The sequence below is a fragment of the Cinclus cinclus genome, chromosome 5, assembly GCF_963662255.1.
Source record: "Cinclus cinclus chromosome 5, bCinCin1.1, whole genome shotgun sequence".
In the NCBI taxonomy this organism is placed as follows: Eukaryota; Metazoa; Chordata; class Aves; order Passeriformes; family Cinclidae; genus Cinclus; species Cinclus cinclus.
The window spans coordinates 20,449,504-20,593,682 of NC_085050.1; positions in this window are offsets into that span (position 1 = coordinate 20,449,504).

A 144,179-nucleotide genomic window follows, 5' to 3' on the forward strand; every position below is an offset into this window, starting at 1 on the left:
TGCCTAGGGGCAGAAAAATCATTGTTCAGTTTCCTTCTGTTCACTTTGAAGAGCAATCTAGCTGTTTCAGTAAATTCATTTAAAAACAACCACAATTTTTATTCAGAATTTAAAAAATCTACAAATCTAAAAGGCTAACAAATTCTTTAAAGTCTCAGAAGCCATTAGTAGTCACATGCCTATCAGCATACAGGAAACCTTCAGCATTTAAAACATTATGAAAACATGATTAAATGTTGATTAAAAGATAATACAATCAGGATTGAATTTGCTATTTTTTCTCTGGGATCTCCTCTGTTGAAATCTATACTATCTCCCTTGAGAAAAGCAAAATGAGATGTGGCTCTTTACAGCGAAAACATACATTCTTGTGATTTTTAACATGTCGATATAACTATAGCTTGAAATATGGCTGCTTCATGCCTGAAAAGACAAGAACAAAAAAAAATAATAAAATAAAATCCTGAAGCTTACATTTTCTTTGGGCGATAATTTTTATGGATTTCATCCACCAGGGAATCATCAGTCTTTGAATCAAGCTCCTGTGATAACTTATTAAGATCTCCATTAAGTGTTCTTAAAATTTTCCCAAAAGAAAGAAGAAATTTAGAAATTAAATTTCTGCTAGTTGCCTTCAGAGATTTTTTTTTGTGCATTGTCCAATTCCCAACTTCTTTCATGTTGTTTTAATAACATTTAAATTTATTGATAGAATCAAGGGATTTGAAATGAAAACAGCCTGATTCCTTTGTTTATTTGCCCAGGTGGACAGTGTCCATCTCTGTATTGTATATACATGTAAAATAGATTAATAGCTCTAATGAACTCTGAAGATGAGTTGTCAATGCATTAAAAAGTCATATATAATAGATTAAGTTAATTATATGGGATTCAATCCTCAAATTAACACATAATTGGGGATACCAGTTCTTAAAACTTTTAACAAAATATCATTTCTTTACCCTTTCAGATAAAGGATAAACAACATTTAAAGAATTAAAAAAAAAACCAAACCAGAAAACCCCAACAAACAAAAAAAAAAAAACCCTAAACCTCTATCTGCAAGGAGGATATGGTTTCCATTTTTTGAAAAATTCTGAAATCTGGCAAATCTAGGAAAAAATGTTTATAGAATTTTTTAGTTGCTTAATATGAAAGCAGTAATAACAAATCCTGTAGCATGATTATATATGCAAGCTTATAAGAAGAGTTACAGGGAGAAACAACCCAAAAGTGACAGACACTCCTCGCATTTATTTTCTGTCCTAAAATACACATAATACTTCACGAGCATTTTCCGTGCATTTTTTCATGAAACTGACGTGCATTGTTAGCTTTCCATTTAAATAGAATCATGATAGTTTGAATGACACCACTTATTAAAGTGACTAATGTTTAGCCATCTTGATAATCATGGACTACATTGTTTTGATTCATTGTATTCAGGCAGCTAAAAAAATAAAAAGAAAGAAACCCTCTCTAATTGTATGCATTTCACTCTTAAGATGAAAGAGAAGAGTATACTCAAACAGTTATTACAGAGCAATCAGAGCATTGTTAATCACCACACTTACCTTGAGATGTGAACAAACCCAAAATTAACTTTTAGTTAAGAATTTCTGGAAGAGTCAATGAAATAATGTGAGAAGCTGAAAAGGATCACAATATAATTAGAAATACTAGGAGCAAATTTAATATTTAGTTAACATTTTGCAATATATTTTTTCTTGTTTCATGTCATTCCGTTGTTTTAACTGAAATAATATAAAAGAGAAGACAAGCATATTGAATTATTTTATCTTTTAGGATTCCTCTTTGGTTCTGTAGAATTATATTCAGAATGTTTTTTTTACCTATCTTGAGAAATCCCATCTATTTGATCAGAACTCCAGTACCCAATATAAGCTTTTTTTGATCCTATGAACCATTCTTTACTCACTGTTCCATTTTCTGAGGAACAGAAGATTCCTGTAAATCAGGAGTTCCTAGGACACCGCCTTCTTCCCTTGTCAAGCTTAGAATAATTTCATAATTTCTGAAATAATAATTAAAAAAAAATCTTGCCCTCTTTTCTTGTGACACAGTATGATCTAGCTTCTGCCTTGTTACCCGTTTTTGACCACTAACACTAGGGTGATTTGGGTTTCCCTTTCATTCCCCACATAAAATACAAAAAAAGTGTCTCTGTTGCTTTGAGTGAAAGTTCATGGTCAGAGGAAGCAGTTTTATATTATATAATGAACATACACACTCAGTATCAATATTAAAATTTATCTGCAACTTTCCAGTTTGGATTACATACAACCAACACCCACAGGCAAAAATGTTTTTTCTTAAAGAAAAGATTCTTCAGCACATAAATTAGAAGCTCATATAAATAGCCAACCAATTGCCAAATATAAAGTTTCCTCCATTCCCTTTTTTTCCAAGAAAATATTCAGTCCACATCCAACAGCTCAGCAGTTGCGTTTGGCCTCATGTCACTCCATCCCAATTGACAGTTCCAGTAGAATGCCCCTGGCATCTTCCAAAGTTGAAAGTGCATAATTTTCAGCCTGAATTGGACATGTAGTCACCAGTTTTAGAAGGTTCATTGTAAAAATGCAAGAGTTTATGAAATTTGGAGAAGGAACTTTATAATACTCATTTTGCTTGCAATAGCTATATTTCCTTCTTAAACCAGTTTTGTTATTGGCATTCATTGCCATCATCTTTATAGCATATACTCAAACATTCTACATTCTAGTATCTCACTCCCCTCTGTGTACATATCTTTAGAATTAAAAAATTCTCAAACCATGTTTCTTCATTTTTTAAAATTATCAATGCTCCTACCTAACATGGTCTATTGTTTTTATAATAAACTTGTTCATAATTCAGATAGCCAAACTACAAGATCTGATTTCCGAACTCTTATGAACAATTAGAATGATGCTTTTATTGACAGAACTGAGTATTTTATATTACTTATTTCTGTAAAATTATCACAGTATACACAATCTTCAAAAGCTTTAACCTCCTCCTTTTCAGAAAAATCTTCACTTCTGAAAAAAGTCATAAACTCAGTAAAACAAGGAAACTAGAAGTGGTATAAACTATTAACTACATTCTATTTTATGCCTAGTAATTTTCAATAAGTATTCTATTATGTTAAAAACCGAAGTCTTTTTTGTGCATAGCATAATACATACATTATGCGTCCAGACAAGAACCTTAACATGTTTTATTGTTTTTCTTTGTCTGGGTTTTTCATTTTGATTTTTGTTGTTGTTGCTGGATGGAAGATAATACCAGTTTAATAGATTTTTTTTTTTTCCCCTAGCAAAATTGACCAGTCTTGTAAGGATAGTCTTATGTAATTTCTATCACTTCCTAAATCTTATGCAAAAAATGCCTAATTTTCACCAGGATTTCTGAAATTCTTAAAATAACTAAAGTAAATATTTTAATATTTTAATTAAATGCATGTATAGGCTTTGAAGGACTAAAAATATCTTCAAATCTCTCACATGTAAATTTTTAAAGGAAAAAATAAAGCTTATATATTATTTTAATAGTTAAATACCCTATTTCTTGAAACAATTACTTTATTTCAAAGTGCTCAAAAGAAAGAAATAAGACATTAAAATCCTTAAGAAAGAAAATTCCTCTTATACTTTTCATTTAATTGTCAAGCAGGAGAAATCAAAAAAATCTGAGTTATAAATGTGTTGGTTTGGAGGAGAACTGAAATATCATCTAGTTTCAACCCCCCTGCTATGGGCAGGGACACCTTCCACTAGACCATGTGGTTCAAAGCACCATCCAACCTGGCCTTTGACACCTCCCTGGCTGGGGTATCCACAGATTCTCTGGGCAACCTGTTCCAGTGCCTCATCACCCTCAAAAGTGAAGAATTTCCTTCTAATATGTCATCTAAACCTGCCCTCTTCTATTCCATACCCTTACCCCTTATTTCATAACTATATGCCCTGATAAACAGTCCCTCCTCACCTTTACTTTAGTTACTAGGAGTCTTATCTGAGATCTCCCAGGAACTGTATCTTCTCCCTGCTAAACAACTCTCTCTCAGCCTGACTTCATCATCAGCCTCCTTTTACAGCAAAATTGCCTTTCCCTTCCCAAACATAAGCTTCGAGTTTCCAGATTTGCTGTGTAGCACTTGAAGAAACAGCTCTCACATGACCATTGTAAGTGCACACATAAACACCTTCCTCTGGAATTGGGAAGAGCTATATTACAGTAGCCAATAAACTGATTACTCACCATTAAGAAATGCTGTACCACTTCATAAACCCTCCCAAAATGGTGCTGTACATAAGAAAATTAGAAGCCTTAATTTTTTTACTAGTGTGTGTTTAGAAACAATGTCCAAGGTTAAGATGATCTTTGTACTGTAAGCAATTTCAGCAATGAATGAATTTCAGAAGATTTCTGTACTAAAAAGGACATTTGTAATTTACAAATGGAAATCTTACTTGTTAAAAATTTTGTGCAGTACCTCAATATGACAATTACTAGACTTCTATTCTTAAAGCTAATTTTTGGGCCACACAGATAAAATCCTTCAGTCTTTTAGTGAGTTCTACAATCTGCCATACAAGCCAATACAAGTTCATATGGAATGTCATTATCCAACCCAAAGACGTTTGTCAAAAAAGTCTCTATTATCTAATCTCATAGAATCTGTCTGATCAAATCAGGACTGAGTATTAATTCTAGAGTGGGCTGGTTTTACCCTGAAGGCACCTGAGGGGAGGGCATCCTAGGAAGCTTTTCTCCATGAGAATTTCCTCTGTGAATTGATGGGACCAATTGGAGGCTGGTTTAGTTGTTGACAGCCTGAGAAACCAACTGAAGTAATCAGTTCGCTCCGTGAAATCACATTTGAAGCAAGTAAACCCCGGGAAGGCTCCTCTTGCATTTCCAGCCTCTCACAAGGTAACACCGACCCGGCCCGGGCCAGGCAGGGCTGGGCTCTGGAGGCTGCCGGGCCCCGTTTCCAACCAGGAGCCCCGATAACCAAAAGAAGCCGAGCCCATTGCTGAGATCCTGGCCCTTTTCCCGGTGTGTCCGTGGCTCGGGGGGCCCTGCCCTGCCCTGCCCCGGCTCGGAGCAGCCCTGGGGTGGCCGAGCCCGCCCGGCCGCCCTCACGGGCTGGGGGGAGGCAGCCGGGCCCGGTTCGGGAGAGCCCCCAGGGCTTTGTGTGCTGGGCAGGGCAGAGGGAGAACCCCCGGGCTGCGGCTGGAGCTGGGGGCGGGCAGCGCCGGGGGAAAGCCATGGACACACGGCCTTGGCACCCATTTCTCCTCTGGATGCACTTTGCAGTTCTCGTCCTGCCCCTCCAGCGTGGCCTGGGCACCCTGAGATCCTGACACAGCTCCGGCATGGCCTGGCCCAGCCCCTGAAACTTCTGTGTGAGGTTTTAACTTTTCCAGTGCTCAGATAAGACTGACAGACTTTCCATCTTTCCTTGGGTGAGAGGGAGAAGAACAGAAAGGATACACCAAAGTCAATGAAGCAAAAGCTAAGTTTCTAGATGGAAGGAGAATGAGGAGATGCCATGAAGGTTGGCTGAAATATCTTTTCGCAAGTTATAGGGGTGGACTGTACTACACGAAAAAATTCCTTTAAACCATGAAAAAAAGACGTGGGGGTGGTGGGGTATGGTGCGAAGTGTTTGAAAGATCTTTGGCATGAGTTTAAAAAGGGGGATCTCTGTTCCTGGGCATGAAGTATGAACAGAGAGAAGTGAGCAGAAGAGAACTTCTGCCTTTGAGTAACTCATCCTTAAAAATAATACCCCATGACTTTTAACACAGCCCACAGGCACAGCTCTGGGAAGGCTGTGAATATGGGAGGAGTTCCATGATGGCTGATCCAGGCAGCTGCTTTTTGTGAAAAAATTGAAGTCAGCAGAGAACTGGGCTTTTTTCCTCTCTTTAATAAGATTCCTATAGCTGAAACAAAGAAACTCCTCTCCTTAAAGTGAAAAAAAGATTATTTAAGTAAGGAATTGACTGAAGTGTCTCTGTATGTTGTTAAAGTGTGAAAAGGGGAAAGAGAGAGTAGTCTGAAGATCTATTCTGAATTTATTATTATTCTCCTTTGTGTTGTTGATAAAGTTTTGCTTTGTCCCTTGTTAAGTTTTGGACCTGCTTTGCTTTTGCTCCTAATTCTATTTCACAACAAAAGATAAATATATTAAAGTTGGCAAACCCAAACTGTAACATTTTTGGTGTATTGGCCAGGAAAAAAAAAACTAAACCAAGACATAGAGACACAGATTTTCCCATGTTTTTACTTCATCTGTTGTAGAGAGATGTTCCACCGTACATTACCTCTAGTAGCTGTAGAAATACTTAATATAAGACAAAATTATTTGTAGGCCCACCTTCTCCCTAAGAAAATAACATGGGGGGGAGGGGGAAATAAAAGAACTTACCAAGTACTGAAAAAAATTATAGCTAATTAGCATAGAAAAGAAATTGATTCAGTGTTTGAGTTCTATATTGACAAATAGGACAAAGAGGAGCCACAGCTGAGCTTAAATTTCTTAGTACTTTATGAAAAGCTACATTTCATGACCATTCCCTCAGAGAAATATTCCTGCCTTGGGAACAATTTTCGATGGATTCCTTTAACTAGCAGCTCAATGTGTGTGCTGAAGTTCCTCCCTGAAATATATCAGTTATCAGTAATACTTTTTTTCCACCCCTTCCATTTAAAACTATACAAATCACAAATACCCTACAGTCTGTCTGATACAAAAATGCTCCTCTAGAATACTTAAATAGCTCTCTATGAGAATTAGTTCTTGTGGCTTAATGGCAGCACTTTTACTGTTCAGTTTCAGCAGTGACAAAAAGTTGGTTGGAAAGAATCCTTGACGAAGTGATAAGCTACTGAATTCACACAAAAGTCCAAAAATGAAGAAAATATATGGGGGGAAAAAAGGAAATTAATTATTTTTTACTCAGTATGTGCTTTTAAAATTAAAGCAATATGCTTTTTATTTTTAAAAGCATGACTGTTTTATTTGACACCGAATATATGTAGTTTCATATCTAGTTCTTCCAAAAGAATTGTTCTTAAATTTTATCTCTTTGAAGACTTAAAGGGAGATGGTTCTGATTAATTAAGAGATGACTAACACATGATATCAACCTAAACTATTAAGCCAGCAAACTTAACTGGCTTTATGTCACGTGATAATTCTGGATTTGGGCTTTCCTATGTGCTGGGAATGTTGTCACAAATAATTTCATGAGGTCATTGCTCTACTTAAGTGTTCAGAAAAAACAGTATTCAGAGTTCTGTGACAAGCTTAAAGAAGTTTTGTAGTAGATTGCTGCATGGAAAATCTGAGAAGAAAATAATTCTCTCTCGTTCTCTCGTTCTCTCATTCTATCATGCTTCATCAGTCTTATCTATCTGTTGCACATTTCATCTCAGCTGTTAGATTTAAAATAAAATGTAATGCATATATATATGCTGTTTACAGACATCCCATTAGTGTGAAATAAGACCTCTTGGTACGAATCAGGAAATTTAAAAAGTTTACTTATGATATTTCAGTCAATGTTTGGAATCTAATGTGAAGCAACATGGATCCTTATAAATTCATAGGGAAATATGCAGATGATTTTTTAAGGTTATTTTACAAATGTATGAAAAAGATAAACTTCAGAATCAACATGTGTACAGGATGACATCCACGATTACATGTATGTTTGGAATCCTATCCCAGGACTGTATAAGTGGAAAATTTTATTTTTTTTTTTTTTTTTAGAATTTTTATCTCTGTACACTAGCTAGTTCCTGTTACTATTTTATCTCCTGAGGATAAAGACAGGCTACCTGCATTTTCAGCAAATGGAGATTATATAGGAATAATGATTAAGCTAATGATGAGAAACATAACAGGGAGGGTGAGACTTTGGAGCCTTCAGAATTGTGTCCCAAATATTTTTTTTAACAAATTGTGATGTCAAGATATATGGAAAAATTCTGTGAAATTTGTCTCTGACTATTGCCTGTGTGTACCTTTCAATGAGTATCAGCCCATGAATTCCAAATGGACAAAGGTCTTTTTCAGTAACTTTCAGAAGGAAATAAGATTTAATCCATTTCACAATTATTTATTTTCAGATGATCAACGATATGCAATTTTCTCTAGGCTAGTCTGCTCTAAGACCTGGCTAATTTTGAGCAGCACAGCTGTACCTGCACTACTCTTAATAGGTCCTTTTTAACACTAGTATAATAGATCCTTAATAGATCCTAACACTAATACTCCTAGAACTGCTTGTCCATATTCCCACCCCAGAAGACAGTTAGGAATTCTTTTAATAAAAAATTCAAAACAGCTGATGTGATCAGTCTTGTAGTTCTTGATATCAAATGTGAGTTGAAACAGTATATTTCTGTAGCAGAAATGTATGCCATACATAGTTCCTTCTCATTTTTCATCAAAACGCAGAAGAGGTTAAAAACACTCTAATCTTGTTCCCTGAGCACCTTTTGAACTAGTTTTCATTTTTAAATTCCTTTTCAGAAAAGCTAAAAAGAAAGGGCATTCAGATTTGCAGTATTATGTAATACATTTAAGTATGGGAAAACAGAACAGCAGAACAGAAGAGAAGAAACAAAAATTGAGCACCATATGACTGCATAATATATGCAATAGATAGATAAAATTGTTCTAATTACCAACACAACATACTTTTCTTCAATAAAAGTACAGAAGTGTATGTTTGAGAGTTGCACCTTTATTTCTTTAATATCCTTTCCCTAGAGAGTTATCAGAGGTTGTTCTCTTGCTGGAGTGTATTCCTTTGTCTGGAGATCTGAATGTCATGATATGAGCAGAAAGCTGATTTTTGCCAGCTTCTGAGTAGATGCACATTGCTGAAGGAGTTGTTCTACACTGAATCACTAGTGTCCACCTCAGCACTTTCAGCCTCCAGGGCAAGCTTTTGGTATTAATCATAAATTGAATACATGAAGAATAATAATTACAGAGCAAACTGTAATTATGAGCAACATCCAAAGGGAGCAAAAAAAACCACTGAATGTAGGCCCTAGGTTTCTTATTAGTGCATTTAGGATTAACTAGAAACAGTGTTCTTAGACACAGTTAAATAGTTAATTAGATGGATTTTTTCCTATTAGAACAGGATAAGAGGCTTGACTTTTAGAACTATACTGCTTGTAGGTTTTCCTTTTCTTAGCTATTACTGTGCATGAATTTCCTTTCCCTGGCAGACATAGTTAAAAAAAGACAGAAAAAAATTCCTTTGCACATCTTTAGGGGGCTTTGGCTTTTTAAATTCTTTTTGTCACCATTCCTTCTACACCCTAAAAGTAATTAGTGACATGTCAAATGTATATCTGCCTGAGAAACAGTGATATCCCCTTGTCAGTAGGGCTCCTAGCAATTCAGGTCTCTTTTCTTCACCTACAATTGTCTAGTGTACTAAACTTGAATCACATTTGCTGTCACAATTTATAGTAGATATCAGTCTAGAAAAAACTGGTTTCTTTGTATGTTTGATGAGTCAGGCTGAGCTATAGCCTGGTGTGTTTCTTCATGATATTTCCCCATCCTAATTTTGTCAGCTGTTGCTAATGTGTGACAGCAAATTTAGATAGAATGAAGCAAAGGTCATTTATTGCAGGCATTACAAATGTTGTCACCTGTTAATACCTGACAGACCTTCCTGAGGTTATTTTTGAATACTGCAGGAGTATAAGTGCAAGTAAAAGTAAAAGAGAGAAAAGCTTAGAAATACTGTAGGTTTCTATGCTGCAGTGATAAAATCTCTGGTCTCCTGCAGTTGTATAACTGCTGATTAAAATTTAATTTAAAATTCCCTTTGATTTTTTATTATTCTTTTGCTATGATTGAGTTCTACACTGTCATGGATAAAGAGACTTGACATTTATGAACAGCTCTAAAATGGTCAGCCAAAGAAATACAGATCTGGAGATGGACTAAACTGTTCTTAGGGGTAAGAAGCAGAAAATGAACAAGGCATTTAACACACATAGAAAGTACTTACATGGTAAAATCAGATATAACTGGCAGGTCAACTGAAAATACCCAGAGGTATAAAAGCAAATACATTAAAATAGTCCCAAGCAGATCCTAGAGTGAAGAAGGAAAATAAACTAAACATTGTGTTAGTCCTTTAGAGTGTTGAATGTTGTCACACTGCAAGCACCATCAGATTGATAACATGGACCTCCAGAGTAAAAAGTGCAATGGAAGGATAAGCATAACACCAGCAAAAAGGGGTAGGTACTAGGAATGCTGTGGGCTTTAAAATTTTTTGTGGTACAAGAAGATAGCTTAACAGTTGTCATCATGGTCATCAGAGATTCAACTTGTGGAGACGAATTTCCAATTACAAACAGATTAAGATAGTAAAAAGGAGAACCAATAAAAAATACATTCTCCTCCCAGCACCCATCTCATCTTCTCAGGTTCATCTTTACTTCTTCTGTTTCCAACTATGTTGACTGTAGGAAGAACAGGATGGAGGAATGTGGTTGTGGTCATGTTATGAAACCCTTGATGTCTGCTGTTGCTTATTCCTCACACTGAAACTCTGCTCAAACTTGAGGTCCTTCTGTCCATGAAAGGTTCCAACAGGCGTCTTTCCCACAGGCTGCAGTACTTCAGGAATTACTCCATCACAGCATCTCTGATGGGTTCAGTTTTGTCCAGTAACAGGTCCAACTTGGAACCACTTTGAACTGGCTCTGTCTAACATGGTGGCATGGCACCTCCTGCTTTCCTTTCCCGGAGGCCACCACTGCAGAGCTCCTCCTCCCTCTGCTGCCGGAAATTTGCCATGCAAAGGCAATGTAGAATACTAACAATTATTTTTGTAATTTATATTTAATGTCTTTCTGCCTGTTAATAGGTCTGATAGTAATAGGGTGCAGCATTTTTATCTAGAGGGTTTAGAATAGCATTGTGGGGAAATGTCAAAATGTTATTTAGACATCTGCATTTTTACTGTTTATTCAAATAAGCAAAAGTAAGAGGTCATTAAAATCTTGTACTTAACACGAGTTGAAATCCAAACACACGGCATACAGCTATCATGTGTAACTTGACTAAAATTTTAGATTACATTTAGCACAAGAGATCAGACTAGATGGTCTTGAAAGTAAATTTTGGTTTTAACCTCTCTGTATTTGGAGGTTAATGTATTGCCCCTTCACTGCATATCCTCTGGTAATATAGCTGCTGGCATAGCAATAGTTAGACCTCAAGATCATTAGAATTTCTCTTTCAGAAAGAATTTTAAAAACAAATTAATCAGATTAAACTTAACCATTTTTTGTTACTGTTCAAAAAATCAATTACCTGGTTATCATTGACTGCCACGTCTCTTTCCCAGTAGTTTATTTTAATTGTGCAATTTTACACAGAGATAATCTTAATTTTTATGCTCCGAAAGCAGGGGGTTTTTTGTTTGTTTTTCTTTTTTTGTTTGTTTTACAGTTTTAAATATCTTCGCTAATCCCATCCAGTTTTCTCTACCCTGGAATAATCTTTCTTTTTTTCAAAAAGTTAATAGTTATTGGTATAGTAGGTGGACAAGAACTAATGCCCTAGGCTAGCTGCAGAGACAAAAAATAAATATGTATGCATAATTTCAAATGCCAGGTGCAGCCTGCTTCCTTTTTCCCCCTAGAAATTCTGTTGTCCGTGATTCCTATCATAACTTTATTCAATTCTATGTAGTATGAAAGAAATCTCACTCCTGATCTTCCTGAAAAAACACTATGCTCATTTTTGGCATATTTTAGCATCTTTAAATTGATGGGAATTTTTTAGAGGTACATTCTCTGATTAACAGGGACAAAGTTACTTTGAATATCTACTTCTTCTATTCTGCATTAAAATTTAATGATTGCTGTGAAGGCTCATTAGCTAATTCCATCATGTATAACTCATTTAAAATAAATAATGTAAAATATACATATAATCCAAGAACCAAGAAAATACTTATTTTATCTATTTTTGATCTTACTCTATGAAAAGCATAAAACCTGCTATATGGTGCCAGTTTTAAACTCCATCTGACTTGTCAGAACCTGCTCTACATTCCAAAGTCCTTTTTGTCTAGATTTTCATTTGATATGTTTTTGTACAAGTGTGTAGACCGCTTTATAATGTTATTTTGAGAAAGAAATGTTTTGAAAGAGCTTTTGAAGTCCTACACAATTTATATTTCAAGAGTCGTAATGGAAATTAACCTACGTTTATTCCTGCATCAGTAAGGCCATGGACACTACACAGATCCAAGGATAGGATTCTACCACTAATTAAATAGAAGCCATATTGACTTTCAAATTCCATAGAAAACAGAGAAAAAAATGAACACAGAAAAAAGATGATAATGAAGAAAATAGTTCTGAACTTTAGCTCAGGACTTCAGAAGGCAGAATAACATTGTAGCCTTTGTCTGAAATTACAGAAGTCATATACAAATTGTTTTACATTCTTTCTTCTTGTTCAGTATTTCAAAAGTCACTTTCTCTCTTATGATTTTTCTGTATTAATTTTTTTCATAATTGTATGTCTTCCCTTTTGAAAGAGCTGTGGATGGTTCAAGGATAATTTAGACTGTATCAGTATGAATTACCTCTCTAATCTTGTTGAATGCTGGTTTCCTTTTGCGCATTCTTTTCCCACCAGTTCATTGTAACACCGTAAGATTTAGAAGAAAGCGAAACTGCATGCTTTTTCCTGGTTATTTTCAATTGGTTTCTTCACAAAGAGGTAATATAATTTGAACTGGATTTATCTTTTATCTCCTCAAATTTCTTGTAAGGACGCAGTACATTTTAAAAGGCTGTCACTTTCCAGCTAAAGAGTATCTGACTTTCAGTGATAGATGAGCTGATGCTTCAGTCAACAATCTGTAATGCACTTACATATTTTGCAAAGTGCTTTGGTTTCTTTAGCCAAAGGGTAAACAGCATCAGTTATTATTATTATTTTGTTGTTATTATCATAATTAATTTGTTCCTTTCATATGTGTTCACCAACGTGAAAAAGTATCTTGAAATGTTAGATGTTGATCTGTAACTGCCTCTTCCTGCAATTAGAGCAGGAGTTCATGAAAAGACACAAAATGACAAGTAGTTACAGATAAAGTGAAAGCATAACAAGCTGAAATAGCCTATTTTGAGAAAAAAAAAACCATGATAACATTCTGTCTTATTTGTTATAACAAAATATCCTCCTTTAAAATAGGTGCACTTCTAATTTGAACCTGAGATTCATGAATCAGTCACTGTCAAAAGGGTCTTTCCCTTTCAGTTGTAGCAACTGAAAAATAAAATAAAATATATGTACATAAATATATTCACAGAAGGGCTTTTTAATATTTATACCCACACATCAGAGAGCTAGAAATTACTATAATATTGTGTTTATAAGACTGCTCAGTCAGGTCAGTTTCAAATTTTAAAACTGAACTTTACTGATTACACTCATTGAGCAGGTGCTTATAAGTGATGGTAATTTTTTGCACAGTATTGACTATTTTCATAACAAATGCAAAAATCTTAGTTCATAACACTTCTAAACTAGCTGTGAGCTTAACATAAAATGGGGCTGATGTAGTGTGGTGGGTCCATCTGCAGTCCTTCGTTTTTAGTGACCAAGGTGTAGATGTTCTAACTTGAAAGCTCCTAATCACATAGGTGGGATTGTTTTTTCTTTCCAGTTTTCATTTGTTTAATTTGTTTATGCCTGATGGTTTTATGCCTTTGCCTCTATCCCCTGCTTCTGAAACTGTATTTCTGGATTTCTGTTGTTTTGCTAGTCTCTTTGTATACTTGAGGAGCTGTACCATTATTTTGCAATGGTATGCTTCCTTTCTCTGGCAACCTCTTCCCTCCACTTCCTACATGCAGCTACACCCAGCTTCTTTGGTGATCATATTGCATGCATAATTATGTAAAACTGTGTTTGATTATGACATCACAGTGTTACCAAATCCTTATGAATTACTGTTAGTTACAGTTTTTTTCAGGTTTAAGACAGTTAGTCACCCTGTCAGCTTATTTATATTGGGGCTGTTTTCTGGTTCAGTATTATGAAAACATAGAATCATTCTAGTTGTCAATAAGTTTTGGAGGTACATCATGCTACTCAAGATTTTTCCTAGAGAGTCAGAATAGCTCCTCAGGTGGATATTCTACTGCCTCTCTGAGCAACCTTCTCCAGTATTACACAATTCTTATCTTGCAGTGTTTTTCCTTAGATCTTATCTGGTATAACTAGTGTTCACTGCCTTTCAACTGTGGCCCTGTGAGAAGTGTGTCACTTCAATTTCAACTTTCATTAGGTAGCTTAAGACATACTTTGTCTTCTCTTTTGGCCGAATGAACCTAAATCTGTCTTACTTTTTACATTGCTCACATTTTATGACCACTGTGATGGACTACTGCTATATTTCCTCCAGTCTGAGTCTCGCATATGGAATAGTGTAGCTTCAGACACCATATTCCAGATTAAATTGAAAAAGTGTCAAGTCCAGTGGAATAATTGCTGTCTTTGACCTACTGCTATGCTTTCCCTTGTGCAGCATGGCATGAATATTGTAGGATCTAGTTAATTCCTTCACTTAAATATCTCACAATTGCATAAGGTTTCTTCTTTTAGTATGATATCCAAAGGGAAAAGAGACAGAAGGAATGGATAAGTAATATGTGTGTAAATAAACATGAGTTCCTTTCAATATTTTTGAAAAAAAAATTATGCAAACTTATTGACATATCAGCTACACAATTGGGTTTTATATGGACTTTTGTCTAGACTTTTAGTTGCTTTGTTGTTTGAAGCAGGCACTTCCTCCTACCTTGACTTTCCCCTTTGACACTGTGCCTTTGATGAGTTTAATCACAGTGGGTACAACACAAGTGTGTTTTCATCTGGGAAATGAAGTCTATTAAAAGAAGACAACTTGTTAAATACTGAAATACTTATAATTATGTCACATGTACATTAGTACATAATAACAGATGTTGTGGTAATGGATATCATATATGAATTTAAATTGGAATTGAATGCAGGTGTTATTTTCAGAAGGCAGGATTTTCAAATATTCAAGAAAAATACAATACAGGCCTTGAGAATAAATTCTGGCTATTTCTGATTTGAAAATTCAAATCCACTAATTAATCAACAGTATTTAAAATGCCTCTGACCTGTCAAAAATTTTATTGCACAGAAATGGTAAAAATACTTGAAAGAATAAGGTAGTCATAATAATTTATTGTAATTTGGTGATCCCTAGTCTATTTCATTTGTTATGCTATCATGTTATTCATTGTAAAAATCCATCCTCTGTAAAGTGATTTCTTCTAATTATAGAACAAAACATCCATTTAAGGCAGGAAGCTGTTTGGATTCTTCTCAATCTTCCTCACATCCAAAGCACTGTGTCTCACACTGCAAACTTTAGTGTGTTAGCTGTAAATTGAAGTATGTGGAATTTCTCTGAGAAGCGTGAAATCAAGTTCCAGTTTTGCAAGTGAACATTTTTCCCCTTGAGCAGAATATAAAGTGTAGAGGATGCATGGTCAGCACACCAATAAAATCTTATTTCTACAAGTTAGGAAGTGAAAACACACACATGCACACACACACACAAAAAAAAAAAAAAAAAAAAAAAAAAAAAAAAAAGACAGTTCAAGGCCAGATGAGAAATCTGCATTTTTTCATTAAAAGCAAGTCTGCTAGATCATGAATCTCCTAAGCTGATATTTTTCAGAATTCATGTCTGCAAATCGTTGAAGAAATGTTAGAAAGCTGTCTGATCTTGTCAGAATCCACAGCTGGGGCTTAGCCTGAGGTTTGGAGGGGAGAAACTCTGATGAACTCAGCATAAGCTTTATTGGCTAGTTGTAAATATCTCTACACCAAAATACCTGGGGCAAATTTTCCCCCAACAGTCTAACTAAAGTGAAGTATTTGCTGTGAAAAAATGGATTTCTTCCTATATTGCAATATAGAGTTTAAGAATGAGCCACCAGGGATAAATTTGCATCACACAGGTTGGCTCCTGTAACTTGCCTGTAATTTCAATTGTAAATAAAAATTATATTTGTGTCTTTAGCTGGCTAAGTATTTTCATCCATTTTTTAGCAATTATTTGTTTCAATGCAATTATAGTATTGACTTAACCACTGAAGAAGCAATAATAAAAGTCTTGAAGTCTTAGACCCGTCTAAATGAGAAAGACAAAAGGAATGCTGCTATCTCCTATTTACAGATAGGGAGCTGAAGCACAGTACAATTAGTTTGCAAATGCTTTTCATCAGCAATGTATACATAATGCAGTGATGCACAAATCACAGATACTATAGGTAGCTCTGAGCAAGATATGTCTAGAACCCAAATTGGTAGAGATTTTTTTTTAAATAAGATAGTTCTAGAATAAAAAAATATTATAGCAACAGTAGGCTTTTCTCAGATTTGAAAAAAAAAAAAAGGCAAAGCTACACAGTAGCATAGGCTATAGTTATCTGAGATATTAACTAGCAGCCCTGCACTTTGCCATGCAGACTTCATGCCTGGTAGGGATACTTCATGAACAGCAAACACCAAGAACTGAATCTATATATTGAATACCCATTTCCATAATGTATTCTAATGCTAATCCTTAGTCCTCAGGTTGCAAGACTTTCTACTCCCACTGTCTCACGTAACACAAAAAAAAAAACCCAAAAAAACCAAAAAAAAAACCACAAGACCCAAACCCAAGAAAATAACTTTTTTTCCAGTTCTGATAAGAAAAATTCAGTTTCCAACTTCAAAAGAGATTTAAAGCTGTGAATTTAGCAAACACAAACACATGGATTACTGTTATACTAAATAGCCAAGATACAACACATAAATTTAGCATTGATATTTTTGTTTTGGACAGCTCCCTTCTGAGCAAATTTTTAAGGAAACAATTCTCAATTAACTGATTTTCTTAACTGTACTTAATTCGGTAAGAATATTGGGAAGAAATAGAAAAATTCCTACATATGTTTCAGGTACTTAGTGATTAAACAACACTACAATTCTTAATATCGCGGTGAAAATAAATGAAAGAATGAAAAAATATCTCATTCTCACACCTTCTTAGCTCATGGATTGTGGCAAGGCAACTTCATTCATAAGTATAGAATCATCGGGTTTCAACAGACCTTTTGCATCATCCAGGCCAACTGTCAAGGCAGCACTTCCACCCTAATCCCTAAACTACTGAAAAAACCACATCACCCAATCCTTGATCCACATGCTTCTTGAAGACCTCCAAGACCACCCTGGGCAACCTATGCCTGACCACTCTAACAGAGAAAATAATGTTTCTGATATCTAATATCAATCTCCTCTGGTTTAGTTTAAGGCCATTTCGTCTAGTCCTGTCACTGTAGGCATGGAAAAATATGTGAAACTCAGTTTTGTTTTACAGTTATAGCTGTAATGTAACTGAATATCAGAGCAGGGCCCATCTATACATTCATGTATGAGTAATTAATTAGTTGGATGGGCCAGGTACTCCAAGTCTCCTCATCTGCACAGATGAATTAATGGATTTTAAACGGTGGAAGGAATTGAAACAATGTAATTGAAATTATACCCCCCTGCTCAATTAAGTATTTGATTCATTGAAGAGGGAGCTCTTTGAGAGGGCATTTTGGACAGTCCTGAAGGCTCCATCCAGTCAGCTCCTGCTGTGCCTACACAGCTTCACTGGTGTCAGTCATGCTGGGAGAAAAAAATCTGGTCCTTTCAGCAACTTCTCGCACAGTTTATGCTGCAAAATTGATCAAAACCTGTGTGGATAGGGTGTTTATAGGGAGGAGAAACTCTTCCTGGAAATGCAGACATAGTCGTGTAGAACAGTCCTTTATACGTAATTTACGTAGATGAGTAATGTTTTGGATGTGTTTTCAGATCAGCTGTAGAGATAGATCATATCTATCTTGTGAGAGTTGAGGCAGCTCTGGCAATCTGAAAGTTAGAGCACACCTTTTCCTTTTCAGAATGGTTTTCTTTCCTTTAATTCAAACTGATTTTTTCTGATTTATACTACTCTTGTTAAACTTTTAATCTTCTGATACAGTAACCAAATGGGATGAAAGGAACTTATCCAACAACAATTTGATGTGAATCAGCAGACATTTCTTTTTTCAGGGTGCTGGGAACACAGGGAATAACTCCTCTGAATCTGTGTTCCACCAACAAACACAACTCACCCTTTCTATATACTTTTCCTGCTAAACCAGTTACATACATTCTTTTACATATTATTCACGCTATGCAAGCTCTTCAATTTAACATTTACATTGAGTTGTTCCAATAGTTAATAACTTCATAAATATTCTTATCCTAAAGCAGTCATTGGCTACTTCTACTGAGGTCTACTGATTGGAATCTTTGACATTAAAATCAAGATGGGAAGGGTACTGGGTGTCCAGGCAACATAACTGCCTGGCATGACTGTCTCCATATTTTCTTGACCAAAACATAAGAGTCCAGTAATTCCTTGGCAAGGTTTCTGTGTTTACACATGCCAGACACAGAACTCCTGATATTTCTATACCTTATACTTCATGATTTTCTATTTAAGAACATAACTAACCATTTTATATTGTTTGATATTTGATAAAAATATTCACAACAATACTACCATTTTTATGCCTAGAAAAATGTCCAAAACTTTCTTCTTGTTTCTTATTTTGCAGGCTTTTTTTGTTGTTCAGTCATACTGTCTGAATTCCATTAACTCTTCTAATGCTGCTGCATTAACATACCTACAGCTTGTCCTGTATAAACCTTTATTTCTTTAGTTGTGTAGTTTTTCACGAGGACTAGTTAACTACATATTGCCTACCCAAGCTGATTCAAACTTATCAGCATCTAATCCAGTGTTTTCTTTTAAATATAAAAAGAAAACTTTGAAATACACAGATGGAGAAATGACATAACTTGAAAGCTGAGAATGCATTACTGTACAGTACACTGTCACTTTTCAAAATATATAACTTAATTACAACACACAGTACTTTTCTATCACCTACTATATACATACCTAAATTTTTATCAATGTCCAAAACTACTGGTAATACTTTCATTTAATAACATTCTACTGACAGTCCTCAGATATTGAAAAAATGACAGTTAATTTTTTCTGTTACTAAACTGAAAGAATTGGAGGCATGGGGGATAAATATAGGCTGTTGAAACAATGATTTTTTAATGCAATTTGCAAATGCAACTGAGCAGTTTTGTCCAAAGACTATTTTTGAGACTTTCTGTTGTTAGCATATAGTTGTTGTTATCTTTATAACAGCTATCTGTCTCGCACATCTTTGTCACAGTGGAATATGAATTTCATCTAGACAGCATCCATCTCAATAGGTCTAATAAGTACCTAGAACTTATATCAGTATTTATTTAGAAGAGTGGACAAAGGAATAAGGTTTTACCTTTACCAGTGACTGCACAACACAGAAGTTTCTGTTTGACTACAAGCATACAAGAGTAGGACCTTTTTATTAAAACAATTTTTAATTTTAGAAGTATTAAGATCATCTAAGGTCAGATTATTATCCTCTTACCCATCATTCTGAGAAGTAATCAATGGCACTGCTTATGGGAGTAAAATCTCCCTAATGTGGTCACATGCAGGGCTCACAGCCTGATCCGTGAATGTCAGCCTCATATTAATAAATCATTTCTGAAACACTTAACAAGCAAAAGGACTTTGAAATTTACTGTAATTTTCAAAACAAAAACTGCACAAATCCTAAAAAATCAAACCAAACCAAATAAAACCCACACATCATCAGAAAATATAGAATAATCTTAAATCAAAAGCAATACTCAGTGATAACAAGGAGGTGTTATAAAATGTGCACAGGTTCAGTATAAAACATGAACAAGAAAGGGACACGTATTTAGAGGGAGAGAATATTTTTTATTCTCATGGTGATATTTGTCAAGAAAGTAAATGATTTTATGTTCAGAGTGAATTGTACACAATTCTAAAAATTCTACTTGAATGATTATACATTCTGTTTGTGCAGTACTTATATCTCTATAATTCTGCTTATCATTATAATATTAAAAAATTCATTTTGTTCTTACTGAAAATAGGCAGCCTGTCTTTCTTGGTATGACCTTAACATAATAAATGTAGTCAAAATGCTGATGAATGATTTTTTTTTTTTTTCTTTCAAATGTCTTTCCAGTTGTCAGTGTAGGATGTAACCATGAAAAAAAAAATCTGATATTCAGCGAATATGGACATATCTTGCAAAAACAAATCAACATTTTAAAATTATTTGTGTTTCATGTCAGGACTACTTGAATTCTTTTCAACTTTGTTCTTCAGTTTGAGTTTTGTCTTTGTTTCCTCCCCTTGCAGCATTAAACAAGGAAGAGGTCAATAGCAGAAGGATCAATGTTCTATGTATTCCTGACATGAAAGACACTGAATCAAAACCTTGGGTAAGACGGAATAGGGTGTGAACTCTCACTATGTGATTTTGGAAAATAGACTTATATATTGCACTCCAAATTCTACTCATTCTAGTGTATTTTTAAGGAAGCAATTGATTTCATTAAAACCACATGAAAATGTACTTTTGGAAATTTCTCAAGTGGTTATAAATACCTAGAAAAGCACAGATTTTTCGGCCAATTATTCATTAAAAAAAGTTCCTGCTTAGATTTCAAGTTTGAAGTTTATCAAGAAGGATTACTGACTTGAAATGTACAACACAGAGATGCTTTTCTCTAAGACCTCTACTCATGTTGCTGCTTACTACCTTTTACACCCCAGGTTATGAATGTTTCACTCTGTAACTCTGAAACATGCATATGCCTCTTCTAAGATGTATTAGTTTCCATCTACAGAAATCTATTAGCTTGTACCAAAGGAACACATAAACACAATCCCCTCAGAAAATGAAAAAACAAAACAAAAAACAAAAGACCCTCCCCACCCAGAACAACAAAAGCCCCTCTGAAACCGAAACAAACAAGCAAACAAAGAAACAAACATGCAACCCCCCAAGGAAAAAAAAAAACACAAATCAGTCTAACATGGTTATATTGCTTTGTGCTACTTGCTGATTATCATAACACTATCAAATGTTAAGTATCTCAATGAAATAATGAATGAGACATACAATTGATACTGAGACCTACTTAAAAAGTAGAAGTTTAGTTTGATTACAGTCCTTTTATTTATTGAAGAAATTATGTATTGAAAAGAGTAGTTCAAATGAAAATATGGAAAATATTTGTAGACTTGAAATGGAATGTCAGGATCAGCATATAGTGTGTGATGTAAGCATTAATAGCAGCTGACTGAATGAATGAACGTTTGAAATTGTAAAATCAGCAATAAAGAGAAAATAATATTATTAAGAATAATACTAAGTTCATCATGTTTAAAAATGTCATACTGGCAACCCTGAGTTTCCTTGTTTATTCAAAATATGGGCAAATCATATCTTGTGCAATTACTGGTTTAAATCAAGGCAGTTTCCTAAGCATACAATAAAGTGCAGTCAGCCCAACTGCATAGTCTCCATTGCAGCAATCTGGAATCATGATTTAGCCAAGCTATCTTCAGGCAACAGCAGGCAGCCAAGGGAACAAAAATAGGGTTCTATCCATAAAGAAATGCAGAGAAGTTCTGAAGTTCTGCTAGAGCTATCGTTTGTAAACCCAGGGAAGAATCATGCATCTGCTAAATACCCAGAGCCTTTTTTTTTTTAAATAGGCTTCATGTTTTTATAAATATAAAGGGTCCGAATACTATACTGTCTGAGTATGGGGTGCATGTGAACACCTCTCCCCACAGTGTTCCTACACCAGATTACCTTTTTCTCTCACTATCTTATTTAATTTCTCATTCTCTTTTTGACCCTGTAACACTTGAATATTAGAAGTTTAACAACATCAGATATCAGATCTGATTATTCTATTTCAGCTTTCTAGAGGTGCTTGCCAGAAAAGCAGGGAATTAATTTCTCTACTTCTTTCTCAGCTTTTCTTTCCTTTTCAAAGTTCAGCAAGTAATAAAACAAACAAATATTTTTTGATGCAAACCAATCATATATACAAGGAAACAGGTTAAAATGCTGACCACTTCCTATATAAAACATGTACTGAAATACAGGACTGACCTTCAAATCACAATTTTATCCTCAGAGGGATAATTAGTTAAGTTTTCAGATAGCTAACTCTGACTTGGAAGACAAAACCATTTCCAATGATCCCTCTCTTTTATATTTTATTTTCTGGTTTAAGCTTTTTTCTGTATCATAATTTGAATCCATTTCTCAGATATGAAAATACTTTCTCTCTTCAGTGTTTAGTTAAATGTGTGCTAAATCTGTACTGCAAATTCAGCGATTGATTTCAGCTTTATATTCTGCACATGCTTCTGGGGAGACAATAAATTTCAAGTAAGTAATCAGCTGTGTTCCTAGATGTAATTATTCACTATCAATGTAATTGTATTTATACAGACCTGCATGTACTCTACCTGTGCATATGTGCGCTCACACAAATACTACCACATTCATTTATCTGGAGAAAAATCATAGAAAAGTAAATATTTTTCAATATGCAGAGATACTTGCAAGCAACAGAAAGATATGTAAATATTCTTAAATACAGTAAGTAATGTAACTTATATGTGTGTGTATATATATATGTGCATGATATCTCCTATTTTTTCTTCTATATTGTTTTCTTTCTTCCTGATTTTTTCTTGTAAAACACTGCTTAGTGGACATCCAAGTGTTATATGCCATTTTCTTTGCAACTATTGTATTTTAAGTGTTTCCTTTTTGTTGGCATAATTTCTAAATTAATGTAGTCAATAACAAACAATAAAACTTTCAAGTAATTTATCAGTAAAATAAATAGAACATAGATGCAGCTTCTAGGTATAGACTATAAGAACTGCATTTGTAAAATAATTTTCTGATTTTTTTAATGCCAAATTAGATCAGTTCTCTTTCAAGAAAAGGTTCACACGACTTAACGGAGTAGCTTTCTATAATTTTTCACAAAGTTGATGATTTGATGCACTTTATTTATACAGCTGTGTTCCAAAGTTGTGTTTAGAGCAAAACTATTTCTAAATGTGAAAAAGAAGAGAGAAAATACAGACTTATTAAGCTTTTATGTTCTGAATTCCTTAGCCTGGAGGGCTGTTTTTTTCTCCTACATTTTTTTTCTCCTAAGCACTTACAAATTTTTAAATTTTTTGCTGGAGCTCTGGAGTTGAGGACACCAAAGTGAAAAGTAGTTTATGATTCCCAAGGACTTTCTTTCAATTTTTTGAAGAGCTGCCACTATGTCCCCACTTCCTGCCATATAGTTTCAAATACTTAGATCCAAGACTTCTGAATTAGAAGTTTTGTCGTGGTGTCTTCTCTTTGCCCAGTCATATACTTTCTACATATGTTCTTCCAAAATACTATTCAGGTATTTTTATTGTCAATATACTCAAAAAACTAACCACAGCAAGAAAAATAGTGGCTAGAGTGGGGAACATATATTTTAGCAATCCAGAGTGAGGTAAGAATTAGAATGTAAAATATTTATGTATTTTTGTGCCTAGACATAGGGACATATATAGTAAATAAAGTAAATCCTATTACTATTACTAAATTCTATTACTATTATTATTATTATTATTATTATTATTATTAATAATAATAATAATAATAATAATATTATTATTTCTTTTAACCATCTATATTTCTTGCTAGTGAATTTAGGGGTTTTTTGTATTGTTACTATTAAGTGTTTTTTTATTTTAATATATTCAAATTAGTAATTTGATAAACTCTATTTCTTTTATTTTGTGGGGTTTTCACCTGTTTCCTTTCAGTTCATTGCTGAAGTCCTGATTAACCCAAGTGGGTAACTTTGTAATACCAATAATTTTCTTCCATTAGTGTGTGCTTGTATTAGCTGCAATGTTCTTTTATGAAGCTGCCCATTTTGTGAAGTCACTATTTTTTCCTTTGAGGAAACAATCAGATCTGCTTATTTGCACCTATGATATGCACATCATTCTGTATTAATAAATAAATTTACATTTACAATAAGTAAATTATCATTTACAATGATCTCTCTAACCCAATCTACCTTTCAATTTCATGTTCTCAGTCATTTTGCAATTGATCAAAAACAAAGACAAAAAGATTTAGATTTGTCTTCAACTTCTGTATCCAAATGTTAGCTCCAACAGGCTCCAAGAACTTGCTCCATGATCTCTTACAGATTACTGCACCTGAATATGTCTCTATTTACAGAGGCACAGCTGGTGGTTCTTAATCTTTGAGTGTGCAACTTCCTGATTCCAACTGACTGAAGCATCTGTTTCTGCACTGTCTACTGCAATTCTCTTCACAAAACACCTCTCAAACTCATACTCTGTCATGGTGGGAGTTCTAGGGATAAGCTGGCCACAACCATAATTTGGGTTAGTAATTTACTTCTTTTATTATCGCACAATCATCCCTAGCACACAGTGCTCTCTCTGTTAGAAACAGCCTGCAGAAATCTAGGTTCAAAGAGTTCAGGTGATCTATTTCTTATACATTACTTTAACTGGTTTTCTATACACTGTGTAGTTTTCTACTAATTGCAGTGAACCTGTGGTTTGAGTTTTAATTTTAAATTTATTTCATCAATAGGAAACTCTAGGAATGCAATTAATTTTATATATTTCTGAATGTTATACTTTAGTTGTTTTATGGTCAACAGGTCTTCATCCTATCAAAATACAGTTGTAGATCTTCATTAAATCTTGGCTACAGACACCCTTCTTCTTTGTTTTTTTTTCTTAGTCATTTATTTGTCATATTTTAAATCAACTGTTATTTTATGAACCCTTTATTTCAATTTTCCAGTTCAGAAATCCTCTCCTTCAGAATCACATGGCATTGAATTTTAGTCTATGTTTATGACTCAATGTATTTTTTTTCACAAATAAATGCTTCAGTACCTAAATTCGCCTTTAGCAATAATCAGTCTTGAGGGTAGTATTTTTATTTTTTTCTCCTTTCTATTTGGCCCAGCCACAATCTTATTATTTTGTAATACAGTAAATCCTTGATTTGTCTCTCCTCCCTTTCCCATTTCTACTCTTCCCTAAGCGGCACACATAATAATAATAATCTAATTTAAATTTGATATTCCATTCAATTATGCACTAAGATTTCCAGTTTTAATATTCAGAAAACTTTGTCACAATTTTAAACCTGGAGGTATTGGTCTGTGGTCCAGTGAAAGGGAGACCTGTGGTCCAGTGAAAGGGCTTCTTTTCTGGATGGAGTTAAAAGCAGAGGAGAGTTTTGCATATGAATAGTTTCCAAGAAACAGGACTGACCAGATTTACAATGCTAATTCCTATTCTGAGAAAGCAAACTGGAGATGTAGGATTGCATGTTTAAACTGGCACTTGTGAAATGTCTAAAAATATGTCAGAGAAAACTTTGCAACAAATTAGGTGCTAGATAGATACATCATTAGTATAATTTATATCTACTCATATACCTTTGTATGCATTTGTATGCCCTTTGAACTATGCCACTCGTTTCGGATTTTGTTAGAAGGAATTTACTTTGTGTTTGGCAAGAGCTGCAATTTTAAGGCCACTCAAATCAGAAAAACTTTTCTTGGGTTTAATTAGAACTAGAATACTAGAATACTCTAGACATACCTAACTCACTATCCAAGCTATTTAAAAATTAACTTGGTTACGAGTTTAAATTCAGAGTCCACTCTAAATAGACGTGATATCCATTTAGAGAGGACTCCAGTTTAAGCTATTGATGAGGGTGCACCAAAGCTGAATGCAGTGGCAGAATCACTTCTGAACGGCTGGGGATGCTGCACTTCATTCATGCCAGGATGGGTTTGTTCTCTGGGCTGCCAGGGCACGCTGCTGGCTCACACTGAGCTGCTGCTGACCAGGAGCCCCAGATCTCTTTCTTCAGGGCTGCTCTCCAAGCAGTCCTCTGCCAATTTGTACTTCTGCCCAGTCTTATTCTGTGCTAAGTGCAGAATCCAGGACTTGGACTTGCTGAATTTCATCACATTAATCATTGCTCAGTGGTCTAAGCTGTCTAGATCCCTCTGTGAGGTAAATCAGCATCCTCTCCCAGTTTGGTATGATCAGTAAACTTGATAGGGCCGCATTGAACTCTTGCCTCCAGATCATTGATAAATATATTAAACAGGACTGAACCATGAGGAACGTTACTGGTGACTGGTCACTAGATAGATGTAGCTCCATCCCCACAACCCTTCGAGCTCTGCCCTTCAAATCTGCCCAGTGCACCAGGAACATGCTCATCCCACAGCTGGACAACTTGTCCAGATGGATGCTGTGAGGCACAGTAACAAAAGCATTACTAAAACCCAGAAAAACTACATCCACTGCCACTCCTTCATCCACTAGGCAGACAACCTCTTTAATAATACATATGTGTCTCTGTGCATTCACTCATCCAGCTATAAAATAAGGAATAAGTGCAGACCTATCAAAAACAGGAAATGAGTTACATTTGAGGACTTAGCCATAATATCTGGGAAAACAAGGGGGAAAACAATATTCCAAACCTGGCAATGCAGAATTCTGTAACAAAATAAGATATTGCATTTATGAAAGGCAAAATTATAGTTATATGAAGTGTAGAATGGATGGTGTAATATCAAAACTGTGTTTAAAAAAAGGCAGGAAGGTTAATGATTTAATAAGCAAATTCCAGCTGTATTAGATTTACATGGTAAAGTTTCAATAGTGAAGAGGGCTGCAGGGGTGGCTTTTGTGAGAAGACCAGTTCTGATCGACTCCCAGATGGACCTGTCACTGGAGAAAGCTGAGCCAATCACAGATGCTGCACCCTGTGGAGAAGAGCATGGTGAAGCAAGGTGGCCCCATGCAGTCAGTGGGGATCCATGGTAGAGCAGATATCCTCTCTGCCAGCTGTGAGGGTTCCAGAGCCAGAGCAGGTGTACGTGCCCCGAAAGAAGCTGAGTCCCTGTGGAAGGAATCTCCTTGGTAGAGCTGGCTTCTGTCGGGATCTGTGCCTCTAGGGAGAAAGGAAACATAACAGAGTAGGTTTTCTGACAGAACATGTGATGCCAGAGGGAACCTATGCTGGAGCTGTCTGTTCCTGACAGAACGTGCCCTGTGTAAAGGACACATGCTGGAGCAGTTCTTGGAGAACTGCAGCCTGTGGGAAGGACCCACACTGCAGGACTCTGTGGGGTACTGTCTCCTGTGGCAGGTACCCCACACTGGAGTAGAGAAAAAGTGTGAGGAGAAAGGAGCAGCAGGAACTGAACTGTTACTTTTATTCTACATTTCCTTGAGCTGTTCAGGGCTGGTGGGGTAGTGCTCTGTTTAACTGATAATAAATTAAATTAATTTCCTGAAGTAGAATCTGTTTAGCCCATGATGGTAATTGAATTGCTTGGTGTGTCTATTTCTACCTATAAGCCTTTTTTAAGCTCCTCCTGTTGTGTTGATGGAGGGGGAGTGACAGAGTGGCTTGGTGGGCACCTGGCAGCCAGCCAAGGTCACCATACCACACCAGCACCGTATAATGCCACTGAAGCAAAAAGGAGATTCTCATTTGTGATTTAATAATAGAAGTTCTGCACAAGAGTTTTTTAGTAATTATATTTGTAAGGCCTCAGTGAGTACTGTGTCCTACATTTGGCAACTGTCTCAAAGGAATACATAGAGAAATGGAGGACAGACTCAGTATGAAGTCAGAAAACATGACCATTGAAGGAAAGAAAGAATTTAAGGGAACAAATAGATCAGGTCATCCTAAAACTAACTGTCATTATTTGTGTCTCATCATCACTGAGAGGAAGGGAAATAAATCTGTACATTTCAAAACAGTAGCATTAGATGCTAACAGTTTTATTTTTTAACTGTTTGCCTATTCAAGTTTTAGAATTTCTTCTACTGAAGTTTCTTAGTATTCTATCTGCATTATGCTTACCAGAGAAAGATGTAGTATTTGTGATCTTTATCAGTACATAAAAACCTGTCAAATTACTTTTAATGACTCTCAGACTTTATAACATACATGAATAACTGAGAATTGATGACAAAACCATAATAGATCTATAATGTAGTCCATAGTGGTTATAGTGGAAAAGAATAAGATCTTAGCAGTTCCATAAGAAATTTTAATCCTTTAAGTCTCCATTTCGTTGTCACAAGGTTACAGAATTTAAAAACAATAAAAAAATCAATTTCCAGGGAGTCATTATTTTATATTTTAAAGAGAATATTTCTAAGTTTTAATATTCCATGGAGGATTCAATGGAAAACACAGAATCTTTTACAAAGTTGTTTGTATTTTGTGGGTAACTTAATTAGACTTTCAATCCTGTAAGACTTGGGAAGGCTTTCTACATAGATAAAATTTTGACTTTACCTCAGTAAATGCAGTTCCATATATTACATTGTACACTGAAATATAACCATAATTAGAATTCTAATGAGTGATTTTGTAAATTTATAGGATGCATAACCACTTTATGGACATTTTAATTTACTACTTGAATTAGTAGTCCACATTAGTGACATTAGAAAAAAAAAAAGAAAAAAACACAATTATAAACACTAAATGGGATTAAGTAAGCATTTTTGTTAGCCCCAGAGATATCTTGATATAGCTTTATTGTCTTAATCAACTTAGTTGACTCATTTTACTGCTCTTTTGAGGTGGATGTTGTGGACACATGCTGGGGTACTACTTCACTTCTGCCAAATTAAAAATGATAATTCTCATGCGTGAAATAACTGCATGGACTAATGACCAAGTCTCAGCATAATTTGAAGTGAAGCCCCAGCAGGTGGCAAACAATTAAACACATAACATAATATAATATAGTCACAAGTAATTTTTTTTGTTTCTTTTTTAAATAAATAAAGGAAGGGAGATAAATAAGGAGAGAAAATGCTCCTTTCCTTGAAGAGTGCTAAACTCCACTGATAAATTCAGAGGGATAAACGAGAGAGACATTTTAAGAATGCCACTAGAAAGCCACCTAATAATAGAAGTCTCCCAATTCTAATCCAGAATTCTAAATACAAAATAATTGTTTTCTTATGAAAGTGCAGACATGATTCTATTCCTACTGAAACGAAATTATAAATCCAAAATTATAAACCCCCAAAATGATAAACCCCAAACATTATACACCCCAAAAATGTCTTCAGTAGCAGAATAAAGCCTGAAAAACACTTTGGCATTTCCTAAGTTTAAAGACAGCTTGAGAAAAAAAAAATAATAATTAAATTATTATTTAAATGTGAAAAGAAACCCTAATCCCAAACCCCAAATTCGAACAACATCCCCAGACACAATCCTATCAAATATGTTTTTTTAAGAATGTGGAATATTTTCAGGGCCTTTCTTTTGCCTGCAGGCATTAAAAATATGCAGTAACTGGTTTGTAATTTCAAACATAAACTTAATCAGTTTACAAATATTCATAAAATGAGCTTCAGATTATTTAATACAAATTGAAATTTCATTGTGAAATTTCAGGTTATTTTAGGAGTTTGTTGGCTGTCTGGTTAAGGTTAAATTTCAACATATGCTAAAACATAAATAGTTAAGTACTTCTATAGAATGGGCACTTAAGATGCCAGGTAGTTCTTAGCAAAAGAATTAGGGTGTTTCCTATATTCTGAAATAGGCCACACATAAAGAAGAAAAGATTGACATAATATCAGCTGTTAAAAAAACTGTAGATTTGTCTTGCTAATTTTTAAGTTAGGTAATACTGAAGGGTTCTTTTAATAAATAGCTAAATTATTTTTAAATCATTAAAATAGAATAAAAACTGGCTCAAAATCAGCAAAACAGTCAGGGTTTAAACATAGAACGAGTAAAGCATGTATAAATTAATAGAAAAATAAAATTATTTTAAAGCAATACCTTCTGCTCTAGCTAAATAGCACAAGCCAAGAATAATGCTGGAGATAAGAATGAAATCCAGCAGTTCAATTAACATAGAATTTTTTTCCTCTGTTTGATAAAGCCTCTGAATGTACCTGTTATTTTTATTTTGAAGACTATCAGAGGACTGTTGGTTTTCAGGAGTAAACAAAAGAAACCCGGGGCAAGACATTGGAGTTTCCTGTATTTGCTTGTTTTTATCTAATGTTAAGAGGCAATTTGCAGCTGTAGCTATCATTTTAAAAGGCCGCTTTTGGAGAATGTCATGCTGGGAAAACAACTAGAGAGACAAACTTCAAAAGAGCAGATGAGTACTCTCCCAAACATAAAGCACTTCTGATAAGGGGACTTTCTCCTTTTAGTCACAGTGTGAAGGGAAAACCTGAACAGGAATTTTGTAATTTTGTGAAAGGTGCTTACCTGAAATGTTGTTGGTTTTGGGGGATTTCTTGGGTTGTTTTTGTTTTGTTTTCTTGGGTTTTTTTGTTTTGTTTTGGGGTTTTTAGTTGTTGTTGTTTTCTTCTTTATTTTCTGAAATCTTCTGCAGTAACTGAGAAATAATCTTTAAGGCCCACAAATGTTTACCAATAATTTTCTGCTGTCTGTCCCCATCCGTTTTCTTTCATTTGTACTTTTGTCTGGTCAGCTCAGCACAGATACGATACAATTTTGTGTGAAGAAAAAGCACATTGTCACATTTCATTTGAAAATCTAATTTTTTTCTTTAAAGTATATAAAGAAAATTTAGCTTAGTATTGTCACACCTCTAGACCTACTCTCTCGTCCACTTTTAATCTAGTGCCAGTGCATGGAGAAAAATATGTTTTAATTTGTTTTTAAATGTATTCCTTTCTTCTTCTTCCAAGAGGACATACCTTTTGGTAGTGATGCCTGTTTCTTTTTTCCTATTGCAAAGAACTACCTATGAAGAAACACCCACAAGGGAATATGTTATTCTCTGTACCATCATCAACTTCAGCTTATCTCCTGTAGTGACTCACTCTTTCAATTTTCTCAGAGCTTGAAGTAATTTCCTCCATAAGGCCTGAATTTTGCTATTGGCAAGGAAAGAAAGGGGAATGAAAAGACAGGACAAAATTATTTCTCCCATCTTTTTGTGAAAGCATCATCAGGGCAATATTAATTTCTTTTGCTTTGTAAGAAACTTTTGCATACTGAGAACGTATAGTTGTGATTTACTTGTAGTATGCACTTGGAGCTATGCACAGATGTCAGAATCCTCCCAAAGGAGTTTAATGATGGGATTATGGAAGATGATCTGAAAACTACACCTATCCAAACTCATTAGCATGGATTTTCCTGAAGTTTTATTACACCTTTTCAATTATTTTTATTAACACATCTTTGACAAAAAAATCCACAGGAAAAAAATCAAGCTGCTCTTTACAAGACATTTCCTGTTAACTCAGTGCTGTAGATGTTCTACAGCAGCGCTCAGCAGCTTACATTTTCACATAAATGTAAGAATAAGAGCCTGAGGCAATCTGAATACAGGCTTTTCAGACTTCAAAGGAGTAGTGAGTGATTCTTGCCCTGCTTTTGCCATCCAGAATTGGCCTAAGCTTGGGGAGCAATTAAAATTAAATGCCACTGAACTGCAGAAAGTGAAGATCGGCAGCTCTGGGCACGAGCAGACTTTTATGAAGTCTCCTGACTAATTCATATCTTGGTGTCCGTAAAGCGAGGAAGGGAGTCAGAGTGAGACCATTTGTACAGAAAGAGAGCAAAGGGCAGCTGCATTAACCTTGAACATAATGATTCACATCTTTGTTTCAAATCAGCTGCTTTTTCAGTTTCTAGTTGCCACATTTTCAGGAGAAGAACCCTCTATGAAAACAATTAACTACTAAAGATCTGACTGTCTCCTCTTTAGTGCTAATGTACTGTTTTGTAAATCGCTCTCAGGGCACTTAAACACATAGACAGAGCAAAATGTACCAGATCTCTGGCTGTGCTGAAAGTTAAAGCCTTTATTTATATATATATATTTTTTTTAAACAGAGGTTTTATTTCTTTTTGTTTCATAAGTGCCAGAAGTAGTTTCAGATGGATATCACTGAAAGTCATAATGATATTTAAGAATATATGCAGGACAAATTAATTATGATGTATGTGTCTATTAAAACATGTCTCCTGACATAGTTTTGAATTTTGAAGTTAAGGGATATATGGATAGGTCACAAATTTATGGGAAAATAATTTATTTTCATTAAATTGTTACATGCATCTTTTGTCCAGCAGCAAATACCAGAACCTTACTTTCAGTACAAGTTCAGAATGCATTAAAAAAAAAAACAGCGATCTGATAGACATAGATGAACTCCAATGCATTTAATTTATCTTTGAAAGAAAGAACATTCTGCTACTTCATATGCCATTGACACTTTATATAGTTTGTAATAGCGTGTCTAGTGTTCCAAATACTATTTTGAATGGTTGACATAGGCATTATTTTATGAAAGGAAGAAGAAAACAGGGGAATGTGCAAAATTTTAGGAAGACCTGCCTGTATAAGACAAGGAAGTTTTCAAGTACATTCCTTTTAAAGTCTCAAAAATATATATAATATGCAAAGATTAGTGTTTTCCAGCCACTTGTTTTTTTTGTGAGGTCAGAAAAATGCAACATTTTATCTGTTGTGTTGATGACAGAGCTCCAAACGACATGACTCCATTGTAGAAAATGGAAACTGCAAAATAGCCTGTGTTTCCCATCTACATCAACTCTTCCTAAGTGCTAAGTTAGCACATATCACCCCTACAAAGCTGGTGTTTAATAATCACTAAAAGTCCCATTTTCCTATTCAATCCATGCTAAATATTCTCAAAGAAATTAGCATTTTGCTGAGTACAGACCCCTGATGTTGAATAATGTATTTAAAAAAAAATCACTGGAATGCCTTTACATTTTTCTCAAATACTTGCAAAATGATACAGGCATGCCTTTCCCTTTGCTACTCGAAAGGTGCCCTGCATTTCAGATATATTTTGCTTTATTGTTGGTTTGCCCCTCTCTTTCCCGAGCACACAGACTAATTCTTGTAGCTCTGCAATACAGCATTGTCATTGCTAGCAACACATCATTGGCTTTGTACTGAGCTGTCAAGGCCTCAGGATAAAGGCTAAAGCTAAAGCTTGTTTTGTCTGATATGTCTGATATGTCCATATATTTATTTTTCTGAGTTTAGTTGCAGCAGCAACTTTTCACAGAACAGGTTGAGTTGGAAGGGACCTTAAAGGTTTTCTGGTTCCAACTCCTCTGCCATAGACAGGGACAGCCCGTCACCTGGAGCTCAGAGCTCCAGTGATGGGCTGGCTCCTGGTGAGGATGAGCAGTGACAGAATACAACAGGCCCTGAAACTGAGAGAAGTAATTTCTTTTTTAATTATTTGGATGAAAAATTAACAGAATCATGTTGGAATGGAGTTATCCTTCACTAAGAACAATGTCTGTGGTTACCTAAGAGCCCTGGATGAACCACCCAAAACTCAAAACTGCCCAGAACACCACCTGCTCCAGAAGTTTTTAATGAAAGAGGTTGCAAGTGAATCACCCTCTGAAACAATCCACCTTTCTTCCTTGTCCCACTGAGGGACAACCAGGCCTAATTCAGTTCTTCAGGTAAGACTGCCATAAAGTGATATGACATTCAGGAAATGCAAGAGACTACTCCTAGACAGTAACATGGCAAATGAACTTCACAGAATCAAAGAATTTTCTAATTAAGCAGGTCTCTACAGTTATTTCTTTTTTACTCTTTTTAACTTTTTATGGCTTTATTTCTCTAATAGACTGACATAATGCATGAAAAACAGACCTGATATGACAACAGAGGGCCTGAGAAGTGGTGATGCAGGATGCATTTTGGAGGACTGTAGTCCTAGGATGATAAGGGATAGGGAATGGGCTGGCACTGAATACTCCACAGGCATAAACAGCTCTCACACATGATAGGTTAAAGAAAGAACTGCTTTTAGAGGCGACAGAAAACAACAAAAATGCTATCTACACATTGTTAAAGTCATCACATAAGCCAAATTTGTATATAAATTGGTGTTGCAGAGCAAAATATAAAATCAAAAAGTATAAAGTCATCTTATCAGACATAGAAGTTACACCAGGTGGACCATAAAGTGAGGAATAAGCCATCCACATGTACATCATACTTGTCTCAGCCTCAGATCTTCAGGTATTAAATAATCATCATAACACCACCAGGATGAAGCCACAAACTTTAGGATTCAGAAATGCAGGAGAAGCATGAGCATAAGAACGGAGTGGAAGAGAAGTCCTTGTATAATCTTTTTTACTGCTACAGTGGTAATTTAAGTAATACTGAAACTTGTTTCCACAGGCATATATTCCTTCTTTTCCTGTAATAATTAGATGTGAATTATTGATGATTTTTGGATTAGACTGGTAAGACTTCAATTATAATAGGAGTAAATTTTGATTTACGTATCATGTTTCATCTTTCCTTGTAAACAAGATTTTTAGCATAGCATACTGGACGTTCATGCTTCCAAAAGTGTAGTTGAAGGCTATATTTCCTGTTATCCAAGACAGAGCTATCCCTCAAGAGAGGCTGGAGAAGGTTACTTTACTGCTGTTGATATCTACCCTTAAGCATTACTTCTGGAGACAGAAATATACTTAATCCTGTTTGCTTGTTGGTAATGTCAGGTTTTTTTTTTCTGTGATTGTTTCAATAATTTTCTGTTTAATTACTTTTGGAAACATTTTTCTATATTGTGGTTTCTGTTTGACAACAATATTGAAAGGACATCCATGATCATGGGATGGTAATGAGCATCTTAACTTTTTAGGATTTTGCTGAATATTTTGTATGCTTTGATTGGGTTTGATCTTCTTTTCCCCTTTGGATGAGAGCACAGAGAGATTCTGTATCCATGTTCAAAGTCAATTATACAGTTTGCTTCAGAGATGGTTACATTAGAGAAGTCTGCTGCTGTCACTCTTTGGGCAAAGCTATGTCACAGAGACCTTCAAGGGAATAAGTGCCATCAGAAAAACTGCTAGTGCATCTTTATTTTCTCCCCAAATTGCACAATCTTCACCTAAAATCATTAATTTACTGATGTATCTGAATTTAGTCTTCAAGCTTTTGTTTCATAACTGTGTCATCCACAGATATGTCTGAATTCTTTATTTTTTTCTTAGACCATATAGCTAGAGTTGGTAGTACTGACCTTGTGAACCACACATTCATTCACAGTAGGTTTATTTCCAAAAGCCTGTAGTTTGTCACCATGCCCAAAGGTCACCATGCCCTTTCTTCTCCTGTGTGACATAACTAAGACATTTGAATGCAGAAGTGAAAATTGGGACTACTAAAATGGATGCAGGATACACAAATGCTGTGCCAAAACCAATACTTTGTAATGGAAACTACCTTGACAATACTGTTGACTGTGTTATTCCAAAAAAAAGCTTTTCTTACTCTAACAACACGTCACTTTCTTACAAAAGCAACAGTTATTAATAAAGCCAAACCTCTTCAGACTTACAATTTACCTTGTGCTGATGGTTTACACAAGATCTGAAAGAATGGTTCTTCTTGGATTTCCAGTTTATTGCATCATGTAACTCAAAATTTGTCACAACTTTTGCTGTTAAAATGTGATTTTTGTAAAAAAGAAAAATCTTAAATTTCTTAGAATTACACATTTAAGTGGAATTTTCAGGAAGAGTTGAGGACAAACTAACATGAGGAGACATAAATTATTATGTGTTGCTACCCCTTATTAATTCATCATTGATGGAAAAACACATAAATTTCATGCTGAGCCCCTAAATTAGCTCTATATTTTAGAGAACTTTATTGTGGCTGCAATATTATATGACACCTTTGACTGTGAGCATTATGAAAACAGCAAAAATATATATAACATAATTTTAACTACTTGGTTTAAAATAGGGTAAAAGTGTATTTCTCTGTGTATATGTAAAATAACAAATTACAAAATTGATAGATTAGCTAAAAATAAGCAAGAGTTATTGGCCTAATTCCTTTCAAAATATTAACAGTCACAGGCCTTAAAAGAGCAGTTTTCTAAATAAAAATACAGAAAGGATGTTCAGAGATGTAAGAAAAATTTAGTTTATGAGAAACAAATAGACAATGTAGAGAAATGCTGAACCGTTATCCACAAAAATAGATTACTTTATAGTGCAAAACATTAGTGAAGGATATGTACAAAAATGTCAGTGGACCATTTTCAGCTGTAGAAAAGCTATTTGTGGATGAAAGCTGTGGAAAGAATATGGAAAAAGGCTTCATCTCTGCATAGGTTTTCATATCTTCCAAAATGATCTTAAGTGACAGAAAATTTAACTGTGGAGGATTGGAACTTTCCAGCAGGTGTCTCATAAAATGGAAGACAAAATGTAGTGCATTAAAGCACAATGGTAATTTAAAACCTGATGTAATTGGATTTTGCATGAGGAACAAAATGTTGCCTGAATACAAGTTTTAAGATGCTGTAGCTATATACTTTGAAATTTTGCCTGGTGGTTACAAGGGACTAAGAGTTCTCACCCTATCTGTTATTTTCAATTTTGTCTCTTGTGTATGCTTAGTCCTTAATCTTCACAATAATTTTTCTCTAATTTGCTATTTTCTGAGGGTTTTTTGCCTTCTATGTGTTTAGTATTTTGCCAGCAGAGCAATTTTTATTTAATGGAATCAGAGGAGTATAGAGATACTCTTAGCACAAACTAAATTTGCTCCACATTTAATCACCTTTATTGCATATCAGATACATAAAATTGATCAATATAAAGGAAGAAAATAAACCAGGTTAACAATGTCTGTCTTTCTTACCTACCTTAGAACTTTATAGATGTCATTTACTGGTTGAGCACATTTTAGTAAAAACACTAACAGCAATAAACTGGTGTGGAATTTCCAGATATTTTGCTTTGTGGTGAGAATACTGTTTAGCAATTCTCTAAATAATACTAGTAAAGATGGTATTAGTTATTTTATTGAGAAAAATGAATTGATATATAATGTATTATCTTCAGAATGGCTGCTTCGGTGTTGGAAGGGAAAGCTTCTCAAACTCAAAACTAGTGATCTTTAGAGATTTGTTTCAAAATCAGGTAAGCTTTACTGATACAGATTTAAGCACCACCCACTAATGTATTAAGCACCACCCACTAATATATTCTCCATCTGACCTCCACAAAATTATTTCACCCTGCAAAGGAACTCAATTGCTATAATGGCTCATAAACAACTGCATTAGCATTAGTAGAGCTTGTTATGTACAACCCAGTTTCTGCAATTTTTGCATTGATAAAAACAAATTAAAGCAATTTTTTTAAAAAAATAAAGAAGGTGCAATACAGCCTGCAAACAAGCTTTCATTTGGATGGGGCATATTACATCTAATCTGTCTTCTATATTTGCCACTCAATATGATTTTTCTTTAAATGCATAAGGTCTTCCAGGAGAGGAGTGAAGCAAATGCCACACCTCTGGTGTACAGCAAAAGCTATGTCACCTTAAACATTTATCCAAACAAATGGGGGAAATGTTATTGTAATTCAGGTTTTGAAAACAGACCTGTATGTTTAAAAATCTCCAAAGAGATACTTACAGTTTGTCACACAGGAACTTATGGAAGAATATATAACAGCATCTGTATGCTATATGTTCAATGAATGAGAACAAATATACTGCGAAGCTGGAAAGGATGTTTAGTCAAAAATTCAGTCTCTTCATTTAATTGTAAAATTAGGCTCATTTTGTTCCTAGTCATTAAAATCAGAATTTTATAAGAATTAATATAGGCTAGGTAATTCCTATTACATTTTCAGGACAAGTCTGTTCACATCTCAAAATTATTAGCTTTTCAAAAACCTGAGAAGAAGTGGTCAGGAATTTTGTATGGATTAAATAATTTCTTTCCAGAAATCAGTATTTGGAAAAAGAAATTTTTCATTTATATATATTTGGTTTATTTTTATTTTTCATTTTGTATAGAATACATATCTGATCTATTTTTAATGCGAAATTTTGTTTAATTCCTTGAGGAAGACTGCAACATAACAGTAAAACAAGATGAGAATTAAAATAAACAAGTAAAAAACAAGGATTTGTGAAATATTAAATAATTCTTTACACACTGACAGGTATACCATGGTCAGGTTCTCATATAAAATATCAAAAATTCTCAAACTAGATAGAATACAAGAAAATATAATAAATAACCTAATACTTTACCCTAATATTGACTTCAAACTTGTTAAAGGAAATTATCTATCACATAAGCTAATGCACTAGGCTGATATCAGTCTTTATAAAAAGAACATTTTCATGGTATGTATTTTATTAAAAAATTATAATGGAATATTGAATGCTTCAAGACTACAATATTTGATAAAAAATATGTTCCTTTGAAGACTATATTAGAATGTCAAAATAAAAAACAGTGGAGTATGTTTATATAAATTATTTCTCTTTGACTAGAATCCTGAAAGCAGGATTTCAACTGCGATCCTATTAACATCCCTTAGGAGGAACTTCAATGTTTAATAGAAATTGAAAATATCAGGAAAAACTGGGGTCCATACAAATAGATGAAGCTATTTGATAAATATTTAATAGTTGTGTGCAAGAATGTTGCACAGTGCCTTAAGTGTCATTAGATTTTTATGCTGCTGAGAGTCCTTCATTTATACCTCAGTAGCCTGCCTTTCACTTGCAGCACTGCTGCTGTGGAACTTTATTTTCCACATCCACTGTGGTAGCATTTTTTCCTTGTTCTCATGGCCTTGGACCTGCAAACCAGTACTTTTATTATTGTGGGCTCGCCTAGGAAGTGTCTATCACTGGCAACAGACAACCTTTCCTTTCTTCACTGTTTCTAACACATAAAAATTTGGTTTACACCAGGGGACTTGATAATGTGTATGCATGCACCTTAGTCAGCTGCTGGCATATAAGCAGGCTCCTAGGAAAGGTCTTCTCCAGCCATCAAGAACAGTGCCATAAATAGGTGTATGTAGGTATATATATGGAGACTGTGCAGGTAGGCATTTCTGTAGAAAATTATGTACTTTTTCCTTACATTGGAATGAGACTTTTGCTCCACATAACTTAAAACTGCAGAGTTCTTAGTCTTTATCCACAATTATTGCAAATGGTTCTTACTAGCCAAAGCCCAGCTGTTTCTAAATCTCTCGATGTGAATTCCACCTTTACTTTAGATGACAGGGAAACATTAGTTTGTCTGTATCTGTTTGCATATTGTGTGGGCTCTAACTGCTCCAAGTTTTCATATAGTTTTAATAGAATACTCTTAGAAAGACTGTGCTTTAAAAATCAAGTCATTTTATGCCTGCAAGTCTTGTGTCTTATGGAAATAGATAATATACCTAAGGCACACTGTTGTAATCCATTATCTACAGAACCTGAAGAAATTTTTAGTTAGAGTATCATTCAACTGTGCAAAATGGTTCCAAGCCCTGAAAGCATGTCACACTGAAAGAAATCAAGCAGAGACTTTTGCTGGCACGAACATTTCATGCTAAATACTAGGCTGTCTGGAAAACAAGTATAGTATATTCAGTACTACTGTGGGCACATATCTAGACAATTAAGATTACAGAGCCAGGAGACACTAGTATAATGTGAATGAATACAGGTCACCTTTAATGTATAAAAATACAGATTAATTAAAAAATATATATGTAATTCAAGATTCAGTGATGAGGAGAGCATACTGGAAAATAAACCCCCAAAAATATAGCCAAGAGACATAGTCATGAGATCAGGTTGAATTTCCAACTTTTTTTTTCCTTCATTTAAGAATATTCTCACTAGAGGGTTTCCAGCTCTGTCACTTCCATTTCTCATTAAAATAATTGGCACTGAAACCTTTGACTAGAATTTTAATACTATAATTTGCAAATGACGCCTGCAAACTGTACTGTTTTAACATTCTAAATATACTCTTATTAGGTTTAGTTGTCTTTCTTATTCACCTGTATTTTTAGTTTTTCAGTTAAAAGAGCCATCCAAAAAATTATCAGTTTCCTGCATCTCAGAACAAAATACAGAAAAAAAACTTATTTGTATGCTTTATTTCAAACAGACAATTGACACCCTTTATCTTCTTTCACATAAAGTTGACACAGATTTTTATTATTGATGAACTGCAGCAATTTAGAGGAAAAAAGGTTGTTGATTGTCAACAGTAGATAGAAAATCTTTGTAGCGTTGATTGTTTGATTGCACTTCGTGTGTGCTTGAGATCCTGTGACAATTGCATGCAATCTTTTATTGTATTCTCTAGGTTTCCAGCCCTAAAAATTAAGGAAATCAATGATGCATTCTTGGCTTCTGTTATAGAATATATGACTTCAGTTTGAATCAATGTAAAATTTTATTTATTAATTTAGCACTTTAATCTGAGTGGTTAGCCAATAGTGGTCTCCACACCCCTGGCCTCATTTCAGCTGCTGGCCTCAAATCTACTCACATGGTTCCTCCCAGCAGCCAGCACTTACTCCCTGCAGCACCCCTCCACACACAATTAGGACAGGGATTGAGATTACACAGGCAGGTAGTTCAGGATAAAAAGACAGGACAGACTGAAATCAGGCACATGGTTCAGTCGAATGTACTAGCCTTATTTTACACATTATCAGCTCCTTTTATATCCCTTTCTGTCTATTCTTATATTGCTTCTTCCCAATCCCTTTCTACTGCGCATTGTGCCAGCAGTTTACATAGCTCCAAGATACTCCATATGCCCCTGTACCTGTGACTCTCATATACACATTCCCATCACTTTAAGACCCTTTTTCAAGGTACCCCTGCAGTTTCTCGACAGCCCAACAGTTACTGTCATTGATTTTATCAGTTTCTTGTCATTCTCTCCATTGCTGTTTTTCAAGTCTGCATTTCTGCAATTTTTTTTTAAATTGTCTTCCCCCCTCTCCCGGCATCCCATTTCAATAACGACATCATCAGGTAATCCTACTGAAATAAATATTATCACATTCCACATATACTTACAGAATCCACTCTTTACAGTGTTACTGTATGAAATTACATTTAATATCTCCATGCTTTTTAGCACAAATTAAAATATGTATTATCTATGAAACCCATGTTACCTACAGATACAAGAGGAGATTCTTAGGAACCAGTGAATCGGTGGGTGGAAATTAACCTGCAAGGCAGCTCTCCATTTTATGAAGCATCAGTTATCTGAGTAAGTATAGGCTGTCTTTTTTGGTTGTACTGAATTGGCATTTTATTTTTCTTGCTACTGGGGCGATGCAAGCACTCAGTCAGCAGTTCACAAAGTAAACCTCTGCTATCACCTAAAAGCTGACAGCAAAGCTATATTTTAGGGTTTATTGAAGTAAAATTAACTTATCCGAAAAGCAAAAAGTATTTTGGCACCAAAACTTAGATGAATAAGTTTCATTAAATAAAAATCAATTTTAGAGATGTAAAGTTTATCCAAAAAATGTAAAATAGTGCTCTTTTTAGATAAAAAGATCAGCCGAACTTAAAAAGTAAGTTGAAGTGCTTCTAACATGTACATTTTTGTTTTATTTTTTCAGAATATTGTAAATTGTCTAGTCAAGAGAGTTATGCAGTGAGAGTTATGCACCCATGCAGTGAAGAGAAGCTCATAACGAAGGCCTACAAGAAAGTCAAAAGACCTTGTACAAGGGCATATAGTGATAGGATAGATTCAGATGAGACATTGCAAAAATATTTCATTGTGAGGGTGGTGAGGCACTGAGGAAGGTGTGGATGCCTCAGTACTGGAAGTGCTCAAGGCCAAGTTGAATTAGCTTTGAGCAACCCTGTCTAATGAAAAGGACATGAAACTGACTGATCTTCAAGGTCCTTTCAAATGCAAATCATCCTATGATTCCAAGACCTTGGAGAAAAAAAGCATGTCATTGTACTCCTCCATTGGATGTCTGCAAATTTTCTGGTCCGCAGAACACTGCAGCCAACATAGAGAAAATAAACATAAAAAAACCAAAAAGTAAACACAACATACAATTACTGCTGATTTCGTCTTGTTTTTTTTTTTTTTTTTTTTTTTTTTTCCATAACATGTGTTTATCCTTAAATACTTTGAGAGTAGAGAACCGGAATTACTCTAAGAATAGTAACTACTGGGTCCCAATAGATTACATTCACTATAACACATGACACAGGTAAAGGTAAAATTATTGAAATGGTGCAATTTTATTTCAAAAAATGCACAAAAATTGAACAGAGACAAAGAACAGTAAGAAACTTTCTGTGAAGGATCAAAAGCAAACCTGATATAAACAGTAATATTCTCACTCTGTGTGAATAGGCAGATAAGAATTTATCCTAAAAGCAAATATTTTACATGCATACAGTCTTCTCTTCTGTAAGTTTCTAAAGAAAGATTCTCAAGTATTAAAAATGCTTCTCTTCATGAGACTTCTGCATCGAAAATCTTCTGCATAGATGACTAGGTTGATTGTGAAGAAGCAGTGATTTCAGCTGCTTTGAATTTGTAAAAAAAGTTACCCTGAATGAACAAAGTACATTCAACTGAAAAAACAGTATAATTTTTAAGAGGTAATTATAATATTAAGAAGAAAACAGTTTTCAGAATCCACAGGAGTGGCATGAGGTGGGTCATTAATGACAAACTGTAGTGAAACATTAAGTACTTATCTACATTTCTATCAGTGACAATATTAATCTCTGTATGAAACACAAAATGCAGTTTTTCTTAATCAAAGATGCTCTATTATAGGCAGATTAATGTACTATACAACCTGCATTTACAGTCACCACTTCACAGCAGTAACCCGTACATCTGCTTTACATAAGTATGTTGGGACAGGAACACAAACAGATTTAAATCTTTAAGTACACCTTTCTTTTTCTTAGGGAATTCACATTGCCCACAGAAAGATTGTGCTAGCAATATACCTCCACAAGGAGATTGACAAGAGCTTGACAAGGGCCTGCAATGTGCACTTGCAGCCCAGAAAGCCAAATGAATGCTGGCCTGCATCAGTGTGACCAGCAATTCCAGGAAGAGGATTGTCCCCCTTTACGTTGGTCTCACGAGAGCTGACTGGAATACTGCGTACAGCGCTGGGGCATCCAGCAAAGGAAGGACATGGACCTGCTGGAGTGAGTCCAGAGGAGGCCACACAGATTATGAGAGGGATGGAGCACTTCTATGAATACAAGATGAGAGAGTTCATATTGTTCAGCCTGGAGAAGAGAAGGCTCCAGTGAGACCTAATTGAAATTCTTAGGACTTAAAGCAGACCTACAAGAAAGAGGGAAAGAGACTTTCTACAAATGCACTTTGTATGTAGCGATAGGACAAAGGGGAATGGCTTCAAACTGAGAGTAGGTTTAGACTGAATATCAGGAAGAAATTTTTTCCTGTGAGGGTGCCAAAACACTGGACTGGATTGCCCAGAGAAACTGTGAATGCTCCAGGCCTGGAAGTGTTTAAGGCTAGGTTGGATGGAGCTTTGAGCAGTCTGGTCTAATGATAGGTGGCCCAGCCCATGGTGGGTGGGTGATTGGTGGGAGTAGAACTTGGAATTAGATAATCTTTATGGTACCTTCCATCCCAAAGTATTCTATTATTCTATTCTTCTATGATCCTATGATCCTAGAACAAACTTTTGTTTTTCAGAGTTGTCCTGGTTTACAATACAACATACATATTCTATTACCATCTGAGAAGTGTGATCATCCTTATCTCTGTGGGAAATGTCTTCTGTTGATGGGCCATCACTGATAAGGGTGATCATCCTTATCTCTGTGGGAAGTATCTTCTGTTAATGGGCCATTGAGTCCTACTGTAGAACTGATAAGATTACTTCATCCCATTGGGAGATGCTCCAGCCAGGAGGATGAGCCAAGCCTTTCCTACCTAGATAAAAACTGAGGTTTAGAACGCCAAAAGCAGCCTTTCTCCACTGGATTCCAGAGGAAGAACCAGGTTCTTATCCACATCATCACTGGACCCTTTGGAGGAAAACTGCACCAGCACCCTGACTGACAGGGTATCAGGTTGTATTCTGACTCTGTCAGTGGTTTTATTTTTATTATTGCATGTATTTTGTTTTTTTCTTCTTTTTTTTTTCCTCTTCCCTATTAAAAATTGTATTACTGACTTGAAGTCTCACTGGTTTTGCTTTTCAAACCAGTACATTTATTGGCGCCCAACGTGCGGCAAGAAGGTACTGAGAAAAAAGTCAGCATTACAATTTTGAATTTTGCCAGCCACCTATTCACCATGATTCTCAACATGCTTACGTGGGTTTTATATCTTACTCTCTATATTTTTCCGCACATGGGGAACTATCTGCCGGTTGTAATGCTCCTGTGTAGACCAGGGTATGGTATAAAAATTGCTTTATTGGTCTATTATGTCTATTGCATGATAACCTCTGAGGCAATGAACATCATTCGGAATATATACTCAACTTTGTTTGTTTGTCCTAGTCTAGGCTGCTACATCTGGGGTCTCAACAATCGCACCCAGCCCCTGGGGGGAGGGGAAAAGGATGATTTTTTCCAATCTTTCAGGCATGGCACAGCAGTTTTTGGAAATGTTGAGTTCTCTCTGGATGCCAAGGACAGCATAATATTGTTGTTAGTTCTGCTTTGTCTTCTCTGCACAGCCTTCACAGCCTGCAACATGCTTAGAAACAAAACACTACATGGTATAGTGCAGCGTATTCTTGAGGAAGAGGAAAAAAGAAACAAATCTACTGCGTCCATGTCTGCACAGACTGTCACAAAGGAGAAAAGAGCCAAAAGAAAAGCAACAGCATCCGTCTCTACACAGACTTTTATCCAGGAAGAAGGAACCAAAAGTGCCACCAGCATCTCCACACAAACTGTCACCGAACCAGAACAGCCCAGACCAGTAGCAGTTGCCCCCGTTCAGAAGAAGAAATCAAAGAGCAAATCAGTTCGCATAGTCACTGATGAGGACGTGGCAGGACCTTCGCACCCAGCAGAAGAGACAGAGCCAGAAATCATCACTCGCTCTCTATCCCTGGGTGAGCTGCGTGACCTGCGGAGGGAATTCACCCGCCAGGCAAACGAGTCCATCCTGACCTGGCTGCTCCGCATCTGGGACGCTGCAGCCAATGACACAGTTCTGGATGGAAGTGAGGCCAGGCAACTGGGATCTCTGTCCCGGGATGTGGTCATTGACCAGGGGATCGGGAAAACCCAAGAAACCCTCAGCCTCTGGCGGCGACTGTTGACAAGTGTGAAGGACAGATACCTTTGTAAAGAAGATCTCCAGGTGCACCAAGGAAAATGGAGCACAATGGAACAAGGTATCCGATGCCTGAGGGAATTGGCTGTGCTGGAGATCATTTTCTCAGAAGATGAGAGATTTCCTAAGAGCCCAGACTGTGTCCGGTGCACCTCACAGATGTGGTTGAGATTCGCACGGCTTGGACCAGAGATATACTCCCGTTACCTGGCAACACTGCAATGGAGGGAAGGTGAGGACATGGTAGGCGTCTTGGCCAATAAACTAAGAATTTATGAGGACACTGTCACTGCCCCATTTCGTACCCATGTCTCAACCGTGGAAACAAGGCTGGTTGAGCAAGTCCGGAGCTTGATTGAAGAGGGCCATCAGAAGCTTAAAAAAGAACTTAAGGCAGAAAACTACCAGATCTCACCAGAACCAACAAGAGTCTCTGCCATTAGGAGCCGGCGTTTCCCAGCCAGGGAGAAAGGACACACTCCACGAGGTAACCTCTGGTTTTTCCTTCAGGAGCATGGAGAAGACATGAGGAAGTGGGATAGAAAACCCACCTCCTCCTTAGCAGCCCGGGTACGTGAACTGAAAAGAGGGACACCGAACATAAGAAGCTCACCTAGAGTCAACGCTGCTCCAGTCTCTCGTGCACAGAACTCCAAACAGTATCAGAACGATGATATGACTGATCCTCTTGAAGGGACCTCAAGAACCTATCTACAGGAAGAGAGCAACGTGTACCAAGACCAGGAATAGAGGAGCCCTGCCTCTAGCCAGGTAGAGGAGAGGGACAATCGGATCTACTGGACTGTGTGGATCCGATGGCCTGGCACATCTGACCCACAAAAACATAAGGCTTTGGTTGACACCGGCGCCCAATGTACCCTGATGCCATCAAGGTATGTAGGAGAAGAGTCAATCTCTATTTCTGGGGTAACAGGAGGATCCCAGCAGCTGACTGTAGTAGAGGCCGAAGTGAGTTTAACTGGGAAAGGGTGGCAGAAACACCCCATCGTGACTGGCCCAGAGGCCCCATGCATCCTCGGCATAGACTATCTTCGAAATGGGTATTTCAAAGACCCAAAGGGATATCGCTGGGCTTTTGGGATAGCTTCTGTAGAGACAGAAGACATCAGAAAACTGAATACCTTACCTGGTCTCTCAGATGACCCCTCTGCTGTGGGACTATTGAGAGTTGAAGAGCAACAGGTACCAATCGCCACAACAACAGTACACCGTCGGCAATACCGTACCGACAGAGACTCTGTGACTCCCATCCATGAGATGATTCGTAAACTGGAAAGCCAAGGGGTGGTCAGCAAAACCCACTCACCCTTCAACAGCCCCATCTGGCCTGTGCGCAAGTCTGATGGAGAATGGAGATTGACTGTGGACTATCGTGCATTGAATGAAGTGACTCCACCGCTGAGCGCTGCCGTGCCAGATATGCTGGAACTCCAGTACGAGCTGGAGTCCAAGGCAGCAAAGTGGTACGCCACCATTGACATTGCCAATGCATTTTTCTCCATTCCTCTGGCAGCAGAGTGCAGGCCTCAGTTTGCTTTCACCTGGAGGGGGGTGCAGTACACCTGGAACCGACTGCCCCAGGGGTGGAAACACAGTCCCACCATCTGCCATGGACTGATCCAGGCTGCACTGGAAAAGGGTGAGGCTCCTGAACATCTACAGTATATCGATGACATCATTGTATGGGGGAGCACAGCAGGGGAAGTCTTCGAGAAAGGAGAGAAGATTATTCAGATTCTGCTGAAGGCTGGTTTTGCCATTAAGCAAAGTAAGGTAAAGGGACCAGCTCAGGAAATTCAGTTTCTAGGAGTAAAATGGCAAGATGGACGTCGTCAGATCCCAACAGAGGTAATTAACAAGATCACCGCTATGTCTCCACCAACCAACAAGAAGGAAACACAAGCTTTCCTAGGTGCCATAGGCTTTTGGAGAATGCACATCCCTGAGTACAGCCAGATTGTGAGCCCTCTCTACCTGGTTACCCGCAAGAAGAATGATTTCCACTGGGGCCCTGAACAACAGCAAGCCTTCACCCAGATCAAGCAAGAGATCGCTCATGCGGTAGCCCTTGGTCCAGTCAGGACAGGACCAGAGGTAAAGAACGTGCTCTACTCTGCAGCTGGAAATCATGGTCTATCCTGGAGCCTTTGGCAGAAGGTACCTGGTGAGACTCGGGGTCGACCACTGGGATTCTGGAGCAGAAGCTACAAAGGGTCTGAAAACAACTACACTCCCACAGAGAAAGAAATTTTGGCTGCCTATGAAGGAGTTCAAGCAGCCTCTGAAGTAATTGGCACTGAAACACAGCTGCTTCTAGCACCTCGACTACCGGTACTGGGCTGGATGTTCAAGGGAAAGGTTCCTTCCACACATCATGCCACTGACACTACATGGAGCAAATGGATTGCCCTCCTCACTCAGCGCGCCCGTATTGGAAATCCGAATCGCCCTGGGATTCTGGAAATAATTACAAACTGGCCGGAAGGTGAGACTTTTGGGTTATCTTCTGAAGAGGAGGAGCAAGTGGCACGTGCCGAGGAAGCCCCACCATACAATGAGCTACCGGAGACTGAAAGACGATATGCCCTCTTCACTGATGGTTCCTGCCGAGTTGTAGGCACTAACCGAAAATGGAAAGCTGCAGTATGGAGCCCCACACGACAAGTTGCACAAGCTACCGAGGGACAAGGTGGATCGAGTCAGGTTGCAGAGTTAAAAGCCATCCAGCTGGCTTTAGATATTGCCGAACGGGAGAAGTGGTCAAAGCTCTATCTCTACACTGACTCATGGATGGTAGCTAATGCTCTGTGGGGATGGTTGGATCGCTGGAAAAAGGCCAACTGGCAGCGCAGAGGGAAACCCATCTGGGCTGCTGAGATTTGGCAGGACATTGCCACCCGAGTAAAGAAGCTAACCGTGAAGGTTCGACATGTGGATGCGCATGTACCTAAGAGTCGAGCTAATGAAGAGCATCACAACAACGAGCAGGTGGACCGAGCTGCCAAGGTAAAAATATCACAAGTGGATCTAGACTGGCAGCACAAGGGAGAATTATTCCTAGCTCGTTGGGCCCATGATGCCTCTGGTCATCAGGGGAGAGATGCAACATACCGATGGGCCCGTGACCGAGGGGTGGACCTTACTATGGACAGCATCTCACAGGTCATCCAGAACTGTGAGACCTGTGCCACAATCAAACAGGCCAAGCGGGTGAAGCCTCTGTGGTACGGTGGACGATGGTCAAAGTACAGGTATGGGGAAGCCTGGCAAATTGACTACATCACCCTTCCCCAAACCCGCCAAGGCAAGCGCTACGTACTGACCATGGTGGAAGCAACCACAGGATGGTTGGAAACCTACCCTGTGCCTCATGCTACTGCCCGCAACACCATCTTGGGCCTAGAAAAACAAGTCCTTTGGAGGCATGGTACCCCCGAAAGAATTGAGTCAGACAACGGAACCCATTTCAAGAACAGCCTTATCAACACCTGGGCCAGAGAACATGGTATTGAATGGATATATCATATCCCTTACCACGCACCAGCTGCCGGGAAAGTTGAACGGTGCAATGGACTCCTTAAAACTACCCTGAAGGCACTCGGTGGGGGAACCTTCAGAAATTGGGAAATGAACTTGGCAAAAGCCACCTGGATGGTCAACACCAGAGGGTCCATCAATCGAGCCGGTCCTGCCCAATCTGAACCCCTGCACACAGTGGATGGAGACAAAATCCCTGTGGTACACATGAAAGGTATTTTAGGAAAGACTGTTTGGATCAATCCCACCACAGGCAAAGGCAAACCAATCAGTGGGATTGTTTTTGCTCAAGGACCTGGTTACACTTGGTGGGTAATGCAGAAAGATGGAGAAACCCGCTGTGTACCGCAAGGAAACCTTATTTTAAGAGAGAACTGTGTGTAGGGTTTCATTCTGTATTATATGTAAATATATAGGGTATTGGTTTGGGTATAATGTAGATGGTAATAGAATAAGGGGTGGATTATGTCCTGGTTTACAATACAACATACATATTCTATTACCATCTGAGAAGTGTGATCATCCTTATCTCTGTGGGAAATGTCTTCTGTTGATGGGCCATCACTGATAAGGGTGATCATCCTTATCTCTGTGGGAAGTATCTTCTGTTAATGGGCCATTGAGTCCTACTGTAGAACTGATAAGATTACTTCATCCCATTGGGAGATGCTCCAGCCAGGAGGATGAGCCAAGCCTTTCCTACCTAGATAAAAACTGAGGTTTAGAACGCCAAAAGCAGCCTTTCTCCACTGGATTCCAGAGGAAGAACCAGGTTCTTATCCACATCATCACTGGACCCTTTGGAGGAAAACTGCACCAGCACCCTGACTGACAGGGTATCAGGTTGTATTCTGACTCTGTCAGTGGTTTTATTTTTATTATTGCATGTATTTTGTTTTTTTCTTCTTTTTTTTTTCCTCTTCCCTATTAAAAATTGTATTACTGACTTGAAGTCTCACTGGTTTTGCTTTTCAAACCAGTACAAGAGTTTTCTCATGGAAAGAGTTATGGCAGCTCAAATATGTGGCACTTACTTGGCATGGCCAAGTTATTTTTTCATTTTTTTGTGTGTCTGTGTTTATTCAGGTTGCTAACCTAGTTTTTTTTTTTTTTCTATTGAGTGCTTTGATATTACCATCTTAATATTTTAAACAATTTGCTCCATTTAGTTTTGTGTACAACATCAAGAACTTTTCTACGCGAAGTGTCAGGATAAAAGAAAGCACATGTGTCCTTCAGTCCCTTTCCAGATATCAGTGTCCTGCTGAGTGCAGCACTTTTAGGTGGCACTAATTTCTGCATCAGTCATGGAATGGAGACTATAGGAGGAAAGCCTGAGAGACAGTAGGGTTTATAAAAAGAAAAAAAATACCTTAAGACTCACATTATTTTTTGCAAGAAGAAGGTAGCCAAGACTCAATTACAGTTCCCAGTTCAGTATAAATAAAGTAAATTAAAAGTACTTGTTTTGGTGTTAAAGTACACTATACTTAGTCTCTGTTATTTTGGAAAATTCTTCAGGTCACTGAAGATTTGTCCACAAATATTTTAAAGTTATTAATTATTATATTTTATTAATTATGTGTTTGTATTAATAATGTTTATTTTATGTTCATGGTTGGAAAACCTTTTTGGTAAATTAAGGAACAAGATTTTTGTGTTCTTTTTCCAAGATTCATGCTATTTGAGGACTTGTATTTTACTCAATGATACTTTTTAGTTTTCTCTTTCAGATTCTATTTACCACCACAGTAATGCTAAAAAGTAGGTGCAAGTCTTGCAAAGGGATTTTCAAAATAGAACAAAAGACTTGATCAACAGGCACACATTGATCTTACATGTCATAAAAAAAAAAATAAATACCAAATCAAATATTAGCACAATAGATACTAATCAAATATACTCACTTTGTATGGATACAACTATGAAGCAAGAGATTTTGGAACTTTTTCAAAATAAGATTATTTTTTTTCTTAGTACTGAAAATAAAAGATTTATTACACTGAGACTGGCTGAGAGATAAAGATTACTGTGCCTTGCTTGCAACTCTATGAGTGGGCAGCAGTAGGTATTGTATGTAATGACAAGTGTAGGGATTTTTCTCACATTTTCCTGACTTCACCAGATTAGAGAGAAATCAAGCATAAATTTATCTCTGAATATTCACAATCAATAACTTTCAACCATCAGAGGGCCACTTCTTTCTACCAAGTACCAGTGTTATTTTAGCTGTCTTAATAGCTCTAATAAAAATGTGTGTATTGAAAATGATAAATTTAATATAAATGGCACAAAAGATTATTTTACCATTCTCTAATAACCCTTTTTTGAAAATGGAAAACAATTTTATTCTGTGGTATTCTACCTCAATTTGAAAAAATGTCATACTGGAAGAAATTGCAAACACCTCTTTCATTTCTCTGTGTAAGGATAAATGCCTACTATGTAGTCTCTGTGAACATCTGAAGATTTTTTTTTTAATGTTTTCTCTTGTGGCATAATTAAGTAGAACTATTTTGATTAAATAGCTCCCAAGATAATAACAATTATAATGCAGCAGACTTGGGAATAGTTTAATCTGAAATGCACGTAGGTGTACAACGTGCTTTAAATATCTGTATTTCATTATGTTTGTTTCTATGAGATCACTACATGAGATGAGTATAACACAGATTGTCCCTGACATTACTGAATTATAAATAATAAACTGAAAAAGAAATTGTTGATTTGTTATGGAACGGCTGTATGAATATTTCAGTAATCTATGCTCTAGTAGGCTCTAGAAAAGACAATATATTTGGAATGGTAATACATTTAACTATGCATGGGTATCTTTAGATTAGATTATCAGTAAAAGTAGAGACAAATCAAATTCCTTCTATGAAAATGTTAAAGTGTTATAATATTCTTGTTTAATTCATACCATAAAATCAGAAAAACTACTTTAGAACAATTGAGATATTGAATGCTGATAGTGAGGAGACTGTTATGATTAATCAGTAACAATACAATGAAAAGCCATATACAATCTTCAGTATTTCTTACACTTTTTAAAAATTTGTCCTAGGAGGAAAAAGGAAAAAAAAAAAAATTAGGTCAAAAGATCAGTACTATCCTGACAAAGTCAGGAATGAAAAAGAAAAAGTGATACTTAATGCTTACTTTTATTTATTTATATATATATTTATATATTTATTTATTTGTTTATTCTTAATCTGCTTTACTGCCTTTGAAAACTTCAGCATCTTTTGCCATACTTTTCTCATACTACTTTCATGTCTGCTTAAGCTAAACTGTCGGCACATTTCTTACATATATAGATTACTCTTTTAAAGTAGGTATCACAAAATTAAATTTCTTTTTTGCCTGTTCAGTTGGTTTTAATACAAAAATAAAGAAGCAGCAAGCCGAACATCAATCAGTAGGGTCTGTGAAGTTAAAATGAGAAAAAAAAAAGTTTATGAAGAGATTTCTAAAAACCAGAAAGCAATATGTAAAGTTTTTAGGCACTAGCAAAGCATCTTTAATAAATCTTTTATGATTTTCAGCTAGCTGTCCATAAACCGTTGACTGAACTTTCAATCAAGACTAAAGTAACAGAAGAGACTTTTAAGCACACTCAGCAAAAAAATCACTTAGACAGTAAGACAACAAGACAGTAGTGAAAAAAACTGGCAAAATATGGGGGTTTTATTTAGAAACAGAAAATGAATTATTAAATTTGCCATTTAATGTTTGTGGGAGGTTTTGTGTACCACATTGTTCAAATAAGGGTTGAATTATCTCTATAAACTATTGTCAAAGGAAGAAGTATTGCTTTCCTTTAGTGTTGTGCCAATAATATTTTCTGGTGCAAACTGTCCATACATCTAGAAAAAATAAAATTGGAAATTTTTTCAAGGCTTCACATGTCAAGCTCTTGTTTAGTGCTGGAATATTTTAGGAAAATTTAAACATCTTGAGAACAACAAAATTAATGTTTCTCTGATTTGAGAAGATACATGCTTAAGTAATTTTGATAAGTAAAATTAAAGATAGTAAATGGAAAATATATGTATATCAGAGAATCATTAAGGTTGGAAAATCAATATCACCCTGCCCACTAAATCATTTTTTGAAGTCCCACAATAGCTTGTTTATTTCAGCTTTCAGGGATGGTGACTCCATCACTTCTCTGGGGAGCCTCTTCCAGTTCTTATCACTCTTTCAGTGAAAATGTTTTTCCTAGTATTTGACCTGAAGCTCCCCTGATGTACCTTAAGGTTGTTTACCTTTTTTCTGTTGCTAGTTGTCTGGGAGAAGAGGTTGAGCCCCATCTTGCTACAGCCCTCATTCAGGTAGTTGTAGAGTGTTCGCTGAGCTTTTTCTCTAAAGGGTAAGCAAAGCCAGTTCCCCCAGCAGTTCCTAATAGGATTTATGTTCCACACCCTCCTCTAGCTCCATTGCCCTTCTTTAGATTTGCTCCAGCACCTCAGTCTGTCTTGTACTGAAAAGCGCAAAACTGAAGACAGTGCTTGAGGTGTAGCCCTGTCAATGCTGATTACAGGGGGATGATGGCTGCCCTGGTCCTTCTGACCGCACCACTTCTGGTACAGGCTGACATGGATATTCTTGGGCACGTGCTGGCTCATGGTGGCTGTTGACCAGCAACCCCAGATTCTTTTCCAACAAGCAGCCTTCCACCACTCTTCCACAAGCCTGTAGTGATGCACTGGGTTCTTGTGACCCATGTGCATAACCCTGCACTTCACCTTTTGGATGTATGTATCCATGGCCCTTCCTGTATTTGATTGCTACTGTAGGGGCTCAAAAATCAAATAGTCTCATAAAATTATTTTTGGCTGTCTTCATATTTATGAAAAATTCAAAGTTAAGACTATGGTCACCAGGATGTCGGTCATGACTCTCTCTCCAGTTGAACATTTATTACATAAAAATGTGAACATAATAATGGTTATAGTAGTTAATTGTTACTCTACTTTCCAGCTCATACCTGCTTAATCCAGCCAGAGCTGGACTTCATCTGGGAAGTGTTTCTGGATAGACTCCACCTTGCGACAGATGATGTACACCGACCAATTCAGAACTTTCTGAGATGTAAATATAAGGCCAGAGATGTCACAGATACTGTCAAATAGAGAGAAATCATGGTTATTTAATATATGGTGAAAATATCCTTATGTTTTTGAGACAGTTCCCTTTCTTTTGGATTGGGATGATTAATGAAAGGTTGTACAATGATTAATGATTAATGATTAATGAAAGGTTACAAGTTGTACAAGAATATGGTGAAATGACTACAGTGAAAAGTATATTTCAAAGGAGAATATGTCAATTACTAGAGGCATTAGTTTTTTATCTAGTGAAGCAAAACATGATAAAAACAAACATGGATATTTACTTCAGGAAAAACCCAAATGAAATAGCTGTGATATATCAAAATTAAGATATCGGCCTAACTCCAGAAATAACTAGGAGAAAGGCAATGGCTTGTAAAATACAGGCCAGGCAGACTTAGTGATTCTCACATATCTTAAACTTTGATGAATTGAAATCATGGTTTGGTCAGTGTTGTAACTAGCTGCACATATTTCTTTTATACTAGTTGAACTATTCAAATGGTGGAATACTTGTTGGCTGAGAGCCTGAGGCTATTTTCCCCCATAGGAACTTCATGAAATCTTTTCAGTGCACATGGAGAATTACTCCTTGCTAAGCAAATCCTATGTTGAAAAGCCTAAGAAGATAAAGTAAGTTTGCTTTCACTGTAATGTCCTTCATGACAGTATTTTTCAATATAGCTGAATGTTCTTATTTACAAAGCATTCTTCAAAATACACAGTTGAAGAAAAGGGACATAATTCCTCTTTACACCTGCAAGATTCACTAGCTTATGCAATTAAAGGATTCACAGTTTTAATGTTTATATTTTATTCAAATTTGATATATTTTAGCAGAAAGAGGGAGTCCAAGAAGACTTTTCCTCTGTTACAAAGAAAATGTTTCTTAAAGGGAGAAAAAAAAAAAGAAAAATTATGGATTAAGCATCTGGATTTCTCCCTCATGTCAGGCCATGCCAATGCAGTTTTACTTCACTGTCACTAGTCCTTCATTGCTCTCCCTCTAACCCTTCATCATTTTCTTTCTGACCTCTGTATTATTAGTCTTTTTTTTACCTGACCAAACAAGAATACTGAAAAAAAAAAAAAAATCCCACGCAGAGTAAGTCAAAATCAATGAACTGAGCCATAAGAGGTAGTGTTTCAGACAGCTAAGGAATATTTGCTGTTATAAAACAGGGGTATATCAAAGGTCAATACTCCTTTGGGTGAAAATCACATGTAACTAAAATAGTTATGATCTTACAGTAGCTAATTTTATTTTTTTTTTCTGTTTGCATATTCTGATTATCATACCTCTGGGAGTACTGTAAAGAGAAAGCAGTTTACTTTGCTCCCTTTCCTTTAGCTGTCTGACAGCTCCTTCAACACATCCCTCACCACAACAGCTGTTCACCAGCATTTTTAATTCCATTTCTGGCTTTGGTAATTTTGGAAAGAGAAGATGAAAAAGTTTTTAACCTGACTGACTTTTTTTTTTATCCATTCTCTTCATTTTAACACATGCATGGCCCTTGCATCCTCTTCTTCTGTTGTTGGATACCACTATCTAACTATGCTGGCCACAAAGATAGCAACTGAACGACCACTGTTCCCTTTTTTTCGCTTCTGTGGAATCATTGAATGACTTTGAGTAGTTTTCCTGTCCTTGCTGTGACTCTGATTTTTTTAAAATGAATAGTTTTAAGCCAGGGTGAATCTCAAGAACATAGATGTATCTTGTATGAATGAAAGAATACAGGAAGACAGATACCAATCTACATATATATCTGTAGACATACAGATATATCTATATGCACTCACTTATACACACATATAAAAGCATATTATATTCATTATTAAATCCAAGGAACTATTATTATTATGTTCAATATGACTATTCATTCTCTTCTCCTTTGCAGGCTCTCCATGGGGCCTCCTGGCCCTGTTTGGCTATTATAAATCAATATCCTATTCCTCAGTAGTATTGATTTCTCATTACAGATAATTATTCTCCAAATAATTTCCCTATCTAAATTGCAGTGTATTTTTACCCAGTGCAATACAATTTTAAAAAATACAAGCAAACATGTTTAATTCAAGTCTACACTGTGATAATTAATATATTTATATGCTGTCAATTTAACAAGGTGGGCAGTTATGAATTGAAATTACCTATTAGTTCAATAATGTAAGTGATTTTTCTTTTGTCCAAATGTTAGGCTGGAAGAGGTTTTTTTGAGCACTACTATAAACAACAACAATAAAACCTAGGGAACCCAAATTATGCTAACCTTTTCTAAAGCTGTTCCTTTTTAATGGAAGGAAGAATCAACATGACCTTTTAGGCTGTCTTCTGAGAATACAAATTAGATAGCTTAGATTTTTTTTACTGTAGTCTAATCTCTACTGAAGTAGAATATTTCCTGCAGAAAAGGATTATTTACTTCATTTTGACTGCATTTTCTTCTAGATAAATAAAATCTTTGCTACCTTCTTCTCTAATGAGGGATATTTGTGTGACGTATATATATGATGTCTGAATGGTTTACCATCAGAAAAAGGGATTAAAAGCAAATGGTCTATTACAAAGTCTATTATACCTGTAACTCTCTCTCTAAAAGAATAGATATTAAAAGGAGCATCATCAGATGCTATAAATTAACAGTGAGGAACTAAAAGTCAATGATGACATTCTCAGGCATGTGACTGTAAGAACATTATTATAAATGTACATCAGAGAGTATAAGATTCACAGAACTGTGCTTATGTTCTTGCAATGCATGAATTAAAAATTGTAGATTATACTAAACTTCTTCTTTGCACTAAGGAAACAGAGATGCTTGATCAAAGAGCACACTCCATTGACACATCAGAACTACAAAAGATGCACCCAAGATTCATGGTGTCCCTCCTAGCTGCTCCATGAGTAATGTAATACCATCTCTCATGGATGATACTAGAGCTGAATAGTCCAAGATAATTCCTCAGTGTTAAGGCTTTCTTTAATAGTAACAAGAATAAAAAATCTAATCATGCATAGAGATTTTTGAACTGGCAGAACTTCATGCTCTTTTTAAAGTACTACATGTTCCATAATGTATAAGTAATGCCTACAAGTGATAGCCTTTAAAATGGTGTACTACAAATGCCAGACATCTAGATCCCCAAGTTCTGTATTCTGAGGTTTAACATCCTATAATTACTTTGTACTTATATCTCTTTAACAATTTTTAACTTAAATATTTTAAATATTGTATTGTTTATGGAGGATAAGGAGTAAGACCATAGGCTAGACACATACTCTCATTATCTACAGACATACTTTGTGATTTTCAGTGATTTTCTAGAGGTAAAGGTTTATCTCAGTTATTTTTAGAGTACTAAATTCAATCGATGGATACAGTGGACAAAAGATCCAGGAGGCAATATTCTCTGTAATAATGAATGACCTAGAGTAGGAAAGATGATTCTTATATGAAGGTGAAGACTGAACTTTCACATGACTTAAATTGAGGTAGGTGTGTCTCATTTTTCAGTTTAGCTTCTTTTGAGGTTTTTGTTTTGGTCTGGTTTTCTGTTTGTTTTGTTTTGTTTTGTTTTGCTTTTTTTTCTTAAGCAACACCAGTATTTATCAAGAGAAAAAGTATTTTTCCAGCATGGATTCACAAGATCAGAGGGATATTTTGAAGAGACTAATGACATGTTTAGGCTCTTCATCTGTAAAATGATATTATTCTTCCCAAATAAAGCAATAAAATTATTAAGGAAAAATTATAGCAATTATTAGTCAATAAGAATTTCAGTAAGGAAATATGTAAAAATTGCCATGCATACTTACAATTATTCTAAAATTGAGTTTATTTTTAAACACTTTTTAGTAACTGTCCTAATACCTCTTACTTCATACTTGAAGTAAGCTGTTAACATCAAGTCTGGTTTACATAAAAAATGTTTTCTTTAAATCATAAAAGTTTATCATTTCATTAGTTCTTATTCCTGTATCTTTCCTCAGGACATAATGTAATTCTTTTACTAGTTACATTCACTGCTGTGTAGTCATATCTGAACATTTTTTTCACTGTTTTTTTGTTTACTTTTGTAATGAAAAATTTCTCTGATACTGATGTTAAAAAGTGATTCAAATTTGTCTGAGAAAAATATATGAAAATCATAATGATCACCCAGTTTTATGCTTGAATAACTTAGTGAAATATTTCTCATGTTTACAAGAGTTATGTTATAGGAACAACCAGACTGGCATTATGGTTTATATCCAAGGTGAAATAGAAAGTTGGACATTTTAATTGATTGTTTGTTTTAAAATAGAAAATTAACAGTACATTTATAAAATCTGAACTGAAAGACAGTGGTGGATTCTTCTCTTCGGCTTGCTTAACTGGACTGTATCTCCCCTCTAGAAAGTGTTCAATACTTGTTATAGTATTTGAATACATTCCAACAAACATACATTCAGAAAATTACTGAATGATTTGTCAGATACTTCTTAGCTTTGCCATACATAATGTATCTCTACAGTATGACTAAATGGCATTGCATAACATTATTTTCATTAAGAGAATTTTATATTGCATCTAGATCTTTTGGTCTATTTGTTTGGGTTTTTTCTTTTTGTGGGTTATTTTATTTGTTTTTAATTTTGCATTCAGCAATATAATATGTCTTCTTTTTTTAATAGAAGCCCTTCATACAGCCATAAGTTAAAAAATCAGGATTCAGCAAAATACAAAGCATTAATCTTACTTCCTGAATTCTCATACAAGGTTCAAAACCTGAAAATAACGTTCCAACAGCACAAAAAAAAAGGTAAAACCACCATCATCCGTATATTGCTACATTTAAGTGAAAGAACTTTAAATGAGGACTCACATAGTTCCATTTAGCCTTTTTTTGTGTTTGTCATAACTCATCTTCTCTTAAGAAACACATGTGAAAAAAGACAGTGAGAAAATAAACATGAGGCACATTGTGTTATTCTAATGTAAAATTATATTAGATATTAGAAAGTATTAAGGATTTTAATTGCATTCAGTTCAGAGACCACATACAAAATTTTATTTTCCTTAATGTTGTGCAGGTATTCTGGCCTTGAAAAAGAACACAGTATGTAAGATTTTTAAGATGTCACAATGTTTGTCATTGTGCAGCTGGAATTTCATTGTTTGATAAAATTGTTTTTTTGTTATTCCTCCAGTTTTGCTGGAAAATTCATAACTTTTTAAATATACATCTGTTTAGCAAATTCAGTAACTGACTGCAAAGGCAAGTACATCACTTTTGCAGACATACCTATGAACCGGTGTTATTAAAACGATGTACTAAATTTCCCATTAATAGACTGTGAAGGAATGTAGGATGTGGAATGAGAGAGCATCTGCTTCATTTAGGTTATCAGATCAAGATCCCTTTCAGTTCAACAGGAGTCAAAATGATGAATGAAACAGACAGAGACACCAGTCTGACAGACAAGTGACAAGGGGACTGAAGACTAAAGCTCTTGAAATGGTAACTACTGGCCCATTAAGAAACTCCAGGCCTAACTTTGGAGTCAGTCTGGAGTCTGTAGCTGTCAAGATAGGGAGGCAAGAGAAAGTAAGTATAGGGGTATTCGAGGCAGGCTGCAGCACTCTGAAAGACTTACTGAGGAATATTTTGGAAAGCTCAAAGGGAGAGAAAAAGAAAGAACCAAAGTATTAGAAAAGGATGGGGCATAATAAAAGGAGGGATAAAAGGAGCCCATTGTGTGCATGTAAGTCATCAGTAAATTTGTCTACCAAAGCCCTGTGCCTAATCATTGCTGTCTATTCTGCCTCCTTAGGAGATATTTTCTAAACTATCTTTGTAATCTCACCATTTGTCCCATGTGTCAGTGCTCAGACTGCAACTGGAGAGACTGTTGGTGAACTCAGAGCTCGCATATGGAGCGACAGGTCTGACATGTCTGTGTGTCCATGGTGTGAGCAACTGGACTGGGACAGTGTCTCACAGAGCCTGTCTGCCTGGGTGTCAGCAGGTGTGAGGAGAGGAAGGTGCATGTTTCTCAAAGCTGGGAGGTGTGAGGTGGGAATTGAATTTACCAGCAAACTTCAAGCTGTCCCAGATGGCACAGGGGGACCCAGGTCCAGGCAGAGAGATCAGGCAGGGAAGGGGCTCATGGGAAGTTGCACAGATGTGGGGTACCTTTGAAATGAGTGTGTATGTGTTTGCTAGTGAACATCAGCCAGTGAGTAGGACACCTATGGAGTGAGTAGGGGGGCTCAAGATCCAGACAGAGGAATTGTTGTGCTACTGTAGGGGTATGTGAGCATGTGAACATGATTGTGAACCTAGAGAGTGGATGAGGGCTTGTGTGTATTTTCACTAGTGAATCTTGGTACTCATCAACTGGAGTGGAGAAAAGGTACATGGCTATTTGTACGTATGCTTTAGGGACTTCTTTATCCATAGTTGTGTTTTCTGTGAGTCTTGGTGGTGACATATTTGGGGATTGTTAAAGACAGTGCCCTGTCCAGAGTCATCATTGCAGCCAGCCATGTCGATGTTCCCAGTTTGTGCAGGAGTGGGTCTCTGGAATACATGCTCAGACTCACTGCCTCCAAACGGGAAAGCAGCAGCTGCATGCATCAGCTTGGGAAAAAAGACTCCCAGGCCTCCAGGGCACCAGGCTGAGCTCCAGCAGCCAGGACAGAGAAACACCTGGGCCCCAGATCCTGCCAGAGTCAGAAGCCTGGTAATATCCCTTAGCAAAAGTATGTTTGCAGCCTCATATCTATTACAAATACCTAAAATACTCCTCTGTGGCAAAGACACTATGTTTTTATTTCACAGTAAGTATTCTAAGGAAATATCCACCTGCTCTATTATTTGTTGAAATTAAAAGCTATTCATAAAAATCGTTAATGTAAAACTTTTTAAATTAAGTAATTTGCATTCCCTTATGACACAGTAGTCACACTCGATAGAAGACAGAAGCTGAATAAGCATAATCTTTTCTAATAATTTCACTATATTCTGCTAAGTATTACTGATGATTAAATTTCACTGTCTGACATGTTTTGTGGAGGCATATTGTAAAAGTGAGTGTTGCACTGGAATAAATTATTGAAAGATGGATGTCATTAGGCAGTCAGCATGAAGGAATTGTTTCTGGGTATCATATTAATCCAGGTCAGGGAAGGACGATGAAGGTCAAGGCAGCAGAGCCTTGAAAGCTTTTTAGATATGAAATATTATTTGGGGAGGTGGGGAGGTGGTCAGTAGGATTTGCAAAGTGAGCAAGATAGTAGAGTATTTTCTGAGCAAGAGACAATCATAAGGTCTTTGTGGAAAGAAGGCTAAATTGTTCTTCATAGTCATAAATCATTGTAATATTCTTGACAATTCGTATTATAATTGCCATATTGCACTTACTTGCTGCTTTCTCTATGAAGCAGCAAGAAAGGATATTCTGTGGTGATTCTAGAATGAAGCACAAATGTCATTCCACACAGAACATAAAGTAGAAAATGACTGCTCTGAAGGGTTAAGAAAAAAACACCACAGGGCACACATATTTCCATAATCAAAATATATGAGTATTACCTCCTCCTCTAAGAGACTATTTTTCCCCTCTTTCTATTTTTGCTTATTTCAATCCAAGATTGTGGATGCGATGAACGTGACTTCAAGAAAGACATACTTAGAGTATCTACCTAGTACTCTAGTACTAATCAGGTTATTTTCAAGCAATACTAATAAAGCTTTAAAACATAAACTGTAAGATTTTTTTTTTGTAATCAACCTAGTCCAAGATTCTAGCACAGCTAATATGAATTTATTTTCATTTCCATACAGACAAAGTTCTGTATCCTCCATATATAAAAATAACCCTATAAAAACCCACTAAATTTAAAGACATGAAGAACAAGAAATATCACATATTAGGTAGATACAGTTACAACTGAATAAAATAAGGATAATTTTTAAAGAAAAACAACAACTTTCTGAGAGTGTAAGATAGCTCTTTTAAGTACCATGGTTTCAATATTATATTTATTTAATCATAAATTTGATAAATATCAAATCAAATGGGAACAAAATATATAGCACATAAGGCACAAAGACAGTATAATTTGACTGTTCTTTCATAATAAGAAAATCAGTGAAGAACATGCAAATTACTGATAATTGGTTACACTCAATTTTGTTTATAAGCTTTCATAGCAGAACTATCTGGCTTTTAATGGTAATATTTGGCACAAATCTGAAGGAAAGAAGGAGAGTAATTTGCATTTTCAACTGTATTGTTCAAATGTTGAAATGGGACAATGGTACAAATGGGACAATTATTCAGAAATGAGAATTTTCTCATAAATTCATTTTCTCATAAATACATCTTACACTGAATCATTATTAATATTATTAATAAGGTAAAGATTATTGTTGTTCACAGAGATACTGGAAATATACCAGGTTGAGATCTCTATTTTGACTAATTTTAAGCAACTTTTAAATGTATTCTATAAGGAAACCATACATAGACTTCACCTTATTATTAAGTACAAACATAGCTGTTATAAAATTGAAATATAAGATGATATTGTGTTCTCTAGAGAAATAATTCTGAAGCTTTTGAAATCATAATGGATTTCTTTTATTCTTCATTGAGAATTTTTACAGCTGTCTTAAAGAGGCAATGCTTTTTCTATTTTTTTGAAAGTTGGTGTCACACAATTACTTCAGGTCCATTTTTTGTTAATAAATATGATTGTATTTTAATTTGTGGTTTCTCTGCTCATTCAGCATTTCCTGTTTGGCAACTTAGTGAATGAACACATTCTAACTATTGATATTTAATACACTTGTGTGTGTGTAAAGGGATTTGGAGGTTTTTGTAATAAGATGGTTTTCCCTTTTGTAAGAACTTATCTTACAAGACCTTTAGGTCCTCTACATGAAATATGAAGAACTTCTCATAAAGCTCCCTCAGGCACAGGGATAAGTGGCAGAGGTGTTTATTTCTACACCACGCACATCACCATGGTGAGGACATTTTTCAGAGGGGAATACTGAGCTCCAGAAGAGGGACTTCTGATCTTACCCACTCGCAGAGGGGATTGGTTTTGTGCCCTTTAAAATCTGCAGGTGGAAATGCTGGGCTCGCTATGGAGAGGGAGTCTCCCACAAGTCTCCAGCCTCAGCCTGACTTGGTCATTACCGGTGAAAGCCCCTGCCAGGTGGCATGGACTGAGCAGCTTAGCAGCATATTCCTTCCGAACGAGATAGCCTTCCAGGTTTTGCTGTGCCCATTTTCCATTGTTTTACGGCTGGGTCTGGCTTTTATCTCATTATTTACTCTTTGTTCTCGAGCCATATGATCTCATGTGAGAACCCCCTGCCATGTTGCTTTTGTTCCCACGTGGCCCATGTGGTACACAGGACAGGAATGGCCTGTCTTTGTCCATCCATAGGTGACATCTTTTGGTGGTGAATACCGTTTTCGTGGGTAAATCGTTCACTGCTTGTACAACCTTCATTAATAGTGTTCTGGGTCATTTCTTCAGTCATAAATTGTAAATATATTATTACAAATTTATAATCTCTCCTAGTATTTTGCCTCCCCTACTGAAAGAGGGGTGGTTTGAGTGGGCTTAATTTTCTTACTGAGCACAAAGGCAAAGAGCACAAAAGGAAAAATGAATCTTATATTATGATTTTTGGTGGGGATTTTTTTGGTTTTGTTTGTTATTTGTTTGGGGTTTTGTTTGTTTGTACAGCAACATTTCCCTGCATGCCCACAAACCACAACTATATTTTTCTGTTCAATAACAAGTACCAGTTATGCCACTAAAGATTATCTTGCAACTGCAATGCTTTATGAGTATATTAGACTGAACATGTTAATGTTGTTATAGCAAATATGAAAAGAGTTGGAACAACCTAATAGCAGTGCTTCATCTTTACTGAAACTCCAGATCTATGTCATTAGTCAGATAGTTTAGAAATTAATTCCAAAAACTCCATATTTTTCAATATTTTTCTGCAGTGTGGGAGTAATAAACCTGACATTTTAAATTCTAAATTGTAAGAAAATGTTATTTTTTTCTTTTTTACTTTTCATACCCAAAGTTTCTATAAAGAAATATTAAACATATTCTCATAGTTCCTTTTGAAATTACAGGAAAATGCTTGCCAATTTTGTCATAATTTGGTGTTTCACTCATATGAGATTAGTGTAGAAATGCATTACTTTGATGTAATAGTCTAAGTATATTACAACAAAATGAAAAGTTGAAACTGTATATTTCAAAATAATTTAAATGAAGCAAGGATATGAAACAATTTATTTCAGTCTTTTCACTATTCTAAAAATAAATATATTATTGTGAAGTGTTACTTTCTTAAGAAAATGAGAGCTATTGATCAAAGTAATCCTGCAATAATCTCAATTATTTCTTTTCAGTTTTGTGTCGTTCATAAGACATTGCAGTAGAATTTGTTTGCTTTCCAAAACAGCTGTAACAAAGGACAATTATCTGTCTATTTCAATGCAGCAGTCACAACAGGGCAAAATACTCAAAGTACTGCTATGGAATTTATATGTAATAGAGATGTGAAATATCACAAATGGGCTTTGAATTGACAGAAATACAGTGTCATTTGGCTTTCATGTGTTTTTACCCTTCAAGAGTGCTTACAATTAATTCAGTGTATTTAAACAGTTCAATTTTTTTTTCCCTTTCACTATTCAAAGTCCTGAATTACAAAAGGATTTCTCAGAAACAAGGTCTCAAAAATATTTCCTCAGCATATTTCAGTCCCTCTGGTCTCTTTCTATGTGACAGAACCATCAAAAATTGAAAGGCTCTGGTGGATATTCTCTATGTTATATTCTTTCATGACATAATTCTTCTAAAAATTCTCAAAAAAGTGTAAGACAGTATGAAGGAGCAAATACCAACTATTTAATGAATCTTTAAATACTCCTTTCACATAGTTTTTGTATGTCACCTTAAATTACTCTTTATATATGACTAAATATTTTTTTTTAAATTATTAGCATTTTTGAGGTGGGGGCTTTTCGGCATTCAAAGGTGCTCATTGGAGTCTAAAGTTTTAATAAAAGGACCGTCATACTGCTGAAAACTATCAAAATCTAAATACAAGTTATCTTTACCAAGAAATGCAAAATCATTAGCTTAGCATCTAATAGAATTATGGAAAATGAACTTGAAGCACTGATTTGTTTAAATGCTTAACAAATAAATGCTAAATCTCAATCTGTTTATTTTTTTAATAACTAAGTGATTAATGGAAGCAAATTACCTGTGGAAATGGAAACACTTGATAATTATTTCAATAAAATAATAATTTTTTAAAGTGAATTACATTTTCTATCAAAATTGAGGAGAAACATTTTGACTCATGTTAATGGGATTTGAGACATAGACATGTTTCTCAGCTCTCTTCTCTTTGAAATTCTGTGTACTTGGATTTTGAAAAGTAGAATTAACTCAAAATATTTCATATGAGGGGAATGTTGATGCTTTTATTTTATCCCAAACAAATAAAACACATTGCCCCAAATGAAAATCTCATTAAATGAAAGCTTGTGAATTTTTTTTTTATTATTCTGATTTGACTTTTATTCACTTGCCAAATATACTAAATATGGTTTTCTTAAAATCATTTAAAAGTCAGTGATGAAATACCATCCACACTGCAGAATTTTTTTGTTCAGGCTTTGTGGCTTCTAATTTAAGAAGGTTCAGTATCTTTATCAGAAACCTTTACTAACTAACCCTAGGGGTTCACTTTATTCTTTCTGTTACATATAATCATTTACATTGCCAAGAAATGCACTTTCTTTTGTAATTAAACTCATGGGTAGGCTTTGCTAACCTCGGGTATGCATACATCAGGAAAAATTTCAAGTGACACATGAAATTATGTAATCAGTTCAAATCAAATTTTAGGTTGACATTCTTGCACCATGAGATCAGTTCAGTTTTTATTACATTTTATTTCAACTTCACTCCCATTATGTAATTCAATCTGCTTTCCTATGTAGAATATAGTTTATTGAGAGAAAGAAAGATATGTTGAAACAACTCCAGGGATGGGACATTCACAATGTTTCTGGGCAAACTATTCCAGTGTCTTACCACCCTCACAGTAGAGAATTTCTTCATGATATCTAATCTAAGCCCACCCCTGTTCAGTTAATGGCATTAGCCCCTGTCTTATCTCTACATACCCTTGCAAAAATTTCCTCTCCAGCTTTCTCATAGGACCCCATCAGCTACTGGAAGAACTCTATGAAGTCTTTTGGTATCCTTCTCTTCTCCAGGATGAACAATTCCAACCCTGTCAGTCTTTCTTCATAGCAGAGGTGCTCCATCCATATTTAAGTGTGTAATTGCTATTTTGTATCCCACTGAAAATTGGTGCCTTAAATTCCCTTAAAAGTTTTCAGTTTATGTACATGAAAACCTCTGTCTTTGTGTATCTTACCTGGTGTGGCTGACAAATGTGGCCAGACTGAAGAAAAATAAGTTTACCATCTGTTAGGAAAGTACATTCTAGTGTTTAAATTTTTGCTTATGACAGTATACATTTTTCCCTATTAGAAGTTATATAGTCCATAAAAATTAACTTCTCTGAGGCTTTAAAGATTAATTTCTAACTTAATTTATTTTAACATTATCCCTTAAAATACCCTTATGTCTTCTCTGAAATCAATACTTTTTGTTTTCATTTTGTCTAATGCTGTAGTAGTGTAAAAGAAGAAAACAAGGGTGCTCTTTCATTAAAGACAACTCATACAAATTAAACAGGCTCACAATGGCTGATATTACTACACTTCTTCTGGCACTTAAATTTAACACACTGTTTCAATTTAGATAATTCTTAAAGAAGTCTTAGCCAGACTAAATGGAATAGAATATTTGAGTCAGTCTGTTACTCACTAAATAAAAACACCTCATGAAGTCTGAATTTTGAAAGATCCATAGAGAAAGGTTTCTAATCAGTTTTAAATACAGTAACTGAAGCCATTTTAGACAAAAGAATAGTTTATGATTTAATAATTAATTTGTCTAAAGATAAAAGACTGTAGCAAATTTCAGTTTTGCAATTACATTAGAAAAAGGCATTTTTAAAGTATTCTTTTTTTATTTAAAAAAAAATCCTTTATAATATTGATCAGTCTATCAAGTCATCACTCCTGTCACAAAAGGTGGGCTTTGGTCCCCAAAAAATGAAAAAATGTTCCACCTTACCACCAGATGCCACTTTAAAAGCATATGGGCTTCACACAGGTCCTGTATCATGTCTAAGAGAACAGTGAGGATGGCTAAAGTCTCAACACACCTCAGCTGAATCTGGAAGCTTGTCTTTAAGCAACAGAATTCTTTTCATCGGTATCTTATGTATCTTAGCCACTTATTATGCATGGAGTTCTCAGAATTCCAGTTCTTGTTGCTGAAGTAGTTAGAAAAGTAAGCAATCCTTATCCATATAACTCCCTTAAAAATACACTTTTTTTCTTTTTAAACTAAAAATGTTATTGTTTCAGGTAGTTGTTTTGTTTAGAAAGGATATTCTTGCTCTAATTCATCTAGTCCTAAAATAGTCTATGAACTCTCTTGTCTAACAGCAGTCTGGATAAGAAAAAATATTAACACTTCTTCAGGCTTACTCTTACACTAAAAGTTGTACTAAAGTACAACAAAGTACTAAAGTGCAACCAAAAGTTGCCCAAATACCTCTTAAACACTGGCAAGCCTGAGGCACTGACAGTCTTTTTAGGAAACCGGTTATAATGTTTTATCACCCTCTCCTGTCCTAATAAGCATTACTTGAGAATTCCTGAAAACAAAAATGCTTTTTTTAACCCGTTTTATTCAGCCTTCTGTCCCACTAGTCCTTAAATCCTTTTTGACTGCATTCAAGGCGCAGACTGTACAATTTAACTTACAGTTACTATGAGCCACCTGGTCTACGGGAAGGTGGGTTTGAAGGAGATGATCTTTAAAGTCCCTTCTAACACAGATCCTTCTGTGTCTAAAGTTTAAACTGCAGGGTAGTTATTAGTTTTTATCAGTGAGAGAGATTAATTAATACATTATTCATGGCAAATAGTTAAATCCTTTGCACATATTTAGAGATTTTCATCAGGAGAGAAAACATTTAATTTGAGAGTAATGATTAAGATCCACATATTCTACTAAAGCTTCCTTATTTTTGTATCCTCTGTCCTTTAACTGATAACTGTTGCTAGTCACACTGAATAAGCTAATTATTACACACTTATGTTTCTGTTTAAACACATCTGCTCTGACTGGAATTGCAGAAGAAATACACTTATGGCACTCTATTGATTGGTGAGCCATTAAGGTTTCAATTCAAGAAACACCTGCTAGTTACTCAGCCTCAGGTGCCTTGCTTGATTAGGTATTAATTCTTAAATTGATGCCAGATTCTCATTAACCTCCACATGAATAAAGATAAGGACTAAATATACCAGTTCTGTAAAGCAAATTTTAAATGTGCTATAACTGGACTCCTTCTTAAGATAATTATTAGATCAGAGGATTATTGAGAGCAACTCCTAGACCTGCTCAAGACAATCCCAAGAGCCACACCATGTTGCTATGACCTGTCTCTTAGGCAGAATAACTGAGGTTGGTGTTAATAGATCCCTTGGGGTGAATTACAGTGAAACAACACTGAACAACCAATGTATACATGAGGCAGGTTCATTTAAAAACAATTTGATTGCAGCAAAAAGTAGGTATACATCTGGTTTTGTTCTTTTCTATAAAAATACCATGGAGGAAATATATAAGGAAATGATAGAAAGAGAAGAAAAGTACAAGAGAAGATAGTAGAATGGAAAGATATTATCTCCTGTGGATCCACTGTTTTTTTTTCTATTTTGATGTCTATTTACAGAGTGGTGGTTGCAATCTTAATCCATTGGGGATGTTGCCTATGCAAAAAAGAGTTTGTCAAGTTACCTACATTTGGTCTTATGTGGGAACACCTTGATACCTCCACTTGGGAGGGCAGTTTACATTGTCAGATGCAGTTGTGTCTTATATGAAGGGAGGAGATTAGCATGATAAAAAGCATTATCCCATCTCTGCAGGATTTGCTTCTTATCAGCCTTTTCCCTATCTGGAATGAAAACACTTTGTTTAAGACAGCAGTCCCTGGTTGTCAGGATAATGATAGATTCAAAGCTCAACCAGCCTGTCCAAGCAGAGCTACATGTGCCACATAGTGTCCTGTCAATACTTCTTGAACTCTGGCAGGCTTGGTGACCACTTCCTTGGGAGCCTGTTCAAGTGCCCAATCATCCCCTGGTTGAAGAACCTTTTCCTAATATTCAACCTAAATCTCCCCTAAAACAGCTTCATGTTCTTCCCTCAAGTCCTAAAATTGGTCAGCAGAGAGAGAAGATCAGTGTTTATATCCCCACTTCCCCCTCATGAGGAAACTGTAGACTGAAATGATGTCTTTCCTCAGTGTCCTCTTCTATAGTCTGAACAAACTAAACTGCTTCTCAAAAGGCTTCCCCTCTTTGTATCAAATTCTTTTCAATTTAAACATAAATAATATTTCAAAGCTTTCTTTTAGTATTAAACATAAAGAATATGCAGTTGGTCTCATTAAATTAGGTTGATCTTGTTAAGAACTGGCCAGCTGTTCTAAAAGTGTAGACTTTTTCCACAAAAGAAAAGTGAAAATGTGAGAAAAGTAAGGCATCATCTCATTTATATTGTCATTCAAAAGAGAAATATAGTTTTGTGAACCGTTTGAACAAACTGTCAAAAAAAAGTGTGTATAGTATTGTTTTCAATTAATACAAAATAATGTGGTTCTGCAGCTTGATTATCACTGGAACAATTTTGCTAGTACAAATTGACTGGAGAAATTAATATACATTTTCCTTTCTCTAGGCTCAGTAGCAAGGACTGCTAAGCTCAAGTTTACAACATTGAGAGTTGTTAACAAAAATATACTCACAATGTTTCATCAATAGATTTGCTTCTTGGCCTTTTCTCTAGTCAGTGCTTCCAAAATTCCGCAGGCTGTTGATGTCTGTCTCTCTGATTTAGGAAATCAAGGTAAAGATGAATGGCAATTAAGTGAAACAGAGAAAGATTGCCACCAAGCTGGGACTACACAGGCCCTCAAGTCCGAAAACTGAAAACCAATTTATAGGATTCCTAGACTTAATGGAATTAGGTGGATTAGGATCTTGGTTTCATCATTGGTGGTGATAGGTTAAGAATTAAAAATTATTATCTTTAGAGGTCTTTTCCTATCTAAATTATTATATGATTATATCAATTAAAACCAGAGCTTTTAGTATCATAAAAATTTATAGCTGAAGAAAAGGCACAATGAATGTCAACAAATAAAAGGTAGAAAGCATTAGAATAACACTGTGTGGTGGATTCATCTTGGTCTATTGTACTGGGCTTGGACTAGATATTTTTAAAAGTCCCTTCCAACCAAATCATTATATCTTCTGTAGTTGGTCCTGCTTGAGTAGGTGGAAGTGGACCAAATAATTTCCAGATGTCCCCTCCAACCTCAATTATTATGTAATTTTATGAAGCATAATTTATTACCAAATAAAACCAGAGCAAGAGTGTTAAAAAGTGGTGAAACAGGTCCCCATCTCCCTTCTATTTTTGCCAACATTCTACTCCTCCATTTCTAACTTTATTCCTCCCTGGTCACAGTCTCTGCCAAGAGCATCCTTAGGGAGGATGGTCGGTGGAGGGGTTAGGGGTAAGGATAACAGCTGCTGGATGGATGCTTCCCATATGTTTGAGGTCTTCAAGAAAATGATCTCCTCTAGCATGGGATCTCTGTGGGCCATGATCCCAGTCAGGTCATATCCAATTGCTCCCATGGACTGCAGGGAATACCCGTTCTGCAATGTGGATTTCTCACTTCCCCTGTTTCTTACCTGAGCTTGATGTCCATTGCATAACTACTTCTCTATGACATGGGGCAGCCCTGGTCTCTTGTCACTGAAGTCACCTCTGCAGCCCTCCAAGGACAATGCCTTGCCATGGGAGACCCAATGCAGTGTTGTATCCAGTAGTGTTAATGCTGTTCTTACAGAAAACAAAATGTGATCCAGAACTCCTAGATATCTCTCTGTAATTTCACAGAACAATTACTAATACTATTAATAATAATAATAATATTAGTACTACTAATAATATTTTTTCTCTGTTTGTTAGGATTTAAAATAGTGATATGCAATTACTAGAATGTGTAAGAAATGGAAAATAGAGCAGTCTTGAAATTAAGATAAGGAACTTTGAAATTTTCTCTCAAGCCTAACACAAAGAAATGCAAAGAGGTTCTTTGACAAAAAGATATCTTTAAATACTCTGAAATGTCTAATTGTTTATATTTCCTAATCATTCTAAAACATGTCTTTGCACAACTTTCATTCCACTTACTGCTGAGTTCCAAAATCCTTTAGTGTCATCAAACAAACAGAATATCCCAAGAAACCAAAAGCATCTGCATTACAGAAAATCCTTATGGATATTAGCGGTCTCTGCCTTTTTCTCGAAGATTGTGACTATCTGAATATCTTGACTATAAGACTACATGGATGAAAATGATTGTGGTTTTATGGTTTCTTTGCAGTAAGGTTTTGCTCAGTGGTATTTTGAACAAAAAAAATAATGTATATTATATTTTTATAAAAATTGTTTTTAAATTAGTTAATAACCCATATTTTCAAGTGTTAAGGTTTCAAACAAAAATATCCAAAGTGTCAATTAAGGTTGTCTGTGAAAACAACTTATAGCTAATTTCTTTAAAGCTGTATCATACTAAACACATTTTTAAAAACAAAAACAAATTGCAAATATTTAAGTCACTACTTTAAATTTTAATTTTGTTCATGTCAGCCACTTGAAATTCAAAACAATTTGAAGAACAAAAGGGTTCTTTTAAAATGACACTTTGATACATCCATCAGAAAAGCTTGAGAGGAGAAAAACATGAAGACAGAGGTAGGAAATGAGTGGCTAAAGTTTACTGAGATTTTTGACCTGTGATTGTGCTTGGTTGCACTTTTGCTATTGCTCAGTCCAAATCCTGTCCATTGTTTGTACTGTCCCTTCCTCTTGGCTGCATCATAGTGTTCCCTCAAAGTAGAGATTTACAGTTAGAAATCTTCATCCCATTCTTGCCTAAAGTCACAATAATTAACCCAAAAATCCTTTTATTCCTTAAGTCTTTTCTGTCTCTGTGCTGAGAATACTTCTCTGATACACATTTCAGCACGTACCAAATCCCTGTGCTATTTTATCTGAGATGGATTCAATTCACCTCTGAAGACAATATTTATTAGTTCTCCAGACAAATTAAAAGACCCTGACAGTTAAATGAAGTCCCATTTTATGTCTTAACATATCTCCATAAGGGACATTCATGTCTGTAACTTCATTATCTGCGTACATTTCTCTAATACAAACAATGACTATCAATTAAAATGAGATTGAAGTGGGGCTTGGGGCAAGTATAATTTTATTTTAATATGCATTTGAAACATCATTGCAAAAGGAAATGGTTGTGTTTTAATGGCCTCTCCTTTGAAGTTAAGGAGATACAAATCTGGGACTCAGTTCAGCTGCTTTGCAACAGTTCTTCCATAGTACAATGCAGGAAGGAAATGAACTGCACCTTTGAGAGAATTTCACTGCATAGTCACAATCCCTAAGGATATTAAAACCTCTGCAGCAATTCCAATAAGTTCATTTTTCTGTCTCTAAGTAAAGGGGATATGACCTGATGTCCCATATGCCATGGATATTCTGCTTATAGCTTCCTATAATGCCAGATTATCTGCATGACAGAAATAGTGAAATATCTGCAAAATAATTATATTTTAATGCACTTAACATTTAAAGATCATTGAAGGGGGTTGAAGAGAGGAAGTAAAAATAAAAAAGTTGTTTTAAAAAGCGAAACAAAACACTTGGGCATAGCTGAGAGATCTTACCTTGACTAAGTCACAAAACTATATAATGTAATAGTCTGAGGTTTTTAAGTGTCTTTGGTCATTTTATGATGCCCTTGAATTTATCTAGGAATATGAATAGAAACACTGGGTAATAATTACCTATTTTGAGTCCACATGGATTTCTTCCAAATTGTTCCCCTAATCTATTCCACATTGAAACTCCAGGGGAATGCAATCAAAGGCAGTAAATGAACTTATTTTGGAGCTCTCTAAGGCATTCTCAATTTGCCATCAAACTATTACTCCAACAAATCATACTTGTGAATTCTGAAAAAAGGCCTTTTGTATTGGATTCCTTTATATATGTTTCATCTGAAAGGGAAATCTACTGCAAAAAGAGAAGATAGACAATAATTTATTTTTTTTTCTGGAAAAAAAGGTTTAAATTTGAAGTATTTAATGTCAGACTGTTTATTGCTACTTATTCACATAATTTTCATTAGCAGCTTCTAATTTCTTTCATGGAAAATCCAAAATTAAAATTTTCAGAGCCAGAAGAAAAGTCAAAAGTCATCTGTAATCCAAATCCCTAGGATTAAAAGATTTAAAGTATTAGAACAAGCAATGAAATAAGGTAAAATAAGAAGCAGAGAAAGTTGCTCTTCATAATTATATTCATTCAGCATGTTTTGTTAAAAAAATTCAATTTCAAAGCCAAAAATAGCAGTAACATAGCAAGGAAAATTCCTGTCAAGAAAGAGAATTTTCTATTTATTTTTTGTTTGGTTGGTTGGTTGGTTTGGTTTGGTTTGCTTTGCTTTGCTTTTGTGGCTGTAAGTTAGAAATACACAAAAACAATAAAGTTTTTCAAAAGTTACCTAGGAATACTTTCAGTCTAATGACATTTCTGCTCTAAAATGGTCTTGAAGTACCAGTGAAAGCAGTTGAGTTGGGGAAAATATAATGAATTTAAGGCATAACTCTTATTTAGCTGAGGCAGAAGAAATATTTTTCAGGAGTACAGGATTAGGGTCTTGATTATCCTTTAAAAGATGCAAACGTACTAAATATAATTGCTCATTTTAATTGGAATTGTACAAACATAACTTAAACTGAATGTGTTACACCATAATGAGCATCATTAACCCAAAGCCAGACTTGAGGCTGAAATTGCTTTTATAAATGTGAAGTACTATATGAGATATATTCTTGATACAGTGGGCCCGTTTTCATATCGCACTTGACTCTATTTTATATGTGTCAAAAGGACAAAAAAAATATGCAAACTTCCACTGACTTAATAAGCAACTCCTATAATCCTATCAAGACATAAACCACAGAATCAGAGATTGGAAGAGACCTTCAATATCATCAAGCCCAACCCATACCCTAATACCTCAACAAAACCATGGCACTGAGTGCCACATCCAATCCTTTTTTAAACCCATCCAAGAGTGGTGACTCCACCACGTCCTTGGGCAGACCATTCCAGTGCTTTATCACTTTTTCCATAAATAACTTTTTCCTAATATCCCACCTATATTTCCCTTGGCACAGCTTAAGACTGTGTCGTCTCTTTAAATTATATTAAATATAATTTTGGTTATATTTAATAATTACTATGGGTATACTTATCAAGTTTTCCTTTTTTATATACAAGAAAGACTTTTCCCCAACACATCATGAATTTTTTGGCTTTTCTTGCTTATCTGTCTTACACAGTTGCATTATTTGTACTTTGCAATTTCATTTACAGTTTGCAGAAAAGTATAAATTATTCCAAACAGGAAGGAGGACCACAAGTTTCTCTGCTACTTAATGAAATTTTCTATTGATCTGCTTTAGTAAGTCTTGAAGTCCTAAGAACTCTTGAAACAAAAGTAAAAGTAATTTTTATCCTTTGGTAGGAACTCTTAGTTAGAAAGAGCCTAAGGCATGATGGAGAACTGTTCTAGGATGAAACATCTATTTGTCTGTCTACAGTTCTGCATGTTTTTCTTGTTGATTCTCTGATATTGTTTGAAGAAAATGTGATTAACTATGAATTTCTGATTCTGACTATCTCCATAGATGGATGGATGGATGGATGGATGGATGGATGGATGGATGGATGGATGGATGGATGGATGGATGGATGAAGGAATGAAGGAAGCTATGGGGAAGAAAGGTAGGGTAGGATAGAAATAAATATGCATATTTTGTACTTCTGGTAGGAACCACATTAATCTGGTACAGGATGCAAGAAGATTTTAGAAAATTTATTATTTCAAACTTTGTTCACTGACACAACAGTTAAAGCACATGAATTAAACTAGAAGGTAGCAGTATAGAATGTAGTGCCCATACAGGCCTATAGGTGGAGTTTAGTTAAAACTTCATGTTGTCCCTTAGGTTAATTTTTTGGGAGAAAAGAAAAGGGGAAATTGTGTCTAAATCACATGGCTGTTGTAAGGTTATTTGGCACTGAGGTCTTTATGGCTCCTGAAGGATTTTGTTGCTAGTAAGCAACTCCGTTCTTCATTTCTACTGTCAGGGAATGGAATGTTATTTGTAGATAAACTGCTTAATCTCAAGAGAAAACGAGGGCTGTAGATGGTGTCATTCACACATACTGAGCAGGAACCAAGAACAGGCTTCTCTATTACAGCTCTCTAAATTCATCTGGGTGGCAGTGAAGTTCACAGAGAGAAAGATGCTTGTACACATCTCCATGTGAAACAGACTAAAGCAGTCAAAGGTACACATGGTACACATGATTCTCTGTAATCAAGACCTATAATTATACCCTGCCAAAATTCTGCTTGAAATATATATCTCTTTATTTCAGTGTTTACTGGCTGTACTCTACTGCACAAGGCAAATAGTCAAAACCAACTCAGAGTACAAGAAGCCCTGGCCAGTTCTGGGACCTTATAAAGCCTACAGCACTGACTAGTATTGGCAAAGCTGAATTTACTGGGCTACAGTTTCATGGAGCTGCTATACTTTGGCTTGTTGTGTGACTTCCTGCATGACAGAGTTAAATGGAGTTTTATGCAGGATGTGCAGATAAATTGGCTTTTGTGGTGGGATGGGTTTTTGTTGGGTTATGTTTTCTTTTTTTTTATAATGTTAGATTTAAATTAATAATTCTACTATAACTTTAACTTTTAAAGACCTTACTGTAATTTAGATCTAGTATAATTATGAGGGGTTTGATTAAATATAGACAGAAGCTATTGATTATATCCTGCATTTCTGAAAAGTAGAATACATGATAAATTATGTCTCCGTAAATGTCTGCAGGGTGGGGAGTGGCACTGTACTTCTATGTTTGGAAGTCACTGCAGCCCTGTTATTATTATTTCTAGAAAAAAATGCAGTAACTTCACTGAAGTATTTTATTTCTCACAAATATGTATACAAAGATCCACACTTGTTTAGAGGTTGTATTTCTATGAAGAATGAGTAGAACGAAACTAAGTTATGTAGGGGACAGCAACAAGGAAATAAAAGTAAAATTGTTAAACCTGAATTCTCATTGCCAGTTCCATACAGTGGCTTCGAAAGTGATTAAGAAAGTTCATGTTTTTAATTGGAATTTTACTGCTGAAGTAGTGTAATGACAGTAAGAATCCAGAATAAATCTCTACTTTCCATTCAAGAAAGAAAGTTGAAAGAGCACAATAACTGGAAAAGATAAGCATTTCCTGATTATCTTAATTTTTTTTTAAAGACCAGCAAGAAGTTCAGTAAATAGATGGATTTAATTGAGAAAACAAGTCATGTTTTCTCTGTTTTTTTTTCTTTCAGATCTTTACCATTAGCTTAATTATTCAAAGGTTCTGCTGGCTGCTTTTGTAAATGACAAGTAACATGTACTTCTCAGATTTTGGACCTCACCTGTCATCACTTGACACATGACTAACATTTAGAAAAATACTCCTTTCTAAGTATTTTAGATTTTGCTGTTCAAATGAAAGATTGCTGGAAAATATTTCTCATTTTCTTAGTGTAATTACAAGGCAGTGTCTTTTCAGCATGAGATAATGTCCATTGTGTGTGTGTTTCAGATGTATAATCTTCCCACAAACAAACAAACAAACAAACAAACAAACAAACAAACACTCTTTAGTAAATTAAATTTACTGATTTAAAATAAATTTATAATTCTTCCTTATTAGCACAACTAAACAAGCTCAGCCTATTTCATTTATGCAGAAGTTTATAATATAATTTAATAATTGTGTAGAAATTCCTTGAGAAGGGAAATTAGTTCTAATAAAAAAGCTCATCTAATTGACAAATACATACAATCTGGTGACTAGAAAATTATATCTGTTGCACAGTAATTGAAAAACAAACAAACAAACAAACAAACATATTAAAGCCTGTGATTTAACCTAATAAGTCTTAGATGTTAAAAAATATGAAAGCTAACAACGTAATAACATAGCAAACATCAAAGTGAAGCTTGTGATGAAAATCAGAACAGGGCAAAGTAACTGAGGCTCTCCATATATTTTCCAGAACAATTTATTTACCATTAAGGGGTTCCTTGAAGACAACATTTCTTTCGTTGGTAGATTATCATGGATTTTTATTGATAAAGTGTGTGAGTTGGCTTACTTTTTTCTTTCTTCCTTTTTTCTTTCCCACTCATCCTTTTCCCCACTTTTCCCCAGTTCAGAGGTATTTATTTCAGAATATCTATTCTTACCTCAGTCTTATAATTTATTAAAGATTTTATTCCATACTTGCTGTAAAGATCTCATCTGAAGCTTTGAAATAATCTTTGGTTTAATTATATTATTTAGTGGTTGTGAAGGCTAAGCAGCACTACAATTACTATACCTGACATTTCCTTATCTGAATTGGTTTTAACTTTCAAATTCTACAGCACACTTCATCCAAAAATTGGTTTTTTTCACTTAGAATAATATATATGGTAATATATATATTTTTTTTTTTAATTATGGGAGGGAAAAAAAATAAAAACCTTCAGCCAAGAATTCCCAAAGCCACAGTAAAATGTAAATCCTTATCTGGTTGCTTTCAAAACTGCTCCTCTCATCAACAGTCATGAACATCATTTTGTGTTACACTCAACCCCTAGGCGTGGAACAGCTCCCACATTTGCAGTGGGATAGTCTTGGCTAAGGGACAGATGCCCACCCAGATGCTTGCTCTCTTGTTCTCTCTCCTCAGCAGGGCAAGGGGAGAAGATAGGATGAGAAAGCTCATGGGTTAGGTGGAGACAGGTAGATCACTTAATAATTATTGTTAGAGGTTGAACAAATTCAGCTTGTGTAAAATTAATTTTTTCCACTTAAAATAGATTCTGGTAGACAGATATAGTATATTTTCTTCTCCACCTTTTCCCGTGCCTTATTTAACTCCTTTACTTTCAACTCCTCCAAGGCCAAATTGATTCTTTCATTTCCTCTGGGAGATGGAAGATTGAAATCAGCCCTTCACAGTTTCAGTCTGTTGCTTCTTCCTCCTTATGCTTGTCCCCTGCTCCAGCATGGGTCCTCCATGGCTGAAGTCCATCACAAAAATTCTGTTTCAGAATGGATTTTTGACAGGTTACAGTGAATACCTGTTCCATCCTCTGGAGCACCTCCTATTTATGCTTCTCTGACCTTGGCATTCTGTTTCTCACTATGCTTTCACTGCTCCTTTTACTTTTTTTTTTTTTTTTTTTTTTTTTGCTAATTATATTTTCACAGAGTCATCACCAACCTGGATGATGGGCTCTGCTGTGTCCTGTTGTGGAGTCAAATACAGCCTTCTGTGTCTGACATAGGGGCCTCCTCCCACTGCCAAAACTTTGTGATAATAGTGTCTAGAGTGTTTGCAAAAGATTTGACTGGAGGGCATGACAGTATACACTACTAAACTGTATAAATCTGGTGCATATTATATGGAGGTGGAAGTGTTTATTTCTGTTCCAAGCCCCAAAGTTTCAATTGAGTTCCTGGAAGGACATTGTCTCCCGAGCTGAAAACAAGTTGCCATATGCTTTGCTAATTTGAATAATCACTTTTCCAAACAATTATTTAATTTATTAAACATTCCTCTATGAAACTGAGTTTCTGTAATAGAATTTTCCATGGGCAATGTACTTATGTCCTGTAACTCAGGCATTAGGTGATATTGTTTTTGAAAAGTAAAGGCTGATCTCTTCAGAAGCTTTCACTTTAGATCCTCTCTGTAGGGATCTCTGAAGAAGAGAATAATGGGAATAATCATGAATGATAAATGTTAAATAAAAAAGAAAAATGTTAAATGAAAGACAGCAAGACCTTCACAACTAAAGAATTTGTTACCAGGTGCTTTAAGTTTTAATAACCATGTATTCTGCATACAGAAAAACAGGTAAAGGTCCTGAACAGTGTTACTCACTTTTTTCTGCTTACATTTTTGCTGATTGACTCTGTCCACAAACCAGTTAAAATCTATGGCTATTTAGTTATCTTCAGCTTTTAACCTCAGGGTGCTGAACTCCCTCAGCCTGATTAAAGCATGATAAAACACTTTTTTGAGTAGAGGTGTAGTCAATGCCATTTCTACTCACTCTAAGTGGTAAAGCATAGGAAGAACCAAAATTTGTTGTTTGCGCTACCATAAAGATGATCTAAACTTTCTAACATCTCATATGCCCAGGCCAGCAAGTATAAGTGTTTGAATTAATTCAAATGAATGATCTCTTGTAAGACTCTAAAATGTAGTCATTTCTTCCACAACAGAGTAACTGTTTTGCTGGTTTCTTCATACAACATCAAAGAATCATGAGATCATAGGAAAAAGTGAGGACAGCTCCCTGCTTACTAATTACAAATTTCTGTTGATCCTTCCAAACAAGGTGCTTATGGGGAAGAATTCAAATAAGGAGATGAAAACCGATTCTGTGTTTAGAGAGAAAGGCTATAAACATTAATGACACGATCTTAAAAGAAGAGATAAGGAATTAGTAGGTTTCTATTTTCATTTGGGATGGGGAGGAGTGTGAAGTGCCAATTATTCAGGAAAAAGTTGTCAGCGACATGCTACACTACTTAGACCTACACAAGGCTATTGGACTGGGTGGAAGCTACCCAAGGGTACTGAGAGAGCTGACAGAAGAACTCACTGAGCTACTTTCAATCCTTTATCAGCAGTCCTGGGTAACTGGGCTCCAGTTGCATAGAAGTTATCAAATGTGTCACCCATTTAAAAGAAGGGCCAGAAGGAAGATCTAGTGAACTGCAGGCCTATCAGAAATGCACTTTACAGACAGAAAATCAAATACTGATGCTTTGTCTTGTTCAGCTGCATATGTTATTGTTTCTTCCATAACCATAGTTTTTAATCCTCCCAGGATTTTCAACAAAATAGCAGATAATAGAATTTATAATCTCAAAATTTTTATCTAGAAAATTAGGACATGACTGTTCTTTGCAGAACCTTCACCCTTATATTACACATCCCCATTATGTCATTATCATCAGATGGTTCATAATTCTATTTTCTGCTACTGTTATCTAACTTAGTAAGGTGTATCCTCGAACCTTTCTACTGACCCTGATGATGGAAATAATCACAATGGCTGTGCAGCTCTTCAGAAGGACCTTGACAGGTTTAGAGATGGGCAGAGAATTGTCTGCAATTTGGCAAAGGCAAATGTAGGGTCCTGCATATGGAGAAAAGTAATGCACCATGTACCAGTACAGGTTGGGGGCCAACCTGATGGGAGCAGCTCTGTGGAAAAAAAATCTAGGAGTCCTGGTGGACAGCAAGCTGCCCATGAGCCAGCATTGCCCTTGCAGCCAAGATGGCCAGTGGTATCTAGGGATGCATTAGGGAGAGCATTGCCAACAGACTGAGGGATCCTGACCCTCCATTCAGCCCTCGTGAGGCCACATCTGGAGTGCTCTGTCTGGTTCTGGGCTCCTCAGGACAAGAGAGACATGGAACTCATGGAGTGAATTCCACTTGAACATGACAAAGAACTTCACTGTGTGGATGACTGAACATTGGCACGGGTGGGCTGGAGAGATTGTGGAGTCTCTTTCTCTGGAGATATTTAATAACTGGATGCAATTCTCTGTTCTAGGATGATCCTACTTCAGCAGGGAGGCTGGACCAGATGACCCACTATGGTCACTTCCAATCCTAATCATTCTGTGACTGATTCTCTGATTCTCTGATTCTGTGGCTGCTGGCTAGGCGCAATCCACAGGAATTATTCATTCCACCCTTCTGGTGTCAAACTCTCTTACATTTATAAACAAATGCAATTATTATTTTAAAAATCTACATATTTACATATACATATTTATAATCTTACTATATACACATAGCAATGGTATTTTTTTCCTTTTTAATTTTCCCCCCTAGAATACAAGAGGGAAGAAAAAATGTCCCTAAGTTTCTAACCTAAAGCATTGTATTGATATGTTTCAAGGTTACTTCTGTACTACTTGAGAATCAAACTTTCCTGTAAAAAATATAAGATGAAAATGTAAACAATATCAAGCATGTCCTTTTCTTTGCTAGCACAGCAAACAGCATTAATTTTTTCAAAACTTATTAAGCATAAGGGACAGACTCTCCATAGGTACAAATCAGCATGACTTCACTGAAGTCAATGCAATCATGAAACTTTAAAACTTCTGTAGTGCTAATCCACATTTCTCTCTCTCACTCTTTTTAAAATCCTCCCCCCTCCCCCCCATCAATTAGACTGTAAAGTAGAAGCATAAAATTCCATTATTTTGCATATTCAGGATGGGCAGATAAAGTAGTTACATTAAAAATTTTAACTTAAAACTAATTTTAAAATATGCTGCTAGCTCTAGAAGATCGTTTTCTACAAGTAAGTATACAATGATGCAGAGAGGACCAATGAACATTTTTGGAAATGCCTAGGTATTTGGCTCCTTCAAAAATTGAACCAGATATTTAGTTATAAATATAATATAACATCAAAATATGAGTTCAGTTTTTAATATTGATGCTTAATGGAACCAAGGCTTTCACCAGATCAGGGAAAAGTTAAAGTTATCAGGTGAAACTTTTTTTTTTTATTAGCAGGACAAAATGTGAAAAATTGAAAGGAAGGGAACGTAAGGGAAAATGCTGTATAAAAATCTTCAAAACCAAATTCTCAAGTTTTTTTATTGTAAAGAATAGTTGTTTCATGGATCTTGTACAATGTGTTTGGAAGCCTTTGTAGCCTTTTAAAAGTTTTTGTCAGTCTGATTTCCTCTGCTGTAGAGAGATGTAAACATAATTTTAATATGCAACTAAGATAAATGTCTCAATACATGGGATGAAGTAGTCTTCCAGAGTTTGCACTGACTATAGAGAAAACTGAATTAGGATTTTAGGGTGAAAACATGATTATTATGTAGCTAAACTTATGTCTAATGAATTTCATCTTGCTGCTTTTTTTTGCCTGGATGATTTAACTTCTAAGAGCAATTATAATTTTCTCCATTGATCTGACAATATTTACAATAATTAATTAGTCCCACGGGATTTAAAAACAAGTAAAGTTATCAACAACATAAAATTAAACAATACTAAAATACTCTGGTTGTTGGTCCACAGCATTCACATTTTGGAAAGTAGTCTCTTTTCAGATAGTTCTCTTTAGGTAACCTTCTGCAGAAGGAAGCAAGCTCTACACAAGCCAGCAAAGGACCTTATGATCAACACTTCTTGATCAAGAAGGTATAACTATTTCCATTAGTGGGAATCAACCTTCTTTTGCAAACACATCTGGAACTGTTCATCTGTTGACAAAGAGGAGAATGGAGACTGCAAAATTTTTGGGCTTTGCTGCAACATATTTCAAGTGTCTCCTTTGAAAATAGGTCATAAAATTGTCTTTTCTGCTAAAACTCTTGCATGCAACAGTTTCAGCATCTGTAAATGCTGTAGAAGTAATAATTTTTTTTGTTTCCATACAGTGGGTAATGATAACACATAAGAGTTTTATTGGCCAGGATCAGCCCAGTTGGCCAGATCTTCTGGTGTGAACTAATTTGGTAGTCATTGTGATAAATGTCTAATCCAATGCTTAAACATACCCATTACTTTCGATGTAGCCTTTAACAGTCCATTGTATTGATCGATTTTTCCAGAAGTTGATTCACTTACAGAGGATGTGATACACCCACTAAACACCATGATCTTTGGCCCATTTTTTATGAAATTCAGAAATTAGTTCTGTTGTCTGGCTCATTTCTTTCTGGGGTGCCTTGTCTCCATGCAACTTTCTTTGCAAGGCTGAGGACAGTATTTCAGGTAGTAACACAGGGCAGCGAATTTATTTCCAACTACCCAGTGGCTCCTTCCACTATTATAAACACATGGTGTTTTCCTTGCTGGAGTGTTTTGGAGTGAGATACAGTCAATCTGCCAGGCCTTTCCTTATTTATATTTCAGCTAATTCCCTCGGGTACTAGATGCTTTTCTCTATTGGGGTCCACTTGCCTGGCTGGAAACTTCAAAAAAGTTTCTTTTTGTCCTTCTAGACCAGCTTAATAAATAAAAGCATTATCACTACATTGTTTGGATTACTTTTGCTGTGATTTATATTAACAGAATTTTGGCATCAAAAGCTATGTGGAGACAATTTTTTTTAAATTTTTCAAGCAGTGAGGGAAATATTGCTTGAAATACTACTATTAAACCACTACTGAATATTTGAAATACTTCATTAATCTATAAATTCTTTCTCAGAGCTGTTTTCTGTTTATGCATAAAACTCTCATCAGAGTCATAAGAGTCATAAGAGTCATAAGAAAGTATAGATCGTAAGAGACAGCTCTGCAAATCCTCTGGTTCCAAACCTCTTGTAAAAGCAGAAGCAAACTGATCTTGATGCCTTGAGAGGCTACCTAGAACAGAGGCTAGACAAAGGAATAAAGTAAGTATTTATTTAAAAGACCTTCAAAGGATATATCTTGGGCAGTACAAGAGCCTGGCCAGGGCTACACCCAAGATGGATGACAGATGACACATTCTCACACTTTTATAAGTTTTGGTGCGTTTACATATTGGGGTTAATTGTCCAATTGCAGCTCCAGATTATGAAGTCCCATCCTCCCAGTTTGCTCTCCTCGATTCCCTGTTGTTTATACTTTTTTTGGGCCTGAAGCTGCAATGGTGTCCTTGGTTCTCAGGCTAGAAAAGGATTATTTGGACTAATTAAAGTGTGAAGAGGACTTACTAACACTTTATATGAATTTCAGAGTTATAAACTAATGCAGTACAGAATCTGGAAAATATGAATGCAAGAACTTAAGGCATCAATCTAGGTCCCTGTCAAGCTGAATCTTGAACTTCTCCAGTGACAGAAATTCTCCTTTGTCTTTGTGCAACCTTATCTAATGTTTGAATCTTCTCATAATGAGGAATTTCTGTCTTTTATTTAGGCAGAATTTCTCCTGAAGCAACTTGTGCCTGTCACCTCTTGTTCTGTCACCTTGCAGCCTGGTGAGAAGAAAACCTCTGTAAGTTCTCTGTAACTCCCTTTAGCTACTCAGAGACTGTGATTAGGAGTTCCTCTCTGAGCCTTTTCTACTCTAGGCTGAATAAACCCGATTTCTTCAATCTTTCTTCCTGTGCCAAATCATTCAACCATCTAATCGTATTGGCGGCCCTTTGTTGGATCCTCTCCAGTTGTTCAATGTCTCTCTTAAACTGGTGAATCAAAACAGTCAATCAAGCATAACAATCATCTTATTGAGAATGTATAGTGAGAGCTGCCAATTTACTGTGTCTTCAACAATTAAGACAGATGTCCCCAGGTAATTATTGAGGATTTTGAAACTTTGGTTTCACCCAAAATATCAAAAAAACTTGAACTACTTTTGCATAAGTTGCTTTGGTTTGCTTAACTTTTGTTTGTTTGTGTTTTGTGTGTTGTTTTTTTGTTTAATAATAAATAAAAAATGGAAACAAAATCTAAATTTTATTCATATAAACTTCTTATTTTCGTTAGTTTGTGAAAAGCTGGGCATGAGCTAGCAGAGTATGTTGCTAAAAGCATTAATAGGATCACAGCCAGGAAGCTGGGTGGAGCGACTATTCCCCTCTAGTAATATCCCCAGTTCAAGTTTGATAACATACCTTAGTTTTGGCTACTGCTTAACAGTACTTACACATCATCAAGACTTCCTCTGTCTCTCTCCCCACCCACTCCATCCCCACAAAGTGAATTGACTGCATGTCAGCAAGAGGCTGAGTTGGGACACAGCCAGCACAGCCGACCTGAGCTGACCAAAGGGATAGTTGATGCCACATCACATCGTGTTGACCAGTAAAAGCTGTGGAATGAAGGAAGAAGGGGAGGGGAGGGGAGGAATTAATGTGTTTGTCTCCCCAAGTAACATGCTAAATGTCTGGTTTCCTTGAAACAGGTAAGTATCTGTCTTATGGAAAGCAGTAAATTAATTCCGTATTTTACCAGTGCTGGAGCCTTTTTTTTTTTTTAATGTGTGTAATTAAGCTGGCATTACCTTTATGCATCAGTCTGTTCTATTCTTCCTACTTTTCTTTCCATTACCAGTGGAGGGAGGGAGGGAGGGAGGGAGGGAAGGAGGGAGTGAGTGAGTGAGTGAGTGAGTGAAAGGTAGGATGGGTGTTTAGCTACTGCTCAGGGTCAAACCATCGTGCATATCTAAGTTATGTAGTCCATGAGATTCATCTGGGGAATAATCTCTTTGTAGTTACTGTATGTGTTCTTCGTTGTCTCAAAAACTTATTCAAGAAAACCAAAAATTACAAAATCACTTTGATTAAGAAGAAAATACTGTAGAGATAAGCAAGCATTATTCTTTAAATCTGTTCTCCTGTTTATCTGATACACCACTGAACCATGATCTACTCTGTGAAGAAATCTGCTTGTCCCCGAATAATCAATAGTCCAGTTATATTTCACAGGAGCATGATAAATCATTAGATGTTATTTTGTCTCTTCTGGAACACCAGTGAAACTAAGTCTTCAATTTTCTATGTTTTTCAGTAAGTTCACTGTGGATAGTCCTGAGTACTTTTTAGTCTGTCAAAATGAGTTGTCTACTACTCTAGAAGACTGTTTAAAAAATCTGGGGTTTGTGCTTCTTGCAATTGGTATTTAGTGTGCACAAGTAAACTGCTGTGTGCTAATACTCTTATTATAGCTGTTATAATTTCAACTTCCATTTAAAAAATAAAAATTCTTTTCTGTTTTTGGATTTAAGTGGTAAATGGACAAACTTACTATGCAAGATAATAGCTACAAAAAAAAGACAAACAAAAAACCAAAAACCAGAGCTTCTGTCCTGTAAGCTCTTTATCAATTAAGAATCTCAGATATATAATCCCCCCAATGGAAGAAAATCTGATGCACACCAGAAAGGCTTGGTGCCATTTCTTCAAGATTTTCTGGAAATGCCCACTTGAGAGAAATTCAACGTAACTTTGGATTTTTTCCATGTTACACATGAACAGTATCTTTTAAATTGGGTTTTAATTATAATGCAAAAAACCCCAATATAGATAAGGGAAAATAAAAGCAAATTTTGAGATTAAATGTTGTGGTCCTGTTCAGGGATGGAGGGTATGATTGTATTCTGATCAAAATTTGGAAGTGAATGAATAAACCAATTGTGCAGCAATTGAATTATGTGCTTGATGCATATGGAGTATGTGGGAGCATGCCAAGAGGACCTGCACTTTTGTGGTACAGAATAAGAAAAATTGGTTTTGGGAAAAACTGATTTAACAAATTGTTTTCAGAAGACATAAATAAAAGTGCTAAATGAGAAGAAAAAGTATCTGCACTAACAAACACCTAAGGTTCTCCTATAGTCATGAAAGACAGACACTTTCAAAGGGTAGTTAATTATAAATATTTTAGATAACTTCTACCCTAATGGCTGTATGATTTTATATATCCCATTCTATATATTGTATCCAAAACTGGACAAAATCCTGACTGGCCTTGTCTGGGCTCATATCTGACCCAATTCTGAGCAGCAAGTTGGATTCAGGTGACATTCTGAAATTAATTTCATGAATTATTTTGATACTACGAGCCTAAATCCATGATCAAAATATTTTGCATTCGGCACACATTTGTCCTACTCATGAAACACAGGTAAGTTCTACAGATCTTATGCTTGAAGACTGGAAAATATAATTTTGCCCCATATTTTTGAGTATACCAATTTTCTTCCAGCATAAGTCATTACCATTGCCTGTGCAGCCCCATCAAGCTCATAGGCTTTACGTCAACCTGACAGCACAGGCTCAGGACTTCTTTTAGCTTGTCTTGTCCTCAGCTGATTTTAATTAGTTTTAACTCTCAGCTAGCTGCAAAATATATGTTAGTTTAGTTTTACCTTGTAGAAAAATCAAGTAATTGTTCTGGCTGGATTGAACTGTCTGTGATCTCTGAATAAAATGTGCTGTAGAAGAGTGTAGGTATGATCTTATAACACAATGTGCTGTGGAAGAGTGCAGATACCAGAAAAATATCTCAACTAAAAACACAAATCACTGCCATCCATCACTGGTCATTACCAGAAAGTTTAACCTTGAGCACCACACAGACCCACTGTTCAGATCAAAAATAAAAAGCCTAAGTAACTGGGAAACCAGTTACAAGAAGGAACACATTTTGACTTGTCATAAAACCCTCCACTTCCAATCCACTTGATGAAGATCAAAAGAAACACTAGGGAGGTGAGCATAACACCACAAAAAAAGGGTTGTTAGTGGTAATGTAATGCATAGCAATTTTACTTATGTGGCTTTTCTGTATTAATTTAGGCTATGAGCATTAGTATTGCTGTAACTGATAAACTGCTGTATTTTTATTAGTTTTTAACAGTTTAATTACACAGTAAATTCTTCACTCCATATACACAACATATGCTGTTTTGCACATAAAATTTTGAATGTAACATCAGCTGCCACATTCTGTATGAGAAAATTATTTTCATTTTCACTGAAAATCTTAATTTTCTCTTTCCTTGACCCTCCCAGAAAAAAAAAAATATTTTTGTGGCTTATCTTCAGACAACCCTGGAATTATATCTTTTTCATACTGGGGAAAAAAATGTTCTAAATAACACTGAGTAGATTCTACTTTCCCCCACCCCCACTCCAAATCAATTTGTTCCTGTCTTCAACAGATTTTTGACATTCAGACTAACAATTTGAACACTTAGAATTAAGTTTTGGACCTGGGAGACCCAGGGACATTATTCCTGATACACACCATCATGCTTGTACAACAGGCAGTCTTCCCACAACGATGTGATATTGTTTCCACCTGTCAGTTAGAAACAGCTGCAATTGCAGCTTGTTCTGAGAAATTAGCAGAGGCAGCATTTTATGCTAATACCTCATTTTGAGCCATTTAATTTGAAGCTTTAGGTGCCATTAATTCCTCTTCTCTTTTGTATCACAATTATATTGTACTGTCTCTCCTCCATTTATTGTTGCCAACAGTCACTGCTCACTGAATGATGACAGACATGCCAGTACATTTATAACCTGAAAATAGAGCTAAATGCTATGAAAATCCATACACTTTTCCAAAGAAGCAGATGCTAGCAATATTTTAAAATGGATAACAGGGAGGAAAGCAGAGTTACCCTGGCTTTTCCAAGGATGCTGAGCTTATTACAGGACTAGGGTAACCTGGGCACCTGCCTGTAAAGTGAAGATAGTGAAGAGATTTTGACAGGAAGTTCGATAAAAGCTAGATTGTAACAACTTTCATGTGGGGAAAATGTATTCATCCGCATAGCTTGTTAGTATTAATTGAGGCAAAGAAACTGGATTTAGGCTTTTGGGTTTGATCAATTAGCTGGGGTTCTATCTTTTTTTTTTAATGATTTAAAAAAAAAGAACAAAGAAGAAATTTAAAAACAATACAAAATCTGAAACAAAGTTTCAATAATTACATTTCAAGTTTTAGCCTTCATGCACACTTGGTCAATAATAAGCTCTAGACAGAAGGAAATTAGGTAAATGATCTGTTCATTTGGAATCTGAGCTTAAATGTTCTATTACTTTTTAAAACAAAGTCTAGTATATCAGACATGATAATAAATATTTTTTATACTTCTGAATAAGTATAAATGTAGTTAGGCTATAGTGTTTGTAAGTGTAAGAGGAACCACAGCTATGTCTGTCAACCTTATTTAGCACACTGTTAAAGGAGAAGAGATTATTTTCAGCAATCAAAAAAGTTTTTTAAATAGAACAAATGAAACTTCAAAAGTTGACCATGACAATGTGTTATAAAAAAAAACTAAATTAGTTGAGAAAACTTAACAAAGTCGTCAGCTGTCTTCTAGGCAACAAATCAGGATCGGAATATTTCCATCTGCTGTGCCTGGAGGGTGAATCAGTTAATAATTTTTTAACTTGGACTTTTAGAAGACTATAATACATTGAGACAAAATCTGGCACAACATTCCCTCCTTGTCTCTCAGGAATTTACAATTTAATGGTTTAATTGCATAATTTTGTGATGTTCTATTCTGCTTGCAGAATAGTACATAGATTATCTTCTGTGACCAAACCAAAGAAGGTTTAATATTTTTCACAGATTTGTTCACTGAAAACTAAGAGGGGGGAAAAAATGGTAAAAAAAGTTTTAATTGCTACTTCTGCCTCCAGACTCTTTGATTATAATGGCTATAACTTACACTGAGGGAAGCAGTAACCTAGGAAATACCTCACCAAATCACCTCTCTGGTTTCCTTACATCCAACTCTTTTAAATTACACTCATGGGATTTTTTTACTGATCTTTAAATATTGCATCTGTCTTGAACTTGGAATAAGGTACCTATTGATTTCTTACCAGTGACTAATAGAACAGAAAAATAATTTTACTGGTCTTTAGGTGAACAGTAAACTAACAGGAGCCTTTTGTTGACTCATTTCCAACACACCCTCAACAATGGCGCTGCACTGTATGTACAGGATAGGTTTGATTGTTTGATAGCATTTAGGTCTATTTTCAGAAATTAGAGTGAAGGCAATGTAACTGTGTCATAAATCAAGCAAGCAGAATAGAAGACTAGCAGAGCTAAACAAGTAACTCCCTGTGGAGCTCAAGAGGAAAAATATATAGTATGATTTCTAGAAGAGATATCAAGCTTTGTGGGAAGATTCAGGATCATGGTTCCCATATGCAGGGAGAAGACATGAAAGACCAAAGTTCAATTGGAACTGCCTCTAAGAAACTGATAATAAGAGAACGGCTTCAAAAAGTGTTTTTTCATTATCTCTGCTTAACATAATCACTCTTGAACACCGGAAAACTTTGTGTGGGATGTAGTAGTACATCTTGTAGTGGGATGTACTTTTGAGTAACCTGGCTTGAGGCCAATAAAAAGGAAGGAGAAACTGGTGCAAAGTTCAGAGGGGAAAGCAAGGGGAAGAATCCCTGTCCTTCATCTTTCTCCACCACCATCGCCTGCTGCAAGACACCCTGATGGCCCCGGGAACCAACGCTGCCTGCCTGGGGAGAATGTCCTGATTGTGCATCCTCAGACCTGAGTGAAGGCAAGATGTGGAACCCGCACCCCACTCCTGAGCACCTCCAGGCTCTGGGGTCCAGCTGCAGCAACTGGGAACTGCACCTGCATCCCGGGGGATGGACTGCTGCATCCCAGCCAAACTGCTCCTCAGATCAGAGAAGGCAGATAAAATGCTTCAAACAGCAGGGAAAAAAAAAAAAAAGCCAAACAAAAACTGTTTCACTCCTTTCCCGCTATGTCTGAGCATCAACAAAGGTAGCATGGTGTGATGGTGACCTATCCTGTGCTTTTTAAAGTAACCTTAGCTTTTTCTGACTTTTCTTCTCTCCTTCTTTTTGTCTCTTTTATTCTTAAATAAAAATATATCAATCTTTTGGCATCAACATTTAATCTCGTTTACGTTTTATCTCATTTTTTTGAGAATATTTTGAACCTTCAAAGTTATTTCTGTTTTATTCACAGAGAGTTAATTCTCTGTGAGTAAACCAGTTTGTAACACTGGCCAGTATTGTTTCAAGTAACCAGGGCTTCTTAAAGTAATTCCTGATAGCAAGAGGAGATCTAAAGATGTTGAAGATTGTCATCTGATTAATAGGGATGAAGAAGAAATGGAAGCATTCAATGAATTTTTACCTCAGTCTTTAGTAATACTAAAGCCAGATATTGGGCTTCTCAGTCACTTGAGTATGTGGATCACAAGTGTGAGACAATGACCCTGAAATTGTAAGGAACCAGCTGTATCAAGTGAATGATCACAAGGCCATAAAGCCTGATGGGATTCATCCCAGAGTACTGAGACAGCTAGAGAATGTCAGAGCAGGACCCCCACTACTCACTTACCAAAGGTCTTTAGAGTCTGTGCAGGTTCCTGCTGACTGGAAGCTAGTCAGTGTTATTTCAATCTACAAAAAGGGCACAGAGAACTACGGACCTGGTAGTCTAATCCCATTTCCTGGAAAAATTATAAAAATTGCACTGAGTACTATTGAAAGATATTTAAGGAACAATGGAACCAATAGGGCCAGTCAACATGGGTTCACAAAGGATAAGTCCTGTTTAACTAGCTTGATATCCTTCTGTAATAAGACCACCTGCCTAGTAGATGTAGTTTTTCTGGATTTTAGTAAGGCTCACAAAGACATGCTGGCTGTGGCCAATGACTGCATTGCCTTTCAGGTGTTTTTCAATCCCCCCCACCCACCCACCCCCAAAAGTCTTCTCCATAACTCTACCAGGAACTGAAATGACACAGGCAGGTTTGTAGTTTCTGGAGTCCTCTTTTTTGCCCTTCTTGAAAACTGGGACAGCATTCAGCAGTCAACTGGGACCTCTCCAGGCCAAGACTGCTTAAATATCATTGAGAGAGGCTTTGACATCTGGGATTTCTTGTTCTCCTCCCTAGACTGTTGTCATCTGCAATCTTAATAATCCTACTACTTATTTCACCATTTAGGTACTGAAAGAAACTTTCTTCCTTGTGCACTTCTCCAAATGCAAACCCTTGCATAACCCCAACTAAATACTTATTTGTTTAAGAACTACTTATAGCACTCTGCAAATATGGATTCTTACATAGGTCTGTACATATTTTATGGTAACTTATATTATGTAAAATTTTTTGGAGGTTGTGATCTGAAGGCTTAACTACTCAAAACTATACTGGGCCAAAGTTCAATGTATTGTTTAATCAGTATTGCCAATTTAAGATATTATGGTGCTTAAGTCTCTCTATGAAAAGTGTAAAAACACTCACCAGTTACACCTACTTTGTAAACACCTAATTCCTCTGTTGGAATTAATAAGCAGAATGGTAGGTTTGTAAAACTGGGACGTGAGGGACCATTGTAAACTTTACTGGAAATCTTTTATGTATAGACAGAAATTAGAAGAAAGGATAACAAATTCCATTTCCATATATAAAACTTGTTTATTCTAATGCAAAGTGTTCTGATACTCCTGTATTCACAGTTGCATTTCTGATGATCTGAAATCTATAGTTTTTAGTGGAATGGCAGTTTTAGAACATGGATTTTAAACTCAGAACTGTTTGTTTTTTTTTTTTTTTTCTAGACTAAGAGTTTTTCTAGAGTAGGCAAATCTTATGTTTCAATCAAAACTGATCTTTCAGAAGATAACTGCTAAGCTGTAGAATTGATCTCATGAAATTGATCAAGGCCTTTCTATTTACTTCAGTGACCATTTAAGTAGCTCAAATGAAGAGGAAAAACTATATATATAATACATCCAGATATATATATTTTATGTTCTATTATTTCTCACTAAAGACAGCCTAGAAAGATCGATAACTAACCAAATAACATCATTCCTTCACTCCCAATGCCTCTCCTTTCTCCCCCAAACTGAGCTGCAAAGCATGGAAGGGGGATTGGGGGTTCATGGACTGCTAAAAGAAAAGTGTCTTTTTGCCACTTCTTCCTTCTTACACTCCTGCCCTGTTCCAGTATGGGTGGTCCATGGTCTTCCCTCCATGGACTGCAATGTCTGCTCTGGAACACTTGTGGCCACAAGTTGTAGGGCCATCTCTGCTCCAACACCTGAAACGCCACCTCCCCTTCCTCATATTGTGATGTTGTTGCCTAGAGGGACTGTTTCTCACACTTTGCCTTTGTTATTCTTTTTTTTTTTTTTTTTTTGGTTGTGTTTTTGTTTATTTGTTTGGGTGGGGGCAATTGGTTTATTTTGTTTTGTTGTGATTTTTGTTGTTGTTTTGTTATTTTTGTTGTTGTTTTTGTCACTGCTAACTGCCTATGTGGGCAGTCCTTAAATATGATTTCCAGAAGAACCAGCAGCTTCACTGACAGTCTCAGTTGTGTCCTGCAGGGAGTCCATTGCAAAGTTGGTTGGAATAGACAGGAACAAGCATGGTGCAGCCCCTGACCTCTTCTTACAGAGACATCTGTTCACACATATCTCCAGTCCCACCCCCACAAGTTTTCCATGTGCACTCAGTACAGGGACTGTTTGATAAGGTTGTGTTCTTCACTGTCAAATATAGCTTTTAGAGTGATATTAGAAAATTAGTTTGAAAGTATTTGACATTTATAATTTACCTGTTTGAGATATAAAAGACCGGGAAGTAGAAGAAATTAAAATTTTCTCGTCTGTGATCAAGTGTGTGTTTTGTTACTAGACTGCAGCACCAAAAAGCTGGTATCACTTCAGCTACTGCTTCTTCATTCTGCACACACTAGGAATCATGAATCCTAAACATCTATGTTTCTCCATCCAAAATCAGCCATCAGAAACCCAGTGAAGCCTCCAAAATGCACAGTGCAAAAAACATTTCCTGGTACTAGCACCAGCGACTCCCACTCAGCATTCAGGAACACTGGCTTGTCCTGAAGATGACTGAGACCTTTAAATATTCCTTGGTGTAGAGGATGCACCAAGTGGCTCATTTTTATTTCATTAACTCATTAAGTTAAAAGTTATTAAAAGCTATTTCATTAACTCATTAAATCATTAAGATTCACTAGCTTTAAGTTACATACTGAGATCACCTTTGTCTCAGCACTGAAAATTTTGGCAATGGTAATAGATGAGCTTTCTTAAAAGGCATCACACAGAATATAGGTGATTTTTTTTCAGTGGTGCAATTGTGTTGAAGCTCATATTTGAATATTAGATGTAATTCTAATACTGCAGTGGCAGTCATATTAGAAAAGTTTTTAATTATTGATGCAGGTTTGTATTACAAAATAACTATTGTATTTAAATTACTGGTTGGTGAGTAAGCACTATTCAATAAGTAGTTCAATAATCTTCATTAACCGTTGCTGAACTTTGACTGTCACAAACAATAGCCTTCTTTATTAAAATGATTTATGGGTAATGAAATTTCAAAATCATATTTCTCTTTCTATATATTGCAGAAAATGTATTCCATATTAATTAAAGGCTTCCTGTGTGCCATTTTCTTCAGAACATTTTCATAGTTACATTTTTTGTGAATCTGGCTGCCTTATATTTTTCTGTCTTATTTAAGATTTTTCCTAAATAGGATTCTTCCTTACTTCTTTTTATGCAAATAAACATTATTCAAGTTTAGATGTACAGTATATGGGATAAGTAATTGTTTTTTATGGAGCTGGAGTTAAAGGTATTTTTGAACCGCATTTTGGCATTTGCTTATGATTATAGAATCTGAGGTCCCTTTTACTAACTTCAGTTTCCAAGATTTCCTATACTTATGTGGAACATACCAAGCTTCTATTTTATCCCAGTAGATGTAAAATATTCACCCTTAATTATCTTAAAGGAAAAAGAAAAAAAAAAAAGCCTTTCTTCTGAAGTTTTATGTTACCACATACCCCTTAAGATATGATCAGGCAGAAGCCTTTGACTTTTTCTCCATATTTGCCAGCCTCAGGTCTCAAAGGATTGTAAGCTTTCAACTCCATTTAATTTCCTAATTACTATTTAGATAATTAAATTGCCCTTACTGTTCATGAGTGGTTCTGAGTAGGAATTACACGACATTTTATAAATGCAGTCTGTACTTTCTTTTGAGAACCAGGGTGATTCTATTTTGTCTGTTCATGTTCTAACAAAGCAAAGTTCCATGTTGGAAATGTTACTAATATTATACGCAGCCCAGGAATCTAAGCTCAGTGCCCTGTGTAGGGTGAACTGATAAAATAGAATAATATCCTTGTAAATACAAAGTGCATCTGAGGGAGATTGTGATTATAATTTGTATGAGCCAGTATATGAAATGAACATGTGTATTAGTTAATTTTTATTACAAATTATATCCCCTGTTTGTTCATAACAATATACTGAATTATATTTCAGTCTTATCTTGATAACTTAGCATTGTTAGCATTGTGAATTTAATTCAGGTCTGTCACCACAGAAACCTGTTTAATTTCTAATTGCTTTACATTTCAATTATTTTCAGTTTTGACCAACCAGAAAGTGCTAAACACCTCACAACAACAGAAAAAATATTCCAGTCACAAAGATCTAGATAGAATAAGAGCAGTACTGAGTGGTAAATAGAAAAATTAAGAACATGGAAGAAAGATGGAGGGAACTAGAATTATCAGTGAAAATATTCCTCCTCTCAGGGCTCTTAACACACATAACAGATGAGCTACCACCTCACCTCATCTTCCCCTCCCAATGACTAACAGAGATGTCCTGAGGTAAGTATATTTGATATGCTTACAAACAAGGTCCAGCATCACCTCAGTTTAGAGTCTGTCATAGAGAAGTTAAACAAAACTGGAGTAATTTTAACACAAGATAAAGGATGAAGGCTGTGGTGGTTCTACTCATTAACAAGCAAATCAGGGATCCATCCCTCTGGGAGGCAACACTGCTCAGGAGGGCATGGAGGAGTGCTAAGGGCAGCAACAGCTTTAGCCGCTCGATTTTAATCCACTGCTCCATGCCTGTCAGTGGTCTCAATTAGTCTAACCACATTCCTTGCGTGGTTTTAAGAGTCCTACACCTTAAGCAAAATGCATGACTGTTTCTGCATGGCTTCTTTTCAAGTATTTATAGACCTCAAAGAGCATAGAAATAATTTTGTGTTTTCTAATATTAAGCAGATGATTGTAAGAAGAGATCTATGTTCACACATACAAACATTCTATGCATTCTTTTCTCATGTATTTTAAGGGTGATAGATATAAAAGTATTTTCCTGGAATTTCACTAGCCTATAGTGTAAAGGGAAAATATATGTTAAGAAACTGACTATGATATTTTATGTCAAAAAACAGATGACGTAAAGAGTTTTCAACTCAACCTAACAAAGAGTTTTTGCATGAGAAGTTTGATTAATTATGTTTACAAAGCATTAGTGTTCCATAATAAAATAAAGAACTAGTTTGTGGCTCCCTTTTCCTTTTCTCCCAAAAGAATGATGTGATTCGGTTGCATCAGCTATTAAGTGGTTGAAAATAGCCAACAATGTTGTATTCAACATAAAATAAAAAGGGTTTCAATGGCAAGGGCTGCAGGGCATTCTGAAAGGAGGGAGGGTATGAGCCACCTTGTGCTATCCCTGCATGTAGGAGCAGGGCCTTCCCTGGGGGCTGCAGCCCATGGGTGATCCTCATTGAAGCAGGGAAGCTGAAGGAAGTAAGGAGCAGGTGAGGAAAGCAAGTAAAAAGCAAGGAGTAGCAGAAGGAAATCTGTGCTACAGCCTCAGCCTCCTGCACCATCTGCTGCCATGTCACCAAGGTGGGACTGAGAATATGTGACAAAAGCAAGGGGGAATGTAGACTAGAAAGAGGAAGGGAGGAGTGTTTGGTTATGCCTTTTGCTGTTCTTGTTATTTGTATGAAAACAGAAGTCAATAACATAAGGCAGTAAGAGCAAAACAGAAAAAAGAATACATACAGGTGTATATTTCTGGGTGTATTATTTTATCCTTATTAGGATCAAAACACAAACTAATTTATTTCACCAGGATTGAGTTTTCTGTAGCCAAATAGAGCTTCTCACAAATACATAAAAAATAGCATGTTACCTAGATTTTCAATCTTTCTATGTAGGCTTCTGTCCTATTCTTTTTTTAATAGCTGATGAAAAGAGTGCCTACAGAAGTAAAAAGGTGATTAGTCAAAGAAACAAAATTATATTAGGAAGCACAGATTTTTATCAGAGACATAAATATTAAAAAAAAATAAATCTTCCTATCTAGAGAAATAGTAATGAGTAATGAGCTGAATTTTTAAAATTTATACTGATTAAAAAAAAACAGTTTAAAACATAAGTCATCAAAAACTACTCATTGTCAATGTTAAAATAAAAATTTTCTACAAATAATTACAGTGAACAAATGTTACACTAATTTATTAACTTCCACATTTGGTAAAGGAGTTAGGAGGTACAAATCTGTGATATTAAAAATGTCAAAACATTTAGGAGCCTTGGATATATTCCTTGAACAGTAAGTTGAAATATGTGAAGTACACTTTTGAAATACAGGTATGCAAAGTTTGTGGTTGAAATAATGTTAAGTGGCAGTGACTGAAAAAGGTATTTGATTATCTATGATGGTTTTGCATATACAGGAATAATTCTGTAGCACGTGGAACAGTGCTAATACAGAGGCTGAGTGTGGAACAGACTCAACCTTGTTGTCCAAAAATTAAATTGTTCCATGTAATCTACTGGGCAGTGGCTTGAAAACAGTGAAAATTTGACACAGGGATCCCAGTGCTAATAATGCAATATCAACTAACCCATGCCAGTTCAAAGTTGTTTAACAAAGTGTGACCTGTGAACAGGAATGATTGGTATTGTATCAGCTATTACTAGTGTGCTGCACTCCTACTAACACTACCTTGCATTTCTGTTTTCTTGAAGCTGATCTGAAACTTCTTTAACTTTCAGATGCTTTAATACAATAGTTAGGTGACTGCAACAGACTGACATTAAATTCGTGTCACTCTATGAACAGTTATAAATCCAATACTATGATCCTAAAACCATATTTGAGGAGCTTCACCAAAATCTATAGTCAAGAAGAGATGATGATGGTTGTTAGTGATAATCTTTTTTTCTTTTTTTTACAGTTAAAAGCAGTGTGTGTCATTGCCCATTTCCCACTTTTTAGTCCTTAAAACACTTATCTAAAAGTCTTCTTGTTCTTGACACTAGAAATCAAGATGTAACTCCTTTGTTTGGTGTAGAGCAGTTGTAGTTCAAGGAAAACCTTTCCCTGCCTAGGCTTGCAGCCTGCAAAGTCTTGAGAATAGATTTATTATATATTGTGTTACATTAAGTTATATTTATGCTATGTTGCATTAAGTTATGTTATATTACATTATGTTGTATTATTATTAGCCATATTTATTTTATTTTATTTTATTTTATTTTATTTTATTTTATTTTATTTTATTTTATTTCTTTTTTTTAGCAAATTATTTCACTTAAGGTGTCAGTATGCCAATATTTGCTTAGTCAGAAAATTGAAAAAAAATAGCAATGACCAAGAACAAGCAGCATTAGCATAAAATAAAAAATAATTATAACACAATTTCTGCATGTCTTTGCAGGCTTATTTTAATTAGCCATTAGCAGAGCTGATGTTCATGTGATGGGAAGACCATTGTGTTTCTTTTCATTTGAAGTATATTACTTAATGAACAATAAAACATTAGCCATTTTTTGTACAGGGAAAAAAAAATGGATAAAAAACCAAACCATTGATTGTTTTCAGATGTGTGAATGCACGTATTCATGTCTGCATTTCTATGAGAATATGTATACAGGCATGCATTTTGTTTAGCACATGGTGCAAATAATGCCAAGGTTGCAGGTTTGATCCCAGTACAGGCCATTCACTTAAGAGTTGGACTCATTGATCCTTGTGCATCCCTTCCCCCAGAATGTTCACCCAGAATATGCTGTGGTTCTGTGTGATTCTGTAATTTTCCATGGTTTTTTTTTTTCTTTTTTATTGTTAGTTATATTAGTTAAAATCCTTGCTACCATATCTGAAAAAGGGCACACGAAAAGCTGGAGCAGCATGAGGTAATAATAAATCTATATTTATATCAGAGTTAAATACCCATTTTATATAACATTTTGAAAATAATTTCTGCAAATGAAAAAGACAACATACAGTATCACACTCTGTTTGAGGTGGCAGTTTGCAATAACCTATGGTAGCTATCAAAAATATCTCAAATAGAAATACAGTCTAGCTGTACTAGCCCTCTGTTATCTGTCTAAAGTATAGGAAGCCAACGTCAAACACAGAAAATTAATTGAATTTTGGATTGTTTCAAGATGTTTTAGTAATGTTCTGAGATTTCACTAAAAATCTTTATCTTTTGGAAGACATATTTTGATTGATTTTCAGATCCAATCTGGTCAAAAGGATTTTGAAATCTATGCAGCCTTCGTATTTACTTCAGCGAATTTGAACTAGATTCATATCTGACAGCATTGTTTAAGATGATTAAAATTAATTTTAAAACAGAAAGGGTTTATTATAAAAGCTCATATGAACTAAGAAATATTGCCGTCTTTTTAAACAGTAGTGCAAAGCAACCAACCAATACCTTCACAATATAAATAGCAATATACTATTAAGAAGTACAAGGGGATGCTTCATTTGTAATTCAGGAACATTGTGTCATTACAATTAACACAATAAATCCAAAGAGTGTCAGCTATATACATACCTATGCTCATATAAACCACTTTCCTTGTGGCCAACTCAGATGTAATTAGAGCAATTATGACAAAGATAAGTGATAAGAACTGTTATCTTACAGAAAATATGGTGATTTTTGTCACCTTTTATATATATATAGTGATAAAGTTCAGAATTTAATTATTTTTTATAATATTAAACAATGTCCTGGAAACAAAATCTTTCAGCAAAACTTCAGTAAAATACAGATGTATTTTAATATGATCACATATTTTAATTGGTGGTTTCTTAGGTAAGAAAAATCATTAGATGACTTAACTAAGATAGAGACGCTATTATAAAATTTCAGTGAAACCTGAATTCATTGGATCAGAGATTCCCTTATTATTATTGTAGAAGTTACAAGCACCGTAACACAAACATGAATAAAATTATCAAAACTAGTTCTATGGGATGCTATTACTGGTATCCAGAGATATTAGGATGAATCATAAAGCTTTAATTATAAGTTGTAAAAATTACATGTTTAGATAATACCATGTTTTACAGGGGAAAGGGGGGGGGGGGGGCTTTGTTACATTTCTCTTTCATATTCTTTCATCTTTAATGCATGTTTAATTATATACAAATATATATATATATGTGGATTACATATATATACAGGACAACTCTGTTACCAAGAGATGGAGAGTATATTGAATGCTGTATCAAAAACTTAACACTGAACTGAGTGAAATTAATTTAAAAAAAAGTAGTCCTAAGAAAGTCAAAACCAGAAAAATGGAGAGGAAAATAAAGGATTCTGGTAAGCTATCTGAGTTGGTAATTCACAAGAAACAGAACACCCTTAGAAGGTGTTGCTACAGAGCAGAATATGCTGTACTTTCTGGCCTAAAGCCAGGTTTAGTAGCAAGTACCACAAAGCACAACCTATAGGAAACATGAAAGTCTGATTTAAGGATGAAAAATACTCCTACTCAACCAAAACTGCTTTAAAAATAGTGACAACCTCTGTGATCTGAATAGTAAGTTTCTATTATTTTGTGACTGCAAGGTCATGATATTGCCTGATCCCATAAAATATTTAAAATCAATTTCATTTGTCTGCTTTCATGTCTTTAATGATTAACTAGGAATCATCTTCTTGCCTTCACTATGTCCCTCCCATGTTGGAAAATCTGTGTAATGACTCAGCATGAAGCTGAAGTGGAGAAAATGTATATGTTGTACAGAGCACTGTTACTATTTTGGGTCCAGGAGTTCTATGATTGCTTTAGAAAAGCCACATTGCCATGCATATAAGGATTTCCTCTCATCAGGTCTCCTTTACTTAAATTTAGTTCTGCAATCACAGCTCAGCAACACTGGCATAATTTTTCAGTCAAAATCCTGTGAAACTTAGCTCAATGGTCTCTTAGAGACATGCACGAAAGACCATAAACTAAAAGACCAATAAAATAATCCAACTATAAGGAAAAATGTTGCTATTTTGCTCATGAAATTTCACAAGTACAAAAGACAAGTCCTATACTTGTGAAGAAAGAGCTTCCATTGAGTACTAGATGGTGAGACTTCACTAGCAGGGAAGATACCCTGCTGAGAAAGATCTGGTGGCACTGCTAGGCAGCAAGCTGGCATCAACATGTGGCACTGGAAAACCAAGAACCTCCTGAATTATACTAAGAAGTTGATGAATAAGATGTCAAAAGGAGGTGATTATACCTTTCTCTTCAGCACTTGTGAGACAGCATCTGGAGTCAGTGCAAAATTTTGGACCTCTCAGTCCAAAGTAATTGGTTAATTGGAGCAAGTTCAGGCAGAGAGTCAGCAGGTGGTCAGGAACTGGAGAATTTTTACTGTGAAACAAGACTGAAGGAGCTTGAATGGGTCAGACTGTAGAAGAGATGGCTCTAATCTCCTAGATGATGATGAGATCATCAAGACAATGGAGCTGTTCGCCGTGCTCTGTGGTGGTAGGAGAAGGTACAATAGACATAAACTGAAATGGGAAAAATTTTATCTGCAAGTGGACAGTCAAGCAGTGAAACAGTCTGTGCAGAGATGTGAGGTCACCATCTCTGGTGTTTTTAAGAACCAGGTGGATTAGTATTTGAGTAACCTGGTTTGACCTCAGATGTGACCCCATAAGGCAGAAGAAGTTGAATTTTCAACAGCCTGATGGCCCCCATAAACTGAACTATCCTATGACCCTAAGGGTGTTTATTTATCACATGGTGAAATAGAATGAAACCCCATTAAATAACTGTAAGGCAAGGATTATAGGTTCTTTTCATTTAAAAGCTTACTTGAACTCTTAGAATAAAAAACGTCTTAAAGACATTCAAAACTTAGATAATCAAAATATTCCCTGAGGTGTTTTGTAGCCCTGGGAAGACTCAAAGCTTCTAGGAGCTTCTTTAAATTATACAGCTGTGTAACTAAATTGTGGTACAAGAACCTAATTATTCTCCTTAACAGCCAATGTTGAATATTTGTGGTGCAGAAAATATACATAAACTAGACTGAAACTTCATTTCCACACACACTATTGAGAATAATTAAGAAGAAAAATTTTATTACAAAATATCAATTAGCAAAAAGAAGCATGTATGACAGAACTATTGGTTGAAAAAAACCTACTAATTCAAGAAATGGCACATTTCTTATTTTATAAGATACTTACAAAACTACTGTATGGTCATCAGCAAAAGTTCAGATTGAGTAGATATGTCTGGAGGAAGAAATTGCTGAAGTCTTACTCTGGTTCAGACGTACAAAATACAAATAAGACTGAAATGGGAAAGAAAATATTAATAAGTAAATAGGCAATAATTAGGCCTATTATTTGTGTAAAAAGGAGACAAAATGTCTTTTACCATTTCTTTTTCTGAAAGCAGAATAGTTTCACTTGAAGAAATGCTGTGTATCATGATCAAGAATATGCACACCTTTATTTAAATAATCAGATAAACCACTTTTAAAACTGATTTCTCTTTTTCCACAGAGTGAACAGAGTACACAAAAAAGCAACACATTCCTTCTAATTTTCAGGATGCAAGGATTAGCAGGGGCAGTTTAATACATATAATTCTTGTACATATTATTAGATAAGAGTCCTTATTAAGAAAAAAATATATATATAAACTGGTAATGTTTATTAATAATTCAGACAGAATCATCTCCTTTCACTTTAAAAATCCAGGTCTTGCAATTGAAATAACATATTTTTTTTCCTCTTGAACATATTCCTTATAAAAAGGACAAGCACACAAACCTCAATAATATATCCAAATTAAGACCAGTATTTTTACACAGTGATGTCTTACAAGAATGTTTGATAGATGTGTATGTAATCAAGGGTTATTAGTAATTCTAAACAGTGGCTATTTTTAAAATTATGCTCTTTTATTTTTTTCTTTACTGTGAAAAGACGTTTATTTCTTACTGAGGTTAGCCAGTATGCTCCATTTCCATTTAAATGGGACAGATTCACCATTTCCACTCAAGTTAATCTGGTAGTTGAAACCAAGGTAAAACTGCATTTTAATTCAATTGATATATAGGAAAAAAAAAATGAAAAATAAAAGTAAAAATTAATCAAAATGAAAAAGAAAACAAAAGAATGGAACCACAACATTTCCCTCCACTGTACAACTTTCTTTTACAGATTTCTTTAACTCCTTAGTTTTTTCAGGGGGAAAAGGTCCCAGTCTTACAAACTACTTTTTCTTCCAATGTCATTCTGTCTTCTTTTAGAGGTTTTCTTCACCCTTTGACAGAAATTTGAAAACATAGGTAGGTGCACAAGTTGTCTCACTGTCTTGTGAATGCTTGCATAAATTCACAACTTTTACTGACAACTGCCCTAAGCATTTTCAGGAAAGACACCTTTGTCCTTGAAAAAATTAAACAGATATAATTTTCCTCCATCACATTGCTGACTACTATGACTTATTATCTGTAAGTAGTAGCTTTTACTGAGACTTCACATGAGTTCACTCCTAAGTTTCTCTATATATTAATTTTATAATTATATTGATAAGCCAATTCACAAAGTTAAAACCAGGTCACTAGAAATAAAGAACATTGGAAATTTTACTATGAAGTAAACATATTTTACTTGAAACTGGAATTCAGATGAGGGTAAATTTATACACATTTTGCCCAGTTTTTCCCTCTTTGACAAACAAGAATGATACTGAATACCTAAAACTAGCCCTAAAGTATTGGACTAAAAATAAATATCTGGAAATTTTAAGTTTTTCTTTTGTTGCAGCTAAAAACAGTGCAGACTGCTGCATGCGCACACGAACAAAGGCTAAGCTAAGAGATAAGCATCCATTATGTCTTTCGCCTAGAGCAGTGGTTTCCAACCTTCAGGCTATGCTGAGCCAAATCAGATCTTTCTTGGGTTTGGAAAAGCCTGGCAGCAATTATGGAACTCTCCTGTGAATGCTTATACACAGGAACGAGATTATTTTATAGTATATAGACACTCAAATATGAAATCTATTGAACATTTTCCAAGCAGAAGCCAAATTATTATTTTAGATATGCAGCACTGGAATTTAGGAATAAATTTTTAGAAAGGCTGCTAATAGCATTAAAAAAAAAAAAAGTTTGGTGCAATTATATTCACGTTTATAAGCCTAAGATGTTGTATGAGTGAATTGCATCTTGTAAGCTGGGTTAGATTTTTATTGTGATTTTAAATATGTTCTCTATTTGGTCTTCCTTCTGATGTATGTTTTGTTGTTGTTGTTGTTGTTGTTGTTGTTTTTGGTTTTTTGTATTTTTGGGTTTTTTTAGTTTTTCTTTGTGTGTTTCTGAGATATTTTCCTTCCAGTTGCTGGGGACACTTTCAGTTTCCACTAATCCAAAAGAAGATAGATATGTTTGTTACCTCTGTCCATGGTGTTTGTCATCCTTGCTTAAAGAAAGTAATCAGCATTAAGGAATGTCAAGCAGTATTTTTCAATTTTTAAAATTTGACTGAGTTTTCAGATTCCTGTTCTTTTCTTGGAGTTTCTTTATGTGTGAGTTTTCTTGATTTATTATAAATGAGAAGAAAAAACTAAATGTTCCTTAGTGTGACTGTTGTTTCTTGGACAAAATTATTAAATATATTGCGAGTCCTCAAGAGTGGTCCAAGATGAGACTACCTGGCATGTGGTCACTACGTCCTTCCTTTTTTTTTTTTTCTTTTTAAAAATAGGGGTTATCCTTCCCCTTATTTTAGTCAGTGGGACCTTTACTGGACTGCCACAACTTCATAAATATAGATATATAATGCTACTTCCTCTAGCAGTTCCCTTAGGGACTTCATTTGCATCTCGTTGGGTCTCATGGTCTTGTGCACCTTCAGTTTGCTTAGATGGTCTCAGACCTAATCTTCTCCTTCAGTGGGAGGTTCTTCATACTCCCAGTCCCTGATTTCATCTTCTGCAACTCAGTAACTGTGGCTGGACTGAACACTTGCCAAAGAAGACAGGCAAAGTAATCACTGAGTGCCTCAACCTTCACATCCTGTGTAACTAGATCTCACATTTCCTTCTGGAGGGCCCAGATTTTCCGTAGTCTTTCTTTTATCACTGATTCACTGTTGCATCTGTTTGTTGTTTGGGGTGATTGCAAGTGAGGAAGCAGGAAGGGCCTTTGCAGGGGTTTCACAGATTTCTTTATTTTAGCCACGCGTGTGCACTGTCCATGGTTCAGAGAACAAAGCCCAAGAGGGGCTGAGAGGGTCCAGGTTAAGAAGCCTCAGAGACCAATTGCTAGGGGACATGGGGGTGTCACAAAGGTGGGGTTAGGGCAAGGGACAACAGGGAAACAGTGTGGGAGTGACTGAAAGGCTGACGGACAGGGAGAGGGCACAGGGCTGGGGGCCTCTCATTTTCCTTGATTGGGAATGCCTTTTTGGGTCTCCACAATTCATCTATGGAAGTCTTCTTATTGCTCATGATGTCCCTGGTCTGATTAAATTCTATCAGGGCTTCAGCATTCCTAGCCTGATCCCTGACAGTTTTGACAATTTGCCCCTCCTTATATTCTTCCCAGGGTACCTGTCCTTGCTTCTACCCTCCCTAGGCCTCCTTTCTGTATCTGAGTTTGTCCAGGAATTCATTGCTCTGCAAGGCCTCCTGGCATTTCTGCCTGACTTCATTTTTGTTGGGATGTATCACTCCTGAGCTTGGAGGAGGTAACCCCTGAATATTAACCAAGTTTCTTGGACCCCTCTTCCCTCCAGGACTCTATACCATGGTACTGTACTGAGCAGTTCCTTGAAGAGTCCAAAATCTGTTATTGTGAAGTGTAGGGTAATGCTCTGTGCTCTACTCATTGCCCTAAGAACCTTGAACCCCACCACTTAATGGTCACTGAAGCCAAGGATGCCCTTGAGACTTACATTCCCCACCAGATTCTCCTTGTTTGTAAGAATAAGGTCCAGCATACGTCCAGCAGACGAATCTCATCAGCCTCCAGTAGACCAGGTGTCAAAAGTGAACCCCATTGTCTAAGTAGCTGAACACTTGACCGTGGCAGCAGTCCCATACCCATTCGCTTATTTTCCAGATCCAGCTGACCCTTTTGAATCCCTTTCATTTGACCAGGAGGATTGATAAAAAAACTACCTGTGCTTCAGAGTCTCTTATTGTCTCCCCCAGGGGCCTGTAATCCTTCTTGACCCTCCTCAGATTGTTCCTGTCTGTATCACTGCTGCCCACATGAAACAACAGCAGGGGATAATAGCCAGTGAACTAAAATGAGACATGGTATTGTCTCAGTGACATTCCTTATACAAGACTGTGGTAAGAAGCACACCTCCCTGGAGATCATCTGGTCAGCAAATATCTGCTTCTGTGCAACTCTGAAGAACATTGCCTCTCACCCATTGCCTTTTCCTAGTTTCACTGGTTGTTATAGGGTGAGCAGATTGGACTGCCTAACTCATCTCCAGTTTTTCTCTGATGGAATCGGTCTTATCAGTTTGCAGAGCAGCAAAGCAGTTCTCCAAGGGCATCTCAGGCTTCAGGGGAATTCTCTTCTTCTTGTGTGTCCTTGCAAGCTGCTGCCTCCTGGCAAGTCTTAGCATTCCCCTGGGGTTTCCCTGGCTCAGGAAACCCCCATCTGTGTGCCCTTTTCTGCTGAGAAACACACCTGCTCCAGAGCTGTTTGCCTTGGTGAGTGAATATTTGACAAGAAGGGATAAAAACCAGCCAGGAATTAAGTTTCACAAGGCTCCCAGCTGATTTAAAACTTTCTTTAGAATCTTATTTTAAAAACAAGAAATATAGTTATTCAACAACCCAGTTAAAACACACAGTAAAGAAAAACGTATATATATCACACTGTAGACAAAATGTCTTTCCCCTGTGACTAAGATTTTTTGTTTTCATGCCCACATCCTTTCTTCTAGTAACATTGTGTACTCTAATATGCTTCAGTAGAGATAGATCAGATTAATTAACATTTTCTCAGGCTTGAAATAAAGTTCTAATGTATATTAGAGATATTCCTGAAAACAAGCAGCCCAGTAAATGTGTCACAAGCCTGAGTTTGTGTCTGGAAAGGTTTTGGCTGAGACAGAGTTAGTTCTCTTCATAGCAGCTTGTGTGCTACTGCGTTAGATTTGCAAAAATCTAAAAATTATGTTGATAACACACCAATGTTTTATGTCTTGGTGAAGGGTGTTTACATAGGCCTTTCCTACTTCTCACACTGTCCCATCAATAGGTAGGCTAGAATGAAGAAGTCCAAGGCCCATTTGAAATTAATCTGGCTAAGCATATCAAAGATAACAAAAAAGTCTTCTTCAAGTACACCAACAGTAAAAGGAATACCAGGGAAAATGCAGTCTTGCACTGAATAGAACAGGGACCTTTTCAACAGAGGCTGCAGAGAAGGCTGAAGGTACTGAACGCCTTCTTTGCTGAGGGTGTTCACTGCCAAAACAGGTTAGAGGCCAGACCTCTAACCCAAGAGATAATGGAAGAAGACCTGAGAAAGGTAGATTTACTCTCTGTTTAGGAGGATTGGGGTAGAAACCATTTAGTCAAACTTGACATGCACAAATCAATGGGCCCCAACTGGATGCACAGAGTGCTGAGGGAACTTGTGGACATCTTTGCTAGACCACACTCAGTCATCTTTGAAAGGGCATGGTGATCAGAAGTGCATGAAGACTGGAAGAAAACAAATGTCACCCAGTCATCAAAGAGGGCAAGAAGGAGGACCCAGTTTACCTGGCAAGACTTTTGACACTTTATCACACTGGAGATACTTAAAAGCTGTCTGGACACAATCCTGAGTAATGTGTTTCAGGGGACCCTGCTTGAGTGGGGAGGTTGGACTAGTTGACTTTCAGTGATCCCTTCCAACATTACCCATACTATGATTATGTGTATATTTTTTTTTTTATTTTTGAGTACTAAAATTAGTGTAAATTTTATATTCATTATATAACTGAGATTCTAATTTTGGGACACTCCTTAAAACAATATAGATACAGAGATTGGCAAGGTGTTACTATTATAAGAAATTGCTTATTTTATCCAGATTTTAGTCATTACACTTTCATTTTCCATCTTGGATGCCTGTCTGTGGTTCAGTTTTCTGTCTGTATTTTTTGTCCTTGTTATTGTATTGTAGGATTTCCCCATACAGTGCCTAGTACAAGTGTTTCTTTTATATATGTAATAATGATCGATGTGTCATGCTGAATACCATACAGAAGGTAAAATACTTATTAAAATATATGCCTTTTTAACTTCCTATCTGGTTTGCTTGTTTGTTTTTAATAAGATAACTGTTTCTTATAGAAATAAACTAACCTGAACTGAATATTTAATTTCCTAGGGCTAGCAGGAAAAACAAAGGAAAAAAAGAAAACCACACAAACAAAATCAAGTCATATACATACAAAACTATGTCACCAGATGAATCTTATTTAAAAATCCTCTGGTGTTTGCTTACATCTATTACAAAGGTTAAACAATTCAAGCAGAATGCAAGAAATCTAGGTGAAATTTGTTTGTTTGAAGGACTATCTGTCCATGTCTTTGAATAATGCCCTAGCTCTGTTTCCACCTGTGCAGGAAACAGATATGTTACTTGTATTTAAGGGTTTACATTTAATAGAGAGGTAAGACATCACTTAGCATTTAATTCTAGTGACATCTTGGCTTTATGGCCTAGTTTCCACATAAGGCAGTTCATCTAACAAATACAAAGTAGATTTCAACTCCCTGTAAGGCAATGCCTTCCAGCTCCTACCAAACCCAGAATGTAAATGGGCAAGTGACACACAATCAAGTGAATTTCTGCCCTGCGAAAGGTGACAGCATCAAAACCCTGCTGAGTTTAGAAGAAAAACAAGTGGTCTTACTTCAAAGAGATCCAGTGTTCAATTTGGGCTCAATCTGTAATCCAGCTGGAGGTAGATGTCAAGAGTTTTCTTGCTGAAAGCAAATGAAGAGCTGCTGGTCAGAGCTGTCTTTTCTAGAAGAGTAAATGTTTCCTAAGCCAAATTCCTCTACCAAGTAGGAACAGATGACCACCCTAGTTTAATTAATGTGTCCACCAATAACTCAAACTGGGCTCCTGTACTCATTCTGATGTCTCCCTAAACAGTATCATTGTAATAATGATAAAAATTGAAAGTGGTTACATGCATGACCCTCATATATTATTCACTGTCAAAATCAGTTTGAAGATGGAAATAATATCCACCTATAACATACATAAATATTGATTAAAGTGGTTTTCATAGTCTTTAAGTTTAATAGCTAGGTGGTATACATTCAATTCACAATTGAAGTAATTCTAACCCAGCACCAATTTACAAAATAAAAGTCTCCATGCTTTAGTTTCCCATGTTATGTGGCTTACTATTGATGGTTGTTGCTCTTCTTGGAAGTGCAGGGTGGAATTTTCAGGTTCACAAGACTTGTGGAGAATAACTCGGACATAACAGCAGCCACCTGTCTATTAGATAAATCTGGAATCTCTAGCAACACTTGTTTGCTCTTTGTTTGTGAGATACTTTTTATTGTGCATTTCTATTTCTTCAGCTGAATCTTTTCTGCAGGCTCTGAGGGTATATGCAAACAGAAAGACAAGTTTCATCTTGGGCCAGAAAAAGTATACATTTAAACTTGTTTGTTCCAGATGTACTATTGGACTTATATTCACTAGTTCTTCAGGCAAAAGCACTTTCTCTCTTTTATCTGCCCAGAATCACAACAGACTTAGTTGCATACATTTTCAAAGAAATGTTTGCAATGATCCAGCCTAAAGATTGATTCTATATCCACAAACCTTGCAAAGACCCATACATCACCTTATGTTTCTGTCTTAATAAAAAGAATGATTTTTCTCTTTCACTCAATTTTCTTACTTTCAGTCTTTGGGGTTTTTATTTTTTTTTCTCTTCTAACATGTGTAGTGGTTTAAAATATAATTTTCTGCTCTCATTCATCCATTTTCAGTTTTGTTCTGGTCCCTCGGGGTTTTATTTTTCTCTGCGATTTTATCTTTTATTTTTTACTCAACTTTGACAAGTACAGTATTAGAAGTTTCTTTTTAAGGAATCTTCCACTCTAGAAACAAATCAAGACAAAAGAAAATCTATATTTTGCAGATCATTTACTGTGCCTACACTGTCTGCTCACAGAACGAATATAGAAGAAAACGTTGCTACTGAGCGAATGATGAAGAGTACAACATCATTAATCATTCCAAGTACTGACATTTGCTAACATAGTACCCTTCCTACAATATTGAACTGCTCACACAGTTATTTCATTTCATAAGAATATAAGGAAGAATATAAGGACACCTGCACAACCAAATTCTGAATAACAGGTTTTTAGAAAAATAAGAGACTATAGTAAGAATTTCATGGTGAGTTTTTAAAATTGGAATCCTGTTGTTTCAGCTATATTTGAGAATCATAATAATTTGGAATGTTCCCAGGAACAAACTTCATTTGAAATCTGATGCAGAGAGATATTCAGGGAGCAAGGAATACATGTCAGGTATAAATAGTAGCTTCAGTAGACTAGAAAGACTCACGACAAGAATAACAAACAAAAACAATTGGCACTTTAGCACATAAATAAGGAAAGAAAATTGCACAAAAAAAGGAAGGCTAAATAATGGACTTTATCCTCAAAAAATAATTTCAAACAACTGAACAGGCTGAATCTGAGAACAACAATAGTTCTGACATCTGTGTTGCATTCTTTTACCTTACAAGGAAAAACTAATTCATAGTCTCTTTCAAAGCTATTGTTTTCTCATATTAGTTTAAAGAAATATTTCTCTTTTCTATTTTATTTCTTCAAACTTCTTCAGTGTGATCACTGATACATTCCCTTTAGTAGTCTTCCCATGACACACCATTAGCAAGAAATCAGGGATTTATGCCCTTTGGCTTCATTATCTCTATTTGCAATCTATGGAAAAATAAATTTTCTCATCTAGTAATTGGTACCTATTATTTTATATAGGGGAATATACTTGTAAAAATGGACTTTGGGAATCCTTAGAATTTGTGAGCAGTTCTGCTAAAAATGCCCCTAGCCTAGGAATATTGCAGAAGCAGTGCCAAGCACTAATGCTAAATGGCAAACCCCTCCACATTATTGTGCTCCCATTGGCTCCAGGAGGAATCCCATCTTCCCTTACTTTTCCGGAGGGATTGTAGCTGTGATGAGCTGACTAAAAGTGGGAAAGAAGTCCCCACAAGATTTTGGAGTGTCAGGGTGTTATGAGGGAAGAGACAGAAGTAGAGAGATTTATTTAAAATCCATTTCTAATCTATTTGCTTTTCCTTTTGAGGAAACAAAGCACATTGGTTTTGTGTTCTGCCTTTCTTATACTTTTGAGCTCATTTTTCTCTTTCAAAAAAACCAGATCTATTTGGAACACAATTCTTCTTCCTCTCCATATCCCACTCACTTGGCTGCCAGAATAAGGAAAATTTGATTCAGTCATTTGGAATGCCTCTCAAAGAGGACACCCAAGGTCAAATTTTGGAAGGTAAATTAAAAAAAGCAAAAAATATGTAGCAGCATACATTAGTATGTATACTATATATTAGTGTGTATGTTAGCATACATGTAGTAATACCCATTAAAGGGTTTTTCTTCTGTGAAGTCTAAAATGTTCCCTTAAAAACAGTGTTTAAATCCTGTCTTGTACCCAGTGCTCGCATAACTTCCTTTCCTATGGCTAAGCTTACCCATTTGCTTGTAGCTACCTAAAACTCAATAAATACACACTTTGGTTGGAGAGGCATACCTGGGGTAAACAAATTTCAATCACATTAATAAGAAAATAAGTGAAAAAAATGGTGCTGACAAACACTTCTCAACTCTTCCTTCTATTGAAAGGGATCAAGCATATGAAAAAATGAAAGACTGAAATACTGACATGTGGTGAAAAAATCAAGCAATATGAATGCAATAAAACGGCTACTAACATATTTGTTGTAAGGCACAGTGTTTAAACACTCCAGAAATTTACAACAGGGAGAAAGAAGAGAGAAGCATGAAGGATGGAACAAAATTCACGTTTTGGGGAGGGCAGGGGGAGTGTTTGTTTGTTTTCAATTATGTATAATAAACTTATAATTCATTTATCTTATATTTAAAATACTATTTATAAGGCACAAGCCCACAAATAATAGTGGCTAAAACTAATTTAAGATTTAAATTTTTAAACTGTATTTTAAATACTCAATTGAACATCTGGTTCTTTAAAGATAAATGTATTAACTGCATGAATTTACTGCAAGCTAGTGTGTAATCTAATTTCTCTAAGAAAGAGCCATGCAAATGTGGGACAAGGAGGACTTGTCTAAGTCTTTTTATTTTTAAGTGTGAAGAATTCCAGGGTAAGGAGGTTGGAAAATGATTTTTAGTATATTAAACATACCTAGTATTCTTTTTGAGATCAGTTGTTAAGCTCACCAACTTTCTTCTGTTTACTGCACTGGGAATATATTTTCTTATATTACATACTTTTCATCTGTAATATTTCTGTCTCTGTTTGGATGAACATTAACTGAACAAACCAGCAGAATTTGGGGTTTTGATCATGGCTTGGTTTGCATAATACCAAGTGTGATGGCAGCAGATGGAATACACCTGTTTCAAAGGGGGAAAAGGATCTTTTCACAGGAGTGAGCAGACCTCATTAAAAAAGCTTTAAACTAGTGTTGAAGTGGGAAAGCAGCATAAACAGGCTCACTAGATACAAGCCTGGGGAAGGCATGCCAAGGCTTGAGGACAGTGTGATAGAGAGGAACTTCAGTGTGCCATCTCAGTGGAAATAGGGGATGGTCTTCAAGGCAGCCATGAAGACAAAAGATTTCCAGACATGTAAGAAACCATGGAAATGACTGATAATAATCACATGGGAAGTAGGCTTTCTCCCTCCAAAATGGTGGTGGGATCAGCAACCCAACAGAAGTGCATCTACTCCAATGCACACAGCAGCAAAGAAGAGATCTGGAAGCAACTGCACAGAAGGAGAACTACTACAGACATCATCACAGAGAGAGGCTGAGACAATTCTCACAACTGTAATGCTGCAATGAATGGTTTTTAACTATTCAGGGGGCAGAAGCAAGGAAGGAGAGGAGATACAGGGCAGCCCTGTATATTAGGGAGTGTTTTAATTGTTCACAGCTTAATGATGGTGCTAATAGGGTTGAACAGAGGGAAGAACAACTAGAAAGATATCCTCATAGCAGACTGTTGTAGACCACAAAATGACAGTGAAGAGGCAGAGGAAATATTCCATAAGCAGCAGGGTGAAGTCACCCCATCACTAGTCCTTGTTCTTGTAGGGGACTTAAACATACCAGATGTTTGCTGGAAATACAACACACTAGAGAAGAAATAGTCTAATAGATTCCTGGAACTGTGTCAAAGATAACTTCCTGATACAGCTAGTAAATGAGCCAGCTAGGGAAGGTGTTCTGCTGATCCTGTTGTTTGTGAACATAGAAAAAAACTTCTGGGGGATCTGACAGTTGCAGATCTGTGGCACAGTGCCTTGGGCACAGTGATCATGAAATGATAAAGTTTTCAATTCTCTGAGAAAGATGGGAGTTAGCAAAACTACAGCCTTCGACTTCCAGAGGGTAGACTGGCCTGTATAGGAGATTGTTTGAGAGGATCTCTTGGGCATTAGTCCTGAATGGTAAAGGAGTTCAGAAAGACTGGAATTCTTCAAGATAAAATTTTAAAGGCAAAGGAGAAGGCTGAAACAATGTGCTGAAAATGTGCCAGCGGGGAAGAAGACTTGTCTGGCTAAACACTGATCTTTGTCTAGAACTCAGGCATGAAAAGGAGAACTTACAAGTTTTGGAAGAAGGTGCAAGCAACTCAGGTCTACAAGGATGTCATGAGGTTTTGCAGGGAGAAAACTAGAAGGGCCAAAGTCCAGGCATAGTTTAATCTGGCTACTGCTGTAAAAGACAATACAACATTTCTATAAATACCTCAGCAACAAAAAGAGGGCTAAGGAATTTCTCAGTTGTTTTTTGGATTCAGAGGGAAACATAATGACAAACTGTGAGAAAAAGACTGAAGGACTCAGTGCCTTTTTTGCCTCAGCCTTGCAGAGTAAGACCAGTTTTCTCAGGGTAACCAGCCCCCTGAGCTGGAACACAGGGATGTGAAAATAATGAAACTGCTATAATCGAGGAGGAAATGGTCCACAATCTACACTACTTAGGCATACAGAAGTCTGTATCACATGTTGGGATCCACCCAAGTGTACTGAGGGAGATTTCACTTCGTGAGTCTTCACTCATTAAAACACTTTCAGTCATTTACCAGCAGTCCTGGCTAACCAAAACGGCCCCAGTTGATTGGACGTTCGTCATTGTGATGCCCATCTTCAAAAAGAACTGGAAGGAGGATAAAGGAGCCACAAGCCTGTCAGCGTTACCCTATTTCCAGGGAAGGTCATGGGGTAGATCCACCTTAGTGCCATCTCTCTCTAAACTTCCTGAAGGGAGGCAGTATTGAGGTGGGGATCAGACTAGTATCCCAAGTAACAAATGATTGGATGAGAGGAAGTGGTGACAAATTGTGACAGAAGAGGTTTAGATTGAGTAAAAGTAAAAATGTCTTCATCAAAAGGGTTATCCAGCATAAGAACAGGCTGTCCAGGAAAATGTTTGAGTCACCATCCGTGGAGGTACTTAAAAGGCATGTAGATGTAGCACTTAGGGACATGGTTTAGTGGTAGACTTGGCAATGCTGGGTTGGTGGTTGGAGTCAGTGACCTTAAAATTCTTTTCAAAAATTAATGGTTCTATGATTATTTGCTAGTTCTATCATTCAGGTTTAGGTGTTATTTACTTTTAAAATTTCACTCTGTTGGAACACAAATGTTCTCTTTTTGTTTCTTTTTTCTGGATTTTTTTGTTTTTTGGTGTTTTTTTTGGTCTAATTTCAGAGGGATCCATAAAAAACTTAAGAAGTACAATGCAGCCTCCAAGGAACAGAAAGTTTAAGACCTACCTATACTGCATGCTTCATCCATTTATACCTTATTAGTATTCCACATATACATTTTTTTCTGACCCTTGCCATTTTAAAGGTTAATTATTGAGACGTAAGGCTTAAATTTCTACTTTTTTTTTAAGAGTTGTTTTTCTGATAATGAGTGTGTCATGGGGGGTTTTGTGTGTTGTTCATTTCTCCCATTGCTAACAGGCACAACATTTTATTATGCAGGGTGAGAGATATAAGATGTAAAATTTAATTATTAGATAGGATGGGAAGAAACAGTGAATGGCAGTTTTCATTCTAAGGTTTTTATTGTACACTTTTTCTTCTGATGCATTCTACAGCACTCACACACATCAGACTCATATTAGTCTTAGTTCCTGCTCCTGTGATATTAGTCCAGTGGTAGGACTGGTTTACGTGTCTGGATCTTGACTGGTGACCCAGTCTCTACCCACAGTTCCACTTCTACACTGAGTCAGAAATCCATGCATAGAGTGCCCTCCACAAAAAAAGCATTCTTTCACTCTATTGCTTTTTAACTTAGATGGTTGGGTTGAGCCACCAACAGTCTTGTTTGTCTCCCTAGACCAATTTCTTTGATTTTTTCTGTAGTCATAGCCAGCTAGTGGCTGTTGCCTGAATCGTTCATAATTTCACTTCAACCATGCTGCAGGAAATAAAACCTAATTATTCATTTGAGCTTTGTTGGCTTCCTAGGAATACCAAAACCATAAGAACAAGGTAGAGCTTTTGATTACACACACCCATAACAATTTTTTGTGCCTTGTTTTCCCAGCTTACACAAGAATGTAACTGGTAATGCAACACATAAGAGTTGGAATTGTGCAGGTACAGGCAAGGCCTCACTATCGTGTTTTTCATTAATGGATGAATAGTGAAATTTGTTGCTTTTTTTTTTTCTTTTTCAAGCCAGGTAGAGCAGAGTCCACAGAATTTGCATAGGCAGGTTTGAGAACTAATATTTTAAGAGTCATGGTAGTGTTTTTCTAAGGCTAGCAATAATCAGGAAGCTTTTAAGACTGTCTCAAAATAATGGAGGATGAGATCTGAATGCTTCAAGCAAACCTTTTACAAACAGTATTTTATGCTAGAGGTTATAGAAATCTAAAGCTGGAAATGACCCAAAACTAAAATCCTTCAAGTAAAGTGCTCCAAACTCTTGGCTATTTTGTATAAGTTAGGGAACATTTCCAAAATAATTATTAGGTACAAGAGAGAGCTAGATTTCAGGGTCAAATCTTCATAGTATGTGGCTCTCAGAACTATATACCGGTGAACTGAGATTTTAATAATGCCTTTACTTTTGCTGCTTGGTTCACAGATCACATGAGAAGCAATTTTTTCTTAATATCTCATACCACAGTCTTGTCAATAGACTTTCTCTTCAGAAAGCATACACTTAAGTTACTTTTCAATAAGGTTTCACTTGTCGTCTTTCATTTTCCTTCCTGATTTTCTTCTGGTCATACTGGTTAAAGAAAGTCGCAATGAAAGAATGAATGCTCATACCTCTTCTACTAAATGCAGAGGCAATTCTTTGTTGTTGTTTTAGTCTGAGAGATAGAATAAGGACAAACACACGTTGCTTGCTTCAGGGTGCATGTTTTTATTAGAAATGCTTATCAGAGCACAAAAGCTTCAACTGTGAGAGCACAAAGGAAAGAAGCAAAGGTATATTATATATGTATAGTTAGATATCACAAAAGAAATGTATGAGAGGTGGACACAATTTTACAGGATAGACAGATTGAAAAATATTGATAGTCAGGGTAGGGAAAATAGCTAATGAATCTTTTTTCAGGATCAAAGAAAATCAGGTGAAGGACTGTGTTTCAGAGACGATCCTCTGTATTCTGTGGAGATTTTCATCCAGACCACAGAGCTCTCAGAGTTCACTAGATTTTCCTTTTGTCTTGCAGCCAGGCTCTTTTCCAAAATGTTTTCTATTATGCATGCCTAGATGCCTCAGCTGAAGGAAATAAAGTTGCACACTTAGAAAAAGCACCCAGAGAAACATATGAGTACCACAGAGTAAACACAAGAGAATTTCCTGAATTGGGTGATGACTGCTTTTCATTTTACATCCAAAATTTGAAGTTATGAGAAATTTTAGTTAAGAAAAAATAGCAGACTATAGTGTTAAATTTATATATTTAATACTTTATTAAATATTTATTAATGAAATTTTAATATTTGTGTTTTAAATGTGCAAAATCAATACACATTTATCATACCCAATAATACTTGTACAATAATACATTTTTATGAATTTTCTTTAAGGTAGAACAAGTAATTATATCTTCTCAGTTTCCCACAATGCTAGATAGAAAGAATGTTCACAGGGATTACATATATCTAAAAGATTTACTTTCATATTTCTGAACTGTTGGTTTAGAATTCTAAGGAAAAAGACATAGTTATCTTTAATTTTAAAAAATATTTTATTGTCTCCTATTTATTTTAACCAGAAAGCTTACTACTGGAGAGTCTAAAAGGATGGCTAAAAACTTGTCAAAATTGCACTGTCTAATGCCTGTAAAATAAAGGTGTCAAGGTGAAAATCTATAAAGCTAAACAAAAACTACAGCAAAAGAGACTAGTTCAAAATTTGTTTATTTGTTTTATTAAAGAGGATCATTCTCCCTGACCCAGTCGTTTCCAGTTTCTTGCTCAAAACATAGTAATTAAGTACATAAAAGAGAAGTGTCACTTTTGAAAGAGAAGAACTCCAATTTGCAAAACAAAATCGTCTGGTTTAAGTGGAAGACACCAACAAATACAGCTACACTGGGCTTCTGAGATTACTTCCTTCTCCATCTTTTGCATTGCAATTCTCTTGCTTCCATCACAAAACCCCCCAAAAAACCCCAAGAGCAATATAGGCTTCTTCTCACAAAAAAATTTATGTCGTCATTATATCTCTACTAAAGTTATATCTATATCCACAGTTTATATAAATAAATTATAGGGTAAAGACATTTGCTCAGTCAAATTCAAACCATTACACTTTTTACTTTTAGATGTATAACAAGATCTGAAGATGTCAGGACATGAATCATAGCATCAGATTTCTACTCCAAAGCATAAAGGCAGGTGGGGAAGGAAGAGTAAATCCATAGGTATTTTTCAGAATCAAGGCTCTAGTGTTAGTGCAGTCTTGACTTTCAAGTATCAAATGCTTGTCATCTAACTGTGCTTACTTAGTAACTGTTGGTTAATGCCTAGAAATGGTGAGCCTCAAAAGAAAAGCTAAATAACTTTAATTCTTCATTCTTCTAAATATTTAACTTAGATAGATTTCTGATTTCATGGGAATAATAATATTAATAGTAATATAATTACTACTACTGCTGCTACTACTACTATTACTACTACTACTAATCATAATAATAATAATTTTAATATATCAACCATATGAACTTCAATAAGGGAAAGTGCACCTGGGACGGGACAGGACAACCGTGAATGTAGACTGTGGGATGAGATGCTGGAAAGCAGTGTCATGGAAAGGGACCTGGGAATCCTCATCAACAGAAAGTTGAATATGAGTGAGCAGTGCCCTGGCAGCCAGGAGGGCTGGGGTGCACCAGGCACAGCATCACCAACCAGGCACAGCATCACCAACCAGGCAAGGGAAGGGATTGTCCCTCTCTGCTCTGCACTGGTGTGGTCTCACCTTGAATATTGTGTTCAGTTTTGGGCTGTCTCCTTTGTCCACCTCAGTGGGATGGGGAGAGAAATTTAAATGTCTCATGGATCATGACAAAGACAATTACTGTCGCAGGTAAAGCAAACTTGACTTGTGAAAATTTAATTTAATTTAATTTAATTTAATTTAATTTAATTTAATTTAAGTTATTGCCAACCAAATATAGTGGAATTTTAAATTTCGTCTTTGGAAACTTCTCCACACACCCTTCTTCCAAGGCCCAGCTTCACTCTAATTTCCAGCTCCTCCCTCTGAGCAGTGCATGGAAAAAGAGAATGGGATTTCTGGTCAGTCCTTAACAGCACCTGTCTGCTGCTTTTTTTTCTCATCACATTTCACCCTCTTCCACTTTGGGGTCTCCACACAACTGCAATCCCTTCAGGAAATATTCACAAGCTGTGGTGTGTAGTTCCCCATAGCCTCCAGTGTGGGAATATTGCTTAAGGATGGTTTTCTCCACAAGGAGAAACACCTGCTCCAGCATCAGGAGTATCTCCTCCCTTTCCTTATTCTTCAGCCTTTATGTTACCAGGGCTTTCTCCCATTATGTTTTTGGGGTGTTTGTTTTTGGTTTTGTTTTTTTTATTATTATTATTTTGGGTTTTTTTGTTGTTGTTGTCTTGTTTGTTTGCTTTGTTTTGTTTTGCTTTGCTTTGTTTTGTTGTTTTTTTTTTTTTCATTCCTCCCAGTTCTCTGTGTTTTAAATGTTTACCCAGAGGTGATATCAGCTTGTCTGAGGGGCTGAACTGTGCCCTGTGGTGGGTCCGTGATGGAGCCAGATGGAATTAGCTGTGCTCAGCACAGGGCAGCCCCAGCCTGTCCTCACAGAGACCATCCCTGCAGCCTCTGCTACTGGTGCCTGGGCACCTGCACACAGTGCAGTCCAATGCACCAAACAAAGCACATTCCAACAATATCTGATTTTTACTTCCTGAAATTTGAGCACTTTTATTCCCTTCCAGGAAATTATGCTGGCATTGCTCTCATTTCAAAAGTAAGAGAAATTGAGCTTCTATGATTTTCATGACAGTCAAGATCTAATATTAAATAACTAATTAAGCAAATAAAATGGATGACTAAGCAAGCAAACATTTGATGTGTTTTCCCACTTGAAAATTTATCTATCCAATCAGTCATCTCAACCTTCCTTATGTGTTGTTTGACAATAATTGAATAAAACACTTCCTATATTTGGGACAAAGCATATACCATGTATTCACTTTCAGCTCAAAATTAATTTTTCACAATGGCCCAGCTGAGCCCTTGCTTATGAAAACATGTATATTTGCACATACTGGATTCTGATGAAATCACTAAGAAACATTTTAAACAGATTACAAGCTGCTCTTCAAAATGTTCTGTAAATCTATTTCAAAATTGAATAAAACCTGAAAATTTATTACAGCAGGATATGTCCTGCAGGATCAGATAAGTTATTTCTTATTATTTTACTACATAACTAATGCATAATGTAAGGTATTGCTATGGGAAAAAAAAATATATGCAGTAAAATTGGAAGCTTTCATTGGCAATTCCTAATAAGAATCTCTTTCTCGACTTTCATGATGATATTAATAACTTTAGTTCTACAGAATTATATTATTACATGATGGTCTGTAACTATAGTGTAACATATTGTACAAAAACCAATGGCATATGTGATTCCGCAATGCTGTGAGAAAAGCTGATAATAACATCACAAAAGCTTCTTTACTTTCAGTTTTGGCAATTATACATATTATACATAATATTACCAGCCGAAGGGAAGAGAGGCACAGACCTTTCATCAAGCTATGCAAAAGGTGCATACTTACAGTCTGACATGTGGTTTGTGATTTGAGTAATCTGTTCTTAAGTTACAATTATAATTACAGTGGATGAGCACAATGTCAATCCAAAGATGGACAGATGGGTTTTAGTTGGCCTGGTTCTAGGGAATAAAGGAGGATAATTGCTAGAGTTTCCAAATATTGACCTGATTGAGGGATGCTGTGTTAGGTTATTTTAGCATCTGAGAACAGAAATCTACAAAATGTGATAAACTGCATTACTTCCTATTGTTACTTTCATATGTAAAGTAATAATATTATATATTTTCTGTGAAGTTAAGGATTAGTTAAAGTAAGTACTATAGTTTCCCTAGATAAAGCAATTTATCAAATTTCAGAGTCACTGGCAGACTCACTATAGGCTTAATATCTTTAAATTTTCTCTCCATGTCCCTGCTGTCAACAGTGATGATGTTCCACAGAGTATCTTTCTCCATAATCAGACATTTAGTGCAGCTGATGTACAATTTTTATTTTTATTTTTTTTTTGTGAGCGATAGCTTTTAAAGCCCTTTTCCATCAATTTCTACCAGAATGAGGTCAGTTCTTGTATAGAAGAGTGAACAAATTGCTGTCGCCTAAAAAAGTGCTAAATAAAAAAGAGAAGAAATCTGTTTCTTATACTTCTCTGCAGTCCCAGTATAATAGAAATATGTTAAAATTTCCAGGCTAAAGCATAAAGAAACATGAAACTGAGATCAATTCTGTTATACATTGTAATGTGAGTTTTGATTAAGAGATTAATTTTTTTTTTTTTGCATCATCAAATCAGTTCTTTTAGTATTGTCAACCTGCAACCACACTATTTGCTGGTTTAAAATATCAATCATATTTCTAAAGCAGGTACTGTTACTTAAATATTTTATTTTTCTTGTCCCTTAATTAATTTCCTTTGGGTACATCATTAGGTAGCTGAAGTAAATCAGTAGTTGAGTACTACCAGAGATGTACCAGAGGTTCCTATGAATTTTCTGGTCAGCAATTTCCACTATTCAAATCTTTTCTGGATCTTGCTAATTCCCAAGAAGAACACAGAACTTGTACCTGCTAGTGTCTGAGAAAATAGTTGAGATTTTTACTTACGTCAACTGTAAATTTATCATGGTTATATCTTCACTTCTGTGTTCACAGAAATGTCTCCAGGTGAATATTGTCACAATACCCTTATTTGTGTTTGGGGTGAGACACAGTCACCCTACTTCATTTTATTTGAGTCTCTGCCAAGAAACTCAAGAAAAAAGGGAAAATGCTTCAGCATTCTCAAATGAATCACCTTGCTCCGAAGCAGGGGACCGTAATTTGTCAATCACACAGCAAATTCATCTTGCAGTGTTGATGCAGTTTAAGATTATTACCTACAGAAACATTTTTTGTTTCTTACTTAAATCTAAAGCTGCAGCTGAACAATTTAAGTGAGAAGGTTGTCCACTAAGAAAAGAATTACATTTGTGTAATAGTTTCCAACTATTTCTTAAAATCAAAATACAAATAGGCATTTTCTATGTTCTCATGTGCCCTCTAGTTCACAGCAATATTGTATTTTTCTTAGATTGATTACCTGAAATATTTTACCATAATTATTGATTGCTATATAATTGAGAAATTTTGTGCAAAAGAGATACTTGGATACATTAACAAATTATAAAATTATTAAACAATCCAGTCTGGGCATTTAAGATTATTCTTGTAGCAAAGAGAAGCAAAACTTGATGGAATTCTATATACTATGTCAGCTATATGTTAACTTCTTGGGAATGAACATTACCCTATTTTTTTTTTTCTCTGTCAAGATTCATACTAGAAGTAAAACTGACGAAAACAAAACTTAAAAAAAGCTGAAAAATCCCAACACAGAATGCTTTGTTAAATACTAGGTTAAGCTTGAATATAGTGTTTCACACATTTATCCTCATTCATGTGGCAGTCAAATATCCAGCCAATGTCAAGTGTGTATCATTCAGACATGATCTGCTGAACCTTAAAAAAAAATACAAAATAATTTAACGTATTTTCTTGCACATCCTTTGACGACTAGCGTCAGCATTTTTGGACACCTTTACATCTGACGCAAACAGATAATGAAGAGTTTCAATGAAATTTTTTGAGAGGAATGTATTTGATTTGTTTTTTTAAAGTTCATACCTTAACGATTTCTGTTCCAAACATGTCTTTTGTTCTTTGAGATCATCTGTACCACATAACAGTATCAACAATACCTTTGCCTTTTTGTTTTTAGAAGAAATGTTAAAAAAAAACCACAAAAGGTAAATTTAAATTTCAAGCAACCATTTAAAATGGGGGAGAGTAAATTACATTTCTTTTAAATTAGAATAATTTGGAAGAATTGTTCCAAGATGTTTCAGTGGGGCTATAATACATACATAATCTTAAATGAAGCCTCACCAAAACATATGCATATTAGGAGTGAGATCCTTGTAATCTTTTGCTCCACAGATTTCTACCTATTTTTTTAATTCTTCTTGCTAAATTGCACACAGCCACAGCCAGAATACCTACTTATATTGCACATAGAGGGTTTTAATTTTTGCCATCAAATATAATGGTTGATTTGAATTGCTGGCTTGTGGTGAAAACACATTTTTAATTCCTCCTTCTTACCTATGGAGGGCACTGATCTAGATATTGAAAAAAAAAAGGACCTTCAGTATCAATGGCTATAAAACAATAAGGTAGATACAGGTTGTTGCAGCATTTCCATTATATCAGGTTACATTGGAACATTAGAGGATTTATAGCTCTGAGCAGATAATTCTCCCCGGATTTCTGTGTGGCTGGCTGCACATATCTTTGTGTGAGAAAGCTAAACCGCAGAGAATTTCACTGTCCATATGAACTAGATTAAGAAACAATACTGACAATCTGAGAACAGTCTGGGAAAAGAAAATGAATCAATGAATCTCTCAAGAGGCCAAGCAGGTTATAATAGCAGCCACTCTGAGCAGTACAAATTCACAATGATACCAGTGGAGCATCACGATGTAATAGATTCACATACCAAATTAGTAAGTAAAAGAGACAGAGTTCTATTGGTTAGGAAGCAAGCTTCACAACATTTAAGAATAGCCAGAATTCATACACTTCAATGCATTAAAAAACAAGCAAACAACAGGGAATAATTATTGTTTGGACGACAAGAACTTTTCATATTTTTTCTGTGGAATTAACTAAAATTAAGATGAATAAATTGAATAATTTGAACTAAATCAAGTCAAATTCTGCTTCTAGAAACTATTGAAGTATAGAAGAATAAAACACTAATAAACTTGTTTGGTACCCCAGTTATAGTATTAACAGAACATTTTGCGGAAAGCTGAACCAGAAGATATTGTCTGTCTAAAAATAATATAAATTATATAAGTAGTATCAGTTTTATACTTTAAAATAAGTCAACATTAATAGTCACATAATTATAGAAAGCAGGACTTCTTTACAACGACATCAACTTTGTATTTAAAGAACAAATGTGTTTAGGACCAAGCCAGTTAAGGCATGGGTTTGAACAGGAAAATGTCAAAAGGACCCCAAATGAATGCAGATTACACTGCCAGCAGCAACACAGAAGGTCTTAAGATGGTCAATATAATGTGCTTTTTGTACTTTCACATAGACTGTTGCTGCCTACCTTCTTGCCTTTAAAATGCTTGTGATTCCTGTAACTAATATACTTCATTATCCTGGCTACTCTGCTCTATTTTTCTTGTTCCTGTATCAGATACCTTATTTTTGCATTTGTGTTAAAAAAAACCCAAACAAACAAGAACCATCTGGAGTTATCCACTATATTATGTACTTTTCTGATTTTTATTTTAAAAAAGGGTAGTTATAAAATAGGAATTATTGTCCTGATTATTCTACCTTTCTATACTGCATATTGGTGAAAATATATTTTATATGGGCACATTGATATGCCCAGAATTTTATATCATTTTCAGTTTGGAATATTTGTTTCTCACAAAGGCAAAATGGTCTTCCATGTTTTGATGTTAACATCAGTTTGTCCTTTGCTACTCAGGGAGTTCATCAATGATACAAAACTGAGAGAAGTGGCCAATACCCCAGAGTGCTGTACAGCCCTCCAGAAGGACCTGGACAGATTGGAGAGATGAGCACAGAAGAACTTGCTGAAATTCTACAGTGACAAATACAGGGCCTGACACCCGAGGAAAAATGATCCCCTGCACCAGCACAGGCTGGGCACTGACGTGCTGGGGAGCAGCTCTGCAGGGAAGGACCTGGGGCTCCTGGTGGACACCAAGTGTCCCCGAGCCAGCAGTGCCCTTGTGGCCAAGAGGGCCAATGGTACCTGGGGTGCATTAGGGAGACCAGGCTGAAAAAGGGGATCCTGCCCTTCTACTCAGCCCTGGTGAGGCCATGTCTGGAGTGCTGTGTCCAGTTCTGGGCTCCTTAGGACAAGAGAGACATGAAGATCCTGGGGTGGGTCCAGCAGAGGGCAACAGGGATGACTGGGTAACTGGACCATCTCTGTTACATCTCAGCCTCCAGAAGAGATGACTGAGAGGGGATTTCAACCATGTGCAAAAATACCTAAAGGGGGGACACCAAGAGGATTGGGCCAGGCTCTTCTTGGTGGTTCTGAGCAACAGGGCCCAAGGAAATGGGCAGAAACTGATGCACAGAAATTTCCACCTGAATTTGAGGAAGTACTTCTTTACTGTGTGAGTGACAAAGCACTAGGACAGGTTGCCCAGAAATGCTGTGGATTCTCCCTCAGTGGAGATAATCAAGAACCATCTGGACACAATCCTGTGCTGTGTGGTCTAGGAGGGGGCTCGGAGCAGATGACCCACTCTGGTCCCTTTACAACTTTAGCCATTGCATGATTCTGTGATGTGTTTCAAATAAAAAAACCACATCAATTATAATTGACTCAGTGAAGGAAGCCAGGAAAAACTGATTTGGGTTTTAGAAACTTTATAGGACCAAGTCATCCTCTATTATTTTTCCTTTTAATTCACTGAATAATCATGATTCCACTAGGTAAGATGAAAATACTGCAGTAAATTAATTAAGATTACAATAAAAATAAAATTTAAAAGCAGGAATCTCTTCAAAATACATGCCAAAATAGAAATTAGAAATAATACGGAAAGGAAAATCTAGAGTTATTACCACTCATGCATAGAGAAAGATTTCTTGGGGGACTGTGTCATCATCATGGGCGGTGGAATTTTCTGCTATATGTGCCTGCTTTTTTCCACTCACTTCTTGAATCTCCAAGTTATTCTTTTGAAAACAGGCTCTATCAAATACATAGCTGATAGAACTTTACTTTCTCTGTATCTTTAAGAATCTCAGGTTTGATTGATCCAAATTTGAAGATAAAAAATTCTGGCCTACAAATTTATTTGAATATTAGAACATATTATCTGGTTAACACAAAAAGTTAAAAAAAAGTGACAAAAATATCTGAGGAATGTTACGAATGCATAAGGTCTTTTTTTTTTCTCTTGTTGTGACAACAGAGATAAATATTGTAATGGAATATGAACCAGAAAACTCCAAATTATACTTCATCCATTTACAATTAGTAGTTAATTCTGCACTCACTCTTTTTGGTGGAGGGCTGTCTTTTATAATGTTATTTTATATTTCACTGCTTTTTCTGCCCTTTTGTATTTGTATGTTGGATCTATTCATTTTTATCACTGAATATTGACTTTTTTGTAGAACTAATGCAATTATATGACTTTTTTATTCCCTCTAAATATTTGAACTTCTATGGATCAAAGGTCTTGATTTATATTTCTTATGATTTTTTAAAAATAAAATAATAGTTTTGAAATGTAATTGATTGGTAGTTTTACATGTTTTCCCACCTCACTTTCAAAAAATAAATGAGGAAAGTTTTCTTCATGAACTTACATAATTCATTGTCAAGAAAGCAGATGAATATTCACGAGTCAAGCAGAACACATTTTGAAATTTGCTATGGGTTCATTGCCTGCCAGACAGATTAAAGGCATGGAAAAAGAGGACTTCTCCAGGAATTTCTTCTGTCTAGGTAGAAATACTGCTCAGTGTGATTCTGCTAATACCTTACTTCCCTGCTTCTCTTCCCATGTGCAGCTGTGATAGCCCTTGAAATGTTACCTGTGCCTTTTCTCAGCTCTTGCTTCTTTATGGCAAGATCTTGCTCACAGACTGAAACAACACCCCACTGAGAAACACGAGTAGCACATTGCAGTCAATTAATTTCTCATTTAGTATTTGTCTGCGCAACAATTGGAGCAATGTAGTGTTATAAAGACCAATCCAAACTAAATCTAAATAGCATCTCAGCTGCTAGCAGAATCCAACCTCAGATACACAGCTCTTAGTGCAGGCTTATTTACTTTTATTCTTGCTGACACCTATGCCAGTGTTAGGTATCCATGCCTGAGATAGCTTATGTATTTCTTCATTGCAAGGCAGTAGTCTTGTGACACGTACATTATTTCTAAAGTGGTACATGTCCAGATTAGCGTCAGCAAGACAATCAAGTCACTTTTAGACATTTAACGTGTACTGCATATTCTTTAAAACTTTATGAAACTCATAAGACTGTGACCATTATACCTTGTAAATTTTACTCACCCCTAAAAGAGCTGTTTGCAATCTTTTTGCTGATGAAATTCTGTGGCCTCTCAAGCAGTGGTAAGAGCTGTCAGTTTGCTCATAGTCTGGGATCTTTTTGCTCTGTCCACCACTAAATAGCTACAATATTTCAAATAACTTTCAAGTATTTGAGAACAATCTATAATCCTGCAAATTACATCTACATTCTGAAAAAGGATTTATTATAACTCGAATACTTACAGAATACCTTGTTCTTTCTTTCTGTCCTTCAATTCTCTTGCTACATTTTGCACTAACAAAATAATGCTTGGCTGGTATTTTAGGTGTGATCAAACACAATTACTAAAAAAATACCTTATGCACAGTTTTATGCCCTGACAATGAAGGAAATAATTGTTACAAGGTCACATTTCATTTCTTAGGGTAGAAAAAGAAGCTGTCAGTGTTGCCAAAATAGTACACCTTTTGAAATATTTACTGCATGGTGTGAAAATGAATTTATTCTCCTGTGTCTTTATTATCCTTGATAAGATTTGACTTGCTATGTTGAACTAGAAGTTACTTGTAGTGAAAAAAAAAATACTATGACCTTTTCATTTTGTTAGGCAATATTTTCTCTTTTCCCCTAAGAAAGTAGCAAAATTTAATACTTTGTTTAAAAATAAGACCTGGTTCAGTGAATTTTTATTTTCATCCTTTTTCTCTTATCTATCCATAAACAACCTTCATGATACTCCAATGTTTCATCATGCATGTCTTCACAACAGTTCTGTAAAAGAACACTGTTTCTGCTATAGAAATGCAGAGAAAGAAAAGGCAGCTAGGGTTGCATGTCAACAGCTCTCCAGATGTTGACAAGGCAGTGGTGTCTCCAGGTGGCCAAAAGGCCATCGTCATGCTGGACTGCATCAGGAGTGGGGTGGCCAGCAGGACCAGGGCAGCTGTTGTCCCCCTGTCCTCAGCACTGGGGAGGCCACACCTCAAATCCCATGTCCAGTTCTGAGCCCTTCACTTCAGAAAAGCCATTGAGTCCAGAGGGGGGGAGTGGATCTGGGGAAGGTCAGGAAAACATGTCTAATGAAGGGCAGCTGAGGAAGCTGGGGTTGTTTAGCCTGGAGATGAGTGAAAATGTATAAACTCAGTGGATATTTCTAATCATGGAAGATATTCCTAGAGAAACAAAATGTGTAATCAGAAAGCAAATAACACTATTCTTACAAACTGTAAAAATATAGAGCCACACTGTCAACAGGTAGATATTAACATCAAATTAAATTATGTGATAATTTGCACTAGCTAATACACAATATTAACTATAATATTATATTTGTAATAGATATAATCTGTTGAACATAGTAATACATTATTTTATTATTTAAATAATGAGTTTTCATTAATTGTAGTTTAATTAACACTTAAAACAATTTCACAAAAGATATTCATTCTGGAAGCATATTGTTTTTAAAGGATTTTAAGATTATTTTAAACATTAAATATGTGTTGTCTACTAATAATTAAGAATTTTATATAAAAAAAATTTCTGTGTTTTCTATGACTGCAGGATAACTTGTTTCCCTGGTTAAGTATTCAAACTTTTGGGTTTATCCTGTTGGTCTATTTCCATGTCGTTCTACACCCCTCAACAAAAAATTTGATTGTATGAAATTTGGAATTAAAAAAAATGAAAAGAGCAAACATTCCAACTCAAATGTAAGATTACATATAATGTCTTGTTCAACAGGGTAATACAAGTCTAACATCAGTGCAAAATACCAAGTAAAAGTAGATTCAATAATGGAGTTGTTCTGTAATACACAGATGTGTTTTTGTTGTGAAATAAATAAAAATAGTGTAAAGTAAAAGAAGCAAATTCTTCTTGCATTTTTCTTTCCTTCAAAAGGCTGGAACAACTGGGAATACAACCACAGAGCTAAGAAAACTTTGAAAAACTGTTCTTAATAACACTTGAAGTTTGTCCTTGATGTTTCTATAAATTCTCCCTTTGAGCAACGGCAGCCCTGCCTTTCTGAAAACACAGAATATTCCACACTTACTGCATATTCATGTATTAAAAAACCCTCGCAGAAACAAATGACATTTTCTGATATAATGTTTGTCAGAGCTCTAAGATTCAGATTATCAACATTTTTACCTGGACTATCTCAAGCCTTAATCGTTTTATGCATTTCTCTGCTTCTACTGAAGTAAAATGAAAGGAATTCACAGGAATCTCCTAAATTCGTGTTTGGGAGACACTCAAATACCATGCTATGTGGAGGTATTGATATTTACATACATGGAAATGAAAGAAGTATTTCTTAAATGAAACAGGTGTAAGAAAACATAAAAAAATAAGACTCAGTACAAAGAGCCTTATTGTTATCATTCTTGGCTCCTTAACATCTAAAAGTCAGTTCCCTGCCTCTAAGATTTTAATTCCTCATTTTGTATTCAAAAGACAACTTAGGAACTTCAAGAAAGAATTCATATAGTCTGTGACCTGTTTAGATTAATACAAACAAATAAGAAAGCCTAGAGTGATAGTGTGTCTTTAATTTTTACTTTCTAGAAGGTGAGATAAGGAGCTAAAATATTATTAGTATTTCAGTATCCAATTAATGCTTTCTGAACTATATTAAATTTTCTCTTTCACTGCAGGACAATGTTCTGGTAATAATAATTAAGGAAAGGCAGGAAAGAAGGAAAGGAAAAACATAAGTGGAAAAAAATTGAAAGAGATAGTGGCTATGTTCCATATATATTTTATTGGATACAGATTAGGGGAACCTATTTCATTCCTATTACTGTTTATAAATATCGAAGTTTCATTCTAATATCTTCTTACTTAATGGAAGAGGACTAAAAATTCCTAGAAAAATACTATCTGACAGTTGTGCTTATAAAATATCTTCCATTTTGTATGTCTCTTAAAATAACCTTCAGTTTATAGATATATGTGTTTTCCTAGAGCACTGGAATGTAAATTTATGGCTATTTTTGTCAGGTTTCTGTATTTGAGAGGAAACACAGCTTTGTGAAGGTTAATTATAGCAAAATATGGTTAGGAAGATTGCATCCAAAGTCATTGTCATTGAGGAATGGTGCATTATCATCCAAAGTAATTCTTAAGAAATAACATTTTCAGGCCATTGTAACAACTTAATGTACACAAGGAAAGAAAATTGAGAAAGAAGATTAAAAGAAAAAAGAACATTTAAAGGTCTTTGAAGATGCCTCAAAGAGGCAGTAAAATTGGGTCTAGAAATGGTATGAATGGTTTGACAATGAATATTCAGGTAGAAGCCAAATATGGGAAAAGTATCTTTCAGTTACAAAAACAGGATTCATTTCCTGAACAAAGCAGAAATATGCTATACTCTGAAGGGTTATAGTTGCTTCCCAGCAAACAAATTAAGCTAAATTCACTAAAAGAAGTTTTATTAGGTATTTCAAAAAGAAAACACTCAGCTTCATGACTCAGTTTCAAGAGAAGGGGTGTATTTGTACTTCATGATGATTATGACACAGATGTATCTGCTGGGACTATAGGAAAAGATTCAGATTCGTGTCCTTAGCTCTGTCACATCAGTCTTCCATTCTTGGGAAAGTGGAAATATTCTGATCTCAAGTATAGGAAACATCAGCACTATACTTTATATATATATATATTTATATATACAAAGTAAGAAAGATTCTAAAAGATACTTCTGTTAAGAATACTATAGAAAAATATCTAGAGAAGAAAAAAATAAATTTTACAATTTGTTTCTCTCTCCATTCTCTTAAGAAAGAATTTAGGGAATTACTTTTAGCTGAGTAAATACCACTCTTTTTTTGCTTGTAAGGCCAGGAATTTACAGTGGAACTTCTTTCCAGGAATAAAAAATAGATTAGCTTTTCTAGCATTGGCTGTAGGATGAAAAATCAAGTATATCTCATCTTCAGTTCTTTGCGTTTCTTGAAGTATCCCTTATGAAAGTATCTAAGTGACAGTTAGGTATGTTTAATCCTAAAATTGAACTAGAAAACTTGCTTAATGAGTTAAATGGAGGAAAATGTGTTATTTCTTGTGGGTCTCTATAAGCAGTAAAATATTTTTGGCTTATTCACATTTGAAGGAGAACCTGATGACTGTGAAACCTGTCACTCCTTCCTCTTCTATCATGTCTCTCTGTAGCCAGATAAGGAATTATTTTCTCACCTGGTGGGAAAAATATAATGTTTATTCTAAAAAATCATTAGCCTATGGAAACACACAATGCTTATTTTATTGGATCATGTTCAACATTGACCAAGAAGAGTCTTGGAAAATAATGAATCACCCTAGTTATGGCAACTCATCTCTATATTTGGGAATCAAACGATCAGGTATAACTTTGGGATCTGGGACCACTAGAGACCACCAGAGGGACCTACAGCTTTTTCTGTACTTTTTCTGCACAATTTTGGTGGAGATATACCCTTGTACATCAGGTTCTCTGATAAAGAATGCTTGCTTTTTTGATGCATTGGTCTTGAGGCGTTTTGGAAATTTTTTCAGCATTATCTCAACAGTATCCTTTCTATTTACAATTTTAGTTATATATTGTTTTAATTTTGCATTTTGGATTTACTCCTATTCTTGCTCTAGTTCTGTGTTAATCTTTTTACTTTTTTCAAAGGAAAGCAACAATTAAAAAGAAAAATAATTTACAAAGCTGAAAGTATTTATGTTAACCCTTTGTGAAGTATGTAGTGCAATAAAATGAGAATTATATAGGTGTAAAATCTGTGGTTTCTTCTGGACCTTTTTTGCTGGACAAAATCCAGTATCAGACTTCCACTGTGCAAGTTTTTTTCCTATTAAATGTACATTTTGACATTCATCTCCATTTACAAAAATTCATGCAATGCATTTTAGGAAGAAGCAAATCCATAGGCTTTCTCATTGAAAAGCTTGTTCCTTTTCAACAGAACAAGAGAAAAAAATGCAACACTACTTTAAATGCTGTTTTCTTACAAAGATTATCTACAATTTACATTCTAAGTGTCAGTGTGATCTTTTTAAGAACAATTTTTCACAGCACTTCAGGCTTCCATGTTACACACACACAGGGTCACACAGAAGGCAAGCAGTAGGAATGGAAAGAATTAGAGACCATTTCTAATTCCTGTCCAAACACACGTCACCTTTATTAAAGTCTTGACAATTTTCTATTGGTGGAATGCTTTTTCTTCCCTGACAAAATGCTGATTTATCAAACTCTCTTCTAAGATTTTAATTTTACCAGGGGAGCTGGAGTCCAGAGAGAAGTGCTTGCAATGTGGTTAGACAACAACAAAAAAAATTATGACTCATCACTTCTTTGGGGTCTGTGCAGTGAAAATTTCTTTGTAATTTAAAAAAAAAAAGTAACTAAGAATTGTCTGAACCTTAAGTTTTGCAAATGAAAACTAAACATTCAGGGATTTTCAAAACAAGAAATATTATCTAAGTAAAAGCAAAAAAACCAAAAACAGCCCTCTATTTTTTTTTTTTTTAAATGAACAGTGGAGTATCTCGGAAAGACAAGAACTCAAGAATTAAACCTGAATTTGAAGGATAGTTTGTGTCTTTGATCCAGAGTAGAATAGACTGCTATCACTTCATTGCATATTTATTAGAACTATTAAAATTCATGAATTTAAGATGCCCTGATATCATCAATGAAAGTGCTGAACCAATGAAGGGATGATAACAACTAATTAAATCCATGCAACAAAAATCTATCCAGAGCTCCCAAAAAGGTGGTCTTACATGTCTAGTTGTACTATGGAGAGAGAATATTTTATCTTGTTCTTAGAGAAGCAAGAAGCAATATTCTGTTCTCATTTTTAATTTCAATGGATGTCCTTTCAAATGCTTTCATCTTGTTTCATCTATTTTCTTTTAAGCAAGTAAAAAAGACAAGGAACAAAGAATTCAATGCACAGCTATCTTCCATAGCCTCAAATCATCCTTATAGAATGGTGGCAAGAAGTTTATCAAAATTTACCACTTTGTAAGAATTATAAATTTTGGTTGTTCCTATTATTTGAAAGATAAATATTGTGTTTTAAAGTAGCAGAAGTTTTTCTGTCAGATACTAGAAAGAGCACTCAGGAAAGAAGCAAGTTAAACAGGAAGATACATAGAGGCCTTAAATAATCTGACATTAATGTATGGCTGCAGATTAAATTCTCCTTTTTAATACAGCTCTTTAAAATATCTTTGTTTTAAAGGGCTCATTGAAAATTTCTCACATTGTCTACTTACAAAATCTTTAATTCGTTTTCAATTAATAATGAATAAACTAGTCAATTACTTTTTTCATTTGCAATCTACTTGATTATAAATAATACATTAAAAGATGATTCGTTTAATATTTTAGCCCTGTTCTTGACTTGTCTAGAAGAGTCACATAAAAGGTGTTTCATAATCAGTGGTGGTTTATAACCTGGAGTCTGTTAAAGATTTCCTTAAAAAGTACACTGATAAAATATATAATGACAGAAATAATTCTCATATATTATTTTTTATGAGTTATAATTTTTGCATAGATCATAAAGGCAATTGTTTTACTTGTCTGGATTATTTTCCTTGTAGTTGCATCCTCTGAGAAATTACAGAAGTGTCCAGGTGACTAACCTCAAAGGACTCATTACTATAAACTGTCAGTAAACCCCAAAACAATTAAGAGCCAGGGACTATCTTTTTAGGGATATTTATTTGCTGTTACCAGTCTCTAGTCACCATAATCTTTAATTTTTAAGACATTTTCTTTTAGCATATTTTCGTATTACACATTTGAAATATGTGCATCTGTCATATTGCATATTCTGTAAAGCAGATAGTGCAACAATATAATAAACATATATTTGAAAATATTATATAATTATATTTTATCTTCTTGATATCATTAATAGGTGTAACAGTCCTTTTCCTACCAAAAGACAAAGAGGTTTTAAATTATTATTTTGTTACTCTGTTTTGTGTTTGTGGCTTTTTTTTGTTTGGTTGTTTTTTTTTTTTCCTAAGTGTCCTCATTGCAGAAAGATCCCACTTTCTTTATCATGCAGAGCTTGTCTTTCTGCAGAAAGGAACAGATCCATGCCCGAAAAACTGTGCTGTTATTTGTGGGCACAGATTGCCCCTGCGGTTGAGGCTCAGCATGAAAGACCGCAGCAATCTCAGCTCAGCAGGGAGTGGGAGTGAGCCATGGGCTGAATGTTTCCTTTCAAGTAGGATTTGGACTTTGTCTAGCAAGATGAGGGAGACTGAGACTATCTGACAAGGCAAGGAATAGAGGACTTTGTACAGACCGGTAAGTTCTAAGGATAATATACTGTGTCTCATCTTCATCTCAGACAGTGTCCTATCAGATCTGAAGGTGGTAAATAAATACATGTTACAATGAGACACTGAGGAATATGAAAGCATTTTTTCTCCTACAAGACCAAACTTCCGAGCTATGAAATCAGAAGTTCTAACTTCAGTTCAGGTTCAGGTCCCTACTTGGTTACAGGGATTCTGAATGTACATAAAAGGCTAGCTGAGGGACAGTCTGCAAATCATTAAAATTTCAGTGTAAGAAACAGAAAATGAACCTAGAGTTTTTAAAATTAAACATTCAGGAATGGAGATGTTCTGGCTTTGGTGACAGAAATCTGAGTCTTTTGATGAACCAGACTCATCTGACACCTTCTAAGGTCTCTAAAAGCTCTTAGACTCTTTAGTAGTGCTCTTAGTCTCCAGAATGCTCTCCAGACTCCTCTCCTAGAGAATGCAAACTTTTGCTAACAAGGTCTCAGCTTTCAAAAGTGTCTCATAAAAACACCATTCTTCAAATATCAATACTAAATAAACTTCAAAAATTCTGGGAACCAAAGCTGATTGGTCAGAACCCAGAAATTCCATTCTACGCACATTTTGAATGTTTGTAGATGAACTGCTCTATTTTCAAACTTTATTATCTTCTGTAATTTCCTTTCAAAAATTGGGAGATGAGTAATCTCTTCATTCTGGAATGGAATAAATACCCCTCTTGACCATTTTTAATTCCAATATAATGAAAATTTTCATTTTTTACCTTTTCACATTTTTTGATACTGGCACACTTGTTTACAAATTGAAATGTTTAATTCTTTAAGTTTCATGAAGGATTAAAGCACAGTAATGCTATTCTGCACTGAGGATAAATAAAGTAGTGATCAATTTTGGCTTTCAGTATAGAAAATATATATCCTAAGGTGAGGAATTCTCTGTAAATTGTGAAAGTCAGCAAAGTTGGAATAAGCCCTTCAGAGCATTTCCTTTTTTTTTTTTTTTTTTTTTTTTTTTCCCCTAGTCAAAGATTAGATCATATCCTGGTGCATTAAGTTCCCATCCTTGCTTAGGAACTAATTTATTTGAACCATACTCACTCCAACCCCCAAAATATTAAGGAATCAATTATTGTCTGTCTCAATTCAAACACATTTTTGTTTGTTTGTTTTTAATAGAAAAATGATCAAAAAAATCAGTAACTTAAATTATGCAATGAATGTTCAAAAGGTAAATTACAGGTCAGTTTAAAGTCCGTTATTATTCTGTCATCCTTGTTTCTGTTCTCCCTGGTGAGTCACTGAACCATGCCTCCATGCTGTAGATAGGGCAAACTATAAATCCAGTCATGCCCTTTTCTTCAGTTTTATTATGCTGCTAAATATTTAAATACTTGTCTTCAAAAATATTCTAATTACTTTACACTTTACAATAGGAAATTAAGCCATTTACAAAGGACAAACTATTAATTTCCATAGTTTATTCTAAAGGGGAACACTGCTCCCTGCTCAGAATAGCTTTGTTATTTTCCTTCGTAGCAATCATGTATTACTATCAGAATAAGTCTTCTTTCTTTCTTCTTCTTTTCCTTAGGTCCCCTTTAGACTTACTGTTTAAGAAGGACAAAGACAACTTTTTAAAATTCTGTTTATGTTCTTGGGAAATGTCACTTGTTTGGCAGGAATCCTAAACAGTAGCACAGCTTGATCCCCCTGCACAGCCCTATACACAGCCAGACCTGACATCAGGAAGCTTTTTCCATGACAGGCATAAATTAAGCTGAAACTTAGTTGCAGAATAATGGCTAATGTTTTATAGAATGGATAGTCTGCATGTTATATCTCTTTACTGGGTCAGTTCCCTCTTCTAAACTTACCTTAAAAGAGATAACAGAAAAAAAAAACAAAAAACAAACAAAACAAACAAACAAACAAAACCAAAACAGATAGTTTCAAAGTTTTGCATGGTTTGGTTTGTTTTTTTGGTTGGTTTGGTTTGGTTGGGGTTTTTCTTTGTTTTTTTTTTTTTTTTCTTTTTTGTGGGCGGGTAAGGGGTTTCCTTTGTTTAGGTTTGGGTTTGAGTGTTTTCCATTTATCTATTTTTGGGAAGGGTATATGGAAGAGGAGGTATTTTGTATTTCCCTTGAGGATTTACTATGAAACTACTTATTCAAAGCTGTGAATTGCTTTGCTGCAAGTGACCAGACTAATTTTGGCAATGCCTTGTGCACAGAAACTTTTAGAAACTTTACTGAAAAGTTTTAGAAAGTTCACAGCAAAAAGGTGAAGATGCCATCTGCTCATGTATAATTGAGCAACGCTATATTCAAAGGAGACCTTTTTCCCCTTCTTCCCCTCCCATATTGATAGAAAACAGTAATTACTGCTTTGTCAAATAAAAAGCTGAATCTGCCAAGAAGTAGGATTGAGAAGGGTATTCAGATAACAGAAATACTGGCTGGCCAATATCAATATTTCCTGTGACATAATAATTAACTGCTCAGTTGTAAAGTTGTCCTCAGTTTTATGGTAAAAGGCCAAGTGAACAAAGTCAGTGAGGGTGTCATTCTCTCTTCATGATGCCTTGCTTCCCACAGCATGTGGGCTTGCTGTTGTAATCCTAGGGACTGGGCAAGAGGACAGACAGCAGAAACAGCCCAAACACAAATACACCCACTTTGCAATAGTTTATTTTTAGCAGAAGTTTGATGTCGTGCTGTATCTGGATCTAAGTTGGGTGGATGCTTCAGGATGGTTGTCTGTTTAACAGGGACTTTGAGGGATTTCTGTACCGTACTCTGCCATATGCAGCTAAAATATGCAGAATAGACCAATATTGTGCTCTTTGTGGACAGACACAATAGAGGAACTGCTTTGATTCCTCCAGGGAAATATCCATTGTCATGTAATGCCTTTAATTCTCTTTACATATATAACATCACCATAGATGTTTAAGCAGCCACTTATTTAATTTAGTAAATAAGCATTTATGTGGTTATGCTTATTTCTTCATTGTATCTGATTATGATGTTGAACAAAAAGCAAAACTTTAATTTATGATTTTTTTAGCTATGAACACATTTTCACAAGAATGTAAAACCAAAAAAAAAAAAATTGTTTAGGAGGAAAAATTGCCTTAGGGTTTTTTTTTTTTTTTTGCTTTCACTGATGCCTTTTCAGAAAGAGTCAATAAGCACTGGGAAACCAGACTTTAAATTACATCTTATAACTATTTTGTTTTCCAGCCTAAGGCATCTTAGAACTAGAAAGTCCTTGACTTTTTCTGATTTCTTTTTTTAAATGAAAACATGATCTCAAGTGTTTTGAACATACTACAGTTATTTCTAGAAAATTGATCCCTCTACTTTTGCAAATTAATGGATATTCAAGTATATTAAGGAATGAGATACTCAATGCTAATGGACAACATGTCTGATTGGAGGACAATATTAACTGAGAATGTGATCACACTTTTGAAAGCTTCTTGTTCCATCAGTAAACTAATTCAAAATAATGACCCTGCAAATTTCTTAATTAGAAGATACTACAGATACAAATATTATGTAGATCACAAACCCAAGGGGAATTTTTTTATATTAGCTACATATAGGTGTCTTATAAGTTTTTATGTGACAAAGTCAATGAATTAAGTGATTGGGAAACACCACACCAGACACTTACCCCTTCTGAACACACAGTATTAAAAAGTTGAGCAATACTGCTCAACTCATCCTCAAAAGGATGAGCAATACTGGTAATCAGATAATTTTCTATTTTCTTTAATTTTACTTATACTATAAGCCTCTTTGCAGCTTTGTTGTGTGCTAAGTTTTCAAGAAATTTGTCTACTTAAACTTTTAAAGTTATCATTTTACCTAGAGAATTCAGTGGACAGCTTTTAATATTTGATGATAGGTATGCTATTCTATTCTAGAATCTAATTAAGTATTTGAAAGACCACTTCAAAGTAAATGAATCTTTAAAAAAAAAAAAAAAGACAGGTGGAGAAAACAAAGAAGGAAAGAGGAAAGGTAGGAAACTCAGGTCCAGTAGTTTATAGTTTCATTTTTTTGCCTAAAAGACTGAAGTTTCTCTCATGATCACATGCCTCATTATTACTTTTTCAAATTAGGCCACTGGAAGTTAAATGCTGTATTCATACCTATAACTCAGTCTGGATTTGAAGTAAATTAATTATTTTTGAAACTGAGCCTTTAGAGGCCATAGTTTACTAAGTAATGTAAGGAAAAGTAATACTAATATGAACTAGATCTACCAGGCAAACCTAGATTAAATGCCTGTATTTTAGCAGAACAATTATTTTGGCTAATATTTTGGTTTATAAGCCCTGTGTAATATTGATTTTCTCTATATATGTTTGTTCATAAACATGGGTAGAACAGACTGATTTTCTACATTGTAGGAAGAGTAGCATCATAAGGTATTATCCACACAGTAAAAAAATAAAATTCAAAAATCCAAATATTCCCTCTACCAAAACCCTTTCAGAAGAGTGAGGAATAGGTGGTCACTAATGACTTTCTCACTTTTTGAGTAAAATAAGTTTATTACCTGGGCAAGGACTAAGCTGTCACAGCTGTGCTCTGTGCATCCTTCAGTGAATCTGAGCAGTGCCCAGAGCTAGCTATGATCAGCATTTGCCCATTAGTATCTAGGACAGTATTTACAGAAAAGGAAGCAAAAAATGAAAACCCACCAGGCATGTTCTGGAGACATCCAAAGCAAATAAGCATGAAGTAGACTTAGACAGGCTTGAAAGCCAGTGTACTTCATAAAAAATAGTGAGTTGGACTGTATAGTGACATCACATATGACATAGTGAGTAGAAGGCAAAGTCAGCGGACATAGCATTCACCCATCCAAAAATCCCAAGAGAGTACTTGAAAATGCTGTCGGTCTATAGATTCCACTACTTTGTGCACTTAGTAGGAAGGATGGTAACTTACTTTGAAATGTAGGAGACCACTGGAAAGCAGGACTCATAACAGTACTGGAAAGAATGCAAGGTTAGACAGAAAATACTGAAAAAAGACTTCCTGGAAATAAAAGCAGTTTTGTGAAAACAAAAAGAAAGAAAAACAAACCAAGAAAACCCTCAACTCCTTACATAATGGTTCATGTAGAATAGAAAAACTACTAAATAGAGAGTCAAAAGATGGCCAATAAATGTGTGTTTAGAGATTCACAGGGGATCTAAGTCTCTGCTTTGTCCAGTTCAGAACAGTTCATTGACTTGTTACTCTTCTGGTGGAAGTCACTAAGACAAATAGTACTGGAGGCTATCTTTTCCTGTCTTTATCTCTCATCTGTTTTTATTCATACACATGCATGAAACAGAGCACAATTAAAATATTTATTTTTGTTATTTTCTGGACTAGTACAGATTTCAAAACCTGAAAGTTTATGAAATGCACTTCTTGGTTTTCAGCACATGCTACACAGAAAATGAAATCTTAATTTTCAGCTAAATAATTTCTAAAGAGATAGAGTTATTTTGCTTTTGGATTTCAAATGTCTAGGAAACCAAAAGAAAAATATATTGTAATATTTTTTAGTTTGGGGAATTTCCTGTCGTCTTCAAGTCACACTTCCTCATATCTTTTATTTGTCTATATTTCATCCTATGAATTTATTTTTCCTTTCTGGGAACAGTTCTAAAAGAATATATGAAGAATCCTTCAAATCTAGTCCACTGCAATAGTGAATAATTAAATTGCAGAAAAAAAATATTTTTTTTTACAAAATGCTCTCAGGATTAAAAAATTCCAAAAATAAGGTGGATGGAATATGATTGGGTTTCCCTCTTTGACACTATTTTTTAACAAAACCAGTGAGGCAGCTTCCTCTGAATATCTAATGTCTTTGAGGATTAGAGTCTTCACAGACAATCTAAAAATACAGTACATAAAAGCAAAACAAACAAACAAGCAATGCCTGAATAAAAGCAGAGCATCCTATTCAAACTGAAGGAGAATACCATGGCAGACCTTGTTTTTAAACTTGCACCTTACAGATAAAGGCGTCAGTTTTCCTCTTTACACACTGTGGAATCATAGAAGGTACAGGAACTGATGAGCATATCTCAAACACTGAGAGTCGGACAGCTCTGGAGCCAGCCAAGAAATGTTGGTAAGAACACAGTGTGAGAGAGAACAGGATGTGGCAGGAGAATAGGAACATGCAGAGGTAGAACAACACTTTTTTGGGACAAATGTCCTTGTTCTGGCTCCTGAAGTGGCACAGTACAGTAGAGGTACAGGAAAGTGAGGTCAAGAAGCAGGAATGGGCCACATGGGGAGATCAAGGTTATCAAAGACCCCCAGAGTTCTCCGAGCCACTTCCAGAACCACTTTTGTCTAGAAGAACGGACTCTGCATGATAACTAAGTTTGCATAGGCAGCAATGAATGTATATCCAGAGCAGGGAAAATTGTCTATAAGATGGTACCCTCACAACACCTGGGAACACCAGGGCACCTCAGCACCACGGACCCTCCATTAGATGGATCGACATTCAGTCCAGGACTACTGATGTGCCTCTTCCCTCCTTTCTGTCTCTCCCTCTCTTACTATCTCCCCGTCTCCCCTACCTTTTTGTTCAAAACCCACTGCCAAGTGCTTCTAGTAGGAGATAAAGAACTAACTTACATCAGTTTCCACGCCAGGTATATAACACACTAACAAGTCTTTGTAAGTTTTTGCAGATCCTCTGGCTGATTTCCTTCCTTTTGAACACAAGCATCCATGAACCTTGGGTGCTCCCTTCCTGTTAAGGGTGGGACACTACACCCTCACACATTGTCCGCATATATTAATAATCTATCTGTTATGCTTAATCTATATTAAAAAATAAAAATTCTGAATAGAAATTATTTTTATAATCTGTTTCCTTTACACACACATCAATACTCACACTACCTTGGACATTATATGTAGAAATGAGGAACAAAAGAGACAGACTTCCTTGGGCATTTGAAGGAAATCACTTTATTGTAGAAAACACTCTCTTTTTATACTTATAAATTCTACCAGACATAACTAAAACTTAACAGAAGAAGGGCACTTATTGGCTGGCTCACCTGTAATCTGCTGTTCACATGTCTTATCACCCAATTATCTTCTCATTCATATGGTGTCCACGTGTTCCTCCTCATAACTGCCTCTCACCCCCAACCGACTTCCAACCATCTAGTCTGCAGCTGAGCCTTCCTACAGGACTTTCATAAAAACATAAAACATAAGCTTTAACAACTTTAACAAATATAACCCCCCATCCTACAATTCTATAAACAAATTTTCCAGGGTTACCTGATGACCTCTTTGAGAAAAGAAGCAGGTGATTCCAAATCTTCAAACACTTGCAACTGTAATTCAAGCAATTGTATTTTGGTGTTCAAGAAGATTTGCAATATAACCATTCTTATGTCTATTTTATACTGTCAATGAGAAAAAGAAATCAGTTTCCTAATTTCAAAGATGCATAACTGTAAACAAATTTCTTTACAGAAAACAGACCTGTCCTCAGTGATGGTCAGCTAGAATTTAACCTTATTATATAAGCTATCAGTCACTTCTATCTCAGGATGTGGAAAGTGATGTTTCAGAAAGAATTTAGAAAGAAAAGTGTTTTCCTAAATGGAAACTTTATCAAAAGATATCTAGCTTCAAGTAGCATCAATCTGAGAAAAATTATTCAAGAATATCAGGATGGGAAGTAGTTACAAATCACTGAAAACAAGGTTTAAGATGGAAGCAGTTATTAAAGGCTTGCTAACAGCAGGAACACTGATGTATCTGTAATTAATTAGAATGAATACAAAAGCAATATGCAAGCACCAGGTAGATGTTTTCTTTGCTGGAATACTATGTCACAAGTCAAGCTACTACAGAACTGTACTGTAAATGACTGTCTAATAGAGGTATAGCAAAATGTTCTTTTTCAGCAAACTACTAAGTCAATACCCAACCACCATAATAGTTTTCTGTTAACTTTCTTGCATCAAGAAACTGAATATACTACCATGCTCATGGGACTGAAGAAGAGAAGGGAAAATGGACCAAAATTTCACAACTAAGCTTGAAGGGAATGTAAACAAAGATTCATAAATATAAAGTAATATTCTGAAAAGATTGAAATGTCATGATCTTACTCTAGGTAAAAACGACAGCTAGTGAAATACAAAAAGGAAATTGACAAAAAAAAATTTCTGCTCATTCTTGAAATGTCATGTACTAAAAAATTTTTCCATATGTCTTTGTCGGAGACAAGCATACCACAGGATAGTCAGACCCTGCACTGGCAGTTGAATGAGGACCTTATAACTTGTCAAGATAACTGCCACCTGTTCAAGTCTAAATTTCCTGTTAATATTATTCTTCTAATTATCACATTCTATTTCTGCGCTTTTAAAGGGAAAGCTCCTGCAACAAACCCTTTCTTCTGCCTTCCACCAGAAAGATATTTGAAAGGGATAAATAAACAAACACTTTTCACTTTTAATCTAGACAAACAAAGAGGACTGGAACAAAAAATTGTAGCAATGAAGACTGAAGATTAATATCAATTTTTTCATCCCCTATATGCAGTTTTTTAGGTATGGCTTTTCAGTCTTTTTTATTTCAAAAACCAAGCTGTAAATATAAATACATTCTGTTTCTGAAGAATACTGTAAGATAATGTTCTGAATATCTTACACAGTAGCATCATCATTGCTTTATGAATCTACAATCTCAGATTTCCCCACAAATATATAGTAGGAAAAGTAAGGATATTTGGTGATCAAGGGGATTGTTTACAGACTTATTATGTTGGATTTTGTCCTCAAATAACAGACAAATCATTTTTAACCACCATGACAATTATGATCTAAGATAGGTTTTCCTTTACAATAATTTTCAATGTGGAATGGAAACAAATTTGGAATTTGCAACAAAAAATTATTTTCATGAAAGTAATAAATTTTTTTGAGTTATTGTTTAGCACATAATATTCTAATGAAAAGAAAAAAATGAAATCCTTACCTTTTTTCAACAATTAGTAGCTCATTTACTCTGCCTAACATTTAGGGATTATTTTTTCGTAGTCTGTTCCTGTCTCCTAGCATAAAATTTAAAATCTTCCTAAGGTTGTTATTTCTGTAAGAAATAGAAGCTAAATTGCATTCACCTACCCACTGTCCCAGTTAACTGATCAGTTTATTGCTATTAAATACTATGGGATTCTCCATAATCCTAAACAAAATCCACTGACGTCTATGACAATAAGTGCCTAGACAAATAGAGTAGGGATATAATGAAAAAAGTATAATGCAATTTTATAAATATTCTGAATATACAGAATAATTGCTAAAATACAATATATAATAATATCAACACGAAATTAAGATTTTAATTGTTTTTTCAATCACTTGTAATTTTTAATATTTGAAATCTT